Source organism: Aethalodelphis obliquidens, unplaced genomic scaffold (genome assembly GCF_003676395.1).
Source record: "Aethalodelphis obliquidens isolate GAN/ISIS:26980383/991018 unplaced genomic scaffold, ASM367639v1 scaffold6, whole genome shotgun sequence".
Lineage (NCBI taxonomy): Eukaryota > Metazoa > Chordata > Mammalia > Artiodactyla > Delphinidae > Aethalodelphis > Aethalodelphis obliquidens.
This window is the reverse complement of record NW_020837950.1, coordinates 61,947,189-62,091,367: the sequence shown is the minus strand read 5'-3', so window position 1 is coordinate 62,091,367 and position 144,179 is coordinate 61,947,189. Positions and strand designations below refer to the sequence as shown.

Below are 144,179 nucleotides of genomic sequence, written 5' to 3'. Positions count from 1 at the left end.
AATCAATATTTTTATACATCGTTTTTGTGTGTAAAAGAATTAAAATTGTATTAGAAAGCTGATTTTTAATATGCAAAATGTAACCATGGGTACAGGTAAGTGATTCATAAATCCCATACTGTGATTTTAATAAAGGTCTCCAAAATAAATACAACTACTTTAAACAAGGGTTGGGGGGACAATTCTTTCCAGTCTCCTGACAGGAATTTAAAACTGCAGTGACACTATTCTAGGCCTCTCCTGTGGGCCAGGCTTTGGTTGAAAAGAGGACCTTATCTGGATTACCAGAAACAGCAATACACAAGCCAGAATCATCCCAAAAGTGGAGGAAAGTGTGTCACAAGGTCTGAAGAATGCCTCACCTGCAGTTCAGTTAGAACTGCAGGTTCTAACAGAAAATTCATGATTACAAGTCCTTAAATACTTCCCTACATTTCCTATGTTTCTATCTCTGGTAATAAACTTTCGGGTGAAATTTTATGGATGGAATTCCTGTACCTCATTGAGTGAGTGACAGTAAATCCAGGTTTGGTTAGGAAAAACATAGTTTAATTCTGTTATTACAGCATAATTAATATCCTCTTTCCCTCTCATGAATATCCTGGTTTATAGGATAAATCACATAGGCCTCCTACTAATAAGATTATTGTACTAATTTAACACTCCCCTAGTTTGCACCTACTCTGGTCTCTGGACCCTAAAGGTCCTCTGCTCCCATTTCATTATTCTTGAGGTTGCAAATTTGCTTAGGAAAATAGGAAGCCGGCAGACCCAGGTTATAGAAGGCAATCTGGTATTAAGAAATGAAAGAAAATATACCCACTTCATTCATTTACAAGGCCTAGAAATCTTCACAAAAGTCAACTCGCTAGGTAGTAACACTATCTGGACTAGAACCCAAGTTGTGAATTTCTACACAACAATCCCTTATGAAAGTTACCTAAGTTATTCAATTACTAATAGAAGTTGTGTAGAAGTATAGAGTCAGTACTGCAGAGAGGCTATAAAGTTACTCTAGCACTCCACATATGAAGAACCATATTCCTGAGGGCACAGAATAGATTCCAAGAACAGAAATGTTGCCTACAGAGAAACATCAGCAAAATTAAAAACCCCATGAACCACACCATACATCAAGAATCACCTGGTTCTTAATCTCCAACAAAGATTAAGGACCCCAGTGGTCCCCTGCATCGGCAGGTGGACTCTCAACCACTGCGCCACCAGGGAAGCCCTCTTTGCTAAATTTTATAGAGATTTTCCTTTAAGATTTTTGTTCTCTTCAGTTATTAATACTAGTAAACAAATAGATCTTTGCAGCTAGGAGAGACTGGTGGCAGTATTAAATTCAGAGCAAAATTGTAAGCAGCTTTTTCTGCAACTGTTAAGATTTATCAAGAATGATGATTTAAAAACCATTTATCAGACCTCAGCTGTAAAATAACTTTGGTTTAAATAAAGTTATACTGTACCACAGCATTATAAAAAATGATTTGAGTATTACTGTGCAAACCAATTACCACTTATCGCACTCTGTTGGAGTTCCTTGGAAGAAATGTTACTATACCTCTATACCTGCAATACGTGTGTCTATAACAATCACCTTATATTTAACCATTTCCTTTATCTCTTTTGAGCCTCACAACCCTGTTTCCCTGTTCCACTGTTAACCTTTAATTTTTAAGAAGAGTGAAGACTTGTACGTAAACAGCTGTAATTTCTATATGAAAAGTTCAATTAATTTACTACAACTTAATTAGAAAGCAAAACTAGGAGATACTGGTTTCTGTCTTCGGTTTATTTAGTATTTCCACTTAAACTAAAAAAAAAAAAAAAAAAAAACCTGCAGTTGCTATAACCAAAATAAAGCACCAAGGGCCATACTGCATTGGTCAGCATTCAAATGCAGTGGCATAATCTTACCTCCCCTAGAGAGGTGAGCTAACTGAATGTCAGAAGACTACTGTTCACCTAATGTGCAATTCACTCTCTCGTCAACTATCCTATTTCATTTCAACCAGTTTCCACCACAGTCGTAAACTCAAAGCTTTTGAGTAGCAACTACAGTATAGCATCTCATTTTTAATATGACTACTTAGCACGGTTTTGAAAACACTGAAATTTTCAGCTTACCAATTATTTCACAATAAAAAATTCACAATTGCTCTTCCACTTAACATATAAACCCCCTTGCTCCGACTGGCTTCACCTCTTTTTAAAAAGTCTACAGAAACTTTTCTATAGGATGAACTGCAACACCTACCTAAAGTCAGCTGTCCCATGTCACTAACACATGGGGTAAGACATAACTGAGGCTGTGCCCGCCGAGCGGCTCACCTCCGTGACCCCCGCCGTGCCCCACCAGCCAAGGAGAACCCGAGGTCCCACCTCTTCCTGCTGCTCCCTTCCCAGATGTCCATTTATGTAAACAAGCAGAGTGAATGACACCTTGGAACGAAACATCTCCGACTGACAGGGAACGGAGGCCTGCCCCTCCCCCAGCCCCCCGCCAGCATCGCCGCCACGCGAGTCGCCCCGGCACACACCCTCCCGGTGCCCACCGCAGAGGAACCACAGACCTGCCTCCAGGGTTTCCAGTAGGGGCAGCGGCGGCGGCCCCGTCCCGGCGGGGGACAGGTGCTGGGGAGGCTTTTTGGTCCAGGGATTCTCCTTCCGCGGCAGCGGCGGCGGCGGCGGCGGCGGCGACGGCGGCAGCTTTTCCTCAGAGCCTGCCGCCGCCGCCTCCTCCTCCCGGGCGTCCTCGGCCGGCGGGTCCCGAGGCAGCGGTGGCGGCGGCTCCCAGCCGAAGGGCCCCCCCGGCCCGCGCGCCTTGTGCGCCAGGTGCAGCGCCAGGGGCTTCACGGACACGGCCGCCTGAGGCACGCTGTGTCCCAGCACGGGCGCCGGCAAAGGCTCTCCCCGCGCCCCCGTGCGGGTGGCGAGCGCGTTCCTCTCCTCCCTCGCCGCCTCCTTGCCCTCCCGTTCGGGCGGGGGCAGCTTCCCGGCTTGCCGGCTCGCCGCGGCCGACAGCGACTCCCTCTCAGCTGGTACCGCGGGCCGCTCCTCCGGAGGGTGAGCGGCGGGCACCCGGGCGCGAGCAGACATCGTCCCCCTGCCCCAGCCGCCCCAGCCGGGGGCGGCCCGGGGCCAGGGAGCCCGGCTGCCCGTTTCTCCGCCGGGACACTGACTGGCTCCGGCCTGGGGAAGAGAACCCGAGAGCCCGGCCGCCCGCGTCGGCTCAGGCCGCGGAGCTCCCGGCGTCGAACGGGGCGCTAACCGCCCGCCGGCCCAACCCGCGTCAGCGGCGCGAGCCTCGAGCCTGCCAACACGCGCCGGGCGCCGAAGCCGGAGGCCGGGAGCCCTCACTTGGCGCGGGCTGCGGCACAAACGCCGCAACGCGAAGCTGTAGTACCTCTAGCAGAGTCAGGTAGGCTCGCGCTCCCAGAGCCAGTAACTGCTCGTGGGGTCAGAGGCGGAGGCGGGGGCGTGGAGGGGGCGGTCCGAAAGGATGGAGCAGGGGCGGGGCCTCCCGGAGGAGCGTGACGTGGCCGCTCACCGGCTCCGGCCCTCGCCGGGCCGCCGCCCTCGGTGGTTGACTGACGACCCCGCCAGGGTGCCGCCCTGCTTGAGGGCTGGCCCCGCCCCAGCGGCCCGCTGAGAGGGAAGGAGAGCGAACTGGGCGATTCCCCGGCTCGCGGGCTACGGCGGCCCCCTCTGCGGGCGCAGGGGCGGGGCGCGCACCGAGCGACGGGCTCGCGCCTCGCTCCGCCGGCTGCGAGCGAGGGGCGGGGCGTGCTGCGCACGTGGCTCGGGGCGGGCGGTGGGGTCGCTTTGCCCCAGGCCCTGAAGTGCAGTTGACTCCTGGCGAGGTGGGTAATCTTGGCCACCGACGCTGGGCGGCTCCCGAATGGGCCTGGGTACCACCACCGAGCCACCTTGTCCCCTGCGTCTGTCGCGTCTCCCCGTGAAAACGTTTCCCCCGGCGCTTTGGGGCACTGCGGTCATCCTGTAATATTGAGCCGCGTCCAAAATAAAAACAGTGTAATCTGTAGGTAAAGTTATGAAACCTTTGCCCCGGCACTAGGATTAGTGCACTTCCCCGCCCCCCTATTCCCAACCACGATCCGAAGTATTTCTAAAGTCGTATGGAGTAAAACAGATTGTTAATACTTCGCCGGCTTTTTAAACAATTTTATGAGGGTTTTTGTGTGTCTTTTTTTTTTATAATGTGATTCAGTTATACATATATATATTCTTTTTCAGATTCTTTCCCATTATGGGTTATTACAAGATACTGAATATACTTCCCTGTGCTATACAGTAGGTCCTTGTTGTTTACTTTATACACATATGTTTTTGAATTTGTAGAGAACACTTGTTTACAAATTAACCATGCTTCAAATACTTTTTCCTGGAATGGATATATGTTAAAAATGTACAAATATATTTTGATTTTTAAAATGCAATGAGAGCTTTCTACTTGGCAGTCAAATGAGTGATATTGGTTTCATATGCGTGTATTTATGAGTTAATAATGTTTCTGTTCCCGTGCTAGGTCGCCGAAAATGGGTTCACCTAGGTGAAAAAAAGTTTTCCCTGAGGGACCGTCCCCCCCAACCCCCTGAAAATATCTGTACCTGACATTTGTATGGACTTGGCAATGGGTCCCTCCTGGCTTCCTTTAAGGACTGCCAAATGTGTACAGGACTCCCCTCCCATGAGTCTTGCTTCAATCACATTAAACGCGAGATACTTTCTTTTTTTGTTTACTCAAAAGTTGTACTAGGCATAAATTCCTTATTTTCCTAGGGCTAATAAACTATTCGCACATTACAACTATAAACAATAAAGCCTTTCTTGTTTTCCACTGTGCTTCCACCTCTAAGTGTATTCCCAGAGAGGCGCCATCTTTTCTAGCTCTCTTATTGGTGAAGCCTTGTGTTTTTAACTACCAACTAAGTGCTCTTCCTGCTAGAATCAGCCTTTTGGAGTCTCGCCAGGTAATGCTTGACTCTTTTACAAAAGCCTGGCAACAAATTCACACTCCACATGACTCAGAGAACACTTTCTATTTTACCATCTATTTAAATACACGTGGATTAAAGACGTGGATTCAGTTGAGAAAAAGGGTATTTGGAATGGTTCCTGAAGTTAGAGTCATATGGGCTACCTAATTATGGTTGGTGGTTTTGTTTGTTGCTGTTTTGGTTTTTTTTTTTTTAAGTGAAAAATCATAAAGATGCTTTATTGACGAAACACAGGACTTTCTTGGCAATAGGTTGTGCTTCCAAGGAGAGAAGAAATGGAGGGTAAATGTGTACTCAAAAGGTCTGCAAAGAACTGGACAGTAGGTGTTTGGGTATCTTCACTGTAGTGCAGTGCCACTAATGTCAGTGAAGGGAGTTGGCTATTTGTTCTCCCTTTTTAAAACACATATTACTAACTCCTGCTTACACATAACTGCCTCTTGGAAACAACTTCACCTATCTTCTGTTTGCCCCTCCGTGTCTGTTCTCCACCCCTTCCCTGCTCTGTGTCAGGGAGGACTGACCCACCCAGATTACACCTACGATAATCCCTTGTTCTGCTTAGTATCTCAATGGATTCAGGTAGTGGGAACTATCGGCAGGAGATTCAAGGCCAGAAGATAGTGGGGTCATAGTCCTTATTCCCCAGGATGGGTCACCAAGGGTTGACTGCAGAACCTTCTCTGTACGGTTAATCTCTAATCCTTCCCTTTGCCTCTTCAGGCCTAAGTGTAATAACTGCTAGTCCTTGGGGTACTGCATTATCCCTTGTTGGTTTCCCCGACTCTTACCTGCACCTCTGTAAATAATTTAATAATTCTCTTCAAATTATTCAGTTTGAGCTTTCCATCTGGTATCTGATGGGAACCTGACTGACCTAATTTGCCATTGCTGAAGCCCCGTTAGTTTGTCATCTGGCCTCTACTCTGCAAGAGTCTTCCTTTGCTTCTTAGTTCAAAATCATCGAAGAAAGACTTTATTTTTTGTAGCCCGATCACACAAATCATTATCCATCCTATGGATTATTTGCCCTTGGGTAGGATCCCCATCTGGCCTGGAGAAACAAGTTATTGGTTCAAACTACTGCCATCAAGGCAATGGGGATGAGAAAGCCAGTTATCAGTAGGGATGTGAGAGAGGTACATCCTTTAACCAGGTTTGTTTTTTTTTTAATAAATTTATTTATTTTTTGTCTGTGTTGGGTCTGCGTTGCTGTGCGTGGGCTTTCTCTAGTCGTGCAAGTGGGGGCTACTCTTCGTTGCAGTGTGCAGGCTTCTCATTGCGGTGGCTTCTCTTTGTTGTGGAGCACAGGCTCTAGGCACGTGGGCTGCAGTAGTTGTGGCACGCGGGATCAATAGTTGTGGCTCACAGGCTTAGCTGCTCCACGGCATGTGGGATCTTCCCGGACCAGGGCTTGAACCCGTGTCCCCTGCATTGGCAGGCGCATTCTTAACCACTGCACCACTAGGGAAGTCCCCTTTAACCAGGTTTTCTTCCCTTTTCCCAATCCTAGTGAGTGGACCACCCTATAACCTAGGAGTCCATATAACCCTCACCCTCCATAATCCATTCATTTACAAATATCTCAAGCATCTGCCCAGCAGTGTTCTAGACACTCACCAAGACTGATTATACCTCCTAAGTGTCTGTCACAAAGTCCTGCTTTCTCCACTGCCACCACCCTACTCCAAACTGCCTTTATGCTTCTGTAATACTGTTACAACCTCTTAACTGGCCAGCCTCTCTGCCTCCACTGAGACCTATTTGATACAATTATTGTGAGGATTGCATGAGATAATATGTGTAAAATGCTTACCAAGACCTTAGCTCAATAATACTGCCTATTTTTATTGCTTTTAAATCCATAGACTTAACCAGGATATGTGGATTTAATTTTACTGAATTACTGAGGTTAGAAGCCTGATCTTTTTTAAAAAAAAAAAATGAAAAACTGGAATCTAGAACAGAGATATAGGGTTATCTTTTCAAAAAAGAGAAAATGGTTCTCTAGGCCTCAGAAGTTATGAAACACCTAAAGAAATTATACAAACTTGATGATCACATGTTCAAATGAGCCTCTAAAAAGGTGAATCTTGTTTTTCCTGTTTAGAGTATGCTAATATGTCTTCAGGTGATTGAACCCATTTCTCCTCCCCCTCCCCCTGGTGTCTCAGGAAATCGAAGTCCCAAGAGAACAATCAAGATCTTTGTTTTTATTACCAGTGCAATTGAGGTTCAGGCTGGTAAAAATCCAATGTGCAGATAGCTGTACTGCATACTAGAAAGGTTTCAAAGAATGCATTAGATATAATCTATTTCAAAGTCCTACAGTTCAAGGAGAAGATAAAACTAAACCCAGAGATTTTTTTTAACTTCCTATAAAATAAATTTTTTTTTAATATAAATTTATTTATTTATTTTTTTGGCTGCGTTGGGTCTTCGTTGCTGCCCGCGGGCTTTCTCTAGTTGCGGCCAGCAGGGGCTACTCTTCGTTGCGGTGCACGGGCTTCTCATTGCGGTGGCTTCTCTTGTTGAGGAGCACGGGCTCTACAGGCGGATTCTCAACCACTGCGCCACCTGGGAAGTCCTAAAATAACTCTTAAAAAGACTAGATTTTTAAACTAGATACACTGAAACATCATTTCCTCCAGTTGCAGAGCCTTGGACCCTGCTTATCATAATAACTGCTTTAATTATGAGATAATTCTCAGAGAAGTACTAAATACTTCCAATTATCTCTAACCTTCAAGGTAGGGTCAGTGCTGTGTGTTTGAAAGGCTTTGCTCCTTCCCTTCGATTAATACAACTGATGTCTTCAATCTTAAAGTGAGAATAAAAGCACTTCTAGAAAATTTTGCTCTTTTTTTACTTATCTGTATCATACAAATAGGTAAAAACACTGTGCTTGTCATGTAAACATAGCTCCAAAACAAATCTAGGCTACCTTTCAACCAGATTGCCATTCCTAAGTAGTAGATCTCTCTACTTTTAGGTAGGTTTTAATACACCAGTTCAACAGAATAGGAACTCTCTCAAAAGTTTGGGTCTTGTCTAAAAACTCTCAGCCAGTAATAGCTAGGATTGATACTGAACACTGTCTGCCTTTCCTGCCACATTATTTAGTCTTTTTCTTCTACAATAACTTGAAATAACACAAATAATGAAGTAATAGTTAATCTTTTAAAAAAATAACTCTAAAAGCATAAGCTCAAGGAATTCTCTTCCAGTTTTCAAAGAACAGGGATTTTCAAACAATAGGGTATACAAAGGATTAATAACCTTTCTGAATTCTTCACACTATCCAGTTATATTTAATATTAGTATAGCTTTATGAATACTGGCACAACACAAATGAGATCTTTAAATTCAAGTTCAAATGAACTTCAGTGGTTGACATTAGAAAAAATAAAGTTTCTCTGACAGAAAAATTAGCGAAAAGTTTTTGTCACCTTCTTAAAACTTATTATAGCTAATTTTAATCAATTAATAAGTATTCACTGAGTGCTTACTGTGGTCCCATGACTGAGCTAGACCCTGGGGATACACTGGTGAACTGGTCAGTTCACGAACTTACGCAGAAAGGCAGAATGCATAGTGCAGCAGCTTTCACACCTCATGACTTGATGCATATAATTGAACCAAAAGCTTCACAAACCAGTACATATCCTTACAAATGAGTACATTCTCATGTGATCTATTCCATTTTACTTTTCTAAAAAAGCACTAAATTAATTTCCTGACACAGGTACATACAGATTGTAACATACAGTTTTTAAAAAAATGACAGTGGCACAGTGGTTAAACTGAAACTAGATTATCTGGGTTCAAATGTCAGCTCTGCCACTTCCTAACAGTAAAACTGAGGGCAAATTATTTAACCTCTCTGTGATTTAGTTTCCTTATCTGTAAAGTGTGAAGAATAATTGTACCTAGTTGTATGGTTGCTGTGAGGATTAAAAGGGTAAGTTTATTTAAAACTCATAGGGTGGGGACTTCCCTGGTGGTCCAGTGGCTAAGACTTCACGCTCCCAATGCAGGGGCCCTGGGTTCTATCCCTGGTCGGGGAACTGGATCCCAACTGGATCCCACATGCCCCAACTAAGAGTTTGCATGCTGCAACTAAAGATCCCTCATGCCGCAACTAAAGATCCTGCATGCCACAACAAAGACCCAGCACAGCCAAATAAATAAAAAAATTTTTTTAAATAAAACTCATAGAGTGGTACCTGGCAGATAGTAAGGGTCAATAACTAAAATCTGCCATCATTACCACTACAACTATTATTATTATTACTATTACTATTATTAGAGGAAACTGACAAAAACCAAACTCAATAATTACAGATTGTTGATAAGTATTATGAAGAAAACAAATCAAGGAGGTAAAATTTAAACTGAGAATTAAAGGATGAGAAGGAACAGGTTGGGACAAGTATTCTGTTAAAATGAAAGGAGCTTGGTGTAAGCTCCTTGGTGGAAGAAGTGGGAGTGTATTTACCAAGGCCTGCTAAGAGGACTGTAGCTAGGACACAATAAACAAAGCATGGGTAGGGATGAGATTGGAGAGATGGCCTAAGGCAGACCTGCAGGGGCTTCTAGATGTGGCAGGGTTTGAATTTTATTCTCAGAGCACTAGGAAGACACCAAAAAGTTTTAGAATTAATTAACACCCCTGTTGCTGCAGTATGGAAAATGAAGGGAGATGGGCAGTGGCAAAATCTAAACTGTGAAAAAGAAGTGGTTGTGGTAGTCCAGGAATGAGTTGATGGTCTGGATTCAAGTTGTGGCAGCACATATGGCAATAGAGTGACTTAAGATTCATTTTGGAAACAGGACTTGCTGATCTAATAGTTGTGAGAAGTAAGATAAAGAAGGAAATCAAGTTCTAAATTTCTCCCTAGAGTAACTAATAGGGGTTGAGGTAGGAGTGTGGGATTAGGCACTTTGCCTCATTTTCTTAGCATTCTTAGCATGTAATTAAGTAGGAGAAATTATTGAAAATTAACTGTAGGTGGTACACCCTGAGTGTAACATCTGAGAGAATCAAAATATAGGGAATAAACATATGAAAATCACGTTCAACCTTATTAGAAATCAGGGAGGGGCTTCCCTGGTGGCACAGTGGTTGAGAGTCCACCTGCCGATGCAGGGGGCACAAGTTCGTGCCCCGGTCTGGGAAGATCCCACATGCCGCGGAGCGGCTAGGCCCGTGAGCCATGGCCGCTGAGCCTGCACATCCGGAGCCTGTGCTCCGCAAATGGTCCACATTAAAAAAAAAAAAAAAAAAGAAATCAGGAAAATGCAAATTAAAACCACAATGAGAAAACACTATAACCCACCAGAGTGATTAAAAAAAGGGTCTGACACTAGCAAAATTGTTGATGGGGATGGGGATAAATGAGAACTCTTATACATTCATAATATAAATTAGCACAACCATTTTGGAAGTCTGTTGGGCAGTATTTACTATAGTTGAACAGGAACATATCTCTGACCTGGCCATTTTAGTCCTACCCAACAGTAATTTGTGCACCAAATGACATGAACCAAATGTTCATAGCAGCATTCTTTATAATAGCCCTTAACTGGAAATAACCTAACTGTTCATCAACAGTAGAATATATTAGTGGCATAGTTATATAATGAAATACCATACAGCTTTGAAAAATGAACAAACTATAGCTATAAGAAACAATGGGATTATCATAGACATAATGTTAAACTGTTAAAAAAAAGATGGAGGACACAAACCAATACACTGTGATTTATACAAAATTAAGTTTACATAAAGTTCAAAAAGAGCAAAATTCAATCTATTAAAAGTCAGGGGGGATTTCCCTGGTTGTGCAGTGGTTAAGAATCTGCCTCCCAATGCAGGGGACACAGCTTTGAGCCATGGTCCAGGAAGAGCCCACATGCCGCAGAGCAACTAAGCCCGTGCACCACAACTACTGAGCCTGCGCTCTAGAGCTCACAAGCCACAACTACTGAAGCCCGCGCGCCTAGAGCCTGTATTCCGCAGCAAGAGAAGCCCCTGCAGTGAGAAGCCCGGGCAGTGCATAGAAGAGTAGCCCCTGTTCGCCGCAACTAGAGAAAACCCTCGTGCAGCAACAAAGACCCAACACAGCAAAATAAATAAATATAATTTTTTTAAAAAGTCAGGATAATGGTTACCCTTGGGAAGAAGGATGGAATTAATAAAAAAACTTATGTGGAATGTGATCGATTATTCATGTTAAATGACTCAAGTGATTGCCTGTGAATGCTCAGAGGATCATAATTGTTTGCTTATATTTGAATAATTGCTCTCTGTATGTACTCAGTTTTCTCATATATAAAATGGGGATAATAATGGTACCTACCTTATAAAGTTCTTGTGAAAATTAGAAGAGTTAAAATATGTAAGATGCTTGATACATTGCCTAGTCCATGATGTTAAAAACTATCAAAATGTTAGCTATTGTTGTTACTACAGGTATGTGATAATAGAAAAGAGACAGTGCTGGGCTTCCCTGGTGGCACAGTGGTTAAGAGTCCTCCTGCCAAAGCAGGGGACACAGGTTCGAGCCCTGGTCCAGGAAGATCCCACATGCCGTGGAGCAACTAAGCCCGTGCACCACAACTACTGAGCCTGAGCTCTAGAGCCCGTGAGCCACAACTACTGAGCCGACATGCCACAACTACTGAAGCCTGCGTGCCTGGAGCCCGTGCTACGCAACGAGAGAAGCCACGACAATAAGAAGCCCGTGCACCGCAACGAAGAGTGGCCCCCACTCACCGCAACTAGAGAAAGCCCGCTCACAGCAACAAAGACCCAACACAGCCAAAAATTAATTAATTAATTAATTTAAAAAGAGAGTGTTTTAAGAAATTTACTAAATAATTGGATATGATATATATTAATGTGTTGCTAGTATTTTTTCTTTTGGCCACATAGTGTGGCATGCAGGATCTTACTTCCCCCACTAGGGATCTAACCTGTGTCCCCTGCAGTGGAAGCAGGAGTCATGACCTCTGGACCGCCAGGTAATTCCCGCTAGTATTTTCTTGAAATTAGAGTGTCCTGTCTTCTGAATTTGAACATCTCAAAGTAGTGATGGACATATCTGTCCATCATAAAGTACACAGGCATGAAGATAGCTACTAACTGTACTTGCTCCCCATTGCTCTTGATTCTGTGATAGCCAAACCTGGCTTCCCACCAATATTTGCCTATTAGAGAAGGGATATGTAGATCAGTGAAGATCAGAGTCTAATTAATTTAATAGTAACATTATTCATTGAAAAATAATAACTTATATTTGTTTTTTCTATTTTTTAGCCTGAGGCGCAGCATGCGGGATCTTAGTTCCCCACCAAGGATGGAACCCATGCCCCCTGCAGTGGAAGCATGGTGTCTTAGCCACTGGACCGCCAGGGAAGTCCCTATATTTGGTATTTAATACATCAACTTCTCCAAGTGCATCAAAGCAGATCTCTTTTATTATTTCTTTTCATTTTGAAATATAAACAGAAATAGAAAGAATAATATAGGGAACTCTCATTTACCCATCATCCAACTTTAACAATTAACCACATTTTGCCACTTTTGTTTCATTTATGTATACCCCTGTATTAGTTTTCTATTGCAGTCATAACAAATTACCAAAAATTTAGTGGCTTTAAACAACAAAAATTTATTATCTTGTGGTTCGTAGGTTAGAAGTCCAACTGGGGACTCACCAGGATAAAATCAAGGTGTTGTCAGAGCTTCGTTCCTTTATGTAGATGCTAGTTTTTTCTAGCTTCTAGAGGCTGCCTACACATTCCTTGGCTCAGGGGTCCCTTTCTCCATCTTCAAAACCAGCAGTTATTGGTTGAGTCCTTCTCACATCACATCTCTCCAACCTCCTCTGTAATGTAGTCAAATCTCCCTTTGCGCCTCTGTTCTGCCTCCCTCTTCTACTTTTAAGGATTCATAAGATTAGATTGGGGCTTCCCTAGTGGCGCAGTAGTTCAGAATCCACCTACCAATGCAGGGGACACGGGTTCGAGCCCTGGTCCAGGAGGATCCACATGCCGCGGAGCAACTAAGCCCGTGCACCACAACTACTGAACCTGCACTCTAGCGCCCACGAGCCACAACTGCTGAGCCCGCATGCCTAGAGCCCGTGCTCCTCAACAAGAGAAGCCACTGCAATGAGAAGCCCACGCACCACAATGAAGAGTAGCCCCCGCTCAAACAAAGACCCAATGCAGCCAAAAATAAATTAATTAATTAATTAAATTTATTTAAAAAAAAAAGAAAGATTACATTGGGCCCATCTGTATAATCCAGGATAATCTCCCCATCTCAAGATCCTTAATGTAATCACATCTGCCAAAGCCCTTTTGCCAGATAAGGTAACCTGTTCACAGGTTCCAAGGATTAGAACATCTGTACAGGATCATTATTCTGCCTGCTACAACTTACACACACACACACACACACACACACACACACACACACGCACAGTCGTTTTCTCCTGCAGTATTTTAAAATAAATCTGAGACAATTTTGCCTATAGACACTTCAGTATGTATCTCTATTTCTTTTCTGCTTCATCTTCAGTCCAGTTTCTGACTCCACACTCAATCATATCATTAAAATCACCAATGACCTACATGTTAATAAGTCCACTGACTAATTTTCAGCCTTCACCTTTCATTTATTAGAATTAAATACTCAATGATAGCTAATAATTAACACACATATACTTAACACTATTCTAAGTGCTTTGCATGTGTTAATCCTCAAAACAACCATATAAAATAGAAATGATTATTGCCTCCATTTTCAGACAAGGAAACCAAGTGGATAAATGACTTGCCCAGGATCATACAGTTAAGAAAGTGCCAAGGCAAAGATTTGAGCCCAAGCCATCTGGCCCCAATTTTCTCCATAATTCATATGCTTAACAATATACTACACTATATTGCCTTTCTTTTTCCTTAAGCTTGTTCAGAAATATTAAAAAAAATATCTTGCGGTGATTTATTTTGTTTCTTAAATCCAATTACTCTATCATGTGGTAAAACCAAATGGTACAATATTGTTTATAGTGTTTATAATGGGAAAAAATATTCTACCTCACTGAGTCCTAGTCCCCAAAGTCACCATCTCTCAAATTTTGACTTGCCGCTATAAAACATGAGGATTGAGCACACTTACATTAGCCCATCCTCCCTTTCCTCCCTATTTTTGATATTTATCGTTTATCTGTTTACTTTAAGGAACATATTTGAATGTTTACTTACTACTCCATCAATTTTATTTTTTTAATTTTTTAAAATAAATTTATTATTTTTTTAAATTTATTTTATTTTTGGCTGTGTTGGGTCTTCGTTGCTGCAGGCCGGCTTCTCTCTAGTTGCGGCAAGCAGGGGCTACTCTTCGTTGCAGTGTGCGGGCTTCTCATTCCAGTGGCTTCTCTTGTTGCAGAGCACAGGCTGTAGACGTGCGGCCTTCAGTAGTTGTGGCTCGCGGGCTCTAGAGCGCAGGCTCAGTGGTTGTGGCGCACGGGCTTAGTTGCTCCACGGCATGTGGGATTTTCCCGGACCAGGGCTCGAACTTGTGTCCCCTGCATTGGCAGGTGGAGTCTTAACCACTGCGCCACCAGGGAAGCCCTTTTAAAAAGTTTAAAAAAAACTTTTCATTAGTGGTTGAGAGTCCGCCTGCCGATGCGGGGGACACAAGTTCGAGCCCTGGTCCGGGAAGATCCCACGTGCCGCGGAGTGGCTGCGCCCGTGGGCCGTGGCCACTGGGCCTGCGCGTCCGGAGCCTGGGCTCCGCAGCGGGAGAGGCCACAGCGGTGAGAGGCCCGCGTACCGCAAAAAAAAAAAAAACCAAAAAAAACACTTTTCATTATATTTATTTACTTGGCCATGCCTCACGGCTTATGGGATCTTTGATCCCCGACCAGGGATTGAACCTGGGACTTCCTCAGTGAAAATACGGAGTCTTAACCACTGGGCTGCCAGGAAATTCCCTCCATCAATTTTAGACAGAATCTCTTATATCCTCACTCTGTAAAATGAGAATATATCACCCTACCCCATGTTCTTTCAATTTTTGTTTGTTTTTATTTTTAACATTTTAACCTTCTTTATTGTGAAATATAGCATACACAGAAAAGTGCCTCCCCAAAATCAAAACCAACAAATATACAAATGAATGGATAAAGTGAACAGCTAACCAGGTCAAGAATTAGAACCTGCGTGTATCCTTTCCCATTCACAGCACTTTCTCCCCCTTAAGAGGTAATCATTTCCTTGTTTTTCTTTGTGGCCTATCACTGAAGTATGTATCCCATAGGTTTGCCTATTTTTTTTAATTAATTAATTAATTTATTTATTTATTTATTTTTGGCTGCGTTGGGTCTTCGTTGCTGAGCGGGGCTTTCTCTCGTTGCGGCGAGCAGGGGCTACTCTTTGTTGCGGTGCGTGGGCTTCTCATTGTGGTGGCTTCTCTTTGTTTCAGAGCACGGGCTCTAGGCGCACGGGCTTCAGTATTTGCGGCATGCGGTCCCAATAGTTGTGGCTTGTGGACTCTAGAGCGCAAGCTCAGTAGTTGTAGCGCCCGGGCTTAGTTGCTCCGCAGCATGTGGGATCTTCCTGGACTAGGGATTGAACCTGTGTCCCCTGCATTGGCAGGTGGATTCTTAACCACTGTGCCACCAGGGAAGTCCCTGTGTCATCTTTCATTCAATATTGTTTTTAAGATTCATACAAGTTGTTTAAAGCAGCTGTAAGTCATTCATTTTGTTATAGTTTGTATATTCCATTGTATGACTCTACCACAGTTTTTTATTTATTCTATTGTTCATGGACATTTGGATTGTTTTCAGTTTGGGGCTATTATTATAAATATTGCTATGGTAAAATTTTTCTTTTCTGGTGTGCATGTGCCAATTTCTCTAGGGTATAATTTTAAGAATAGAATTTCTGAGTCATAGGGTATGCATATCTCATCTGTTGTGGATATTGCCAAACCATTTTCCATACTCTGGTATCAATTTATACTCCCACTGTCACTGTTTGAGAATTTGCCACATCCTGGACAACATTTCTTCCTTTCATTTACATTGTCAAGCTTAATTGTTTATATTCTATTGTGTAGCCATAATGCACTTCTTTATGCTTTATTCATAGATTGGTTCTAAAATTTAAGAATCCGTAAACAGATTTATATTTTCTTATGAGTATGTAGAGATTCCTCACTGCAGAACAATGTAGTGTGCCAAGATTGCATTTCCTTCTCTGTGTTGTCAATGTCAGGATCCCCTAGAAACAAGATCAAATGGATTCATATCTTATATTCCATCAGTATAAGATAATCAACAAATTTTTACTACATTTCATTTTTTTAAAATAAATTTATTTATTTATTTAATTTATTTATTTGGCTGTGCTGGGTCTTCGTTGCTATGTGTGGGCTTCCTCTAGTTGCGGCGAGCAAGGGCTACTCTTCCTTGCGGTGCGTGGGCTTCTCATTGCAGTGGCTTCTCTTGTAGCGGAGCACGGGCTCTAGGCATGCAGGCTTTGTAGTTGTGGAGCACAGGCTTAGTTGCTCCACGGCATGTGGGATCTTCCCAGACCAGGGCTCAAAACCATTTCCCCTGCAATGGCAGGTGGATTCTTAACCACTGCACCACCAGGGAAGCCCTTTACTACATCTTAGTTAAAGTCATATATATATGGTTGTTGATTTTTCTGGTACAGTTTTTGTTTTTCCATGAGTTCCTGATTGTTCCTCTTTTCCCTACTTCCACGATACCACGTTCTCATTGTTTTCCTTCTGCCTTTCTAGCTTCTTCTCAGTCTACCGTTTTAATCTTTCTTTGCCTAAACGTTAATTGTTGGTATAGGTGTCCAAGGCTATGTCCTAGGATAGCAGATCTTCAAAATGTGCTCCCCAAAACCCTAGGCCTTGGGCACACTTTCAGGGAGTCTATGAGGTCAAAACTATTTTCATAACAATATTAAGACATTATTTGCCTTTTTCCCTGTGTTGACACTTGCACTGATGGCACAAAAGCAATGGTAGGTAAATCTATGCCTACTTAGCATATGAATCGAGGCAGTGGCACCAAACTGTACTAGCCAGTCATTGTGTTCTTCACTGTCACACATTCACAGTTTGTTTGTTTTTTTAATTGTAAGCTTCCCCTTAGAATGTCCTTGATGGAGCAGTAAAAATTATTAATTTGATTAAAACTTAACCGTGCATGTGTTTTTAATATTCCATGTGATGAAATACGAAGTATATAAAAATCATTTCTGCTGTATATCAAAGTATGGTGATTGTCTTGAGGATAAGTGCTGAGATTGTTTGAGTTTTAAGTGGACTAGCTATGTTTCTCATGGAATTCATTTGTACTGGAAAGAACACCTGACAACAAACTAGGTTTGTTCATATTTAGGTAATTTGGCAGACATTTTCTCAAAAATCAAGTGAGCCTTTCATGTCAATGGAAACAACTGACGATATTCGTTGCCAGTGATAAAATTCAGGCTATCAAGAGAAAATTAGAAGTTTGAAAAACTTGTAACTACCACCATGAGTTCAATAGCTTCCCAATGCTTAAAGATTATTTCTGATGAAATCAGTAGTGATTTTAATGTAATTTTTTTGCCATTATAAACACTTTCTTTATTTTTTAATGCTTAATTTTGAAATAATTTCAGACTTACAAAATGTTGCAAGAATAGTACAATGAATTTTCGTATCCTCTTCACCCAGATTTCTCAAATGTTAACATTTCACATAGCCACAGTAAAATTATAGAAGACAGAACATTGACATTGATGCCATACTGTTGTGTAATCTAGAGACCGTATTCACATTAATGAATGTAATTTTTTAAATGTTGTGTAATCAAGTGTGTCAACGTTTGGAAGGTCTGCATGACTCAGTGAGCCAATATTTTTCAAATGACTAAAAATGTTACAAAATCATACATTGGTAAGACAAAACGTAAGACCATTGGCTTTCTTTTTCTGACTTAAAATGTTGTTATTATTATTACATGTTCCTTAAATAAGAACAACATATTTATTACTCCAAAACTTCTTGTTTCCAAGGCAATCATAAGCATTAGTGAAAATATATTACTTAGAAAATTGGGACTTCCCTGGTGGTCCAGTGGTTAAGAATCTGCCCTCCAATGCAGGGGACGCAGGTTCGCTCCCCAGTTGGCGAGCTAATATCACACATGCCGAGGGGCAGCTAAGCTCCAGTGCTGCAACTACAGAGCCCACACACTCTGCAGCCCACGCACAACTAGAGAGCCCACAAACTGCAACTACAGAGCCTGCACGCTCTGGAGCCCAGTGCCGCAACAAAAGATCCCTCGTGCCACTAAGACCTGACGCAACCAAAAACAAATAAATAAATAAATATTTTTTAAAAAGAGACCCCACCTTCCATTAAAAAAAAGAAAATGATTCAGGGTTATATGGATTTTCTGGATCAGGACTTGGCAAACTATAGCGCATCAGTCAAATCCTGTCCACCACTTACTTTATACAGGTGCAAGCTAAGAATATTTTTTAAATTTAATTTAATTTTTATTTTATATTGGAGTATAGTTGTTTAACAATGTGATGTTAGTTTCAGGTGAACACCAAAGTTATTCAGTTATATTTATACATATATATATAGCTCCATTCTTTTTCAGATTCTTTTCCCATATAGGTTATTACGGAATATTCAGTGGTTTTTACACTTTTTAGCTTTTTTATTTATTTTTGGGTATTTTATAAACATAAAAATTTCACATATTTAAGGTGTACAAGATGACGGTTTGCTATACATAGCAAAATGACACTGTAGTCAAGCTAATTAACATATCTTTTCTTCACATAGTTACCATATATTTTTTGTGATGACAGCACTTGAAATCTACCCTCTTAGTGAATTTGCAGTATTTGATACAGTGTTATTAACTATTGTCATCATGCTGTATATTAGATCCCTAGACTTATAAACCTAACTTTTTTTTTTTTTTTTTTTTTTTTTTTTGCGGTATGGAAGCCTCTCACTGTTGTGGCCTCTCCCGTTGCGGAGCACAGGCTCCGGACGCGCAGGCTCAGCGGCCATGGCTCACGGGCCCGGCTGCTCCGCGGCATGTGGGATCTTCCCGGACCGGGGCACGAACCCGTGTCCCCTGCATCGGCAGGCGGACTCTCAACCACTGTGCCACCAGGGAAGCCCCAAGCCTAACTTTTAAAACACTTTTCAACATTCACTTTTTCTTTTTTTAATATTATTTATTTATTTGGCTGCATCAAGTCTTAGTTGCGGCATGCAAGATCTTTTTTAGTTGCAGCATGAATATGATAATGGCTGAAGTCAATAGCTATTAGCTTAAAATTTGACCTCCATCAACTTGATAATAGCATATTGCACAAAAATTTAGAAGTCTAGAATATATTTGATACAAGCTTTAAAAATGGTGGACCCTAGACATCTTTTCAGGTTTCCCTTCCAAGAAAACCAAAGCCATAAAGCCAATTGTATAATTGAGCAGCTTTTCAGAATAAAAGTACAATTCCCTCTGGCCTATACATCTTTTCTAACCAGATCTTCCAGCCCAAAGGCCTGAATCTTAGTTAATTTTCCTCTTAACTTGGTTATTACATCTTTTAATGGTTAAAAGGAAAAGGAACAAGAATATTTTGTGATACATGAAAACTATATGAAATTTAAATTCCAGTTCCATAAATAAATTTTATTGGAACACAGCATACTCATTCATTTATGTATTTTCTGTGGCCGTTTTCGCACTACAATGGCAGAATTGAGTAGTTGTGACAGACCATATGTGGTGTTGTCATCAGTTTGTACAGATAAAAGCCAGATAGATAATAAGAGAGAAGAATCTAATAAAATGCTATAACTGCCTTGCAAAGGATGGTAAATATGTTGAATTAAAAGCATTTGCTTTAAATTGATATTAGTTATTTGGCAGTACCTATCTACATGAAAAGTCGTTTTTGAAGTTGAAATATGTAAAATTTCATTACAGATCAGCATTTATAGGTGAATATTTAGAACAGATTTTGATGATAGATCTGGAGTGTTTTCTGATACCAGCCACCAATTCTCCAGTTTTCTGATTCTCCTACACCACCTGGGTGTCCAACAATTCAATTCAATTCTTCTTTTTCTTTTTTTTAACATGTATTTATTTACTTATTTGGCTGCGCCGGGTCTTAGTTGCGGCATGTGGGATCTAGTTCCCTGACCAGGGATCAAACCCAGGACCCCTGCATTGGGAGCACCGAGTCTTAACCACTGGACCATCGGGGAAGTCCCTCAATTCAATTCTGACTCTAACTACCTCACAAGTTAAAATACCCAGTCCCACAAGTCTGCCCTCATTTTTTTTTTTTTTTTTTTGGTAGAGGGCATGGCTGTGCTGGTCCTTCGTTGCGGCGTGCAGGCTTCTCCAGTTGTGGTGCACGGACTTAGTTGCCCTGCGGCATGTGGGATCTTAGTTTCCCAACCAGGGATCAAACCCATGTCCCCTGCATTGGAAGGTGGATTCTTAACCACTGGACCACCAGGGAAGTCCCTGCCCTCACATTAGACAGCAGCAACAAACATGATACTCAGGCCACCCACACTTTTGCCCAGCCAATTACAAATCAGAGGTTCCCACGACCCCCACAACCCCCTCTTTAGGTTTGATAATTTAAACGAATGGCTCATAGAACTCAGGGAAGCACATTATTAACATTTACTACTTGGTTTTAAAGGATACAACTCAGGAACAGCCAGATGAAAGAGATGCACAGGGCAAGGTAAGGGGGAGGAGGAACTCAGAGCTTCCAGGCTCTCTCCCAGCATGTCACCCCCCCTTCCCAGCACCTTGATGTGTTCACCAACCCAGAAGCTCTCCGAATCCCACTGCTTATGGATTTTTCTGCAAGTTTCATCACTTAAGCATGATTGATTAAATCATTGGCCATTGGTGATTAATTCAACCTCCAGCCCCTCTCCCCCATTATACTGACTATACAATAAAAGCCAAAACAATGTAGATGCTGCCAAGGTAACCTGCAGGACCACCATGTATACCAGCCACAGGGGGGTCCGTGATGACTCTGCAGAGCTGTTCTTGACCTGTTCACCTATTTCAGAGAGAGAAAGGGAGATGTAGGGTGTACGTATATGTGCATGAGTACGTGTAAAAACAACCATTTATGTCAACTAACATGGGGTAACAGAGAGAGGCTCTTTGGATGTTTTGACCCTAGAGGTCAGAAAAGGATTCAAGCCGGGGAGCAAGGGGCCAGGCCTAACAGAAAAGGCAGCTGCAGCAAAGCTTCCCCCCTTTTCCTGAAGGATCTCTCAGGGTAACAAGCAAGAGTATGACCAGGCCACCACTGTGGCCCCAGGTCATCTGTGGAAAGGAAAAATGTGCACCCAAGCAGGGGCCACACTGCCATCTGGAGCCTTGTTTGTCCCTGCTGGCTTTGCCACTGAACCGACTCTGTCACAGGAGCTGGAAATTGTGAGCTTTCTAGCCAGGAACCTGGAGGTCCATCCCAAACCAACAGCACTCCTGCAGCCAGAGCTCAGCCTTCACAGGAAAAGTCTTAGTTGCTGCTTTAGAAGCCTGCCTCTGAGACGATTTCTTTCCTATCTTCCATTGTAGACCAGTGACAAAACCGAGTTGCATGGGGTATAGATTACAGGGGACATGAACTTCAGTGGCCCCGCTTACCCAGAGGAATTGGAACTGTGGCGTGGCTGGCAAAGGGCGTCACTGGCACACAGAGACCTGAGCCTTGGGAGGGGCATGACCTGCGCCACTGGGGAACCAGTAGCAGCTTTCTCCCGGGAGGGCTAGTTCACCTGGGGGGCTGCCTAGGCCGGGGGCCAGCACACCGGTGGCGTTGGTCCCCTGGTCATCAATGTATCCTCTGTCCATGTGCTTCAGGGCCTTCTCGCCTCGAAATGGATTCTCAAACTCTACTATGTTTGGCCTTCAAATAGATCAGGGTGCTTCCCTTCTACAGGCGTGTCAATCATCTTAATTTTCCCACAGGTGGAGAATATCTCCATGCCATGATCCTTGGTCACAGTTTTGGTGAGCTTTCCCATGCTTGGCACCCTTTGGGGTGGGGACAGGGGGAACGTCTCCTCCCTTTCTTTCCTCTTCCATCTCTCTTGGGTGGTTTGACTGGGAGGAGGAGCACCGCCTCTTGTCATATCTGCGTGGAGAAGGACTTGACCGGCAGAGGAGCTGCTGGAGCCGGAGGTGCCTGACGTGCTGGAACTTACCGAGCGCCCGAGCCGGGGCTGCTGCCGAGGTGAGCGTAGAGCTGCACGAAGACCAGCGCTGCTGCTATCCTTGGAAGCGCGGTGCCTATTCTGAATTTTACCCCTGTCACGGTGCTTCTCACTTTACTCCCTGGGGACTACTTTATCTTTAGAGTGATCCTTGGACGTCTCACTTCTAACTGGAACCTGCAAAAGTATCCCTAGCAGATTGCAGTTTACCCCGAAGAACAGGATCTTCCACCAAGGCGACCGCCTCCTGCTTTCCTCAGCTGCTGAATCTAAATAATATACAGTCATCCTTGAACAACAGGGGTTTGAACTGCTTGAGTCCAACTACACCCGGATTTTTTTTTTTAAAGAAGATGTTGGGGGTAGGAGTTTATTAATTAATTAATTTATTTTTGGCTGTGTTGGGTCTTCGTTTCTGTGCGAGGGCTTTCTCCAGTTGGCGGCAAGCGGGGGCCACTCTTCATCGCTGTGCGCGGTCCTCTCACTATCGCGGCCTCTCTTGTTGCGGAGCACAGGATCCAGACGCACTGGCTCAGTAGTTGTGGCTCACGGGCCTAGTTGCTCCACGGCATGTGGGACCTTCCCAGACCAGGGCTCGAACCCGTGTCCCCTGCATTAGCAGGCAGATTCTCAACCACTGCGCCACCAGGGAAGCCCCACCCGGATTTTTTAAAATAATAAATACTACAGCAGTACAGGATCAAGCAGGGTTGGTTGAATATGGGGATGCAGAACAGACGATATGGAGGAACCAAGTATACGCAGTGCCGGGCTGACTATAAATTACAGGAGGAATTCTACTGCACAGAGGGTCAGCATTCCTAACCTAACCCCTGATTTTCAAGGGTCAACTGTAGTTTAAAACTATAACCTGGTATAGTGGAAAGAGCACTGCCCTTGGAATCATTCTGCAAACTTTAATGAACCATCTGGTAGTCCTTGAACTATGCATGCATAAAAAATGAATCAGACCTGCTTCTTTCACAGACTGGGTTTGGAAAGGGTGGGGCACAGATAGTTGACTATTTAAATATAATGAGGGACTTCCCTGGTGGTCCAGTGGTTAAGACTTCACCTTCCAATGCAGGGTGTGCCGGTTCGATCCCTGGTCGGGGAGCTAAGATCCCACATGCCTTGGGGCCAGGAAACCAACACATAAAACAGAAGCAATATTGTAATAAATTAAATAAAGACTTAAAAAAATGGTCCACATAAAAAATAAATAAATATAATGAGATAAGGGCTACGATAAAAGTTACAGAAATAAAAGATTAGAGTCCTTAGCCCAGGCTAAGGGGAATCTCTCTGGAAGACTGAGACAGAAGGAGAGGAAGGGGAAGAGTTCTGGCTCTACCATTCAACAATGAGAATCTTATCAAGTATCTGAACTTCTTTCACTGTTTTTTCTTTTATAAAATGGCCATAGTAATTCCAGCCATTACTGCCAACCCATTTGTTATGATAAAGCAAGATAAGAGGTGAAAATATTTTTTAATTGCAAAACATTAATAAACATGTTAATATGAGCATCCATTAAAAAAACTTTTTAATGCAAAACAATCTGAAATTTATAGAAGAGTTGCAAAGACAGTAGCAAGATTTCCCATATGACCTTCACTAAGCTACCCCTAAAATCTTACATAACTGTGGTAAATTTGTCAAAACTAAGAAATTAACATTAGTGCAACACTATTAACTAAACTACAGACTTTGTTCAGATTGCACCACTTTTTCTACTAATATCCTCTTTCTGTTCCAGGATACAGAACAATGGTTTTTAATGAATCAAAGAATGAAAAGTTAATATGGTTTGAGATACCACACTGCAACGTTTAAGAAACTATCACTTGTAGTATTTGGGTGTAGTATCAAAGAAGAATATCCTCAATTATCTGAAAAGGAAAACACTTTTCCTCTTTCCAGCCAGATTTTCTTCATATACTTTAATCTTTCAGAACAGATTAAATGTGGGGAAGCAGATATGGCAGTCCAGCTGTCTTCCATGAAGTTAGATATTTAAAAGTTTTACAAAACTGAAGTAATGCTACACTACTCACTAAAAAAATTGGGGGGGTGTATTGGAAAACAAAGTTATTTTTATTAAAAACGTTATAAATGTTAGCATTCGTGGGTTGAATTGTGTCTGCCAAAAGATACACTCAAGTCTTAACCACCAGTACCAGTGAATGTGATCTTTGGAAATAGGTCTTTGCAGATGTAATCAAGTTAAAATTAGGCCATACTGGATTAGAGTGGGCCCTAATCCAGTGACTGGTGTCCTTATAAGAAGAGAGTAATTTGATCACAGGAATGAGAATGCCATGTGAGGAAGGAGGCAGAGATTGGAATCATGCATCTATAAGCCAAAGCATGACAAAGATTGCCTTCAACCACCAGGAGCTAGGAGAGGGGCATGGAACACATCTTTCACTGGAACACCTTCAGAAGGAGCATGGTCCTGTGGACACCTTGATTTTGGCCTTCTAACCTCCAGAACTGCAAGAGAATTTCTGTTGTTTAAGGCCACTCAGTCTGTGTTACTTTTTCACAGCAACCCTAGAAATCCAATACAACATGTAATGAGTTTATTATTGTTATTTTAACATTAATCAATATTTTAAAAGATTTCTTGGTCTTCCCTGGTGGTGCAGTGGTTAGGAATCTGCTTGCCAATGCAGGGGACACAGGTTCGAGCCCTGATCCAGGACGATCCCACATGCCACGGAGCAACTAAGCCCATGCACCACAACTACTGAGCCTGCACTCTAGAGCCCGTGAGCCACAACTACTGAAGCCCGCGCACCTAGAGCCCGTGCTCTGCAACAAGAGAAACCACTGCAATGAGAAGCCCGCACGCCACAATGAAGAGTAGCCCCCGCTCGCCGCAACTAGAGAAAAGCCTGAGCACAGAAACGAAGACCCAACGCAGCCAAAAATAAAATAAATAATATAAATAAAATACATAAATTTATAATATATGTATATTTCTTAGTTTTAATTTGTAATGTAGTAATATTGATAAATGTAATCTACATAAACAAAAGCTCCTTAGGGTCTCCAAGTTTTAAGAGTATAAATGATTCCTGAGGCCAAAAAGTTTGAGAACCGTTGTTCTCTTTCTTCCCTAGGCTCCTCAAAATCTTCACCGTACCTATAATATCACTTACCCTATAAGCACCAGTGATTGCAAGTTTTTTTTCTTTTACCCAAACCTCTTCTCTGAGCCTCAGATTCATATATGCTACTGTCTCTTTTTAGACATCAAAAATCTGTACATGCCAGACTAGACTCTAGATCCATTCCCTCACACTGGTCTTCTTCCAGGGTTGTCTATTTCTTTGAAAAGGCACCACTCGCTTATCTTCTATTCCAACTCATCACCAATCCATCACCTGAAATCCATCTCTGGAATCCATCCAACTCTCTCTGTATCCACTGCCGTCATAATTTTAGCTATCATCATCCCTCACCTGGACCACTCTGATAGCCTGCCAGTTGATCTCTTTGCATAGACTGCTGGCCCCCTACAACTAGTTCTTTTCACTACAGCCAGAGTGAATGAGCTGTTTAAAATGCATTAAATCATATTCAATCTCCCACAACTCCACATCTCCCCACACCATCCCCACCTGCGCCACCTGAAAAAAACCCTTAATGCCTTCCTGTAGTTTTGCATAAACACCAAAATCCTTAACCTAACCTTCAGGACAATGCATGCCCTAGTCATAACACTTATAAAATATTTTCAGGAGCAAATTCCACTAAACAAAATTGACTCTTCGATCAATTTTTCTATAGAGCAGTTAAGCTAGTTTCATTTTTATGCTAATTTTTAACTAAAATAATGTGAGGCCAATTCTTGTCCCTCTTAATTTTATATTGTGAATGTTCTTTGAAGACTTTTTTTTTCCTTTCTTTCTCTTTCATTTTCTTTCTGGCTGTGCCAAGTGCTTGCGGGATCTCAGTTTCCCAACCAGGGATTGAACCCAGGCCATGCCAGTGAAAGCCTGAAATCCTAACCACTAGGCCGCCAGGGAACTCCCTGAAGACCTTTGTTTTGACTGAGTTTCCTAGGTCAAATTTGCAGTTCTAAATTTTGTCAAGAAATTTTGATACATTCATAAACTTTTTTCACTTTAGCTGTGTTTGACTTTAGAGTGATTAGTTATTTCTGTATAATCTGATGTTTCCTTGGTTAATTTGCACTAAAAATATTATCAAGAAAATATGATTCTTCATCTATATTTGACCTGTATGACTGTACCTATCCTTAGTTTTGTTTTCTGTTGTTTACTTCTATAAGTAATTTATTTATAGATGATTAGTATTTATTCTTTAACTAATGAGCTGTCCCCTTTATGTAGTTCAGGATTGTTCTATTATCAAACTCCTTTACCACTCTCAAAATTCTTTCAATTCCTTGAGGGTATAAGAACATTTTCAGTGTCATAACATTTTGCTTTGTAAATATATATTCTTTTCTAAGGTTTTTCTTAATATTATATAATACTATAAAACCATATCTGCAACTTGCTTTTTTTTTAGTCTTAAATTATAGATTGGTTTGTCATGGCTTTAAGGAAGCTTTTTAAAATGGGTACATCAGTTTATTTTTCTATTTAATGCATTTTCTAATACATCTGAGTTTCACCTGCTATAAGAAGGTAGGTGGCTGAAAACAGGGCTGATCAGCTATATTGTGAAAAAGGGCTCTGCCACTTTTTATAGGAAGAATGTTTATCAGAATTCCAGACTGTGTGCTGAAATAATAAACACTTTAAGATGTGCTGTATCTGCAACATTTGAAGCATCTTTTCCAATTTGGCACAAGATTTGCACCATAGAAATTCTTAGGTATTTCAGCCTAATTATTCCACTGCTAGAAATTTATCATAAGCCATTAATCTCAAAGAAAATTTAAAAAATGACTGTGTCTGTTTTTTATGTTTGAAATCATACATGCAATGGTAAAATTTTTAAACAACAATGTCATTAATTGAAAAGTTTAAGTTTTCCCTTCTATTCACTCCTCAGAAATAGTCATAGTTCCTTGTATATTATATCCTTCCAATTTTTTCTATGCATGTTTATATATCCTTTTTCTTTGCATACTGTATATTATTTCAATAACTCTTGGATATCTTTACATATCAGTGTAAAGATAAAACTACTAGTAAAAAACTAAAGATTTCTAGACCCTACTAAGTGGTTTTGAATCTGAGTTCCTCCCTCATTTTTTGTGAGGTGAATTCATATGTATCCAGATGGAAGTACCAAAACACATTCCCAGTAAGAATAATTTGTTCTATTAGTGCTATTGCTCAACTTTATTATTGTTGACCTAATATAACATCTGTGATCAAGGGAGTATGTAGATCATGCTATGGTTCCTTTTTTTTCTTTTCTTTTTTTCTTTTGGCTGCACCTGGTCTTAGTTGCAGCACTCAGTATCTTCGTTGCAGCATGCGGACTTCTTAGTTGTGGCATGCATGTGGGATCTAGTTCCCCGACCAGGGATTGAACCTGAGCCCCCTGCATTGGGATCGTGGAGTCTTACCCACTGGACCACCAGGGAAGTCCCCATGCTATGGTTCTTCTGTAGCAGTTGGATCACTTAGAAATTGACAAACGTCATCCATTTACAATGCTTGGTGTCAGTTTATTTATCTCTTGTAAAAATAAAATACAGTGTGTGTGTGGAAAAAAAAAAAAGGGCTAAAGATTTGGTAAGCTATTTCTCCAAAGAAGGTACGCAAATGATCAATAAGCACATGAAAAGATGCTCAACATCATTACTCATCAGGGAAATGCAAATTAAAGCCACATCCACTAAATTGGCTAGAATCAAAAAGACAGACCAAACCAAGTATCGTCAGAATGTAGGGCAAATGGTGGGAATGTAAAATGGTGCAGCCTCTTTGGAAAGCAATTTGGCAGTTTCTTAACAAGCACTTCCCATATGACCCAGCCATTCTATACCTAGGTGTTTACTCAAAAGAAATGAAAACTTGTGTCCATGCAAAGACTTGTATACAAATGTTCACAACAGCTTTATTAGTAATAGTCAAAAACTGGAAACAATCCAAATGTCCATCAATAGGTAAATGGATAAACAAACTATGGTATATCTGTACAATGTAATACTATTTAGCAATAAAAAGGAATGAACTACTAAAAAAAAAAACAACAAAAAAGAAATTGACAAATGGGTACTGTTCATAAGTCAATCAAAATTGTAAAAATTTTGTTCATTTAAAAATAGTAAATAAAAATACTTCTTTTGGTGACTCACAAAACCATTACAAAATTGTTTTTATAATGTAATTAATGTCAATCTATTATTTGCCTTGTAGTACCTGGAGTTTAATGAGAATGAATGATATTCCTAGGAGTAAATATATAGGTCTCCAGACATTTTCCATTATCTCCTGTTTCTTGGTTATTTACTTACTGATATAATCTCTACCTCCTCACTTGAAATTTTCAGGTTCAATCTTTTCTCAAAAATCTTAGGAAATCTTGAGGGAAATTTTTCTTAGCTATTTTTGTTGAATAATAGTGTGAAAACTCATTTTTAAAAATTTCCTTTTGTTTCAAACAATTTAGATATAAAGTTTTAAGATTTCAACCGTTTGTCAGTTAAATCTAAGTAAGAAATATGGGAAGATCAGATAAAAGTCCTTAGTCATTTTGAGAAATAAATAGGAAGTGAAATCATACTCACTATATTTTAGAGTATCTCTTTAAGTATATATGATTAGATAATGTAGTTAATTTGAGAACTTTGTCCAAGTTAATTTTAAAACCTGGGTGACAGTATAAGGATTTACTATAACATATGACATTACTGTACTATAACTGGACACTTGGAAAAATATGTACTTCATAGAAGGCTATGTGTTATGTTGACATCTATGTCTTAAGAAGATAAACTGCCTAGAACATTTAATGCCTAATTTTAAAAATATAATTCCAAGATGGATAATTCAACAACAAAATAATCAAAATATTCCTGTTTTCTTGTTTAATAGTGTTCGAACAACATGCAGTTATCAATCAGACAAATTAAAGACAGTCAATTATGGAAACTTTTGGTTTTACAATATGATTTGAAATTCTTTCTTATTCAAGGAATTGGTTTGCTCATTACCCCTTTCTTGAATCAACAACAGTCTCTTCTCTCCTGGATCATTTTCATCAACATATAGACAAACTTTAGTGTTCACTATCAAACAAACAAAATCTAATTTGAAATCATTTCCCCCTCCAGTCACTGCTGGTCTTTCTAGCATACCTTTCCAAAGAGAAGCTTATAGTTGCTATCTTCACATCCTAGCCCCTCCCCCATTCACTCTTTTTTTTTTTTAACACCTTTATTGGAGTATAATTGCTCTACAATGGTGTTTTAGTTTCTGCTTTATAACAAAGTGAATCAGTTATACATATACATATATCTTTTCCCTCTTGCGTCTCCCTCCCTTCCCCTATTCACTCTTGTTTTAAAAATTGTGATGAAGTTTACCATTTTAACTATTTTTATTTATACATATTTTTGGCCTCGCTGTGCAGCACCCTCAGCAGTGAAAGCATAGAGTCCTAACCTCTGGACCACCAGGGAAATTACCCTTTAACTATTTTTAAATGTATTGTTTAGGGGCATTAATATATTCACAATGTGCCACCATCATCACCATCCATTTCTAGAAATTTTTAATCTTCTCAAACTGAAATTCTATACTCATCAATCAATAGTATCCCATTCCCCCCTCCTCCCAGCCCCTGGTAACCAACATTCTACTTTCTGTCTCTGAATCTGACTGCTCAAGGTAGCTCCTGTAAATGGAGTAATACATTATTTGTCCTTTTGTGTCTGGCTTATTTCACTTAGCTTAATTTTTTCCAAGGTGCATCCGTGTTGTAGCATATGTCAACATTTCATTCCTTTTTAGGGCTGAAAAATACAACATTTTGTTTATCCATCTGTTGATGGTCATTTGGGTTGTTTCCATCTTTTACCTATCGTGAATAATGCTGCTATGAACATTGATGTATAAATATCAGTTTGAGTTCCTGCTTTCAATTATTTTGAATAGATATTTAAAAGTGGAATTGTTGCAGGAAAGAGAGTGGGGCACAAGAGGATGGTCACATCCCAAGTCACATCCCTGGGACAGCCTCTGAGTGTGGGTTCTTGGCTTCCCACTAGAAAGAATTCAAGAGCAAGCCATAGTAAAAAGAAAGAAGTCTTATTCAGGGAGAAACACACTCCATTGACAGAGTGTGGGCCATCTCAGAAGGTGAGAAGGGCATCAGTGTATGAGGTTGTCAGTTTTTAAAGGAGTGGGTAATTTCATAGGCTAATGAGTGGGAGGAATATTCTGGCTATTTTGGGGAAGGGGTGGGGATTTCCAGGAATTGGGCCACCCCCCCACTTTTGACCTTTATGGTCGGCCTTGGAACTGTCATGGCACCTGTGGTTGTGTCATTTACCTTGCTGATGTGTTACAAAGAGTGTATACTGAGGCTCAAGGTCTAGTGGAAGTCGACTCATCCTCCATCTTGGACCTAGTTGGTGCTAATCAGTTTATGTCGTATCCTTAGGCTATGTCATTCTTTTAAAGGTTGTGCCCTGCCCCCTTCCTGTCTCAGAATGGCCAGATTGTATGGTAATTCTGTGTTTACTTTTTGAGGAACTACCATACTGCTTTTCACAGTGGCTGCACTATTTTACATCTATACCATCGATGCACAAATGTTCCAATTTCTCAATGTCCTTGCCAACAGTTGTTACTTTCCATTTTTGGTTAATAGCCATCCTAAGGGCTGTAAAGTAGAATCTCACTGTAGTTTTGATTTGCATTTCCCTACTGATCTTTTCATGTACTTTTTTTTTTTTTTTTTTTTTTTTGCGGTACGCGGGCGTCTCACTGTTGTGGCCTCTCCCGTTGCGGAGCACAGGCTCTGGACGCGCAGGCTCAGCGCCCATGACTCACGGGCCCAGCCGCTCTGTGGCATGTGGGATCCTCCCAGGCTGGGGCACGAACCCATGTCCCCTGCATCGGCAGGCGGACTCCCAACCACTGTGCCACCAGGGAAGCCCACATTATGTCTTTTAAAAGAGTACATAAAGTAAAAAATATTTTATTGCTAAAAAATGCTAACCATCATCTGAGCCTTCAGTGAGTCATAATCTTTCTGCTGTTGGAAGTCTTGCCTTAATATTGATGGTTGTTGACTGATCAGGGTGGTGGATGCTAAAGGCTGGGGTGGGCGTGGCCATTTCTTAAAATAAGACAACCATGAAGTTGCCGCATTAACTGACTGCTTCCTTTCACAAACAATTTCTCTATAGCATGCAATGCTGTTTGATAGCATTTTACCCCAGTAGAACTTTTTTGAAAATTGGAATCAATCCTCTTGTTAAACCCTACCGCTGCTTTACCAACTAAGTTTGTGTAATATTCTAAATCCTTTATTGTTATTTCAACAATCTTCATGGCGTCTTCACTAGGAGTAGATTCCATCTCATGAAACCACTTTCTTTGCTTATCCATAAGAAGCAATTCCTGGACTTCCCTGGTGGTCCAGTGGTTATGACTCTGCACTCCCAATGCAGGGGGCACGGGTTCAATCCCATGTCGGTGAAGATCCCTGCATGCCTCGTGGTGCGGCTGGAAAAAAAAAAAAAGTAACTCCGCATCCATTCAGGTTTTATCATGAGATTGAAGCAATTCAGTCACATCTTCAGGCTCCACTTCTAATTCCAGTTCTCTTGCTATTCTACCATATCTGCAGTTCCTTCCTCCACTGAAGTCTTGAACACTTAAAAGACATCCATGAGGGTTGGAATCAACTTCTTCCAAATTCCTGTTAATGTTGATATTTTGACCTCTTTCCATCAATCACAAATTATCTTAATGGCATGTAGAATGGCGAATCCTTTCCAGAAGGTTTTCAATTGACTTCGCCTAGATCCATCAGATAAATCACTATCTATGGCAGCTATAGCCTTACAAAAGCTATTTCTTAAATAATAAGACTGAAAGTTGAAATGACTCCTTGATTCTCAGACTTCAGAATGGATGTTGTATTAGCAGGCATGAAAACAACAATCTCATTGTACATCCTCATCAGATCTCTTGGGTGACCAGGTGCATTGTTGGTGAGAATAATATTTTGAAGAGAATCTTTTTTTCTGAGCAGTAGGTCTCAACAGTGGGTTTAAAATATTCAGTAAACCATGTTATAAAGAGATGTGCTGTCACCCAGGCTTTGTTTTTCCATTTATAACACACAGGCAGAGTAGATTTAGCATTATTCTTAAGGGCCCTAGGACTTTTTTGGAATGGTAAATGAGCATTGGCTTCAACTTAAAGTCACCAGCTGCGTTAGCCCCTAACAAGAGAGCCAGCCTGTCCTTTGAAGCTTTGCAGGCAGGCATTGACTTCTTCTCTCTAGCTATAAAAGTCCTAGATGGCATCTTATTCCAATGGAAGAATGTTTCATTTACATTGAAAATCTGCTGTTTAATGAAGCCACCTGCATTAATTATCTTAGCTAGGTCATCTGGATAAATTGCTGCAGTTTCTGCATGAGCACTCACTGCTTCCCCTTGCACTTTTATGTTTTGAAGATAGCTTCTTTCCTTAAATCTTATGAACCAATTTCTGCTAGTTTCAACCTTTTCTTTTGCAGCTTCCTCACCTCTCTCAGTCTCATAGAATTGAAGAGTCAGGGGCTTGCTCTGAATTAGGCTTTGGCTTAAGGGAATATTGTAGTTGGTTTGGTCTTCTATCCAGACCACCAAGACTTTCTCCATATCAGCAATAAGACTGTTTCAATTTCTCATCACTTGTGTGTTCACTGGAGTTGCACTTTTAGTTTCTTTCAAGAACTTTTCCTTTGAATTCACAAGTTGGCTAACTGCTGCAAGAGGCTTAGCTCTATTCTCTGGAGGAATTTGTTCCCAGAAGTGTCATGATTACTTTCTGATATAAAAAAACCCTGAAGACCTGGCAGGTATCAGGACACAGAGCACATTACCAGACCAGCTGCATAGAATCTTCATCCATTTTGGAGATACCAAAGAGTGAATTAAAGATATGACCCTAAAGTAGAAATAAGAGCAAACCCCAGATAGTCCTGTCGGTACAGTTCTGCAAGTGACAGCAAACCTATCTCCTCTCAAGTAGATTTTATTACTCAAAAGGTCTTCCCAATGCATCTCTCAGATTACCAATTTATTTTCTCCCACTTTACAGCCTAAGACATATAAAATGACATCTAGAAGGAAGACTATGAAATAATAAATGTACAAACATATTTATATTTCCAAGTAGAAAATATATTCAGTTCCATGTTATCGTTGTGTATCAACTAGCCAATCGGTGTTTTGTAGAGGAGTTGCAGGTTGGGGAATTAGTTCAGGACTGAATGCTTAGCAGGTGACGCTGTTGGTATAGGATTACAGTTGAGCTTGAGTAAAAACGCAGACCAGGATCAGTGATTGCCTTTTGCCTGAGTGTAAGGACTTAAAGTCAGTTGTTATCTACAGGGCAAGGGAAGTGGATCAAAGGTCTATGAGTTCGTGACAAGTGTCTCTAAAACATACAATAGCAAAGGCATCTATTTTGGTGACTGATATGGATGGAAAAATCTTGAGGAGTAACTGCTCTGGAAGTGAAAGCAAAAATTTTCTAAAGAAATGCTTTAACTTTTCAAAGAGCCAATATATCTACTTTTTTTTTTTTTTTTTTTTTTGGTGGTACGCGGGCATCCGCCGCGGCCTCTCCCGCCGCGGAGCACAGGCTCCGGACGCGCAGGCCCAGCGGCCACGGCCCACGGGCCCAGCCGCTCCGCGGCACGTGGGACCCTCCCGGGCCAGGCACGAACCCGCACCCGCTGCATCGGCAGACGGACTCTCAACCACTGCGCCACCAGGATAACCCATATTTGCATTTTAAAAAGCAATTTCATGTGGTTAAAAAGGGAACATGTGGAACTTCCCTGGTGGTCCAGTGGTAAAGAATCCGCCTTCCAATGCAGGAGACGTGGGTTCGATCCCTGGTCAGGGAACTAGGATTCCACATGCTTCAGGGCAGCTAAGCCCACGCGCCTCAACTAGAGAGTCCGCGTGCAGCAACGAAGACCCGACGCAGTCAAAAATAAATTAAATGAATAAATAATAATTTTTTTTTAAAAAGAAGGGAAGATGTAATCTTTATGGTTGAAGAAAATAAAGCAAAAGGGGTAGCATTTCTTCCTTGCTCATACTTGTCTCTGCTTTATGTTTAAGGTTTACAGAAGCTTTGCTGCACGTAAGTGCATAAATGCACCCTCAGCTCATTCTGTTCTAATACACATCTACCCTTAACAATATAGAAGCAAAAGGGACACAGGCCCTCTTGGCTACTTTAATATCTCTTGGGTGCTGATAACACCCAGAAATTGGGAATTCTTTTCCAAAATCTATGTTGATTTAATGACTTTATATCCTTTCCTTCAGCAGCTATTCCTCTTCCCTTGAGTCCTTGAAAGCACATGGTTCTTTTTTTAACATCTTTATTGGAGTATAATTGCTTTACAATGGTGTGTTAGTTTCTGCTTTATAACAAAGTGCATCAGCCATACATAAACATATATCCCCATATCTCCTCCCTCTTGTGTCTCCCTCCCATCCTCCCTATCCCACCCCTCTAGGTGGTCACAAAGCACCGAGCTGATCTCCCTGTGTTATGCGGCTGCTTCCCACTAGCTATCTATTTTACATTTGGTAGTGTATATCTGTCCATGCCACTCTCTCACTTCGTCCCAGCTTACCCTTCCCCCTCCCCTCAAGTCCATTCTCTACATCTGCATCTTTATTCCTGTCCTGCTGCTAGGTTCTTCAGAACCTTTTTTTTTTTTTTTTTTTTTTAAGATTCCATATATATGTGTTAGCATACAGTATTTGTTTTTCTCTTTCTGACATACTTCATTCTGTATGACAGACTCCAAGTCCATCCACCTCACTACAAATAGCTCAATTTCATTTCCTTTTATGGCTGAGTAATATTCCATTGTATATATGTGCCACATCTTCTTTATCCATTCATCTGTCAATGGACACTTAGGTTGCTTCCATGTCCTGGCTATTGTAAATAGAGCTGCAATGAACATTGTGGTACATGACTCTTTTTGAATTATGGTTTTCTCAGGGTATATGCCCAGTAGTGGAGTTGCTGGGTCGTATGGTAGTTCTATTTTTAGATTTTTAAGGAACATCCCTACTGTTCTCCATAGTGGCTGTATCAATTTTAACAGTGCAAGAGGGTTCCCTTTTCTCCACACCCTCTCCAGCATTTATTGTTTGTAGATTTTTTGATGATGGCCATTCTGACTGGTGTGAGGTGATATCTAATTGTAGTTTTGATTTGCATTTCTCTAATGATTAGTGATGTTGAGCATCTTTTCATGTGTTTGTTGGCAATCTGTATATCTTCCTTGGAGAAATGTCTATTTAGGTCTTCTGTCCATTTTTGGATTGGGTTTTTTTATTTGTTTTTTTGTTTTTTTTGTGGTACACGGGCCTCTCACTGCTCTGGCCTCTCCCGTTGTGGAACAACAGGCTCCGGACGCGCAGGCTCAGCGGCCATGGCTCATGGGCCCAGCCGCTCCGTGGCATGTAGATCTTCCCAGACCGCGGCACGAACCCGTGTACCCTGCATCGGCAGGCGGACTCTCAACCACTGCGCCACCAGGGAAGCCTGGGTTGTTTGTTTTTTTTTGTATTGAGCTGCATGAACTGCTTGTATATTTTGGAGATTAACCCTTCGTCAGTTGCTTCGTTTGCAAATATTTTCTCCCATTCTGAGGGTTGACTTTCCGTCTTGTTTATGTTTTCCTTTGCTGAAGCACATGGTTCTTAAGCCTGGCTGCACATTAGAATTGCCCGGGGAGCTTGGGTACCTCAAGGCAACTAAATCTGAATCTTTGGGGTGAGGTCTGAGCATTCTTACCTATGTTTTTAAAACTCCCCCACGTGATTTATTTTTATTTATTTTTATTATTTTGGCTGTGCCAGGTCTTAGTCGCAGCATGTGATATCTTCGTTTGCGGCATGTTTTTAGTGGCAGCATGTGGACTTAGTTGTGGCATGCATGTGGGATCTAGTTGCCTGACCAGGGATCCAACCCGGGCCCTCTGCATTGGGAGCTCAGAGTCTTACCCACTGGACCACCAGGGAACTCCCCACCAGGTGATTCTAATGTGCAGCCAAGGCCTGAGATCCAATTAGAGCCATGGCTCTTAGGTTCTTCAAGTGTAACCCCTTAGATAACAGCATCAGTGTCCTAGGAAACTTGTTAGAATTACAAATTCCCCAGCCCTGCCCCAGGCTCACTGAATCAGAAACTCTGGGCACTGGGGCCCAGAAATCTTTTTAACAGGTCTCCAGGTGATTCTCGTATGCAGGCAAAAATTTGAGAACCACTGACCTTAGAAGGGTGTTTTTCAAAACGTAATGTGCATTTGAACCATCTGGAGATCTTATTCAAATGCAGATTCTGACTCAGGAAGTTTGGGATGGCACCTGAGATTCTAAGTTTCTAACAGACTCCCAGAGGATGCTGCAAATCTACTGACCACACTTAGAGCAGTAAAGTGGTACGTACTTTAGGTAGGTACTTTATCCAGGTACTGTATATAGGAAAACTTTTATCCCAGCTAGTTTATACACAGATTAAACTTTTTACAGTTGTTTATACAGTTTTTCTTAATTAACACAATCTGGTGAATCTGCCTATTAGCTCTTTTAGTCCTGAGGAAAATCCTTGGATTTTTGGTCCAACATTTTCTGTCCTTCACACAGTCATTGGTTTCTTAGGATTCTGCCTATAACAGTATTCCTAGAATTAGGTTACTCTGCTCCTGCAAAATGGTCAAAATGTACCTCTTTTCCCTTTGTCTAATCTGCCATAACCTTTCTTTTATTTCCAAACCGAGTTTCTACAGCAGCCTCTGCTCAGGACCCCTATTCCCAGTCCTATAGTTCTTATCTCTAGATTTTAATTGTTTGCAGTACATTTACTAGTGTAAATGTAATAATATCTAATAGTGAGTTACACAACATTTAGATTGGTCTGTCAGAATGCTGGTTTCCCTGACATCACACATTTTGGGGGGAAATTTGGCTCTTGTTGTAGATACTGAATACTGTTTTGCTAAAGACTCCTTTGCTTATATTTGCCTTACGTTGTTTGGGTCATAATATTACTAAGAAGGAACATACACTTAGTTCAAGTTTGGCTATATTAATCAAATGTGACATGGGTTTTCTGCGTTTAGAATAATACGTCTTGAACATAACAAGTAATTAATTTTTAAGACTTTTATTGTGAAGTAAAAAATATTTGGAAATTATTTTTAAAATTTCAGTTACAGAGTCAATAATTCAATAATCTTTATAAAAGAAAGCACCACCTTAAAATTTACATTCATAAGAAACAATCTAAAATGCATATGCTAAAATGATTTAATAGTACTTACAACATTATCAAATCATGAAATTCAGAAATGTTTTTTAACCACAGATCTAAGTCGGGGTGTCAGGCTCAGATGTCTTCAGGGCTAAGTGGGAAACACAAAGTAGTGAAGTAGTCTAATACAAGAGCTTGGAGTCTGGTGGATTATGGCAAACTGGGGAATGCATACATAGTCTAAAGACTTCTCGAATTCAAAAATTTTGCTGGAGGTATTATGCACACTGAATAAAACAACTGTGGGACAAGCTGTCCTGTACTGATTGCCAGTTTGCAACTCTGGGCTAAATGAATTTCTAGCAATTTATGTACCCAATCTTCAAAATGGCAGACAGCACTTCTTTAGGTAGTTGTGTGCATATATTCTTAGAACATCTGGATAAGAGAAGAAATTTTAAAAACACCTCTTTCACATTTATTTGGGAGAAATTAGTTATGCCTAAGAATTAATTAAACTGAAATGAAATTTCATTCTTTTACCAATAGAAAGTTACATACCATGGTACATTATTGCTTAGTAGGAAATATTTATGTGAAAAATAAAGTACTGGTTTCACTAAAGCCATTGCTCAGAAAGCAATCACCTCACTATATACATAAGAAAATACTTGTAATTCAGTTAACAACAAGGTTTACTTTATCTTTAAAGGGTATTTTGTTGGAGAACTTTAGTAGATTTCATACTTTTAGTGAAAAGTAAAGGTTCTAATCTGAACATGTAAAATTGCTATAGCTCAAATGGCTGTAACTATGTTTGTTTGTTATGTCAAAGTAGTTTTACAGAATTTACAACACTGTATGCCATCAGTGACTTCACATTAATCATTTAAAAATAGTTTTTAAAAATTAAGGTGATGGAGGCATTAGAGGGCCAAATAAAATCTCCTTTAAAAAGCTACAAAGGCATCTTATAATTCAAATATCCTTACTAGACTAGGAATACATATTTTAAAATAACCCACAGACAACACATATTTCAAAAAAATAAAACTCAAATATATTTTTTCTAAACCCCAAATATTTTCTACTTTTAAAAACATTTTAGTTCTTGGCTTGAGAAGTTTAACATAAAAAGAAAGCACCAGGAATTCCCTGGCGGTCCAGTGGTTAGGACTCTGCACTCTCGCTGAGGGCCCGGGTTCAATCCCTGGTTGGGGAACTAAGATCCCACAGGCCGTGCGGTGCAGCCAAAAAAGTTTAAAAGTAAAATAAAATAAAAAGAAAGCACCAAGTGTAGCCATATAATATTTTTAAAAAGTACTAGTTATTATATCTTTTCCGTAAAATAAAGTTTATACGGACAGATCAATTTCATATGTGGCCATTAATTTCTGAAATTAAAAAACCAAAGCTGTTAAGTACTTGGCCTAAAGTTAGATGTTTAGCAAATTCAGAGTATGTATACAAGAAAATGTTAAGAAACAGTTATTAATTAATGCAATAGGTCTTTCATTATTTCAGTGTTCATGAATTGAATCTTTTCAAGTAGGGGAAAAATGTTTGGCATTTTTTTCTAACCTAATATTTGGCAAAGTTTTAAAGTTTAGCCAAGTCTTATGCATCTTATCTGCATTCTCACATTCAATTTAATTATTAAAAGTACTTAAGTAGAAAGCAAAAAGGATTTTTTAGTATTCAAAGTTAAAACTGATTTTACACATGGTAAGTATCCATGGCAGAAAATTAAAGTTGAAAATAAGATTATAAATTCACTGTAGATCCGTAAAAGAAATAAACATGCTTCTCGAATCAAATCAATAATAGAAATGTCATGTAAGGTCATATATACAATATAGGGTGACATATTACAAACTAAGTTTGACTTAGCAGTTCTTTAAAAACCAATAGGGTTTCTATGAATAAATTTGTTTTAAATTAATAAATTATTCATAATTTAAAATGTAAAGTTTACATAAATAGTAACAACAGACTAGATATTGATTTTATGGGATTCCCACAAATAGTACAAAATAGTTCAGCATTATTTCATCCAAATATTGGTTTACAATTATTCAGATGTATTTAAAGATTATAGTTGACTGATCTGTAACACTGAATTCCAGACTAAACTGACAGCAATTAGTTATATAGTGCTGTCTGCTTGTTCTTCACATCATCAAAGGATCAAACTCCTTCCATAAGAAACATGATGGCTGCACTGGTTACATACGTGATCCCATTAGTTAGCGTATTTACGGAGGAAGCGTTCAAATGCATCATAGATGGCGCGCCTAAAATTAAATATGAAAGAAAAACTACAAGTAATTCGCAAAAAAAGGGGCACAGACAGTGTTTTTACTATAAGTTATTTGCAAATAACCGGTGTCTTGCAAGCTGACCTCCTCTCCAAATATCAATAGCTGTGGAAGAGGCAGGTACGTGAGGCTGAGTGTTTGGATCCATGTAACTTCACCAGCACTGGAAAACTTCAAATGTACTTCCAACCGATGGTTCATAAATGCCAACTTTTCCCATGAAGCACTTTTTTGTGCCTTTAAATTTATATATGTATACATTTATGTATAAAATATGAAATGATAAAATGAAAAGGAACTGGTTTCTTTTTATTCTGTTACTTGTTGAAAATTAACTGGCTATAGAACTTTTCAAATGCAATATTCAATCTACTGCATAGATTATGATATAGCAACTGAACTTAAAAGCCTTAGTTTCCGGGGCTTCCCTGGTGACGCAATGGTTGAGAGTCCGCCTGCCGATGCAGGGAACACGGGGTCGTGCCCCGGTCCGGGAGGATCCCACATGCCGCGAAGCGGCTGGGCCCATGAGCTATGGCCGCTGAGCCTGCGCGTCCAGAGCCTGTGCTCCGCAACGGAAGAGGCCACAACAGTGAGAGGCCCGCGTACCGCAAAAAAAAAAAAAAAAAAAAAAGCCTTAGTTTCCTACATTAACTCCACTAGGCATTGTAGTATTTTAATTGGAAAGGAAGAGTCAAACTGATCTGGCCCAGGTTCATAAGATATTATTTTTAAGGCTTATTTTTTTTTCCTATTGTCAAATACATTTTCATTGTAGAAAATTCAGAAAAAGGGAAAAAAGTCATAATCCCATCACTCTAAGATATCTACATTTAATCTTCTCCTACAAGCTTTTTTTAAAAAATGCTTATGTCTGTATTTTCACCCAGTTTAAATGATAACTGAGATCATATTAATCCTGTGTTATACTTGTTTGACTAAGCATTTCCCCACATCCTTAAAAAGATATTAAGATTAACTTTAAAACTAGCACCTGCTACAGACTGTGATTTCCAATTTGTTGGAAAGACAAAGCTTTGTATAATGTTTGTGTGTATTTGGCTCAAAAATCTATAAAATGAGGTCTAAGGTTGCAATCTGGGCTTGTGTACATGGTATGAGGAGAGTTAGTAAAGATATACATATGCATTTTAAATCATTTGAATAGTCTCTTATTCATTTGTATTATCAATCAGTTCTAAATAACTTAACCCAAATTATTAGAGCACATAAAGGATTGGCTTGTTTTATTTTTAAATCTGGGGAATGAAAAGCCTGAATTTGTAAAATTCTACTACTCCAATGTCATTTTTTTTTTTTTTTGCGGTACGTGGACCTCTCACTGTTGTGGCCTCTCCCGTTGAGGAGCACAGGCTCCGGACACGCAGGCTCAGCGGCCATGTCACAGGCCCAGCCGCTCTGTAGCACGTGGGATCTTCCCGGACTGGGGCATGAACCCGTGTCCCCTGCATCGGCAGGCAGACTCTCAACCACTGCGCCACCAGGGAAGTCCTAAACTTTGTTAGGTTTTGAAGTGACTAGTGGGGAGTAGGAGAAGCCAAATGGCTTAGCAGTTACTCCACCAGAGCATGTTATTTAATCTTTTTTGTTTCCTGTGTTTCTGTGTAAAAGTGATATTAAAAATAACATATGAAGCAATTGCTCTAGTACCTAGCACATGTTGATAGCTAACATTTATCTCTTTCTCAAATGAAGCCTTCAGATTAGCACTTATGAGTTTTTACTGCTGACTTCTATTCTTCCTAATGCCTCTCAGCCACACTGCCACGTAGATACATAAAAGAGTAAAAGAAATTTGACAACGATTTACTAAAACAAGCATGTGCGTTCCCTGCATTCACATGTATAACAGAACTTTAGACTCTTGAGCAACCCTAGCAACACTAAGTACTCACAATTTTCGTTTGTTTTTGTCTTAGTTTTGCTGTGCCAGAGGGTCACTTGAGTACTGGATAAGTAGTCTGCTCACTCTCCAACTAACAGGGACTCAAATGCTTGATACATGAGTATTTTTTAAAAGATCATACTATAAAAAGAAAGGGTTACTATATTCTTGAGGACATTACAGACTTGGAGAATTAGACTGTACCTCAAAAAGGTGATATCTATAAACTGAACTACATAAGCAACAACATACAAAGAATTACTCCTTAGGTTAAAAAGAACTAAAACATGTCAAACATACAGCACACGCATTCTTCTATTATACCACTATCCAGCTGGCAGTTTTGGAACACTGCACAGGGCACTGGTCTAAGCACTTTATGTGAACTAATTTAACCATTAATAATAAATATTCCAATGATACCTGTTAACAATCAAATCTGAATAGAAGTAGAAATAAAACAGCATTATCAAAAAACTAGAATAATAGCAAAAAGTCTTTATAAATTTTATCAAATACCAGAGTCGTACAAGGTTATTAACAATAAAACCAGTATTTCACTTCTCTTTTAGGGTTCAATATTCACCTGCTACTGAAAAACATTGCTACATTATTCCACAGATACTCAGGTCATTCTGAGAGAAGAACATCAGAGTGGAGTGAAAAGTTCATGATGAGCTAAAGCGAGTTTTGCAAACGCTAATGTTCCTCCCTACACCCTAAAGCACCTGGCTAGTAATATTTGAAGAGGGTAAAACCACACAACAAAGCATGCCTCTCACATGCTATTTCCTAGTTCTCTAGAAGGAAAAGAAAATAAAAAGACAAGATAGGAAAGAGTATCACAGTGTGAGAATTGAGAGAGGCAGGAAGGAAATAAGAGGGCTAAAATATATAATAAAAATACCCAATCTTTATATTTGTTGAGCCAAAAAAGTCCCCAAAACAAACAACAAATAAATAGACACCTGTTAGACCAATCATCTTACCTGAAGAGTCCTTGTTTAAAAAGATAAGCACTAATATGACCCCCTTCTAGATATCGGATTTCACAACCAGGCCAAATTTCTTGTAGACTTCGAACTCCTGTTCGTGGAATATAGGCATCTTCTTTGGCTTGAACCACTATGATGAGGCTTGGGTCAACTGGAACTAGGTACAGGATTTTTTTAAGATGCAACGTATATACTTTTAAGAAGCTCTAAGAATTTTATATAAATACTAGTAATCATATTGGAAAATAAAATACACCATACAATGCAGTAAGTAAAACATTTGCCGAACAAAAACTTTTGATTATTAAACTTCTGATTATTATTCTCTAATACAAAATTGAGATGAATATTCTAAAGATACAAAACCCAATGTTTTTAAAGAACGAATAAAATGGTCTTAGATTTTCATGGATAAAATTTAAATAAGATACATTTACATAACCAACTTATCTTAGAAAAAACAATGTAGAGCCAACAATAAATATATTCTTGAAAATATGAAATTATCTTGTAAAGCATCCTTAAAAATATTTCACATATTTTACATATCATCAGCATGATTATCACATATCATCAGCAAATATTCTCAATTTCATATAAAAATTAATACCTGAGAAATTTGCTACATGAGTACATTCATCCATAACTCCTTTCATAAATATTAAAGGTTCTTTCTGAAGAGTGTTTCTTCTTTGTTCTTTACTGAGTAGGTGGTATGACTGAGGATTACAGCGCGTATAACTACTTTTGTTGGTTGAAAGTGTTTGATTGAAGCACCCCATCCTAGAGGTATCTTGCAACAAGAGTCCTTCTGATGTGGCACTGATAGATGTTTTACTAGATTTATGGCACTCAGCAGCTTTTTGGGACACAACTTGGTCCGCCATATCTAAATTTAAAGTTCTAGAAACCAGGTTAAGGTTAGTTAGCTTGTCTGCACTGCTAGGGAAGTGTTTCAGGAACTCTTGTCCCATTTTGAAAGAATCTGTCTGATTATATGAAAGAAAAGAAAATGTCATTTAATATAAAATAGGATTTTATTTAACAACCTTGTTAAAACAGAGAAAACACAAACGTCCATCAATGGATAAACAAACTGTAGTATATACATACAATAGATTATTATTCAGTCTTAAAAGGGAATGAAATTCTGACACATGCTACAACATGGATGAACTTTGAAGACATTATGCAAAATGAATAAGCCAGACACAAAAGGACAATATTGTATGATTCCATTTTTATGCGGTACCTAGAGTACTCAAATTCATACAGATAGAAAGTAGAATGGTAGTTGCCAGGGGATGGGAAGAGGGGTGAATAGAGTTTTGTTTAATGGGTACAGAGTTTCAGTTTAGGAAGATGAAAAAGTTCGGGAGATGGATGGTGGTGATGGTTGCACAACAATGTAAATGTACTTAATACTACTGAACTGTACACTTAAAAATGGTTAAAATGGTAAATTTTATATTGTGTATATTTTACCATAATAAAAACAAAAAGAGAAAAGAGATGTCAAAATTTAACTGAGAATGAAGATAAATGATACTTTATTGCTGAATGTTTCTTACTAAATAGTAAAGACTACCATTTAGCCTGTGACATGTGTTTTGTTTTGTTTTGGCTACACCTTGCGGTTTGCAGGATCTCAATTCCCTGACCAGGGATTGAACCTGGGTCCCCAGCAGTGGAAGCACGGAGTCCTAACCACTGGACCTCCAGGGAATTCCCGCCTGTGTCATGTTTTTTATTGCCAAAGTTTTGAAATCCATGATTTGCTTTAACCTTAGAACTTCTAAAATTCTTATGAGTGCATCCTGGCAGTAATACACCAGCCACCCCAAATCCCTTTCTCAGGCTGAACTAAGAAAAATTAAAAATTATCAAGGTTGGACATCCCTGGTGGTGCAGTAGTTAAGAATCCACCTGCCAATGCAGGGGATACGGGTTCGAGCCCTGGTCCGGGAGGACTCCACATGCCGCAGAGCAACTAAGCCCATGCGCCACCACAACTACTGAGCCTGCACTCTAGAGACCAAGAGCCACAACTACTGAGCCCGTGTGCTACAACTACTGAAGTCCGTGCGCCTAGAGCCCAAGCTCCCCAAAAGAGAAGCCACTGCAATGAGAAGCCCGTCCGTGCACCACAGCAAAGAGTAGCCCCCACTCGCCACAACTAGAGAAAGCCCGCGCACAGCAACGAAGACCCAATGCAGCCATAAATAAATAAATTAATTAATTAAAACAAAAAACTTATAAACATGTTCAATTTCACTTATCCTTAAGTAAATTTTTTTTTGCTGAGGGATGCAGGATCTTAGTTCCATGACCAGGGATTGAACCCATGCCCCTTGCAGTAGAAGCGTGGAGTCCTAACTACTGGACGGCACCGCCAGGGAAGTCCCTACTTAAGTAAATGAAATAAAAACTATACCAAATTTCCCTGTCTGGTTGACCAAAAAACCATGTAAGTCTGATAACACACTGAATTTGTGAACTTATGGGGAAACAGACACACATGTTCCTGCTGGTAGTGTAAATTCACACAACTAGAATTAGACAAAATCTAAGATTACAACTGCTTATACCCATCTACTCAGCAACAACATTTCTAGGAATTTGCACTTGTGAACTGATGTATGTACAATGTTACTTATTGCAGAACTGTTTGTTAATAGTGAAGGATGAGAAGCAACATAAATGCCCATCAACAGGATACTGGTTAATAAATCATGGTACATCCCTCCATATAATAGGTTGTTATGCAGCAGTGAAAAAGAAAAAGGAAACATTTGTGTATTGTCCATAAGAAAAGGGAAGAGAGAAAAGTTGAGATTTCTTTCAGTTTGAAAAATTCCTTGAAATACTAAATAATATAGTGGGTTATTTGTTGATAGAGATAGGATCTAGGCAAACTGGGAACAAGGGCAGGAATCGTTTTACTATATTTCTTTTTATGCTTTTTTGATACTTGAACTATATGACCATACAACCTATTTAAAAAATAAAAGAACGAAAAATGGGTTGAAGGCAAGGGAAAACAAACAAACCACAACAACCTGGTTAGCAGAACAAATCACTAAAGCTATCCAGATCACAGAAATATAAAAAGGAAGGAAAGGAGGTTTAGTAACATCAGGAAATGGAAGATCAAAGCATCCTAGAATTATTCAGAGCAGTACATCAACAAATTTAATTTCTTTTGATTGGGAAAACACAGTTTTTAAAATTAAAAAAAGGAAGCTGGCTTGATATTTCTTGAATATTCATAACTGTGAACTAGTTCTAACTAAGACAAAAGGACTCTTGTATACAATCACCAGGAGTCACAGAGAGAAAGGGCTGGAGAAGAATACACTGTCATTTCAGACAGCCAAAATTTATGAACCTCCCTTAAAAAAATGCATGTTAGGTTTTCTCATAAGCTCTCAAATATAAGTATCTTTCTGATTATATGTATAGTGGGACACAGGAACTAGCTAACAGGGAGAGCTATTTTGTAATAAAGTTCTTAGGCAAGTAATTAACTGCCCTTTGAGGCTCCGCAAAATAGACCTATTTTACAAGAGTGAGCCCCCCCCCCCCCCCCCCCCCCCCCCCCCCCCCCCCCCCCCCTTCCCCCCCCCCCCCCCCCCCCCACCGCCGCCTCCCTCTCCCCCTTCCCCGACCAAGCTGCACTGCAGGCTGGATCTTCTTCCAGACCAGGGGTCAAACCCGTGCGCCTGCAGTGGGCGTGCAGGGTCCTAACCGCTGGACTGCCAGAGAAGTCCCCTACAAAAGTGAGTTTTATTTTGATGGAATTACAAATAAAAAGTCCTCGTTGATAGTAGAAAGAGTCTTTTTCCCTGAGGTTTCTTGAGGTTCTCTGTAACTTTTAAACTGAATGTGCAAAATTTTAAAATTCATGAAAAGAAAAAAACATTTCTGAAAAGAATTGGTCACCTTAGGAGAATAATAGAGAACCAACTCATTTCCCTGATAATTGGTAAATTAAGGTATATGTAATGAACTATGAGGTAACCAAATAATTGATAAGGGAAGTGGCTTTTTTTAAAATCAAAGTATTCCAATTAATAAATGAAAAAAGAGGATAGAATTAGAGTATCAGCATTTTGCAACACTCAATATAATAGACACAGACATTAAGCATCAACGGCTGCTTACACCACAAAATGAGCAGCCAGACATTATCTGCTTCCTATACTCTTACTAAAGAATGATAAACTGAGTTTAATCAAGCCTCTAGACCTAGTTGCCAATTTGCAGGCAACAGAGAGCATGGAGGAATATGCTAACGTGTACCATGAGAATGCAAACAAAAATCTAGACTGTGAGAAACTCTACAGGTAAATAGCCCAAGTTCTTCAATAGATAAATTATAAGGAAAAGAAAAGGATGAAAGGGAACTTATAGATTAAAAGACACTTAAAAGACCCATAAAATAAAAGAACTGAAGTGTCCAGGGATGCATATTTGACAGAAGGAAGTAATCACTATAAAAATCAGGATAATGATAACTAAATAGTAGGAGGAGAAAGGTCTTCTGATTAGGACACATGAAAGTGGTTTGTGGGTTGGGTGCTAAGTTCTGAGCTGGGTGGTCAAGTTCTATTCAAATGTGTTAGCCATTTAATAAATGTAGTAAGCTATGCACTTGCTTTGCATGATTTTCTATATTTTATTTTTAAATGAAGAATTTTATTAAGTAAAAAATATTACTGCTTTTTAAAAATCTGCAATTCAGGGAATTCCCTGGCAGTCCAGTGGTTAGGACTCCGTGCTCTCATTGCGGAGGGCTGGGTTCAATCCCTGGCTGGGGAACTAAAATCTCACAAGTCACGTGGAGCGGTCACACACAAAAAAGTTATATATGTTAAAAAAACAAAACAAAACTGCAATTCTTTTAAAAAATCTGAATCATTAAACATGATCAACATTTCCCCCACAATGTTCTGCAGAAGTTAAAAATACTTACTCCACAATATTCAAGCATGTGAATAATTTCTTCTTCATAAACTGTCTGTGTATAATACTGCTTTTCTAGCTCCCTCCAATTAATCGATTTACTTAGCACGCCCTGAAATAACAAACTAAATTAAGATCAAATCACACGTATAAAGCACGTTGTCCAATAGTTTTTATTATTATTACTGTGCAGAAAAAAATTAACAAAGCAGACTTGAGATTTCCTATCTTTAAACAAGCCTGCTTGTGAGGTTGGCCCTTGCCTAGAGTCTGGTAACTTGACAGTAAACAGTTCTTTACCCTGATATAAAACTTCCAACATGATAAAGTGGGTCACTGTGCCTAAACTGCTTATACAAACAATGTAGTTTCTACTGAACACCTGATTTCCTTCTGGAATTTAGTACATGCTAGGCAGAGGGTGCCTAAGCGACTGACCCCTGATATAAACCCTGGACTCCTAGGTTCAAATGAGCTTCACTGATGGACAACACTTTGCACATATTGTCATAACTCATTGCTGAGGGAATTAAACACAACATGAGAGACTCCACTGGAAGGTTATGCCTGGTTTCTCTGGACTTTGCCTTGTGTGCCTTTTCCCTTGATTGATTTTGTAGTGTATCATTTTGCTGCAATAAGTTTTAGTTGTGAGTATGGCTATATACTGAGTCCTGCGATTCCTTCCAGTGAATCACCAAGCCTGGGGGTGATTTTGGAACCCTGCAAACAATTACCGTTAATTATATATAATTATCTAAACATTAATTGCAATTAAATTACCGTAGTGAAGACCCCAGATGCTGTGGACCAAGACAGACATGGAATCAGTGGCATGGGCTTAGGCCAGCTGGATACTGCTAAGGAAGCCATCTGTAACATGATAACAGAGAGATTCAGTTTAAAGTTTACATTCACCAAAATGAAAAATATTTAATATTAAGAAGTACTTTGTATAGTAGCTGATGAGATAAGACATGAACACAAAGTCTCTTAAACACTCATTAGAATGTCTAGCAAACTCTCCAAGTTCCCCAAACCATAAAACTCAACAATGATATATAACTGCCCTCTAAAAAAGCAATAAAATGTATTAGGAAATTTTAAGTACCTTAAGACCCATCACAGAAAGCTACTTTCTACTGATAAATATAGAGCAAACATGCTAGGATGTAGATGCTGGGCAGTAGGCTAAGCACACTCATTACGTAAGTGACCTGCTCAGAAAGAGCAAAATCTCAACCATAAAATCTCAGGCTTTCGAGGCTGACTGAAAGATGTCAAGAATTTGGTGAACTACAAAGCAGATTATAACTGATATAACCTGATATAAAATGATGTAATATGTTTAGAGAAGGGAAATGTTATTTTTGGCTAGAGGAATCAGAGAAGGCTTCATGAAATGGTTGAGTCTTTTAGGTGAAATGAAAGATGGGGTGTGGTCTTCCATATAAAGGAGACAGCATAATCAAAGGCAAGATGGTGAGAAACACAGGGTCTGGTAGGGAAACAGCCAATATATTTCAGTTACGCTGGTCAGTAGGGCACATGTGACCAATGGGGTAGGGGAGATAGGTAGGGCTAGAAAGATCGATCAGGATCAGATTAGAGGTCTCTTTGTTCTGTAGATAATGGGGAATTAATAAAGAGACCTGAGCAAAGGAGTGTTATTGTCAAGTGATTCAATGAAGCTAAATAGTATTTTATAACATTGATTAGAGAGGGTGAGATTTGAGGTAGGGAAACCAGTTTATAGGTAGTAGTCCAGCTGACCGTTATAACACCCCGACCTGGGTCATAACAATGGAAACACTACTAGTTAGGAAAAGAAATCCTTTCCCACTCTTCAGTTTCACTGTCTTTAGTTGTTTTGAATTTGAGTTTTTGAAGCTAATTTTATCAGTTTCACTCTTTGGTAGTTGTTTTGAATTTGAGTAAGGTCTTACACTTAATTTCATAATTCAAATGACTTACACTATATATATATATATATTTTTAGTGTACTGTATGACTCATATGTCCAGAAAATGAACCAGAGCATGTTCCTGGCCCTCACTGAATCAATTGCTTTATAGAGAAAACAGACTGCTAGACAAGTAATCACAGTAAAATGAAATAAGTACGTGTTATTGAGAAACGAAGTATAGTCTAGGATAAGGCTGGGAATCCGGAAGAGTTTCTCACAGGAAGTAAGCTCTACTCTGGAAGCGAAAGGACAAGCTCTTATTCGGCCAGGTGAAAGGGAATGAGGGGGCACTAGATGGGTGCCAGCACCTGGCATTGCTAGTGCCCAGTTCAATAGCAAAACCTGTGGAAGGTTTTAAGCAGGAGAGAGCAGAGATCAGATTTAGGAAGACCACTCTAGTTAACAGTGTGGAGAAAAAGCCTTAAGAATAAGGTTAAGGAGTGAAAAGACTAGACAGAGAAACCAATTAGGAGGCCATTTTAGTACACTCTAGAAAGCAAAGGTAAAACAGGTTGATGGAGAGAAGAGATAAAGGAAAAGTGTTTTCCAAATTAGCTATCTTCACCAATTTAACAGCAAAATAAGGCATTTATAGTTGACACTTGAAGTTAAGTTTATAATCAATTTTTAATAAAATATTAAATCTAACACCTGAGATATAGCTGTGGAGTAAGTAGTATAATCAGTGTCTACATGAATCATACAAAAAATATCGTTACTTCATAATTGGAATGAAAATTTAGAATCTGTTTCTGCTTTCACCAAAACTAAAATTAATTCTATACCTAAAGTGAATTTTTAAATAAATAGATTCCCTAGATCTTCCCCCCACCTCCCACACTGTACAACCCCTTTCAGTGCTCACAGCCCACAGGCAAGGAGACTGGGCAATCGTTCAAGGCTGCAATTTTCTCCGGCATGTGTACACTATGAGACTCCCACAGAGGAGGATGTGTCATAAATCCATTACCTTGCTTGATTCCCTAGATTTTATAAACATAACCACAATTAAATATCAGTTAAAATGAAAATGCTTACGTGTCCTCCCATGGATATTCCGGTCATTCCTAGAGGTCCATAACCCTCCCTCTCTAGCCAGTGCAAGAGAGCTGCAGATTCTAAAACAAGAGCTCCTCCCATCACAAAAAGATCAGACACGTTTTTTAAGCTGGACCTTCTAGCCTCACAAAACAAAAGAGAAAATTATTTATTTTATATATTTACATGATAATATATGCAAATTTAAAACAGGCAGCCAGAATACATGTTTTTCCTTTAAAGGACCAGACAGCTAAGTAAAACAATGGAATAAATGGATGGAATTGGAATGCTGCTAACATTGTTCTGCATATTAATCACCTAAAACTTATTTTTTAAAAAAGCTGTATCTAGGGACTTCTCTGGTGGTACAGTGGTTAAGAATCTGCCTGCCAATGCAGGGGACATGGGTTCGAGCCCTGGTCCAGGAAGATCCCACATGCTGCGGAGCAACTAAGCCCGTGCGCCACAACTACTGAGCCTGCGCTCTAGAGCCCGTGAGCCACAACTACTGAAGCCTGCGTGCCTAGAGCCTGTACTCCACAACAAGAGAAGCCACCGCAATGAGAAGCCCACACACCACAACGAAGAGTAGCCCCCGCTTGCTGCAACTAGAGAAAGCCTGCGCACATCAAGGAAGACCCAACGCAGCCAAAAATAAATTAAAAAAAAAAAAAAGCTGTATCTGCTCTACAACATATAATTTTCATTGAGTTTCAACTACCAAACTATTTTGAAGTCCAGAAAAGAATGTCTTATTTACTTGATATAACTTAAAACTGTTAAAATATGTATGAGAAAATAATATTTCTATACTGTCAATTTTTCATTAAATTACCACGATTGATATAAGGAAAAACAAATTTATAGTTGTCCCTTCTAAGAAAAAAATAATTACAATAGAACATAAAGCACATTTTTTTTAAAGCAGTGTAAAATAATTCACCTAATTCTAGGCATTTTTCACAGAACTAGAGCAAATTTTTTTTTAATTTATATGGAAACACAAAAGACCCTGAATAGCTAAAGCAATCTTGAGAAAGAAAAATGGAGCTGGAGGAAGCAGACTCCAGCTGATTCCTGTAGTATACTGTAGCTATACTACAAAGCTACAGTAATCAAAACAGTATGGTACTGGCACAAAAACAGAAATACAGATCAATGGAATAGGATAGAAAGCCCAGAAATAAACTCATGCACCTATGGTCATTTAATCTATGACAAGGGAGGCAAGAATATACAATGGAGAAAAGACAGTCTCTTCAATAAGTGGTGCTGGAAAAACTGGACAGCTACATGTAAAAGAATGAAATCAGAACATTCTCTAACACCATACACAAAAATAAACTCAAAATGGATTAAAGACCTAAATGTAAGACCAGGTACTATAAAACTCTTGGAGGAAAACATAGGCGGAACATTCTGACATAAATCACAGCAATATCTTTTTCTATCACCTCCTAGAGTAATGGAAGTAAAAACAAAAATAAACAAATGGGACCTAATTAAACTCAAAAGCTTTTCCACAGCAAAGGAAACCATAAACAAAACAAAAAGACAACCCACAGAATGGGAGATAATATTTGCAAACAAAGCAACCGACAAGGGATTAATCTCCAGAATACACAAACAGCTCTTACAGCTCTGTGTCAAAAAAAACAAACAAACAACCCAATCAAAAAATGGGCAAAAGATCTAAATAGTCATTCCTCCAAAGAAGACATACAGATGGCCAAAAAGCACATGATAAGATGCTCAACATCACTAATAATTAGAAAAATGCAAATCAAACCTGCAGTGAGGTATCACCTCGTACCAGTCAGAATGGCCATCAGCAAAAAGTCTACGAACAATAAATGCTGGAGAGGGTGTGGAGAAAAGGGAACCCACCTACACTGTTGGTGGGAATGTAAATTGGTACAACCTCTATGGAGAACAGTATGGAGCTTCCTTAAAAAACTTAAAATAGAACTACCATATGATCCAGCAATCCCACTCCTGGGCATATCCAGAGAAAACCATAATCTGAAAGGATACACGCACCCCAATGTTCATTGCAGCACTATTTACAATAGCTAAGACATGGAAGCAACCTAAATGTCCATCAACAGAGGAGTGGATAAAGAAGATGTGGTATATCTATCTATCTATCTATCTATACAATGGAATATTACTCAGCCATAAAAATGAAATAATGCCATTTGCAGCAACATGGATGGACCTCAAGATTATCATACTAAGTGAAGTAAGTCATACTGAGAAAGACAAATAGCATATGATATCAATCATATGTGGAATCTAATTTAAAAAAAGATACAAATAAACTTATTTACAAAACAGAAACAGACTTACAGATATCAAAAACACACTTACAGTTACCAAAGGGGAAATGTGGCGGGGGAGGGATAAATCAGGAGCTTGGGATGAACATACACATACTATTATATATAAGATAGATAACCGGGACTTCCCTGGTGGTGCAGTGGTTAAAAATCAGCCTGCCAGGGCTTCCCTGGTGGCGTAGAGGTTAAGAATCCACCTGCCAATGCAGGGGACACGGGTTTGAGCCCTGGTCTGGGAAGATCCCACATGCCACGGAGCAACTAGGCCCATGTGCCACAACTACTGAGCCTGCACTCTAGAGCCCGTGAGCCTAGAGCCCGTGCTCCGCAACAAGAGAAGCCACCGCAATGAGAAGCCCTTGTACTGCAACGAAGAGCAGCCCCCTCTTGCCACAACTAGAGGAAGCCCGTGTGCAGCAACGAAGACCCAACGCAGCCAAAAATAAATAAATAAATAAATTTAAATTAAGAAAAAAAGATAGATAACCAACAAGGACTTACTGTATAGCACAGCAAACTCTACTCAATATTCTGTGATAACCTATGTGAGAAGAGAATCTAAAAAATAGTGAATAGATGTATTTGTATAACTGACTCACTTTGCTGTACAGCAGAAACTAAAACAACGTTGTAAATAATTATACTCAAATAAAATTAAAATCTTAAAAAAAGGAACAAGGCAACAACAACAAAAAATAAAATAAATAACAATGTAAAAGAATTCAAATAATACTAGGCTCATGTATTACCAAAATCTTAAATGTTGCTTATTTTCACAAAATACGTAATTTATGAATATAATGTTAGAACATTTTTATAATACATGTTTTGATTAATTTAAATACACACCAATTCAATTGAAACTTTCTGTTTTAGAAACTGATTTTACATAAGTACATTTCTTTATAAGAAGCACTTAAATATATATTTTTAGAATCTGGAACTATTCTTATATAATTATAAAAAATATGATTTTATTACTAAAGTGACCAAGTTACAATCTATTTTTTTAAGTCTTTATTGAATTTGTTACAATATTGCTTCTGTTTTATGTTTTGTTTTGGTTTTTTTTGGCTGCGAGGCATGTGGGATCTTAGCTCCTTGACCAGGGATCGAACCCACACCCCCTGCATTGGAAGGCAAAGTCTTAACCACTGAACTGCCAGGGAAGTCCCTACAATCTATTTTTTTTAATTTAATTCATATAAAGACATACATAATTAGCTCCTATATGAAACCTTGCCAAAATGTACAAAAATTCATTTTGTCAATGGTTATTTATTATACAACCATGTAGAATAATTATATGCAAAGATCCAGGTACCACAAGAATGCAAGGGGCCCAGAATTCTGTTTTTCAGAAAAAATGGTTAGGCTATCAAAAATTTTAAGATGGCTGAAAATTCAGTATAAAGGCTGGAAAATGAAGATAACACATACTTACATTTGGTCCTTGGGTTTCCTGCAGCCATTTAAGAATGTGGGTCAAAGAGAAAGTTTTTAAATAATTAAACACACTCTGTGTCTCAAAACACATTAACTTAAGCAAAATAGTTAAACTTGAAGACAATTTAATGCTGAAATAACTATTTTCCAAACAGGCTGTTAAGGAGTTCTCAGGTTTTTCAACTTAATTATTTTTCTTTTTTTAAAAAGCTTCATTGAGACATAATCACATACCATACAATTCACCCATCTAAAGTGTACAATTCAATATTTTTAGTAATTCAGCAGGGTTGTGTAATCCCCAACTTAATATTAAAATGAAGTTTATTGGTTTCTTTTTTCACTTATAAAAAAATCTAGAAAATTCAGAAAATCATGTTAGAAGAAAAACTATTTTATCTATAGACAACCATATTAATATTTTTTTGTATTTCTTTCCAAAATTTTCCCTTAGGTACCGTTTCTAAATAGAAAATAATGGATTTCCTATTTTAGGTTTTTTGAATACCTATGCCATACCATAGAGTTTTATATCCTCTTTTTGCATTATAAATACTTTTCATTCATTACTGTAAACTTTTTAAATAATAACTAACTGTTAAAATTTACTGCATCCTTATTATTTACCAGTATTAACTATTCTAATACTCTGAATAACCTAAGAGATTATTCCCATTTACCAAGGAAAAGTTGAGGTACTAAAAGGTTAACTAACAGGTTCAAGGTCATACAGGTAGTAAAGTAATAAACATAACACAACCAACTGTACAACATTCCAATGCTATGAACCACAATTTACTTAACCATTTTTCTATTGTTAGACATTTAAGCTATTTCTAATGTTTTACTATTATAAGTTATAAGCTATTAAATATCTTTCCTCTTTTCTATCATTTTCTCTTTTCTTAATATTTTATCCTTAGAATAAACTTCCCAGAATCAAAATGTCAAGGGATGTGAGATTTTTAAAGGTTTCTGATGCATATAGTAAAAATGCTTTCCCAAAGGGTTGAACTGCTTTTCACAGTCATCAGTAATAAGAGTGCCCATTTCACAATAGCCTTATGACTACTGTGTTTTATTTTTTAAATCTTTTGTAACTGCTGTTTTAACTTTACATTTCTCTTATTACCAGCAATGCTGAACATTTCTTTATATCTGCGCATCAGTTTCATTTCTTCTTCTGGGAATAGTCTGACATAATCTTGAAAATTAAGTTAAGAACTGTTCTAAACCTCAACTGATACTTAAGTGTAAATGTATTTAAAACATGAGGGTTTCCTTAATAAGTCAAACACTTGACTTATTAATATTAAAATCCAGTATAAATCTCAAAAGAAACAGAAGAGCGGTTTATCTTCATTATACAACAGAAGCAAAATCCTTAAATTGCCTTTTAAAAAGGCATGAAACAATTTTTCACTTCTTTTCATTCTTGCTCCTTAATTCTTAAGCATTTTCTGAACTGACTAAATTTAACTGGTTTAGAAAAGCTGGTTACTATCATTCCTTTTGATGACTAAATCTATAAATAAATAAATAAGAGAAAAGATTTCTAGGTATCACAAAAGGATATAATAAGGGTTTTCTAACAGCAAAGAAGCCATTCGGGCTTCTTTAATCATAGGACGAGCCATTAGTGTTCGTCGTCTCCAGTAATGCTGAGGAAAGAAAAGATGATGTACTTAAAGAATATAATAAATAAATTAGGAGTGTGGGATTAACATATACACACTACTATATATAAAATAGGTAAACAACAAGGACCTGCTGTATAGCATCGGGAACTCTACTCAATATTCTGTAATAACCTATATGGGAAAAGAATCTACAAAAGAATGGATATATGTACAAGTATAACTGAATCACTTTGCTGTATACCTGAAACTAACACAATATTGTAAATCAACTGTAGTCTAATATAAATTTAAATTAAATTAAAAAATATAATAACCACATCTGTTAAGGAGAGTAGCTTAACAAGTTAGGGATTAAGATGTTATAATAAAGTCTTACATGATCTCCTGTTCCAGCAAGATGAATGCATACGGGTCTATATTTGCTGTTCCATTCTTTAGGCACAATAAATTGGAACCTATTTAAAATAAAACACATCAGTGAAACTAAAAGCCTTTTAATACAAACTTTGAATTATTAAAAGTTTCATAATTAAATTATCTGGGACAAAAGGTCATTCAGAATTTTGACATTCAAACTGTAATTGACTTGCTGTTTTCCATGTCCTGTTGGATGAAAGTACAGGTGCTTTATGGCATGATTATTCATCTATAAATTCTATTTCAATAGATATTAGCAATGTAGAATTGTGTATTTAAAATATCATGATCATTTAGTAGTTTAAAAAAATCTGAGTTTTCAGGCACTGATGAATTTTCATTATCATTTATTTATTAAAATGCATTAAAATTCTGTTATAATGGTTATGGGAATGTAATAAACATAAACATATGTTTTGGTAGAAAAAAAAACCTGTAATTGACTGACTAAACTAATGTTTGCCCAACTGGCAACAAAGATACTGTAAATTTGCTTGGTGTTACGGTATTAAAAATTCAATTACAATATAAGCACAGAATTTATTGCAATCATTTTTACCTTATTCAATACCACAACTTTATATATGCATAATGAAATTTTCTTATTTTTAAAGACATCAATATATATGATTAAGTCCTAGAAAAACAATTCTTTAGATAGCTCCACTTCTTTTCCTTGCAGGAATAATGCTTGGCTGTACAAGCTGTTGATATCAATAACATAGTTCATGTTATCTTTTTTTCAACTTGCAGTATATAACAGGATTTGATTTATTAAAACTTTTATGTTTGGAGGTAAAAGCAAACCACACCAGAAAAAACACAGTCTTCTCTATTTGTCGTCTTCTTATCGTAGTATCTTGGTCCTCTCATTTAATGTTTTTTCCTATATGACTTTTTTTTTTATCATTGTAGTAAAATGTATATAACATAAAATTTACCATTTTTACCATTTTTAAGTGTACAGTTCAGTGACATTAAGTACACTTACATTGTTATGCAATCACTACCACCATCCATCTTCAGAACTTTTTTATCTTCCCAAACTGATTTACTTCTCCTTTCAATTTCCTTAGCAGTTGACATTTTGGAATTATTATCACAGTAGAACACTGCACTCTGTCAGCTCAAGGTTTGACCTTAGGCGGTTGTGTTCTCAGGCAACATAAACCTAAATTCTGAGCTTACTTTGCCTGGGCAAGGGAAAATATCACTACTTATCTATCGTCAATAAATTGTTGAATAGAACATAGACAAGAAAATTTAGGATGGTTTAATGATTATATCTGTTTTGTGCTCATGAAAACTAACTCTTAATTTTCAGTCTCATAATCAAAACTACCAACGTTAACAACTCTGCTTCATTTAGCGTTCCCAGCACTGTGCTGCTTCTTGAAATTTTGAAGATTAAGCTGATAACAACTTAAGTTCAAATGTATACTAAAACTCTGTATTTTTACTCCGTCCCACCCCACATTTAATGGAAAAATGCTAAATAATTATTGCAATTAATAATAAGTAATTTGAAATAATATGGCATTGATATTATTGTAATTGTATAAGTGAACGTAAACAACCTACTACTTTAACTTTCTGAATAAAAATACTTACCTTGCAATAACAGATTCAACTGGCATGATATCAGGCACATAGTGGGCCATGGGGGAAACAAAGTGTCCATCTAGGATCTTACAGTCTGACTGCTCTTCAATCTAAAAAAAAGCAAAACCAAGATGCATACACAAGGACAGTGGTATCTAGGTCTATCATAGATGTTTTCTGTTAAAAAGTTCTATTCAATTGTAACTTTTTTTTTAGTGCCTACTAAGTATCCTTTTGCCCCATTCTGCTTTCTAAAGGCTCCTACACACATTTCATTTCCTTCTATGTTCTCTACTTGAGCCTACTTGGGAAAACAAACTATAAGTAAACCTTATTTGTACAATGATATACAATAACAAAATAAAATATTTGTTACAAGAATTCAACAATATAAATATAAAAACAATTTACAAACAAATTATAATTTACCACAATCAAATAAGGGTTGACATTATATATGTTAGAATGGCTTGTTTTCAGGTAACCTATTGATGAAATGAGTCACGTCAACACATTAAATAAGGAGAAATGTGATAGTTACATATGTAGCAAAGGCATTTACTAATATTCAACACCTAAGTTTTTTTTTCCACCTCAAATAGTTATTTTTTTTAAATAAAAAAATCTTTATCAGGCCAATAGTCAAAATTAAATTAGCAGTAAAGCATCACATATTTTCATTAAAACCAGAAACAAAAAACTGTATTTTTAGAAGCTAAATGTATCAACCTCTTTAAAAAACACAAATACTAACCAGTTGTTTCAGCATCATTTATTAAATAATCCACACTTTCTTTGCAAATGACTTAAAATACTACTTTATCATGAAGTAACTTTCCATAAATTTTTTTGTAAAATTATTTTTTGTAAAATTATTTTACAAATTATTTTCAATCATTTATCAGGTCTCATTAGCATATCATTTATTTCTAAACCAGTGTCAGGCTGTGCTGATCATACTGTGCCTTACAATACCCATTGATATATGACTGACATAGTTTTTACTTACCACTCTTCCTTTTCAAGTATTCCTGATCTGACTGTACTTCCCAAATATATAGTTGAGTTCTTCCCAAAATAATTTTAGGATCCTTTTATGGATCTTAGCACTAAACTGAATATTTTAATTGGGATTGCATTGCATTTTAATGGTAAGGAGACCTAACGTGTATAATACGAAATTTTTAATCCAGGAAGTGTTTACATTTTAGTCATCTTTGTGCCTCCTACAGTTTTTTTTTTTTTTTTTTGCGGTATGCGGGCCTCTCACTGTTGTGGCCTCTCCCGTTGCAGAGAACAGGCTCTGGACGCGCAGGCTCAGCGGCCATGGCTCACGGGCCCAGCCGCTCTGCGGCATGCGGGATCTTCCCGGACCGGGGCACGAACCTGCGTCCCCTGCATCGATCGGTAGGCGGACTCTCAACCACTGCGCCACCAGGGAAGCCCCCTCCTACAGTTTTAAAGTTTTCTTTTATCTATTTTAGAAGAATTATTTGACAAAGCAGGCAGCACAAACTAATGTGAAAGGGAATAATAATTCAACAAATAGTGTTGGGATAAATGGCAATTTGGTAAGAAAAAAACACTTTCAGAGCCATATATAAGACAGATTTAAAAATTAAGCAAGCTACAACTCAACACTAAAAAGAGGAATAACCCAATTAAAAATGGGCAAGGTTTCACAGATATTTCTCAAAAGAAGATATACAAATGGCCAATAAGTACATGAAAGGATGCTCAACATCACAGTCATTAGGGAAAGACATATCAAAATCACAATAAAATTATACTTCACACCCACTAGGAAGGCTAGGGCAAGTAGAAATATTAGTAAGAACGTGGAGAAATTGAAAGCATTATACACCGCTTGTGGAAAAGTAAAATGGTGCACTTTGGAAAACAGTTGACAGTTTGTTAAAAATTTAAGCATACAGTTACCATGTGACTGAGCAATTCCACTCCTAGATATATACCCAAGGGAACTGAAAAAAATATATCCACAAGAACACTAGTACATGAATATTCATAGCATTATTATTCGTAACAGTTAAAAAGTAGAAACAACTCAGGACTTCCCTAGTGGTCTAGTGGTAAAGAATCCGCCTTGCAATGCAGGGGATGCAGATTTGATCCCTGGTCAGGTAACTAAGATCCCGCGTGCCGCGGGGCAACTAAACTTGCGCACCACAACTACTAAGCTTGCACACCTCAACTAGAGAGAAGCCCGGGTGCCGCAAACTACAGAGCCCACACACTCTGGAGCCACAACTACAGAGCCCACGTGCCCTGGAGTCTGCGTGTCACAACTAGAGAAGAGAAAACCCGTACGCCACAACTAGAGAGAAGCCCTCGTGCCACAACAAAAGATCCCACATGCCTCAACGAAGATCCCATGTGCCGCAACTAAGACCTGATGGAGCCAAAAAAAAAAAAAAAAAAGTAGAAACTCAAATGCCCATCAACTGAATGATGGATAAACAAAATGTTGTACATATACACAATGGGATATTATTTAGCCATAAAAAAGAATGAAGCAGTGGTACATGGTACAACATGGATGAACCTTAAAAATTTGCTAAGTGAAATAAGCCAGAAACGAAAGGCCACATGTTGGATGATTCCATTTATATGAAATTTCCAGAATGGGTGAATCCACAGAGACAACAGATGAGTGATTATCAGCAGGTGGGAGGCTGGGGAAGTGGGAGGTAACAGCTAATGGGTACAGGGTTTCTTTTGGGGGCAATAAAAATGTTCTGGAATTAGATAGTGATAGTTGCACATCTTGGAAATGTTAATAATAAAAAACAACAACACTGAATTGTACATTTTAAAAGGTTAATTTTTCTGTATTTGAATTATATCTCAATCTTTAAAAACCAAGAGTGAGAGAGCAAGAGAGAGAAGGTGGGGGAGAGGAAGGATATCTGTAAGAAAGCATTCTAAAATCCTAACAGTAATTCCTCCTTGGGAGGAAAATGGAATTAGGAGGTGGAAAGTGGCATAAATTAGAGTTTTGATCTTTTCTTGGTATGTTTTAAATTTGTTCAAGCCTATGATTTTTTAATAGGAAAAAAACAGAGAAAATGGAAATATTTAGCAAAATTTGAGGGAGAAATGTTCTAAATCCAGAAGATACAAAAGGAACAGCTATGTGGTATAGAGGAGGGATTTCCAATTTATAAGATCCTGTTTTTAGCAGTGAAAGTCTTTTGAAAAATGAAATCTGCTAAAGACATCCAATATATAAACGCAATGAAAGTAGAGTACTGTGGTTGAAGGCCATGAGGGATGTGAAGCCTACCCAGCTGCAGGCCCTCCCCTACAGCGCTTCAAGTATCCAATTACATAAGCCTAGAAGTGTTTTACAGGAAAACATGGCTGCTTAAAAACAAAATTATTTCAAATATATTTTCTCATATTCTCTAATTTTATAGCATTTTCTTTCTACCCTTCTCTCAGCAATTAACTATATCCCATAACATTTCCCTGATGTTATTTAACAGTTGTTTTGCTAGTAACTTCTCATGTGCTGATTCTCTCAGTAGAGTACTTCCCTGTATTATTTGTAATTCTTCTGAATGTTGAATAATTTAACTCTCTTGAGCCTAAAGATAAAAGATGAGGCTCAAAAAGATCCATCCCTAAATATTTTCTTGTATTTAGTTAAGTATTAAATATATGCTCCCATATAAACAGGCATATAGTTACTATAAGCATTCAGTTAGGGTACATAATAGCATTTAAAAAATATTAAATGAAAAATCTATATTGTACTCATGTTTTAGAGTTTATTATTATACTCCAACATTCAGCCCACTCTTGCCACACAGTTATATAAAACCTGAATTTCTATAATTGCATTTCTTTCATCTGAATACCTTATCGATGTATATTGGATAATCACTTGAAACCAGATTCTGACATCTTTCTCGATTTCCAATAATCTTTCTGAATTCAAAGAGTCTATTACGGGAAGGGGGGGGGGAAAAAAAGAAAAAACTTCAGTATTCCCATTATATTGAGACTGATGAAAAGTAATTAAAAATTAGCAAGTCCAGTTCATAAACTACGTTAAAATTTAATTTTAATAATTAAAGAAAAAATTAGGCTTTGGTTTTTTCAAGTTTGACATTTTGTCTCAGAAAAAACATGAGAAATATCATTGCTCCAAAAGTAATTAACATATTCAAGACTCAAAATTAAAGGCACAAATCCCTAAAATTATTTTTCACAAGTTCAAATACTTCCATGAGCTACACTATATCACAGTTTCACAGTCGTTACAAATTCAAGTTACCCAAGAAAGTTTAGTCCCTGAAATCTGTAATGGATAAAAAATTACCAAAGTTAAAAATCTATGTCTGAGAGCTCTTTATTTTTAAGTCTGAATTACTTTTAAAATAGTTCAATTTATGATTATATGGGTTAAAACTTAAGAGCAATAATTAGATAAAAGAGAAAAGGAAATAATTTCTTTCTTGTATAGTAGTTAATGCTTAATTTACCAATCACTTTATATTTATAGTAAGGGACTTTGTAACTGAAATGAAGTTTCAAATGTTTACTAAAACAACAAATTTAGAAGAGGCATTCAGAAAAAAGGCTTACCTTTTGAGATCCTCTGGCCTTCCCCATCCTCTGATAAAAAGTTTTGTAAGGAGAAGTCTCCGATATAGAATATCTAACTTGCTCACACCCATTAGTAGCAAACAAACATCTATAAAACAAAAATTTAAATGACTTTAAAATATTTTATTTTACTCGGCAGGTCAACTTTCTAACCACCTCTACAAATATCAGGTAAAAATTAAACGTTGATCTACTCTCTTGGCAACTTTTAAATGCACAACACAGTATTGTTAACTATAATTACCATGCTGTACATTATATCCCCACGGCTTATTTATCTTAGAGATCTTATTTAAAGTACTCATTACAAGAAAAAAAACTGTAACTATGAGAGGTGATGGATGTTAACTAAACTTATTGTGGTAAACACATCACAGTATATACATATATCAGGTCATTATGTGATATACTTTAAAATAATACAACATTATCAATTATATCTCAATAAAACTGGGGGAAAATTTAAAAATGAGATTAAACTAGAACTTTGAAAGTATTCTCTTGGAAATAAGATACAAGATACAGGAAAAAGAACTCGGATGAAAGTAGAGAAGAATTAGAGCCCTGAGCTACAGTAAACTCTGAATTCCTCTAGGGCAGGACCTTCCCATCCTCAGTACAGTGACTGACAGTAAATATTCAATATTTGTTGAATAGGAGTGGCTAATACCTATGTAGTACTATTTTATCTGCCAGGCGCCATTTAAAAACTACACACACACACACACACACACACACACACACACACGTACGTTCTTGCTTAAACATCCCAACAATCTTATGAAGATATAGTACCCCAAGACAAGGAAACTGAGGCACAGAGAGGATATGATTTACTTAAGGTCACACAACAAGTGGGGGCAGACCTAAGACTGAATCTCAGGCACATGGCTGAAGATCTGCTATACTACACTGCCTGTCTTCTACTCTACAGTGCATGAAAAGTAGTAATTAATCAGTGCTACTACTACTTATGTACCACTTATCTACCTTTCCCAAACATTTCTACAGTTTTAAAGAAAATCTGCCTCTGTCTTTTCAAACTGAATGGTGTAGTTTTGATTTCCAGGCAAAACCTGATTCAGGTTCAGGGTTTATTCTACTTAGAAAAATGGAAAATAGAAATTTGCAGCTCCATCAGTGAGCTTTAATAAGGGCTTATCTATTACTTTGAATGCTTTTTGGGGAACCACCATTTATGTCATATTTTTACTCTTTGATTTGTAACAAACTACAACTTTAACTTAATGCTCTTCTTTGTTTGCATAAGTGTACAATCTAATCCACCATCAATCGGACTGGCACTTTATTATTTTTATGACTGGACCAGCAAAACCAAATCATTCATACTGCCTCTTACGATTCTCAGGACCAAGAATAAACATTTACTAGATAATATACTTGTCAGGCCAGCGGTCCCCAACCTTTTTGGCACCAGCGACCGGGTTTGTGGAAGAGAGTTTCTCCACGCACGGACAGCGGGAGAAATGGTTCAGACGGTACTGTGAGCGATGGGGAGCAGCAGATGAAGCTTTGCTCGCTGGCCCGCGGCTCACCTCCTGCTGTGCGGCCTGGTTCCTAACAGGCTTCAGACCAGTACCGGTTCGCAGCCCAGGGGTTGGGGACCCCTGTGTTAGGCAATACAATCAATAGCCAGAGTATAGTATCTAGTACTTTCTGAAACTGCCCACCTCTCTTTTTCCCCAATTTCCACGTGTTATTCATTTTTTATTCTTGATTAAATTTGCTTTTTGCATAATAATGCTAGGAAAAAACCCATAATGCATATCCATCTCTGTTTATTACACTATTCATATCTACTACTATAAGTAAACAAACTGGTATTCTGATTACTAGATTCCTATGAGTTATCATTAATCAGTTCACCATAGCTCAGCCATTATTGGATGGCCTAAATGTAAGTTTCTGAATTTTTAAGAATGAGTATTACTTTCTTCATTCATGCAACAGTATTTATTAAGTGCTTACTATATGCCAAGAATTATTTTAGGTCCTGTGCTACAAGATGATCAAGGCACGTTCTTCCTCTCATGGATCTTATACTTCAGGGAAAGAAAACAAATTATTTTTAGGAAAAAAAGTAAGCAAGACTAGATGATGACAACATTATTATCACAATATAACAAGACAACATGATAAAGACCAGAGGGCTCCTTTGATGGTCAAAAAAAGCCTCACTTAACCAAAGAGGTAACATTTAAACCAAGACCTACATGACAAAAAAGAGCTGCCAAATCTTTAAACTGCAAATCTCATTAAAATCATATAAGTTCTGAAGTCTATTCATGTACTATGTTCCAATGAAATTTGTTAAAAACTATCTAGTTAGTGAATAAAGCACAGGAACAGATAATTTATACAAGAAGAAAGGCAAGTGACAGTGATCACATATTCTCTTCTTCATTTTCTAGTTAAAAAATGTTCACTGTATGGGCTTCCCTGGTGGCGCAGTGGTTGAGTCTGCCTGCCGATACAGGGGACACAGGTTCGTGCCCCGGTCTGGGAAGATCCCACATGCCACGGAGCGGCTGGGCCCATGAGCCATGGCTGCTGAGTCTGAGCGTCCGGAGCCTGTGCTCCGCAACGGGAGAGGCCACAACAGTGAGAGGCCCGCATACCACAGGGGAAAAAAAAAAAACAAAACAGAGTAAAGCTAAGAAGTGTCTCTTCATTTCTGCTAAGCTTCCTCTCCTTCCAAAAGGTAACTGCTATTAACGCTGTACTCTTGTGACCACTTGTTCTATCCACTTATATACATACACATATTTTAGGGAATTTGGTGTGTGTGTGTGGTTTTTCTTTAGTGATTTTATTTTTAAAAAGATTTATTTATTATTTATTTTTGGCTGTGTTGGGTCTTATTTGCAGCACGCGGGATCTTTGTTGAAGCGTGCAGGGTCTTCATTGTGGTGTGCGGGTTTCTCTCTAGTTGCAGCATGCGGGTTTGGGGTTTTCTTTTCTCTAGTTGTGGCACACAGGTTCCAGGGCACGTGGGTTCTGTAGTTTGCAGCATGCAAGCAGTAGTTGAGGTGCGCGAGCTCAGTAGTTGTGGCACCTGGGCTTAGTTGCCCTGAGGCATGTGGGATCTTAGTTCCCTGACCAGGGATCGAACCCACGCCCCCTGCATTGCAAGGTGGATTCTTTACCACTGGACCACCAGGGAAGTCCTGGTGTGTTTCTTTAAACACAGAAGAGATCAACTACAGTATTTGTATTTTTTGACATTTCTTCCTCACCCTGATTATTTATAAATATCTGCAAAGCCCTTTCAATTTCAGGATATACAGGCCTACCTCATTTTTTCTATTAATGGGTGAGTTTAACCTATTTATATATTTTTATTATTATGATAATTTTTCTATTTTTTTGTTTTATTGACTTCAGTATTTTTTAATTATTCATATTTGTTTTACATTTGAGTGTATGTACCTTTGAAGGTGATACATTTAAGATGCAATATATCATAACAGCTAAAAGCATATACTCTAGAGGCAAACTCCCTTGGTTGAATCCTTTACTATGTGACTTTGAGCAAGTCACTTATCCTTTCTGTAACCCATCTGTAAAACAGGGATAATGACAGTACTTACCTCAGATTGGTATGAGAAATAAATGAGTTACTATACTTGAAGCACTTAAACAGCACTTTGCAAATTTAAGTGCTATACTTACTAATAATAGCAACATTATTATTGATTATCCTTATAACTCTATTTAATACTCAAACCTGTATTTCCATGTTCTATATATTTATTAACTCCTGATGATAACTAATGAAAGATATATTTGATCCCTTCTCCCCACCACCCAATTTTAGTTGATATTTTTTTACTGCTTATCTTTATAACTTTAAGTATACTAATATCTCTAATCCTTAAATGATAGCTCTATAACTGATTGTGAAAGCTGAGGAAATCTGTATACTTTCTTTTTTTTTTTTTAAGAAGAAAAATTTTATTTCAAACAGGTTCAGTGGTATGTGTGCTACAGCAAAGGCTGATTGTAGCAGTTTCTTTTCAAACCTGCACTGATGTATAAATTAGACATTATTTGGGAATGATTAATTTCTGGTAAAATGTAGATTCAATCCAACATTACACCATTTTTTACATTTATTGTAGACCCTATTTTAGTACTAGAGGTTAAATTTTCATCACCAAAAAAGGAGAATATCCTTACAGCTACTCCTAAGGTAATAAGCTGTGAAATTAATTCCTCACTATTGCTTTGAAAATATACCCCTAGGTTGTTAAGAGAAATTCCGACTTCATCCAAATCTGTTATTTAATTCTTCAGTCATCATCTACTGTTGGCTTGATTGTCACTCCTCTTCTTATTTGACCCCAACCAATTAAACGCCAGTGTTTCTCAACTCTTCGGCTAAGGGCAATTTTTTCTCCTGATTCTGTGCACACAGGATTAGTCAAAACGATTTTGCCCAAATCAGCCTTAACTGCACTAACTCTTCCTTCTGTCGACAGGGATCCTATGTTCACCATAAGTACTTCATTCTTAGACAGCTTTTGCACTTTTGCTGCTTTCTTGTCTCCTTCAGTGAGTACACCTAGAAGCCATCTAAGCAGGAAATAGGAAATTTCCAATTCTGTGAAGACCTCAGGTAAAGCTCCAACTGCACCAAGTACCTGACCCACCATTCCGTCAGCCTGGCACAAAGCGAGATCAATATTTTTTTTTTTTTTTTTTTGCGGTACGCGGGCCCCTCACTGATGTGGCCTCTCCCGCCGCGGAGCACAGGCTCCGGACGCGCTGGGCTCACGGGCCCAGCCGCTCCGCGGCATGTGGGATCCTCCCGGACCGGGGCACGAACCCGTGTCCGCTGCATTGGCAGGCGGACTCTCAACCACTGCGCCACCAGGGAAGCCCTACTTAGTTCTTCTGAGTTGTTCTAGCAAATTATTGATCCAAGGGGGTTACAGGAAGCCCCAAATCTGTAGCCAAGTCAGTCAAAAGTCTGGCTGGCATCAGAAGCAATGGCATCTGGAGAACTGAACCTTTAACTGGTGGGATCTGCACTGACTCCCGTAGTGTTAATCTATGGGTGATTAATATCACCCATAGATTAACTCAATAGAGTTCAAGTGAGTATACCCAGCTGTGGTAGAAATGGAACAGTTTATTCTTTACCCAAATTGCAAAATTCTGAATTAGTGTTCTGTATTTCAAATAAGAGACCAACTCTTTTTATATATTAAGATATGCAACTCTATTCAGGGGGCTTCTAGAGCATAAGGAAAAAATTCCGAGTGATGAATGATGATTTTAATTTTTTACTCTTTGTGAAACTGTGCAACTCAGATTGGGACTTGAACCCATGGGCCAGGGCTTGAATCCAGCCAAAACCCAGACTGGGACTCGAACCCACAGTCTTTTAACTGAGATCACACACACATCTGGTCTCAGAACTTAATGAAGCTCAGGTTCTTGATGTCTCATTGCAGAAAGAATTCAGGGAGAGACAAAGTGAAAGGTAAAAAGTGGATTTATTTAGAGAGAAACACAATCCACAGAGTGTGGGCCATCTCAGAAGGTGAGAAAGGCACCAGGGTACGGGGTTGTCAGTTTTTATAAGGGTAGGTAATTCCATAGGCTAGTGAGTGGGAGGAGTATTCCAGCTATTTTGGGGAAGGGGTGGGGATTTCCAGAAAGTGGGCCACCACCTACTTTTTGACCTTTATGGTCAGCCTTGGAACTGTCATGGTGCCTGTGGGTGTGTCATTTAGCTTGATGATGTGTTAAAATGAGCGTATCCTGAGGCTTAAGGTCTAGCGGAAGTCGACTAGTCTGCCATCTTGGACCTATTTGGTTCTAATCAGTTTATGTCATGTCCTCAGGCTCTGTCATTCTTTTAAAGGTTGTGCCCTGCCCCCTTCCCTCCTGTTTCACTTGGGTCTTTCTGGAATTGTTCAAAAAATAGCACTGATACATTTTCATGTACATTTATTAAACTGCAGGAGAACAACGGCATGTCATTAAAAGACAGGACTTCATTATCTTTTGCAAGTATTATAGACTACTTATTTTCTCTACAGTGGTAGGAAAAGAATGGGGGGGCAATATCTTCCCTTGTAACATCCACGGCTTCAAAAGCAATATGCATATTCCATGTTAGTGTAAAAAACAACAAAATTCCAACACTCATGTTTTACAGTAAGAAGAAAAGTACTAAACTATTCATGAGACAACCCATTTTTCTACACAGTATTCTTCTGGAGTGGTAATAGATAAACAAGCTAAGACAAACATGCAAAAGTACAAAGTTGCCAGAGAACAGGAAAAGACCTGAGAAAAATGAACTCTTCAAGTATTTTGTAAAGTTCTATATTTATTAGGTGCCTAAATTGTTTAGGCATTTCTAATTTTCAACCCTATACTAGGAAAGATGCTGAATCACTTTAATTTCATGTAATATAGGCCATAAGAGTCAGCACTCCAAATCTAGAGCCAGCATTTTCCTTGCTACATTTACCTGACAGTAAACAACTGACCAATCATGAACAGAAAGCAAATCAAACACACACATGGCTAATGATAATCTTCGTTCTGGGAGTCTGGGGTTACACAGATCTTCTTAAATCCCATTTCAGCCCCAAGAATGATATAAAATACCAGGTTTTCTGGGATGCTCTAAACATGTAGGTCTTTCTAGGCAGGGCTAACTGCTATCCAGTGCCACCATGAACAGATTATAATCCAAGCCCAGGGTAAAGATAACTCCAATATACCAAGAGGAGGCCCCATCTGGAGCCACATCAGATACTTTTTAAAGTCCCCACATTAAGCTGAACTGACACCAATGAGCTTGTGCAGAAACAGGACCCACTTTTGCAGTGTGTATCAAGCCAAGCTGACACAATTGTCATCTATACTTTTATATAGACAATGCAAAAAAGAAAAACAAAGTGAAACAAATATAGAAGTTCTAGTATAGTGCCAAGGAATGAAAAGTCTTTCTTGGAAATGAGCTCTATTGCTAAAATGACACTCAATGTCTATGCCATCTAGTACTTTTACTGCCTATCACTCAAGTACTTAAGCATTTAAGTGCAACACTAATTGTTTCTGGACTTTTATCCTCATATAGTTGATACATATCTCAAAGGCATATATGAAATAAAAAAAATACCACCATGTACAAGAACTTTACTCCAGAAAAATGCAGACCTAATTTTTATCTTATAACTTCACTTTTAAATCACTTATTTTCAATGCAAGTTTAAGTAGCAACTTACAGTAGGGTTTAGATACACCAATATCCACTATTAAAATCTATTACGCTACCTCGACAAATTTAATTCCTTTTCATCTTAATTTGGAGAAGAATAAGAAAACAGGAACTTTGTTTATTTGTTCGGAGAGGTATCTATTCTAGCTGTCTATTCTATTCTAAGCAGTCATCTAAGGAAATACAACAGGTGGACTGTATCATATGCTTATGTGAAACATTTAGCAAATAATCGAATCTCTTTTCAAATTTAGTTCTTCTTTTCCATGGGCTTTAAAAGAAATAATTAGGTTTTTAAACAAAGTTTTTTTAATGTTTACTGTGGATGTTGTATGTTTCTAAGAAATGATTTGTTCCTTTTTTTTTTATTGGTACAATACACAGAGCTTATTTAGATTTCACCAGTTGTACATGCATTCATCCCATGTACTTCTGCCATCTGAAGTCATCACTTGGAGGCAACAATGGAAAATAGCAGTGTCAGAAGACCTGGGTTCTTCACTAGCAGTGTGAAGGTGGCTTGAATAAGCCACCTTAAACTATAAAGAGGGAATAATAGCTGGCCTAATACATAATAGCAAATTATTTCATTTATATAAAAATTGATTACTTGTTTTGAAATATTTTAAGAGATATGGGAAAAGAATCTTGACCTTCTTTTCATAGGAAGGCTGGTGGTGAAAAGCACAGGCTTTATAGTCAGGAGTCCTGTGTTTCTTGGATTCTAGCTCTTGCTAATTGGAGGTGTGACCCTAGGCAAATTACTTAATCTCCATACTTTCAATTTCCTTGTATGCTTGAGACAATCCCACCTCGGAGGATTGTTGTAGGGATGAAATGAGGTAATTCAATAAGTGTTCATTCAACATATATTTATTTAGTAACCATTCTGCTTGGTACAATACTGGTTAAAAGTTCCTTTATCAAATATACATATATATATATATATGCCATACTCTGTGCTAGGCTCCAGAGATTAAAAAGAAGCTGAAGATATAGTAAAGCAACATTATGACAAAAAAATACTAATTTTACCCATGTACCTTCTTGGAAACAATCACAGGAATCTGATATGCTTTTGTGAGCTGTTACAAACAAATTTGCAAGACTGAATCCAAGTATACAATGTCAGGTCTGGATTCAGAAGATAATTCTGAACTAGTAGAATACACATTTCAAGTTTAGCTGTTCACCAGTGGAATGTGTCAAACAGGATACACACAAGGTCACATACAAGACAAAGATCAGAGTGATGTCATATACCACACAACACATAACCAGTATAGTGCCTGGCATAGGATAAGTGCTCCTAAATATTGATCGAAAACAACTGAATTTGAGTCTCAACTCTGATACTTTCACACTGAGTGATTCTGGGTAAGTTATTAACTTTTCTAAGCCTTAGTTCTCTGTAAAATAGAAACGTGTCTGCTTTACCTGTCATAGAACAGTTGTGATCAAATGAAATTACATAAGAATGTATCTAGTGCTAATAAAACAGTAATTGTGACACACATGACTACTGCTACCAATTAGCTTACAAGCCTGCTTGTAGGGGTAAGACGTTAATATGTAAGCACCAGGAAAGGAGCAGCACCAAGATCTACTGAAAACAAACAAAAACAACCCAGAACATATTTTCTAAAAATGTCATTTTCCTTGTGATGAAAAGATCTGGTCATTGTCAAACTGGTGCTGTGGCTTTTCTAACCCCCAGGTTACAGCAGCAGGCTCTGCTGAGTGGCATCTTGCACGGCGGAAGCTCTCAGTCCACGCAGGCGGCGGTGGCTTCGAATTTGAGGATCATCTTCATCCCAGGTCCTAATAAGGCACTACGGGTAAGGTGCCTTTGTAGTTAGCCGAGCAAGAAAACCACAGCGCGTAGCCACCTCCACCTTCCACAGGGAGAAGGGACAGCCCGCCTGCCCACCTCACTCGGCCCGGGACCCCCGCATCTCCCGCCAAGCCTTGCGCTCTCAGTCCTGCCTACTGGCACGTAGGCAAGCGCGGCAAGAGGCTTGGGAAGCGCGGCTGGGACCGTCTACTTACTCAATGGCCGCTTGGTGGGCGCCTGCTGTCCAGCTGGCCGAGACTCCGAACACCGCGGCTCTCTAGCCTCTCGGGACTCGTCTCCTTTCTGAGCCCCAACCACAGCTACAGCAGCCTCTCCAGGAACTGAGAAGCGACGGCGAGCTGACAGGGAAGCTGGGGAGGAGGACGAACCCTGGGCGGGGTGGCTGTTTGGACACGCCCCCGAACCCTCCCCGGCTCTTCCGCGCCTTGTTCCGGGAGGCGGAGAGGCCCGTACCCTGGAGGAGGATAAGGACTTAGGGCCCCGCCCTTAACACTTATCATCCTCTCGGCACCGCCCCTCCTCCCGGGGGCCCCCGCCTCTGACCTGGGGTGCTCCGCCCACTCTGGTCTCTGGGCGTGCACGCGCACTTGCTGGCCTGTTTTGACAGCTTCAGGCCGCCTGGAATGGGAGGGAGCAGGAGGTATCGCGAGAGTTGGCCCCAAGCCTTGTGGGAACAGTAATTATGGCGAGCTTGGGGGTAGAGGCTGAGCAGGAGCCGCTCTTAGGCCACAACATACCCGGAAGCAGGTGAGCGGATGTTGGAGGAAGGCCTTCTGACCCTCCTGCGCTATTGGGACTGGTCCCTTTCCCTGCATCAGGCTTTGCGGGCCGAAGGAGGGGTGTCAGGGTGGCGGGAGCCGGCGCAGGTTGCGCGAGACTTGGAGATGCGCTTTCACTTCCGCGGGGCGCCTTGAGCCGGCGGGTTCTGTTGAAGGTGTTGAAGAAACGCAAACTGCCTCTTGTATCTTTACACCAACGCTGATGCAGCAACCAAGCCTCTGCATTTGGCCCTTTACAGAACTGATTATACGTTTCACACAGTTTTATTCGAGACTTGAAGATACCGGTCTCAGTATTCACTTAACTAATTGCCTGATAACTTCTTGATACTTTTTTGCAAGTAAACCTAAGATGACCTCCCCTTTCTCCTATGTCAAATGTATAAAGACTAATTTTTAAGCATTTAAGGGATGAAGTGTATTTTGACCCTTATTATTCTGGTTATTTTGACCTGGAGTTGTTAGAGTTTGTTTCTTACTCTGCTGTTATGTATTTAAACCTTTAGGAAAACGAAGTTAAGTATTATTTTAAACATATATAATTATTACAGTAAATTAACTAAATTCACAGGTAAACTTCAGCTGTCTGTGACAGCTGTATATATGTGGAGATATGTCAGTCCCAACATCCCAATTCATCCCACTGCCCCCCCAACCATAAGTTTGTTCTCTATATCTGAGACTCTATTTCTGCTTTGCAAATAAGTTCATCTCTACCATTTTTCTAGATTCCACATATAAGTGATATCATGATATTTGTTTTTTTCTTTCTGACTTACTTCACTCTGTATGACAATCTCTAGATCTGTCCACGTCTCTGCAAGTGGTTCTGTTTCCTTCTTTTTATGGCTGAGTAATATTCCATTGTATATATGTTCCACATCTTCTTTATCCATTTCTCTGTCGATGGACATTGAGGTTGCTTCCATGTCCTGGCTGTTGTAAATAGTGCTGCAGTGAACATTGGAGTGCATGCATCATTTCGAATTATGGTTTTCTCTGGATGTATGCCTAGGAGTGGGATTGCTGGATCATGTAGTAGCTCTATTTTTAGTTTTTTAAGGAACCTCCATACTGTTCTCCATAATGGCTGTACCAATTTACATTCCCACCAACCGTGTAGGAGGGTTCTCTTTTCTCCACACTCTCTCCAGCATTTATCGTTTGTAGAATTTTTGTTGATGGCCATTCTGACCAGTGTGAGGTGATAGCTCATTGTAGTTTCTCTAATAATTAATGATGTTGACCATCTTTTCATGTATTTGTTGGCCATCTGTATGTTTTCTTTGGAGAAATGTCTGTTTAGGTCTTCTGCCCAGGTTTTGATTGGGTTGTTTGTGGGTTTTTTGATATTGAGCTGCATGTGCAGTTGGTATATTTTGGAGATTATTCCCTTGTCAGATGCTTCGTTTGCAAATATTTTCTCCCATTCTGAGGGCTGTCTTTTCATTTTGTTTATGGTTTCTTTTGTTGTGCAAAAGTTTTTAAGTTTAATTAGGTCTCATTTGTTTATTTTTGTTTTTATTTTCATTACTCTAGGAGATGGTAGAAAAAGATCTTGCTGTGATTTATGTCAGAGAGTATTCTGCCTATATTTTCCTCTAAGAGTTTTATACAATAGTATCCAACCTTACATTTAGGTCCTTAATCCTTTGAGTTTATTTCTGTGTATGAGCACCAAACCTTTTTTAAAAATCACTTTGTTTGAAACCCTTTGGAAAATGTATTTGTCAGGTCCCTGATTTACTAAATGGAATATATGGAATGTAATTTTGTTTACATTTTATCTTGAGATCATTAAAATGAATGTCACTGCTGAAATATATTGTGATAGAGTGACATCCTCCGGGCCTAATAAGGCATTTGGGACTATGTGCTGCTATACTGATTTGTTCTACAGTGCTATACTTTTCACATCTATTTTTCATTTTTCAGCCTATTCTGTTTCTGGCAGACTATTCCTCATCATGTTTTTGTTATCTGTTGGCAACCTCTGTTTTTGTTGCTGTCTGCAAACTTCTCCCAACTTTTCTTTGGGACTTCTAGTTTGCTGTGGCTTTGAAAATCATGTATCTAAGCTTAATAGAATTGTAGGGAGTTAGAACATGGAAGCTCTGACCGAAAGCTAAAGGTCTCTCGTATTAATCAAGTGCATGAGCTTGAGTACATGGACTTTGTGATTTTTGGATTTTTCAGCATTGTTTTTGCTTCCTCCTAATTCTTGGTTGTTTTCCAGGTAGATTTCAGGATCCTTGAGTTATGGTTAGATGTATTCTTATGGTACATTCTGTCACTTTGTCCAAATAAACCTACTTTAAAAGGGGATTTTTTTTTTCTTTCTCTTTTGTTCAAGTAATTGATGGTCATTAGGGTCCATTTAAATTCAGATGTTCTGTCTATCTGAATTTAATTTCTAGATTTAGTATTTTTAAAATAAAAAGGGAGTATTTTGAGAATAATTCAATAAGTGTACTGTCTTTAAAAACGTAGATTCCCTAGTAAAGGGAACATATGTAAAACTAACTGGCAAGCCCTGTTCACTTTGAGTAAATTGCAAAAAGATGAGCCTAGTTCACCACCAACCTCAGCCTTTCATCAAGTCCTCAGGAATCCCCACTGACCTTATCCATAGAATTTAAGAGACCAGGGTTGGCAGACTTTTCCTGTAAAGGCCCATATGGTAAATATTTTAGGCTTTGCAGGCCAGGAGGCAAAATCAAAGTTATTATATAGGTACTTAGATAACAAGAAAGAAAATAAATTTCCACAAAATTTTGTAGTAATGAAATTTAAAATGTAATAATAAATGAGTACAATGTTTTGTAATACAAGTCTAATAATGAATGTTATTGTTCATTGTCAATGTTATTGTCAAAGTTAATGTTTTCTGTCATGAAATTGATCACAAATATTCAACTGTAAAAACCATTCTTAGCTCATGGGCTACACAAAAACATGTGGTAGGCCAGATTTGGCCTATTAGACTGTAGTTTGCTGATCCCTCTCTTAGAATATCCTAAAGTATTATAGGTGCTTAAAATTTTTCTTTGCAACGTTAGCCTAGTCTCTGTAAAACAAATATTACTAGAACTTATGGTTGTATACAAGATACTTTTATAGAACATTCTCAATTTTTTTGTCTTTTAATTTCTATAACTTTTATACCATTACACTATTTTGTCAGTGACCACACACTGCTTTCTTTTTCCGCTTTCAATATGGGTTCTTTTTTGCTGTTCAGTAGTTCACAGATGCTCTCTCTGGTAAAAGTACAATTTTATTTTTCCCCTCAGTAAATCCATGTGTATTCCTCATAGTTTTTGAGTCGCAACTTTGATAAACATGCTATCATTTTTTAAAAAATTATTATTTATTTATTTATTTTATTTTTGGCTGTGTTGGGTCTTCGTTTCTGTGCGAGGGCTTTCTCTAGTTGTGGCAAGCGGGGGCCACTCTTCATCGTGGTGCGCGGGCCTCTCACTATCGCGGCCTCTCTTGTTGCGGGGCACAGGCTCCAGACGCGCAGGCTCAGTTGTTGTGGCTCACGGGCCTAGTTGCTCTGCGGCATGTGGGATCTTCCCAGACCAGGGCTCAAACCCGTGTCCCCTGCATTAGCAGGCAGATTCTCAACCACTGCGCCACCAGGGAAGCCCCATGCTATCATTTGAGGTATAGTTTGTAATGAAGATTTTGGACAGGACAAAACCCTTTAGCATTGCAACTTTACTTGAAGGAGAATCTCAAATGGAGAACTAATACCAGAATACAGCAATGATAATAGAAAGGAATCAAAATGTTAAACAAATCACATTGGAATGTAATAAAAATGGTAACTTGATTGAAGGACAGTTATATTCTCCTATGTTTCTACTATCTCCAACAAGGAAGAAAGATACATTTCTTCACCAAAGTTATACTTTTTTTTTTAATTTTTATTTTTTTTGGCTGCGTTGGATCTTCATTGCTGTGCATGGGCTTTCTCTAGTTGTGGAGAGCGTGGGCTACTCTTCATTGCAGTGTGCAGGCTTCTTATTGCAGTGGCTTCTCTTGTTGTAGAGCATGGGCTCTAGGCACGTGGGCTTCAGTAGTTGCAGCATGCAGGCTCAGTAGTTGTGGCGCACGGGCTTGGTTGCTCCACGGCATGTGGGATCTTCCCGAGCCAGGGATCGAACCTGTGTCCCCTTCATTGGCAGGCGGATTCTTAACCACTGCACCACCAGGGAAGCCTCCACAGGTTCGATCCCTGGCCTGGGAAGATCCCACATGCCGTGGAGCAACTAAGCCTGTGTGCCACAACTACTGAGCCTGAGCTCTAGAGCCCGCAAGCCAAAACTACTGAGCCCATGTGCCACAACTACTGAAGCCTGCATGCCTAGAGCCCATGCTCCGAAACAAGAGAAGCCATGACAATGAGAAGCCCGTGCACTGCAACAAAGAGTAACCCCCCCTCACCGCAACTAGAGAAAGCCCGCACACAGCAACAAAGACCCAACACAGCCAAAAATAAATAAATACATGAATAGATAAATAAATTTATTTAAAAAAATATGGAAAAGTAAAATTTTTATTTTGAAACATTTTAAATCCATAGAAAAATTGAAAAAACAGTGCAATAAATACCTGATTACCCTGTCATTGTTAGCCTTTTCCACACTGCTCAAATCTTTCTACACACACACACACATACACACACACAACCACCCCTCTTTTGCCAGACTACCCAAAAGTAGGTTGCAGACACTATGGCACTTTATCCTAAACATTTTAGTCTGCAGCCTCCATCTCCCCAAAACATAGACATTCTTTTACACAGCTATGTCACTGTTACCAGAGCTAGAAATACACTACTAATTCAAAATATCGTGTACTATACAGACTATACTCATATTTTTCCAGTTGTTCCAAAAATGTACTCTACAGCTATTCTTTTTTAAACAGGATCTGATTAATGTTCAAGCATTGATCCTTATGTATTTTTAGACTCCTCCAACCTAAAACTATCCCCTGACCTTCTCTTTTGTTCTTACTAACATTGAATTCTCTGATAAGTCTAGATTAGTTTTCTGTTTTCTTTGGAACATCTCACGTTCTGAATTTGTGAACCATTTCTGGGTAGATCCTGGTCAAACATTTCTGGCAAGAAAATCCCATGGCTTATGTTGAGAACATCCCAGTGTATTCTGTCAGGAAGCATTGGATGCCAGGCCATCCCACTGTCGGGGATGCCACTCTTGACTACTTGGTTAAGAGGGTGACTGTTATATCTCTCAATTATAAAGGCTCATTTTCCATTTTCTGATTAGTGGATCAACAAAAGAGTGATACTTTGAGGACTTTTGACCAGTTATTTTAGGATTCACTGATGATCTTTGCTTTCATCCATTATTACATGGAGAGTAAATGGTGATTTTCTATCATCCCTTCAATATTTAATAGCTGTCATTAAAAGAAGAAAGATTTTTGACTGACCTTCAAGTCAAAGTCACTCAAACAAACAATTTTATTACATTTTTTTTTCAGAATCAAATTATTTACTTCTCTTAGTTCCATAACTTAGATAAGATATGAGCAAATTGGTTATTTGGAAATGTTCAGGCTTATTTTAGTGATAGTTCTTATTCATGATTATCAGTTAGATTTCTGATCTCCAGAAAATAATAATGAGTTCATTAAAACTATAATAGTAACCCAGTACTTTAAACTGATACAAGAATTCAGTGCTGTGGGATTGAATGGTGTATACCTTTTGCTGATATGTAATAATAGCAAGTCCCCTACATACAAACAAGTTCCATTCTGAGAGCGCATTCGTAAGTCCCTAGGTACCCAATAACACAATCGGCTATGTAGTACTGTACTGTAATAGGTTTATAATACTTTTCACACAAATAACACATAAAAAACAAACAAACACAAAAAAATACAACATTTTTAATCTTACAGTACAGTACCTTGAAAAGTACAGTAGTACAGTACAACAGCTGGCATACAGGGAATGGCATCGAGTGAACAGGCCAGAAGAGTTAATGACTGGAGGAGGGAGAGGAGGTAGGAGATGGCAGAGCTGAAGGATCGACAGCAATAGGAGACAGAGGGCAAGCTGCAGTTTCACTCATGCGTGACGTTGTTGGCACAGGTTCTGGTTCCTTGCTGGATTCAATTCTATCTACCCCCTTGAAAAAAACGATCCAATGATGTTCGGATAGTAGCTCTTTTTTTCTCGTCATGGATGACACGGTAGCACTGGATTGCATTCTGAACGGCTGCTGCAACCTTCATGTAATGTTCTACGTTCAGGCCCTGTGCCTCACAAGCTAACAGTTCCGCCTCAAATAAAGAGAATCCCCTTGCCATTTCCTGTTACGTGAATCTCTTCGGTTCTTCAGTTACTTCTCCTTCCTCTTGTCTCTCTTCGTCCTTTCTCTGGGTCTCCAGTTTCATCAGGTCTTCATTAGTTAGCTCCTCGTGTTGCACAGCAAGGAGTTCGATGAAGTCATCCTCTTGCAGATCTAGCTCCGGCTTCTCGCTGAGGGTCACTAAGTTGCTGAAGACCTCTTTGGACTCCTCATCCACCTTCTCAAATCCATGAAAATCGTGAACAAACTGCAGGCAAAGTTTCTTCCAAACCCCATTGATGGTGGTGGCCATAACCTCACGCCAAGCAGTAAATGTTTTTTGTGGCCTTGTAGATGTCATAGTCCTTCCAAAACTGTTGCAAGGTTGTTCCTGATTCATCAGTCACCTTTACTGCCTGACTAAAAGTGTAACGTGAATAATATTTCTTGAAAGTGGCTGTAGCTCCCTGGTCCATAAGTTGGATGAGGAACATAGTACTTGGTGGCAGATGCGCTACTTTGATGTTGGGATGAAAGTCGCTCATGAATGGGGGGTGGTCTGGAGCATTATCAAGCAGCAAAAGAATGTTCCAAGCAATAGTTCTCTACCTCCGGGATAAAGTGGTGGAAAAACCAATCCTGGAAAATGGCCTGTGTAACCCAGGCTTTGGGGTTACTCTTCCACACAACAGGAAGAGAGCCCTTGGCTATATTTTTAAGGGCTCTTGGGTTCTCTGAATGATAAACTAAGAGAGGCTTCAGGTTCATATCACCGGAAGCATTGCCACCAGACAACAGAGTTAGCTTATCCTTTGCTGCTCTATAACCTGCCATTGACTTTTCCTCCTTACTGATGTAACTTTGGTCTGGCATCCTCTTCCAGTACAGTCCTGTCTCATTCACATTAAAAACCTGCTTGGGTGAGTACGTGCCTTCATCAATAATTTCTCAAAGCGTTTCAGGAAATTCCCAGGCAGCTACCGTATCTGCACTCGCTGCCTCGCCGCTTACTTTTACGTTGTCAAGGTTGGCTGTAGCATTGAACTGATGAAACCAGCCATGACTGGCATTAAAAGATGCGCCCTTTGATTCTTCACCGTATTTCTTCTTCAAGTCTTCATAAAGTCTTTTGGCTTCCACTTGAATCAGCATTAATCTGAGTGGGACTCAACACTGATACTGATCCTGCATCTACACCCTGAGAACTTTCTCCATCTCCGTCATTTTTCCACACTTCTTTGATATTATTGTCGACATCATTGGCACATCAGACTTCATGTATTCCATGATCTCGTCCATGTTCTTAGAATCGTGCTGATGGTTGAACGATTCATGTTATAAGAATGAGCGACATCAACCATCTTTTTGCCTCGTTCCACTCTCTCAATTCTTTTCACTTCTGTTTCTGTCGTTATCACTTGGCACTTCTTAGCGGTACCAGACACATCACCGCTGCTTTTACGCTTGCTTCTGGACATCCTGGGCTTGAAATAAAGATACTGTTCTACTGTACTCTATACAGTACTGTACAGTAAAGTACACAAAAGCACAACCACTTTTAGAGGATGCACACGTGACAATGTTTGCCAGACACGTGAACTAACTTATGTGATTGGACATGCGAACGCATATTCGCATCTTTGAAAGTTTGCAACTTGAAGGTTCGTGTGTAGGGGACTTCCTGTATCTGCATTATGTATTCCAAATTTCAATATATTGATTTGCAAATACGAGCATCTGGGGTTCTGCTATTTTTCAGGTATGCGACATTACAGTATTTTTGTGGAACAGCATATACAGTGTTAAGCACTTCATATATATTATATCAGAAACTGATATATCTGGCACATAATAGATCTAATAAATGTTATTTCTCTTCTTCATTCCCTCTCTAACATTCCCAGTCATGTCACATTTAAAAAAAACATAATTTCTTTTTTGAAGACTAACAGTACGAAGTCTATTTTAGAAAATAATTTTGGAACATAAGGTGGCATTTTGTCTGTTGTGCTTGTTTTAATTATTTGAAAACATATAATGCTTATATTAGGGTAAATTTGTTAACTCTTTTTGTGTGCATATGTGAAAATGTAATGGGTACACATGCTAACGTTATCACCTGACAGGTAGGCTACGTGGTTAACATACTTGCCCTTAATCCAGGTCCAGAGTGATAATGAAAGGTCAACCCAGTCTGGAGGGGCCTTGGTCTCTCTTTGGTCCACTAACAGAGCTTGTCTGGTAACCTGTGTTGGAGCAAAGGCAAATGTTTCAGGAGGTTCCAGGGCTACGAATGTCTTAGGTCATATCAAACCTTCCTGGTGTCACTTTTATATTAATTTTGCTGAAAGTACCCAACTAAAATAGCTTCCTACAGCAAAGTTAATTTGCTGTCATCAAGTAGAGCATGTCATAATGATGACAGTTATTATCGTTTAATAGTTACTAGTTGTATATCCCACCTGTAGGAGATCTAATGGTTGTAGCTAGTTTATTTTATTTATTTGGATATACTTTATTCATTTTGTCAGTTTAGCAAATTTAAACATGCTTGATTCATAAGTTTATAGCATGCCAACAATAGCAAAATAATTGGTTCACAAAATGTTTTGCCTTTTTAAGCTGCCTCATGTCTCCCAACTTCCTATGCACAGTGATCCATAAATATAATCCATGGAAATTAAAAGATATAATACTTATTTATAGATGAATTAGTATAGTAAAAACCAATATTAGTAAACTATACCTCTGTCATATAATTTTCATGACTTTAGGAGAGAGAAAATAAAATTATGCCACAGAAAGATTTGCATGTACTGAGATAACTTTATACTACATTTTTCTTCTTTATACCTAGAGAATGGGATATTATAGAAACTGAGGAGCATTATAAGAGCCGATGGAGATCAATTAGGATTCTGTATCTTACTATGTTTCTTAGCAGTGTAGGTAAGTATTTGAAATTATACATAATTTTAAAAATTTAGATAAAATATATTTTAATGTCATTTAATTAAAATTATTTTTTTATTATGGTAAAAACCACATAACATAAAATGTACCATCTTAACCATTTCTAAGATCAGAGTTGTTAAATATCCCTACATGGTTGTGTAACCAATCTCCAGAACTTTTTTATCTTGCAAAATTGAAACTCTATACTCATTAAACAACAACTCATTTCCCCTTCCCTCAACCATCATTAACCATCATTTTGCTTTCTGTTTCTATGAACTTGGCTACTCTAGATAGTTCATATAAATGAAATCATACTTTTTTTTTATTTTTAATTTTGTGATTTTTTAATTTTGTGATTAATTTATTTTTTTTAAATTTTGTGATTTTTTTTTGTAATTTATTTTTTTTAAATTTTGTGATTAGTTTATTTCATTTAGCGTAATGTCCTCAAGGTTCATCCATGTTGTAGCATGTGTCAGAATTTCCTTCCTTTTTAAGGTTGAATAATAGTCTGTTGTATAAATTGTAGGAGAGGGAAAACTTTTCCTTTACTTTCTTAGGTTTTATAGCTAAGAAAGTAAAGGAAAGGTTTTTAATTTGGGGCCTGCAAATTAAACTGACAAAAGGCAGATCAACAGGAGAAAAGCATAAAAATTTATTTGATGTTAATATTTTTATGTGAGATACGGGGCTTCATAGAAAAGTGAAAACCCCAAAGAAAGGGTTAGACTCAGGGACTTATATACTATTTTAAAAAGGGTCTTTAATTGTGGAGAGGTGACTAGACAAAGAAAAGGGGTTAGCTTTCTAGGGATGGTAAATTGTGGGAAAGTGACTAGGAAATACATGGGGGAAACTAATGGAGGATGAGGGTTATTTGAGTAAGGTTTGTTTGTGCAGACTCATCTCAGCATTGATGCTCCATCTGCAGTGATAAGAATATTTTCTTCTTCCTGGTACTGGAAGAGCACATTTCTCAGGGGAAATTTATGCCCAGTTTTTAGGCAGAAAGGGGGAAGACAGAAAGCCCTTCTGTGTCTGCTGTTTGTTAGTTGCCTTCAGCTCAAAATAATCAATATGCCAAAGCAGCATATTTTGGGGTAGAATGTTCTGATCCCCTTCAGTATATACCACATTTTGTTTATCCATTTATCGGTTGATGAACATTTGGGTTGATTCCATATCTTGTTTCTTACAAATAGCTGCTGTGAACATGGGTGTGCAAATATCTCTTTAACATCCTGCTTTCAGTTCTTTTGGGTATATATCCAGAAGTGGAATTGCTATATCATATGATAATTCTATTGTTAACTTTTTGAGGAACTGCTATACTTTTTTCCATAGCTGCTGCTGCATTTTACATTCTAATCAACAGTCAGGGTTCAGATTTTTCCACATCCTCACCAACTCTTATTTTATGTTTGTTTGACATTAGTCATTCTAATCGGGTAGTAGCTTATTGTGACTTTGGTTTGTATCTCCTTACTCACTTACTTACTCTCCTTACTCACGTTAGGCATCTTTTCACATGCATGTTGACCATTTGTATATTTTCTTTGAAGAAATGTCTGTTCAAGTCCTTTGCCCATTTTTTAAATAAGGTTGTTTTTTGTTGTTGAGTTGTAGGAGTTCTTTATATATTCTGAATATTAATCCCTGATCAGATATATGATTTGCAAATATTTTCAACCATTCCGTGACTCTTATTCACTCTGCTGATTGTGCCCTTTTATTCACAGAAGTTTTAAATTTTGATGTAGTTTAATGTATTTGCTTTTTACTTTTGTTGCCTGTGAACCTCATTTAACTTTTATATTGACACATACCAATAGTAAAGTCCAAGAATATTAATCTGTATAGCTTGATTATTTTAACCTATTAACATTATTTCTGAAAATATATTTACTGAAAAAGTTAACCTTTATGAGGAAAAAAATTTTTAATATTAAGAACTGTAATTATGTTAAAAATGGTAAGGAATGAAAATATATAGGAATTCTCAACACTGTGATAGTTTATAAAGGAATGTTTTAGGGAATCAATTTTTTTTCCAATCGTGGACTCTAAGTCCATAGGCAATAATTTTACAAATGGTTTCTTTCCTGAGATGGATTTAGTGAAGGTCATTTCACTAAGTTGTTTTCCATATCCTTTCCATTTATCCCAGGTCACCCTCTTGTTCTCTCTCTCTCGCCAGTCTTCTTTATGATTCAATATTGAGCAAAAATAGACTTTAAATAAAGCTAAAACTAAAGAAAAGTACAAAATAAAGGATATTTTCAACAGTTTTTTGGATTGTATATCTATTATTATGCTTTCCACAAATATCAGGAAAAAATGTTGATTCAAATTGGCTTGAACAGTAATTTGTATTTTCTTATAAGATATCCATAGTGGGACAACTCCAGGTGAAGTTCACTGGCTCTGCTTCTGAATAAGTTTTTTGGTTTTGCTCTCTTCTACATACTGCCTTCATTCTTAGGCTATAGGAGGGATGCAGCAGCAGTTCCACGTGTCACATCCTTCCACAGTAATTTTTATTGATTGAAAGGGACTTATTTTTTAAACCTCCAAAGAGACGAGGAGTCCTTTCTTGGAGGTCCCAAAGTAGACCTCCCCTTATTTCTCACTGGTCAGAATTGGGTTACCTGTTAATTTCTAAACCCATCATCAGCTGGGATAGTGAGATCTAATCAGGATCTACCCTCTGGAATTTGGAGTGGACACAGTGTCCTCTAAAGCCTGTGGCTTTGTGGAGGAGTGATGGATACCTCAATACAACCAGGATTCTATCAGAGAGGAGGAAGGGGGCAAATGAATGCTGTGTAGGTAACAATCTCTGCAACAGATTGTTTTTTTATTTAAAGCATTTCTAATTTTTGTACTCATTTATCTAAAATATAAGTAATAATTTCAAATTTAACAGCAAAAAATTTTTTAACTTTAGATTTTAATTGGCATGTGAAACATTTTACCTGTTTACAAGTTTCTTGATTGTGAGATAGTAGTCTTATTTTCAAACATTAGTTGATTCTTTTCATCAAGTCAATGTGTTAATTCAAAATACACTAAGATGAAACTAATAATTAAATTATTTTTTAAAACAGACTTTTAAAAAGGAATGTAGTACTGATAGTGCAACAACATAGATGAACCTTGAAAGCATTATGCAAAGAAAGAAGCCAGACACAAAAGACCACGTATTGTGTGGTTCTATTCATGTGAAAGTCCAGAATAGGAAAATCTATAGAGACAGAAAGTAGATTAGTGGTTGCTTAGGGCTGTTGGGGAAATGATAGAGGATAGAAGAGTATAGCTAAAGGGTCCAGGGTTTCTTTTTGAGGTGACTAAAATATTCTAAAATTGACTGTAGTCATGGTTGCACATATCTGGCACGCTAAGAACCATTGAATTGTACACTTTAAATGGGTGAATTCATTGTGAATTATATCTTAATAGAGCTGCTTTTTTAAAAATAGCCTTGATAGAATTGTGCTTGGATGTGCCTAATATTTAAAATCTACAAATAACATTGGAGTTTATCATTACAGTTCTCAAGCAATAAAAGCTAGCAGAGATAAATTTCTTTTAAGGTATGCCCATCTTGAGAAATTCTGGTTCTTTATAGCCACTGCCCCCTTTAAAGATCATTTTCCTTCTTCTTAGTCCTCCCTACAGTGAATTATCTCTCCCAAACAACACAGATTAGAAGTCTAGCAATTCCTCTATAACAAAGTAGCCTTACCTCCATTCATTTCTGCTATAAAAACTTAACAAAACTCTCAGTAATTTTCTTTTCTTTTTTTAAAAAATAAATTTATTTATTTTTGGCTGCGTTGGTTCTTCGTTTCTGTGCATGGGCTTTCTCTAGTTGCGGTGAGCAGGGGCTACTCTTCGTTGCAGTGCGCGGGCTTCTCATTGCAGTGGCTTCTCTTGCTGCGGAGCATGGGCTCTAGGTGCACAGGTTTCAGTAGTTTTGGCTCGTGGGCTCTAGAGCGCAGGCTCAGTAGTTGTGGCGCACGGGCTTAGTTGCTCCACGGCATGTGGGATCCTTCCAGACCAGGACTCGAACCTGTGTCCCCTGCATTGGCAGGCAGATTCTTAAACACTCTGCCACCAGGGAAGTTCCAGTAATTTTCATTTACAGTAAAGACACGTGAATAAGGAGAAATAGGTCCTCTGCTTTTATTATGTTAATTGTGGTGAGGGACTATAATTATATATATGTTTTCCAGCCTTTAATATTTATTTTCCTTCTGATAAATAAAACTCCATTGCTTAATAAATTAGACATTTGTGGTTATAAATTTGTAAATTCATAATGATGTTTTAAAATCCATGCTATAGTTCAAAAATTTGTATCTATAGTGATGAAATTATTATAAGTATAAATAACAGAATTTGCCTCTTCACAGGATTTTCTATTGTGTTAATGTCAATATGGCCATATCTCCAAAAGGTTTGTGCACTTTATTCGTCTCTTATGTAGCTGTAGTAGTAATAACTCTTATGTAGTTTCTAGAGAATCTCTTTGGTATTCAGAGTTAATCTTTACTAAAATAACTTGAGATAATAATTCTTCAAAAGAGGCTTATAAGTAAGGTGACTGTATGCTTGATTGTGCAAACCAGAGCACTCTTGGAGTGAAAAGATTGCTTTAGCAGGATTATATCCAGACAATTGCAGGCAAATGTAGATGTATGGTCACCTACTTATTAGCCACTTTCCCATTCCATCCATACCCCTTCCCTAATAAAAAGGAAACTAAGCTAGACATAGTCTGAATTCCTATAATGTATAAATGATATTGCTATAGAATAACTTGATGCTTTCTGATAGAATAATTTGGGTTGTCAGGTGACATTGTGAAAAGAATAGACAATACATGTGTTTTGATGCTGTGGTTACTACATGGGAAGGAGGGAGTGACAAGAAGATGCAAGTTTGGTGGGTACTCTAACATCAATTGATCATCAGTTGATGATCAAGTCCTGTCAATTCTACCTTTTTAAAAAATATATTTGACATATAACTGTCAGTTCTGTCTTAAAATTCCAGTAATGAATTTATTAAAAATCAGTATTTAAGGTAGAGACATAATTAATCTATAATAATATTTCAGTTAAGGTTCTTGAAGGAGTTCCTCTGTGCTTCCTAACTCCTCTTCACTCCTTAACCTGCTACAATCTGATTAACTCCTCTGCTACCCTGCAACTGCTCTTGATGAGGTCTCCAATGACTTAATCGCTCACCAAATAGTAGATACTTTTCAGTCCTTACTTTAGGTGACATTTGGGTAGTGTTTGACATTGTTGTCCTCTCTTTGCTTCTTGAAACTCTCTTAGCTTCCATGACATTACTCTTAACTCTTTATTCTTAAATTATTTTGTGTATTTTTCTTTATCAACTTGCCCCTTATATTTTGGTTTTCTCCAGAGGAGAGAGAGAGAGAGAGAAAGAGACAGAGAGAGAGAGAGAGAGAGAGAGAGAGAGAGAGTGTGTGTGTGTGTGTGTGTGTGTGTGTGTGTTTCAGCCTAGATACTGAGCCTTGGCCAATATTAGATCTATAGCCAGTAATTTATTATATCATGTACTTGGATGAACCTAAGGTCCTCAGATCTTTACACTTTTTCCTCCTTTTTTTTCTGGAGTGCTTTCCTTCTCTCCATCTCTCCTTTCCTCTGCCATTCCCTTCCTCCCCTTCTTCTCCACTATTTTTTATTAATTCTTCAAGGCTTTGATCCAATGTCACCTCCTCTGAAAAGCCTTTTCTTACTGTCCCTCAACCCAGTTTGCATTAGAAGGTTTTCCTATGTGCTTCCATATCCCTTTATCATTAATACTTATCATTGAGTGTTGTAACAGCGTTTAAAAATTATACCTATTATATAAGAAATTTATTGACATCTTATATTTCATTTTAGATTTTTTAGTTTTTATAATTTTTTTTTCTTTTTCTTTTTTTTTTTTTGCGGTACGCGGGCCTCTAACTGTTGTGGCGTCTCCCGTTGCGGAGCACAGGCTCCGGACGCGCAGGCTCAGTGGCCATGGCTCATGGGCCCAGCTGTTCCGCGGCATGTGGGATCTTCCCGGACCGGGGCACAGAACTCGTGTGCCCCGCATCGGCAGGCGGACTCTCAACCACTGCGCCACCAGGGAAGCCCAGTTTTTATAATTTTTAACTTAAAAATCCTATTTTCTTATGCTATCTTTTAAAAGAAATATAGGAAAAAAATACACATTTTACTTTTTAGTGATTTAGTGCCACATTTTCACTGCCATTTTCAAAATTAATTTAAACTAATTAAAAATTTATTTTACATGAAGTCATTACTCATGACACTAAAAATTCTTTCCATACTGGCAGAATTATTAGAATTGGAACAGAATATTTAACAATTCTGGAGCAATATCTTCTGTGCTAAAATATGTATTTCAACGTATAAAAACTCTTGATTTCTATGGTCCCTGTATCTAGTTTGTTTAACCTCAAAATTCTCAAAAGAAAGGTATTTACAAAATTAGGTCTACTCAGCATAATAAGTTGAATTTTGAAAAGGTACACTCCTTTCTCCAGATATTTGTAATCTCTTCAAAGGTAAATTTATTGAGGGCACATGAACATATCACTAGTTCTTTGGCAATACAAGCATAACATTTTCACCAAAAACCTTGTGAGTTAATTTTCTCAAGTTATTTCATAATAATATAGCTCATTGTGTGCCAGGCACAATACTAAATCTTTCATCTAAATCATCTTTTAATCTTCATAACAACTCTGTGAGGTGGTCATTATCACTCCTGTTTAACAGATAAAGGAACTCAGACTAGAGCAGTTAGGTAGCTTGCCCAAGATCACACAGCTAGAAAATGGTAGAATCAAGCCTATCTGAAACCAAAATCTGACTCTACAGTGCTATGTTACCTACTGTCTTAAGATTTTTCATTCTTTTTTTAAAATGTTATTTGTTTATTTATTTTATTGAAGTATAGTTGATTTACAATGTTTCAGGTGTATAGCAAAGTGATTCAATTATACACACACACACACACACACACACACACATTCTTTTTCTGATTCGTTTCCATTATAGGTTTTTACAAGCTACTGAATATAGTTCCCTGTGCTATACAGTAGGTCATTGCTGTTTATCAAAATTTTCATTTTTAATTGAAGACTACTATCTCTTTTACGATAATGTGTTACCAAATATTACTTAGCTTAAAAGTCATCTGTGAGAAAGATAAAAAGCTAGGCCCAACCACCCCTCTAAAACCCCCAAACAGTAAGTTATCTGTCTGAAAGGAATTTGGCACTGCTGTGAATCGCTGACTTGTGCTTCTGGCCCTTGGCTGATAGACAGCTATCAGCCCAGTGATTCCGTAGCCTGTGTTGCCCAGAGTTGTGATTGATTTCCAGGAAAACTCATATTCTTAAACCCAGATTTTGAATTGGAATGATAGGTTATCTGTAGGCCCAGGGACATAGTGGGACTACTCATGCATGTTACAATAAAATATAATAATAAAACTGACATATCAGTAAAAACAAAATACCAAGAAATATTAATTTTTTATGTATAGGTAACATTCATTTAGTGCATACTATAGGCAGACATGACCCTAGGCACTATACATGTCTTGGCTTAAATAATTCTCATAACAACTCTGTGAAGTTACCCCCATTTGACAGATAAAGAATTAAAGCATGCTGTTTTTTTTCCTCAGCTACTCAAAAATGTAGGATTTTTCAGAATCAGTTAAGTAGAACCTGGTTTGGAAACTCCTTGATGGCAAGAACTGTGTTTATTCAATTTGTATTCATATAGCCTCGCACAGGTTTTGTCGCAGAGAAGGCTTTAGTGACTGTTAATTGGATGAATAAGCAATAATCTATAAGTAAATAGTTGAGGAGGCTTGGAACACATCTCAGCTCCCATAGTGAAGCATTACGAGTTCTAGAACTTTGACTTTGTCAATATCATTAACATGTTTAGAGAAGAATGTTTTGAAATTCAGTACTACGCACTGTGGGCTTTTTTTTAAAGAGAAGAGATGGATCTAACTTTCACTGAAGTTTGTGCAAAACCAAACAAGTTTACAGATAATTACCATACAATATGAGTGGGTAAAAGTCTTAAGAGCTTGATGTGTGAGTGTGTGTGCGTGTTCACAGGGGAGAGGGAGCTAGAGGGAGAGGGAGAGAGGCAGAGAGGCAGAGAGAGACAGAAGGAGTGGGGGCTGGGGGAGAGAGAGACATACACACAGACTGACACAGACAGACAGACATGGGGGTTAGGGAGATGTTGCTGATCCAGTCTAAAGAGATCCTGGAAGATTTCCCAAAAGCAGTTATATCTGAGCTGAGTTTGGAAGGCCTACAGAAACTGGTCACCAGAAGGGGCAGTCTGGGCCACGGAGTAGGAGTTTCCTGATGGAAGGGGCAGTTGAGGATCCTATGCAAAGGCCTGGAAACAAAGAGCTTGACTCATTTTGGAAACTTCAAAAAGTTCTGTGTGGCTGGAAGTTAGAACTGGGGGGAGGGAGCATGCAGAGAGATGAAGTTAGAGAGAGACAATGACCAGCTTGTGAGCTAGTTTTACATAATAAGTAGTTTAGACTTTATCCTGAAAACAATATGATAGAGATCGTTAGAGATGGCCAGAGGATTGGAAACAACATGCTGTTATTACTATAAGAGAGAGAGAAACACACAGGAGCACAGATAACAGTTCAATTACTGAACTGATACCTTCTGTTGTAGTATAGAACCTGTATCTTCCAAACCATTTTACTTTCCTGTTACAATTCTAGCAGAATTCTAGCAGATTCCAGTTTTCCAGTCATTGTAAAGAACAGTATCCAATAAAAATAGCAAATGTTAAAATTGTTAGAGCCATCTTCAAGAGTCAGCTCACTTCTGTCCATGAAACGGACACTTGACTATTATGATCAATTGATATCCTGAGAAGACACTTTTATCCTTTTGCTTTCAAACCACTAGACATTTAATATTAAAATTGTTTTCATTGCTTTTTTGAAAATTAATTTTTAAATTTATATGACATGAAGTCATTATACTTATTCACTCTTATTTCTCATCCCACACAAACAGAAATGTACCTAAATATCTTCATTTTAAGCTTTTTAAAAATATCTTTGGAAGAGAAAAGGCCATGGTTTTCCTTATTAAGTTGTTCTACCACTTAACCTATATATGTTTAAACTTATGTCCTAAAATTTAATGGCTCTTATTTTTCCAAATTATTATATAACCTACCATATTTTTAAAAACCCCATCTGTTGATTTATTCCATAGTCCCTTTTGTAAGCTAAAATTTTCTGTTTTCTGAAAGTATTTTCTGAGTTGTAGTCATTTGGTTTTAACCTCAGTATTAATGATATATAAATCCTCTTTGGTAGAATCCTGGATTGTCTATGCTGAAAGGAAGAATTAGTAGTAGGTTTAATGAGAGAAATTTTATTATTGTCTTTAAACATTTGATTATTGTGCCCAGTTAAAAAAAATAGATTCACAGTGCTAATGGTTGTTTAGTTTATAGAGTAGCATAAGGTAAATAATTGTATTTACTTTACAAGAATTAAAGAATGGCATATTATTTTTATGATGTTATTATTAGGTATATAATGTGATTTTTTTAACAAGATTTTTATGACAGAATCTCTATAATTGTTCTAAAAGATGAAGTTTCCTAAACATTTTTCCTTGTGTATAGTGAATTTTTAACACATTTAATTGTAATGTCAGAAGTTTGAATTCCTTACTGTAAGTAATGGTGTTATAAAACTTATGTGTTAGAATTATTGTTTTTATTTTTTTAATAAGAAATGTTACATGGTCAGAAAAAATGTATTTGGATTTTTAACTTTACTTTTCTCGGATAACAATTCTTAAAGCATTGTACTTTTTTCTGCAGATTGATCAGACTGCCGATGCAAGTTTTTTGGGCTGGGTTATTGCTTCTTTCAGCCTTGGCCAAATGGTAGCTTCACCTATATTTGGTTTGTGGTCTAACTATCGACCAAGAAAAGAGCCTCTTACTGTTTCCATTTTCATTTCGGTGGCAGCCAACTGCCTCTATGCATATGTCCAGGTTCCAGCTTCTCATAATAAATACTACATGTTGGTTGCTCGTGGATTGGTGGGATTTGGAGCAGGTAATATGCATGCATGTATATTTTTGGTTGTGTTGGACTCACATTCATCCTGACATTTATGGCCTTCTCTCATCTAGGGTCACCTCTTCTCAATCTCCTATACGACATTCAACATACAGATGTCTCATTGCAAATATCTTTCCTATCATTTTGCCTTTGCTCATGATGTTCCCATTACCTATAGTTTCTCTCTTCTGTTCCCATGATTCTTCATCCTTCAAGATTCAGTTCAAGTTCCACCTCTTCCATGAAGCTTTCTTAGGCTACACTACTGCTTCTCCAACATGTCTCTGGCATTTGCTTATATACTGTTTTGCACTGTTTTCATCCCTTATCACCAACTAGCTAGTAAACTTAGTGTAATTAGAGACAATCTCTGACTTTTGAAAATATTCTCTAGCCCCTAGCAGAGTCTCTTCAACATAAATGCTCAGCAAATTTTTTTGACTCAAATTTTTAGGATTTTTTTTTTATAAACATGCAGAGTATGTAGCATATTTCTTTGAAAACAATGTAGCAATTAGTAGGACTCCATTCACTCAATGCTTTCTCGGTATTTAATGATGAAAAAAGTTTAAGTTTCCTGTATGCCATTTTTTCATTCATTCACATCTTTAATTGTGTTTTCACAATACTAAAAGTAATATTTTCCATTAATTGATTCATTTGTTCGCTATACATGCCTTGTATAATCATAAAGAGGAAGCAGTAACTATGTTGTAGGTTAATATTTCTTCTTCTGTATAGAGCCAAATTAAGTCGAATTTTTATAAACTGGAGAATATTTTCTTTTACTTTGTATTATTGTGTCTTTTCTTAGGAAATGTAGCTGTTATTAGATCATATATTGCTGGTGCTACCTCTCTTCAGGAAAGAACAAGTTCCATGGCAAACACAAGTGCATGTCAAGCATTAGGTTTTATTCTAGGTCCAGGTAGGTGTTCTTCACTTATCATTACTTGGATTTGAGTTGGGAAAACTTTTGAGGTTCAAATGTTAGATGCAATTCAAGTATAAAACCTCATAGCTGAAGGCAAAGGGAGAGAAACTGATATTTTTTGATCTAGCAGTGAGGCTAGGCTCTTTATATGTGTTAACTCATGTTCCCTAAATTAAATGTTATTAGTCCCACTGTACAGATTAGGACACCAAGGCATAGAGAATCTAAGTAACTTATCCAGGGTCACCCTGATATTAAATGGGAAATATGAGATTCAAACCTCACTGTCTGATTCCAAAGTATACGTTCTGTCAGATAATCATTTCGCTTGACATCTCAGCAAGAGTTTGCTTTTTTTTTCCTGTTTATGAGAAACAAAATTCTTTTAATTGAAGGATTTGAGGAAAGTTATAGGAGTTTTTTTCCCCTTTTTGCCCATACCTTTAAGACTTTTCTAAGGTTGAAGAAAATGAAAGAGTTTAAAAAAGATTTACTAGTCTCTTCTTCTTTCCAAGCTTTCATAGTTTAATGAATATAAAAATATATTAATGAGATTTAATATTTCCCTAAGGCCAATTAATTTTCTGCTAAATGAGTAGAGAAATTAATTTTTTATGCCTAGCATAACTTTGAAAAGCCATATAATTGGCCCATGCTTTTAATATTGCAGTTATAAATAGAATCAATTTGAATCCAGCTCAGTTTACTTCATCATTAACACCCCAACCTCCAGTTGCCATTACTTTGCTTCAACAGAAGAAAGCCTAATTCATCATTCACCAGAATCTGGTATTTTAGTTCAGTGTTCTGGAATAAAATATAAGCAGAAATCTAGAACAATTGAACCTATTGCCTTACTATATGCATGAGGGCATAGTCTGGGTCTTTTTAAGCTTACCACTCTACCCTCAGTTTCTAGCACAGTACCTGGTATAGGCTTAGGTTCTCAGTAAATATTTTGGCCATCTATTTTAAAGATTATTCACGGGGCTTCCCTGGTGGTGCAGTGGTTAAGAATCTGCCTGCCAACGCAGGGGACACGGGTTTGAGCCCTGGTCTGGGAAGATCCCACATGCTGCAGAGCAACTAAGCCCGTGTGCTACAACTACTGAAGCCTGTGCCCCTGGAGCCCGTGCTCCTCAACAAGAGAAGCCACCGCAATGAGAAGCCCACGCTCGCCTCAATTAGAGAAAGCCCGCTGGCAGCAATGAAGACCCAACGCAGCCAAAAATAAATAAGTAAATAAAATTTTTAAAAAAAGATTATTCACTAAAACATTTTATATTGAAGATGAGTAAATGTAGGCCTGAAAAGATTAGATGACTTTTCCAATAATAACCACATCAATAAGCACAAACATTGAGTGCTAACCATATGCTAGATGCTGTTCTAAGTGCTTTAGGTGCAGTATTTTACTTAATCCTCACTCTAAGGTTACATGTAAAGTCCTGGCAGAACGAGATATAGAATATAAATCAGGAGAGCAAACCAATACTTACCCAATCTGATTTTTGCCACAGATCCAAATTGAAAGTGGTATTAAATATATATAATTTAAGTACCATATACACAGTAATATTTTAAAATATTGAGTTAAAATGTGACAGTTTCGGGCTTCCCTGGTGGTGCAGTGGTTGACAGTCCGCCTGCCGATGCAGGGGACACGGGTTCGTGTCCCGGTCTGGGAAGATCCCACATGCCGCGGAGCGGCTGGGCCCGTGAGCCATGGCTGCTGAGCCTGCGTGTCTGGAGCCTGTGCTCCGCAACGGGAGAGGCCACAACAGTAAGAGGCCCGCGTACTGCAAAAAAAAAAAAAAAAAGTGACAGTTTCTTATAATGAAATTGATTAAACTTTAATAATTTACTTATGGAAGAAATTGTATAACTTAAATTTCATACAGAGATGTATTTTAAAAAAAGAAAATACTGACAAGTTATGTTAGGCATGCCTGTACATCAGTGCTTCTCACCCATTTTTTATGTTATTGTCTCCCTAAGGAGGCTTTTTAGACATTTCTTTCCTAATCACTCCATCCCATGAAATTTTAATGCCACAGACCTATATTGTATGTGTTTTATGTACTGTATGCATATCTGTGCTTTATACAGAAAAAGAGTAAATGTTTTGCCTCTCCCCACCAAGAGCCAATTTTCTTGCCCCTGTTGAGATGTCTGATGCAGATGGATGATTCCATATATTACTTCCAATTCTATGGTAAATATTTCTCACATTTATTTTAGCCTGTGCCTCCCATATAATAATTAATCTGTATACATTTTATTTTAATAAGTTTTTCAGACTTGTTTCGCACTCATTGGAGAAAAGGGCGTGACATGGGATACCATTAAGCTGCAGATAAACATGTACACAGCACCAGTTTTACTTGGCGCCTTCCTGGGAATTTTAAATATTATTCTGATTCTTACTGTATTAAGGTAATTAGATAGAAATGATAAAACTACTCTTGTAGATTGTGAAATTAAATAAGCATTATCATTGTTGGAGAATTATTATTTCTATGATGTCTTTATTTGGTTTTTGATGTCTAGTTGTGTCCATATTTTCTTATCAGCTAACGCATGTGGTACTGACAACTAAAATAATAGATGATGAATAAGAACAGATTATAAGGTCTTTAAAGATTCAAGGTTTGGTCTTGGTCTACTAATGATAGATTTCTAAGTAGGGGAAATGGCATGAAAGCAACATTTTAAGTAGATTAATGATTAGGTTCAACCTTAGATACAAAAGTTACTTATAATGTGTATCTCTTATCTTTTATATATTAGAAAAAAATTTATAAAACTGCAGAAGTTTTGTTACTTTATATTTCTTTGGAGTGTTTTATCCAAGAGTCCAAAATGTTTATAACTCATGTTAAAAATCATTGGAAAACTTCAAATACTGATTAAGGCAGCTCATGTGTGCTCTTGGATGAATTGAGGGTTTTTTCATTTTATATGATAATTAATAATAATTGTAACTTGTATTTTAAAAATTTTATCAGTTATATATCATAATAATTTCATTACTCAGAAGACAGTAAAAGAAACTATACCAGAATGTGAAAAAATAGAAAGCTAGTAATAAATTTAAACTATTATCTATTATACTAAGCCTTTCATGGATACAATATTTATGTTTTTCTTTTAAGAGAACATCGTGTGGATGACTCAGGACGACAGTGTAAAAATATTAATTTTGAAGAAGGTACTATTGACCTGTTTGACTAAATTACTATAATATTACAAAGTGTTTCTAATGATTCTGTCTCTTTGATATTCACTTGAATTTTGTCTCTGATGACAGTACAATGGGTAATTGGGGAAGATCTTCAAAGTTGGAAGTTAGCTAAGTTGATTTTTTTTAAAGGCATGCCTATGTCAGTGACTTGGTGTGCACAATTGGTAAGGTTAAGACCATTGCTAAAAATCACTTCATCTTGTTTTCAAAAAGCCAATATCCTAAAATCCTTGAGATCTTTGGAATGATTTCAGTATTATTGCTACCAAATGTTTCTTTCTGTTTCAAGTATTTCTTTATTCACTTAATCATGGGAATAAGTATGGTTTCTCTTTTGTATTTTTATTCTTTTGGTATACTCTACAAATACCCATTTTCATCCTTCATATCTTTCTCTGACTTATAAATAGGTACCCAGTCTTATAAGTAGGTATATTTTACTAAATAAACCATTATTTAAGTATTCCTAGTTATGTCCTCTTTGAGGATTGTCCCCCCATGCAAAAGAATGCAATTTAGTCCTTGTCCTCAAGGAGTTTATAAAGTTTTGGAAAAGACCCTGTTAATTTTACCAAGTTCTTTGATAGACATTTTATTTAATTTTTACAACAAAACTGGTGGAAGATAAAGTTAAAAGTAGTCGGGTGGAGAGCAGAGTGGTGAGGAGCTATAGCAAATTTTGAACAAAGGAGAAGTATGACGATAGATTGCAAGTGAGGCTAATCCAGATATGTAAAGGCCTGAACTACAGCAGTAACTGAGAATGGAGAAGGGATGAGGTATGAGCTTCTGAAGGAAAAAAGAAAAGATTCTGACAGGTTGGATAGGGAACATTAAGGAATGGAGGGGGTTGTTGAAGATGTCTGCTGGGTTTTGATTCTAGATAATTGAAAGAATGAGAGAAGGAGAATTTAAGAAGGGTGAAAAGATAAGGCTGAAAAGATAAGGTGATTTCAATTTGGTTTAAACCAAATATAATGCTACCCTAGAACAACTAAAAAATTCCAGAGGCATCTGTAATTCTGGCAGTAGAGATCAAAGCTAGAGATAGAAATTTGGGAATCATCTAGTGAAAAACACTACAGCAACAAAGAGAGAGTGAGAGAAAGGAGGAAAGGAAGGGGTAGATGAATCAAATGTGGCAAAATATTGTTGAATCTAGGGCATAGATGGATAAGGATGTGTTTGAAAGTTTTCAAAATAAAAAGAAAGAAAAAAAGAAACAATGAGTGGTGAGGAAGTGCCGTCAGTGGGTTTAAGCTACTGTTTTGAAAAGGTGTAAGATAGGATGCTAACTTAAAGGACCTATCTCTCTACCTCTTTAAAGGTAAAGAGAATGAGCAAGTTAAAGGGGGTGAGGTTGAGGGGCTGAGAAAGGGAAGATGCACAAGAAATCTTTCATAAGTTGAAGGGGATAACCATGTAGATCCTTGCTTTATTGACTTTAATATGCTTAGAAAACACCTGGGAACCTTGTTAAAATGCAGAGTCTGTTTCAGTAGGCCTGGAGAGGAAGAATCTACATTTATAACAAGCTCCTTTGGGAACTGATTCTGCTGGTCTATGAACCACACTTTGAGTAGCAAAGACATACAGGTACATTGTCAGATGTGGTAGCCACTAGTCATATTTGGCTGTTTAAACTTAATTACATTTAAGAAATTCCTCATTCTCACTATCTCACTAGCTACATTTTTTTTTTTTTTTTTTTTTTTTTTTTTGGCTGTGTGGCGTGGCTTGCAGGATCTTAGTTCCCTAACCAGGGATTGAACCCGGGCCACATCAGTGAAAGCGCTGAGTCCTAGCCACTGGACCTCCAGGGAACTCCCACACTAACTACATGTCAAGTGTTTAGTTAATGGGTATATGTGACTAACAGCCAGCTGTACTGGACAGTAGAGAGAAAGAACATTTCCATCACGTCAGAGTTCTATTGGACAACACTGCTCTAAAGCACAAATCGGAGTTTAAAAAGGAGAGATCTATTTTCTTTCATAAGATTTCTAGGTCCTTCAAAATAATTTTTACAAAACAAAGATCATTTTTAAATTTCAATAAATGTTTAGATAAAACATCAAGTTGTTCCTATTATTAAAGATGTTATCATGGGATAGGATTTAATTTCCAATTACAGTTTTTTAATCAATATGCAGTGTTTTCTTAAAATTCTTATAATTAGGATACCTAGTCAGTTCCCACAGTTTAGGATGCAACATTTCTGAGTCTCCCCACTAAAGCTAGCACTGGTTGGAGGCTGCAGAAAAGTAAACTCCAGTTTCACTTGGGGCAATGTTGATATTTGATTCAAAGGAGTAAAGACTGGCTTCTAGATGGTGACTGAGAATCAGGGAGGTCTATCCAAAATAATTTGAGGCCCACAGGGACCAGAGTCTACCCCAGAAAAGGAACTGGACAAAAGTGTGACTGCTTTTCTTTGTGTGAAAGGGAGGTCATAACCCTATTGCAAGTGTCCAAGGTGCTTAATTGCCCCCAAGTATAGCAGACTGTTTTCAAATCTCACTTATTATTGGAGGAAGAACTCCTCCTCAGGAATCCTGAGATATAAAGTCAGGCACTATTATGAAAAAATTATAGAAATTTATGTGTCTTAGGAAAATTACCCCCTGCCCCCATTTCTGCCACACATACACTTAAAGATAACATAAATACATTCTTGTATTACTTACCTGGTTTACTCTGAATAAGTGGGTAAATTATAAAGTAGCATGATGGATGTGTATACATACATGTATCAATATATATGGCTTCACATTTCTCAATTACATCAGATGTAGCTTATATTGAGTGTGTTACTTAACTATATAGTTCAAGATAAGTGAACATCTTAACTCATTTGCCTTCCTAATTTATAAAACCACCATCAAATCTTGGTAGTTCTTTGCAAAACATATAAATGATAATGTAAGAACTTAAAAAAATTGTGGTTAAAAAATAAGGATATTTACTAATAGTAATTCTATGTACTGTTGAAATTCAAAATATATATCCATTGAGGTGAATCATAGAACTGAGAACTTATTTAATAAACTATTTGAGGTCTTCATGAGATCCGTGTAACTTTAAAATTTAGGTAAGGTAGAAAAAAATCTGCAACTGAAATTTAAAGCAAATTTAGTATTTAGTATGAGATCATTTTATAGAATTCTATGGACATACATTTCTGTTTTTGATTGAGAGACGCCAAATAGAAAATCTGAGTATTTTCTGTAGGTAACAGAATTGAAGTGTATGTCCTGGGAAGAAAATTCACTTTAATTTTAAATGCCATTTAAAAGTTATTTCTGTTATGTAAATTGTTAATTTTTAAATTGCTTTGAAAGCTTAAAAAATGATTTTAAATGTTTAGTCATTGAATTTGCTACATATAATTTTACACTGTTTTAGTGTCATAAGAAAAATTAGTTGTGTAGGTAATATAATTTTTCTTCTGTTTACTACAGCAAGTACAGATGAAGTTCAGATCCCCCAAGGAAATATTGATCAAGTTGCTGTTGTGGCCACCAATGTTCTGTTTTTTGTGATTCTGTTTATCTTTGCCCTTTTTGAAACGTAAGTTATTTTCTGTTTTCATCTAAATCTGATTGTGTAAATAACCTGTATTTCTTAATGCAATATTAATCAGGAATATAGATGTTCTCAAAATCCTTATGTAAGGCATATTTTTCTTATCATGATGTAAAAAGCATATATAAAGTTTTTGCCTTTAACTTGAATGTAGTTAATTCTCTGCCTGTAATCTTACTGCCTTATCTTCCTTCCTTATAAGGGAGTTTCACTAGTCTTTCTCCCTTTCTTCTGAGTTTTATAATAAATATGCTTATAAAACTTTGTGTATTAATTTAATTTACTTTAAGCTATATAGCTCCCTACATATGTATGTTGGGTTCAGTCTAGAAATTTTAACTCTGTTTAAGCCCTGATCCTGAAAAAACTTAGTATATTGCAGAATCTCTGCCTTGTGTAGGCTTTGTTGACCATTAGTTATCATATGGCTTTTTTTGATTTTTAATTGGAGTATAGTTGCTTTACAGTATTGTGTTAGTTTTTGCTGTACAACGAAGTGAATCAGCTGTATGTATGCATACATCCCCTCCCTCTGGGGCATCCCTCCCACTTCCCCCACGATCCCACCCACCTAGATCATCACAGAGCATTGAGCTGAGCTCCCTGTGCTATATACTGCAGGTTCCACTAGCTATCTGTTTTACACATGGTCGCATATATATGTCAATCCTAATCTCCCAATTCATCCCACCCTCCCCTTCCCCACCGTGTCCACATATCCGTTCTCTACATGTGCGTCTCAGTTCCTGCCCTGAAGATACGTTCATCTGTACCATTTTTCTAGATTCCACATATATGCGTTAATATACTATATTTGTTTTTACCTTTCTGACTTACTTTACTCTGTATGACATACTCTGTGTCCAACCACATCTCTACAAATGACCCAATTTTTTATGGCTGAGTAATATTCCATTGTATATATGTACCACATCTTCTTTATCCTTTCATCTGTTGATGAACATTTAGGTTGTTTCCATGTCCTGGCTATTGTAAATAGTGCTGCAGTGAACACTGGGGTACATGTGTCTCTTTGAATTATGGTTTTCTCCAGATACATGCCCAGGAGTGGGACTGCAGTGTCATATGGTAGCTCTATTTTTAGTTTTTTAATGAACGTCCATACTGTTCTCCATAGTGGCTGTATCAATTTACATTCCCACCAACAGTGCAAGAGGGTTCCCTTTTCTCCACACCCTTTCCAGCATTTATTGTTTGTAGATTTTTTGATGATGGCCATTCTGACCAGTGTGAGGTGATACCTCATTGTAGTTTTGATATGCATTTCTCTAATGATTAGTGATGTTGAGCATCTTTTCAAGTGCCTCTTGGCCATCTATATGTCTTCTTTGGAGAAATGTCTATTTAGATCTTCTTCCCATTTTTTGATTGGGTTTTTTTTTTTTTTTTTTTGATATTGAGCTGCATGAGCTGTTTGTATATTTTGGAGACTAATCCCTTGTTGGTCGTCACTTCGTTTGCAAATATTTTCTCCCATTCTGTGGGTTGTCTTTTCATTTTGTTTATGGTTTCCTTTGCTGTGCAAAACCTTTTAAATTTAATTAGGTCTCATTTGTTTATTTTTGTTTTTATTTTCATTACCCTAGGAGGTGGATCCAAAAAGATATTGCTGTGATTTATGTCAGAGAGTGTTCTATGTTTTCCTCTAAGAATTTTATAGTGTCTGGTCTTATATTTAGGTTTTTAATCCATTTTGAGTTTATTTTTGTGTATAGTGTCAGAGAATGTTCTAATTTTGTTCTTTTACTTGTAGAGATTCCATTTACCCAGCACCACTTATTGAAGAGACTGTCTTTTCACCCTTGTATATTCTTGCCTCATTTGTCATAGATTAGGTGACCATAGGTGTGTGGGTTTATCTCTGGGCTTTCTATCCTGTTCCATTGATCTATTTTTCTGTTTTTGTGCCAGTACCATACTGTCTTGATTACTGTAGCTTTGTAGTATAGTCTGAAGTCAGGGAGCCTGATTCCTCCAGCTCCATTTTTCTTTCTCAAGATTGCTTTGGCTATTCGGGGTCTTTTATGTTTCCATATAAATTGTAAAATTTTTTGTTCTAATTCTGTGAAAAATGCCATTGGTAATTTGATAGGGAATGTGTTGAATCTGTAGATTGCTTTGGGTAGTATAGTCATTTTTACAGGGTTGATTCTTCACATCCAAGAACATGGTATATCTCTCCATCTGTTGTGTCATCTTTGATTTCTTTCATCAGTGTTTTATAGTTTTCTGAGTACAGGTCTTTTGCCTCCTTAGGTAGGTTGATTCCTCGGTATCTTATTCTTTTTTGTTGCAATGATAAATGAGATTGTTTCCTTAATTTCTCTTTCTGATTTTTCGTTCTTAGTGTATAGGAATGTAAGAGATTTCTCTGCTTTAATTTTTATCCTGCAACTTTACCAAATTCATTGATTAGCTCTAGTAGTTTTCTGGTGGAATCTTTAGGATTACCTATGTATAGTATCATGTCATCTGCAAACGGTGACAGTTTTACTTCTTTTCCAATTTGTATTGCTTTTATTTCTTTTTGTTCTCTGATTGCCGTGGCTAGGACTTCCAAAACTATGATGAATATTAGTGGTGAGAGTGGACATCCTTGTCTTGTTCCTGATCTTAGAGGAAATGCTTTGTTTTTCACCATTGAGAATGATGTTTGCTGTGGGTTTGTCATATATGGCCTTTATTATGTTGAGGTAGGTTCCCTCTATGCCCACTTTCTGGAGAGTTTTTATCATAAATGGGTGTTGAATTTCGTCAAAAGCTTTTTCTGCATCTATTGAGATATGATCATATGGTTTTTATTCTTTAATTTGTTAATATGGTGTATCACATTGATTGATTTCATATATTGAAGAATCCTTGCATCCCTGGGATAAATCCCACTTGATCATGGTGTGTGATCCTTTTAATGTGTTGTTGGTTTCTGTTTGCTAGAGTTTTGTTTAGGATTTTTGCGTCTATGTTCATCAGTGATATTGGTCTGTAATTTCCTTTTTTGGTGTTATCTTTGTCTGGTTTCAGTATCAGGGTGATGGTGGCCACGTAGAACGAGTTTGGGAGTGTTCCTTCCTCTGCAATTTTTTGGAAGAGTTTGAGAAGGATAGGTGTTAGCTCTTCTCTAAATGTTTGATAGAATTTGCCTGTGAAGCCATCTGGTTCTGGACTTTTATTTGCTGCAAGCTTTATAATTACAGTTTGAATTTCATTACTTGTGATTCATCTGTTTATATTTTTTAATTCTTCTTGAATCAGTCTTGGAATGTTGTACCTTTCTATGAATTTGTCCATTTCTTCCAGGTTGTCCATTTTATTGGCATATAGTTGCTTGAAGTAGTCTCTTCTGAGCCATTGTATTTCTGCGGTGTGAGTTGTAATTTCTCCTTTTTCATTTCTAATGTTACTGATTTGAATACTCTCCCTTTTTTCTTGCTGAGTCCGGCTAAAGGTTTATCAATTTTGTTTCTGTTCTCAAAGAACCAACTTTTAGTTTTATTGATCTTTGCTATTGTTTTCTTCATTTCTATTTCATTTATTTCTATTCTGATCTTTATGATTTCTTTCTTTCTACTAACTTTGGTGTTTTTTGTTCTTCTTTCTCTAGTTGCTTTAGGTGTAAGTTTAGATTGTGTATTTGAGATTTTTCTTGTTTCCTGAGGTGATTGAATTACTATAAACTTCCGTCTTAGAACTGCATTTGCTGCATCCCATGAGTTTTGGGTTGTCATGTTTTCATTGTCATTTGTTTCTATGTATTTTTTAAAATTTCCTCTTTGATTTCTTCAGTGATCTCTTGGTCATTTAGTAGTGTATTGTTTACCCTCCATGTGTTTGTGTTTTTTACAGTTTTTTTTCCTGTAATTGATTTCTAATCACATAGCATTGTGGTTGGAAAAGATGCTTGATATGATTTCAGTTTTCTTAAATTTTCCGAGGCTTGATTTGTGATCCAAGATGTGATCTATCCTGGAGAATGTTCCATGTGCACTTGAGAAGAAAGTGTATTCTGCCGCTTTCGGGTGGACTGTCCTATAAATATCAATTAAATCTATCTGGTCTGTTGTGTCATTTAAAGCTTGTATTTCCTTATTTATTTTCTGTCTGGATGATCTGTTTATTGGTGTAAGTGGGGTGTTAAAGTCCCCCACTATTATTGTGTTACTGTCGATTTCCCGTTTTATGGCTGTTAGCATTTGCCTTATGTATTGAGGTGCTCCTATGCTGGGTGCATAAATATTTTTAATTGTTATATCCTCTTCTTGGATTGATCCATTGATCATTATGTAGTGTCCTTCCTTATCTCTTTTAACAGTCTTTATTTTAAAGTCTATTTTATCTGATATGAGTATTGCTACTCCAGCTTTCTTTTGATTTCCATTTGCATGGCACATCTTTTTCTGTCTCCTCACTTTCAGTCTGTATGTGTCCCTAGGTCTCAAGTGGGTCTCCTCTTTTTTATTATTTTAATTAATTAATTTATTTTTGGCTGTGTTGGGTCTTTGTTGCTGCGTGTGGGCTTTCTCTAGTTGTGGCGAGCGAGGGCTATTCTTCATTGTGGTGTGTGGGCTTCTCATTGCAGTGGCTTCTCTTGTTGTGGAGCACGGGCTCTAGGCACACGGGCCTCAGTAGTTGTGGCATGCGGGCTCAGTAGTTGTGACTTGCGGGCTTTAGAGTGCAGGCTCAGTAGTTGTGGGTCACGGGCTTAGTTGCTTAGCAATATGTGGGATCTTCCCAGACCAGGGATCGAACCCCTGTCCCCTGTGTTGGCAGGCAGATTCTTAACCATTGTGCCACCAGGAAAATCCCTGAAGTGGGCCTCTTGTAGACAGCTTATATATGGGTCTTGTTTTTGTATCCATTCAGCCAGTCTTTGTCTTTTGGTTGGAGCATTTAATCCATTTACATTCAAGGTAATTATCGATATGTATGCTCCTATTACCATTTTCTTAATTGTTTTGGGTTTGTTTTTGTGGGTCTTTTTCTCCTCTTGTGTTTCCCTCCTAGAGAAGTTTCTTTAGAATTTGTTGTAGAGCTGGTTTGGTGGTGTTGAATTCTCTTAGCTTTTGCTTGTCTGTAAAGCTTTTGATTTCTCTGTTGAATCTGAATGAGATCCTTGCTGGGTAGAGTAATCTTGGTTGTAAGTTTTTCCCTTTCATCACTTTAAATATATCCTGCCACTCCCTTCTGTCCTGCAGCACCCTACTTATATATGTTGGGTTCAGTCTAGAAATTTTAACTCTGTTTAAGCTCTGATCCTGAAGAAAGCTAGTATATTACAAAATCTCTGCCTCATGTAGGCTTTTTTGACTGTTAGTTACCATATGACTTTTAAAAAAATATATTTATTTTTAAAAATATTTATTTATTTATTTATTTATTTTAGTCGTACTGGGTCTTAGTTGCAGCATGTGGGATCTTTTTAGATGCAGCATGTGGACTTCTTAGTTGCGACATGTGCACTCTTAGTTGCAGCATGAGAACTCTTAAAAGTTGCAGCATGCTTGCGGGATCTAGTTCCCTAACCAGGGATTGAACCCGGGCCCCCTGCGTTGGGTATGCAGAGTTCTACCCACTGGACCACCAGGGACGTCCCTTGTCATATGGCTTTTTAATTTTTAAAATACCTTTCCATTATTAAAATAGTATATTCTTGTAAATATTCCAAACACTACAACTGTATTTCCACATCCACTTCTTTCCCTGGAGGTAACCACTGCTAATACTTCAGTGTGTGTTGTTTTGAAACATTTTTTTCTATACAACTGTAAGTATTAAGGGGTGTGTCTGTGTGTGTGTCTTTAAACCAACAAGAATATGTGATATTATCATTTGACAACTTGTTTTTTTCACTTTTTGATATATTGTAACATTTTTATGCCAGTACATTTTATGCCAGATATACTTGATTTTTTTTTTTTAATTATTGAGATACATGGAATTTTTAGCTCATCTGATTTTGGGGGTATTTATTTTATTATGGTAAATATACATAACATAAACTTACTATTTTAACTTCTTTTTTCAATTTAAAGGATATAATTTATTCTCTTGTATATTTATTTCCCATTTTTGAACCATGTTATTGGACATGGATTAAACTTGTAGTCTGCTATGATTCTTAGAGCTTTTCTGCCATATTTTCTTTTGTTTTTATTGAGGCCAGATTTGTATATAATAATGTATTTGTTTCAGGTGTACCATTTTAATTACTTTTAATTGCACAATTCAGTGGCATTAAATACATTCACAGTGTTGTGCAACCATTACCACCACCCGTTTCCAGAACCTTTTTATCATCCCAAACAGAAGTGCTACACCCATTTATCACTAAGTCCCATTCCCCCTCACCCAGCCCCTGGTTTCCTCTATTCGCCTTTCTTTCTTTATGAATTTGCCTATTTTAGGTACTTCATATGAGTGGAATCATGCATCTTTTGTCATTTTTTGTCTTGTATGTTTCACTTGGCATGATGTTTTCAAGGTTCATCCATGTTGTAGCATGTGTCAGAATTTTATACCTTTTTATGGCTGAATAATATTCCACTGTTATTTATATACCAATTTTGTTTATCCATTCATCCGTCAGTGGAAATGTGGGTTATTTCCATCTTTTGGCTATTGTAAATAATGCTACTATGAACATTAGTGTACAAGTATCTGAGTCCCTGCTTTCAGTTCTTTTGGGTATATACCAGGAAGTGGATCATATGATAATTCTATGTTTCACTTATTGAGAAATGAGTGAACTATCTTCCAAAGCAGCTCATCTGATTTTAAAATTAAAGATGGTGATTTTTTTTAAAAGAATGAATATTTTGAATATTTTGAAATTCCTTTTTTAGCCAGTTAACAGAAGGAGACAGAAAGTAGGAAAAGAAGCTTGGCAAGGAAGGAGACAGATAGTCATATAAAGGAAGAGCAGCATTCGGAGGTAGGGAGAAAAATATGTACATTCAAAGATAGGTATGAAAGAGACAGAGGAAGAGAAAAAAAAATCCCAGAAGTTTCTAATAACTTAATCATAGTAAGTTAATAACTTAATCATAGTAACATTATTTCATTGAAAAGAGACCAGTTTAAATCAAAACACAACCATGATTTTTTAATTATATTAGAATGGTAGGAATTATGGTTGGTTTGTTTCCTTTTCCTGTTTTTCAAACTTTTTGCAGTGTTGGACATGTTACTTATATAATTACAGTAAATATTAAAAAATAAAAATGCAAACAGCCAAACTTAGTAGCTTGTGCATGTTACAACAAAATGTACTTAAAATGTCTTAAAATTTCTGTTTCTGTAGATCTGGTGTCATTGTTAAAAGGGATGCAGATTCTTGAATGTGTTGGTATCATTATTAAATCTTACTATTTCAACTTTAAATAACAATGCCTATGATTGAAATAAAAGAAGAATAATTTCTTTTTTATTTTTCTTAGCATTGTTACTCCATTAACAATGGATATGTATGCCTGGACCAGAGAACAAGCTGTGTTATATGATGGCATAATACTTGCTGCTCTTGGAGTTGAGGCAGTTATTATTTTCATGGGGATAAAATTACTTTCCAAAAAGTAGGTTATTTGTCTTTGGTTTTATTTCAAGTCTTTTTTTTTTTAAAGTGAAACATGAAACAGAGCTAATGATGTAAATGAATATATTAGTAAAGTAATATAAAGCTTTTCTGTCATTATGCATGAGTTTTAGTCCTTGAATGTTTGCAAACAGATTTAAAATTTATTAAGGGAGCATATTTCTGTACCATGTAGTATATTCTTTGGTAAAGCAAGATATTTTACAAAGTGAATAATTGTCTTTTAATGTATCTTTTGTATATTATGTTTTATTTAAAGTATTTCTATAAGCGTATTTCATAAAACATTGTTCTGCTGTGAAAGATTAATGGTTAAGTGTGGAAAATTCTGGTTAAAATCACCAAACTTCTTTACTCTAAAACTTCTAAATCTTCAGTATATATACTGTATCACCTTCATGACAAGAGTACGTAGCATTTCGCAAAGTTTTTTGTAACTTTGATCACAGAACACTTTTTTAAAGAAGCATTTTGTAAAAGTATAACTGTAAAGAGCACACTAAAAAAATACTTGTATAAAATTAAGTTCATTCATATAGTCTGGAGTGGAACATTAGTTGATAAATTTAGACAGTTCTAATGATTTAATTATTCCTAAAATATTTTAACAATACTTTAGAACTTTAATAAAGTTCTAAAATCAATTAACAAATATTGAGTCAGTGCGTAGGGTTAGGTGTTATGGGGAATACTACGAAGATTCCTATCCTTATAGAGCCAAGTAGAGGGGCCAAGATATAGACATAGACATAGATTCATATTCAAAGTTAAATAATAGTACATGCATTACATCTTGCTACAGAAGTAGAGTGGTCCTGCTGATAGGCATTCTTACAGATGATCCAATTTCATGTCCTTCAAAGAGCTTGTATTCTACTGGGGGAAAAGCTAATAAACACAAATGTGAAATCAGGTCATGGGAAGTACTATGAAGAATAGAGCAGAGGAAGAGAATAAAAAGTGGCAAGGCAGGGTTGGGAGAGAAGGGAAGTGTTGTTTTGATTGACTGCTCACGGAGGGCAGCTCAAACGGAAGTTACATCCAAGCAGAGACCTCAGTGAAGTCAGAGAACAGCCATGCAGTGGCCTGGAACTCTCTTGCCCCAGAAGACTGTGCTTCGTACATTTAAGGAACAAGCAGAAAGGCCATTTTGGCCAGAGAAGAATGAGAGAAATGGCAAATGGGAGAAGATCAGGTTGGAAAGATGTGAAGCCTTGTAGGTATTCTGAGGGTAATGGGAGGTGTTGGGTTTGTTTGTTTTGTTTTAGGAATCTTTGATCTTGTTTGCATATTTTATTTTAAAAATTAATTTATTAATTAATCCATTCATTCTTGGCTGCGTTGGGTCCTCGTCACTGCATGCAGGCTCTCTCCAGTTGCAGCGAGTGGGGGCCACTCCTTGCCACGGTGTGCGGTCCTCTCATTGCAGTGGCCTCTCCTGTTGCGGAGCAAGGGCTCCAGGCGCATGGGCTTCAGTAGTTGTGGCACGCAGGCTCAGCAGTTGTGGCACGCAGGCTCAGCAGTTGTGGCTCACGGGTTCAGCTGCTCCACATCATGTGGGATCCTCCTGGACCAGGGATTGAACCTGCGTCCCCTGCGTTGGCAGGCGGATTCCTAACCACTGCGCCACCAGGGAAGTCCCTGTATATTTCATTGTTTGTTATGGAAAATTTCAAACATATACAAAGGTACAGAGAGAATCATGTACTGAATGTTTAATATCTATTGCCTAGCTTCAACAATTATAACCTTGGACAATCTTGATTCATCTATACCGCCACCTACTCCACACTGCCTATCCCCTACATCTGGATTATTTTGAAGCTGATGTTAGACATCATTTCATGTCTTCCATAAATATTTCAGTATGTATCTCTGAAAGTTAATGATGACAGCATTTATCACATCTAAAAAAATTAACAGTGATTTCTAAATATCATCAGATATCCAGGGAGTATTCAAATTTTCTCCACTGTCTCAAATTTTTAAAAAAATTTGTTTTGTTTTATATTGTTTTATTTCACAGCTTACTCACTTGACTCAGGCTCTTACGTTTCTTAAGTCTCTTTTAATCTATAAGTTTCTTTACCATCTCTTCCATCTCTCTCTTTTTCTCCCTTACAAATTGAAGCAACCAAGATGTTTGCCCTATAGTTTCCCACATTTTGGATCTTGTTGAATAAATCCCTGTGGTGTCTTTGTTTGTTTTTTTAATATTTTCCTGTGTTTACTATATTTCTTGAAAATTGGTACTTAGATCTAGAAGCTTGATGAGACTTGAGTTCAGTGTTTTGGCAAGAATGTTTTATAGGTGGTGGTATGTGCTTACATCAGGAGAAATGTAAAGTTTTGTTTATCTCTTTTTATGATGTAAGTGGCCATTGACCATTCCTTAAATCCATTAATTTATTAATAGATCAGTGCAAAATGCTGGTATTTTAATTCTATCATTCCTTTATTTATTTGCTGGAACACTTTCTATAAGGAGAACTTTTCCATCACTACCTATTTGGTTATCCTGAGGTACAGTTTTTGTAGGAGAGACAGGGTGATCCTTTTCTTTTATTAACTGATTTTTAAAATACTGAGTGGGTTCCCTAACATCCTCTAAAAATGACCAAGAGTATTTTATTTTAATATAGTATGAATTTATAAATAACATTTTGATGTGTTTCAAGCCATTGTCATTACTGTTCTTTTTGGTGTTCACGTTGTCATATTCTTAGCCAGCTTCCTCACATTGGCTCTGAGGCCTTTTTTTTGGTGGGGGGCCACGCTGTGAGGTCTGCAGGATCTTAGTTCCCCGACCAGGGATTGAACCCGTGCCTCCTACAGTAGAAGCTCACAGCCCTAACCACTGGACCTCCAGGGAATTCCCTCTGAGTCCTTGTAATCATAACCTAGTAGTCACTGGTAATTTTTGTTCTTCCTGTTATGATAAGATGTCCAGGCTCATCTTATATATTTTCTGTCCCAGACCTGATATCAGCCAGTTTTCAGAGGAGTCCTGGTTCCTTTTAGTGGGAAATTATATTTTGCATTCGTTTTAATTAGTGTATCACTAAAAGTATCAAGATATTATTTTATTTATAGTCTTAAAAATTCTAAAAGTAATGAAGCTATGTTATAATACAATTTTCATTTTTTAATTACAGTTTCTCTCCTTTAACAGGGTTGGCGAGCGTGCTATTCTGCTGGGAGGACTCATTGTTATATGGGTTGGCTTCTTTATCTTGTTACCTTGGGGACATCAGTTTCCCAAAATACAGTGGGAAGGTATAGCTATACATAATTCTATAATGTTAGCCCCTGTTATTCATTTAAATTAACAAGTAATACACTGTACTGATTTTGTTCTTACAGATTTACATAATAATTCAATCCCTAATACCACATTTGGAGAAATAATTATTACTCTTTGGAAGATTCCAAGAGAAGATCACAATGAAGGACCAACTGGTTGCCCAGTTGAACAAGCCTGGTGCCTCTACACCCCCATGATCCATCTGGCCCAGTTCCTCACATCAGCTGTGCTAATTGGAATAGGCTATCCATCCTGCAATGTTATGTCATATACATTATATTCAAAAATTCTGGGGCCAAAACCTCAGGTGAGTCAGCTAGCATGACACTGCAATTGCATGAGGTATACTTGTAAGCACTCACATTTTTGGTGACCATTCTGTATTTGTTTGTTTTGTTTTTGGCTGTGTTGGGTCTTTGTTGCGTGGGCTTTCTCTGGTTGCTGAGAGCGGGGGCTACTCTTGGTTGTGGTGTGCAGGCTTCTCACTGGGTGGCTTCTCCTGTTGTGGAGCACGGGATCTAGGCACGTGGGCTCAGTAGTTGTGGCTCACAGGCTTTAGAGCGCAGGCTCTGTAGTTGCAGCGCATGGGCTTAGTTGCTCCGCGGCACGTGGGATCTTCCGGGACCAGGGCTCGAACCCGTGTCCCCTGCATTGGCAGGCAGATTCTTAACCACTGTGCTACCAGGGAAGTCCCTGTAATCTGCTTTTTTAAAGAAATATAACAATACGCTGTAAATATTCTCCCATGACATTTAATTTTCTTTTAGGGAATTATTTTTAATGGAGACATATTCCATCTTATGTATGTACCATCATTTATTTAGTCATTTTCCTATTATTATATATTTAGCTTATTTCCAGGTTTTACTTCTGACTTTTCTTTTTAGTAGCAGTTATTTAAATGGCAACAAAATGAAAATAGTATCTTGTTCTTTATAAAAATTAAATTGATAGTTTTACATTTTCAAGGTAGAAATTAATGTTTATTGAAATAAAGCAAAGAAAAAAAATTTAACATCAGTGTATTAAAGCTATAATAATAGGTAAAACATTTTGGTAATTTCTGGGTTTTTTAATCTATAAAGTTATATTTTCACATTTTCAAAATCAAGAATAAAAGCATATTAATTACAAAAACAATACATGATGGTTGTAACAAAATTCAAGTAATTTGAAATGTATATAGCAGAAAAGGAAGGCTCTCCTTACCTCCATCACACTAAAGTCAACCACTGTTTACTTCATTTGTACACGTCACGATATTTTTTATGCCTTTTCAAACATATCCACCCTCATGCCTTTTTAAAAAAAGATAAAATGAATTATATCTCATGTATATAAACTTTTTTTACATCTTGGATTTTTTCCCCCTTAATATACCGTGGCCTTCTTTCCATGTCAATGTGTATAGAGATGTTATTCTTGTTATAAGATCTTATTCTGTATAAGACCATATTCTTTTAAGCAACTGTTTAGCATTCTATTTATTAAATGTACCATAGTTTATTTACTTAATCCACGCTTGACAGGTTATTTACAATTGGAGGATATTAAAAGTAATGCTGCATTGCACGTTCTTGGGTATATTGTATGGGCTATAGTTTTGGATACAGTAGTTGGAGCAGTGACATTGTGGTATAGTGGAAATTAATACAGTGGAGTCAGCCAAACAGGGCTTCATATCTCTTGGATAAGTTACTTGAATTTTCTGAGCTTTAGCTTCCACATTTGTTAAGTGGGGATAATACCAATCATAGAAATTTGTGAACGTTGGAAACAATATATGTAGAGCACCTGACACAGTGTCTGGAAAATAGCAAGTACAGAGTAAATGGTAGCCTTAAAAAGTAAATTTATGAATCATTTCAGCAGACAGTGTTCGTTCTTTTACACTTTTATTTTCCTAAACAGTATATCAGATAAGTTTATTGCTCATTATTTGCTGTATTTATAGAGAGGTACTTTAATTTAAAAATAACGGAGGAAGTGATTCTCGTGTTTGTCATAGTTTGGTAATATTAGCATCATCCTTGCTTTTAAAATAACTACACCAGAGTATCAGTTTGCTTCTCCCCCAACAGGGTATGTACATGGGCTGGTTAACAGCGTCTGGAAGTGCAGCACGGATTCTTGGACCTGTCTTCATCAGTCAAGTGTACGCTGCCTGGGGTCCACGATGGGCTTTCAGCCTTGTGTGTGGAATCGTGGTGCTCACCATCACACTCCTGGGTGTGGTTTACAGAAGACTCATTGCTTTTTCTGTAAGGCATGGAAGGATTCAAGAATAACCTAGCTAAGACTGTGGTGGAAAGTACTTGCTGTGTGGAACTTTCTCTTTTAAGGCTCTGCTAGATGATTGCTAAGAGTCAGTTTCCTAAAGTCAGGTTGTAGATATTGCATATGTTGAATAACAAGAACATATATTGAATAAAATAGGGAATTCTGTGTGTAATTATGAATAGCAAGATAATATAAAAATTCTGGATCATAGTTTCCTTATCTCAAAAAAGAAATAGTCTTCATATGACATTTTTTGGGGGGTGGCATAAAGTCATGAGTGAATAGACAGTGGTCTATAAATGTGAAGTTATACTCTTAAGTCAAACTGCAGAGGCGTCATTAAAATAACAAGAGAATATGCAGTGAAATCATAAGGAGAGTTCTGTATGAATTACCTGTAATAGAATGAAATTATAGAAATCTTTTACCTAATAGAGGTACTTTTATTCACAGCTATCTCCTTTTTATTTATTAAAAAATGCATTTTCTGTTATTATAAAGTTTTCCTTATGAAGTAAAATCATGACTTAAATTTTATACTTACCATGCCTGCCATCCTCCCTTAGCTTCTATAAGTCATGATTTTTAATACTACACTTTCCGTCTTATTTTAGTTCAGGATCTTACTAATTAACCCCTAAGTTAATGGATGTGTATGAATAATGCTCATATTTGAGCAATAAAGAGGATTAAGAGATTAAGATGGATTTTGCTACCTGTAGTACAGATAACTACTTTTTTCTTTCAAGTCCTAATAAATAATTCACTTTAGAAACATAAGCCAGATATGTGTTATTGTATACATATACCGAACAGCAAACTGTTAAAATTATTGGCATTTTCTAATTCCCTTAAATTCTAGAGAAAAACTATTACCTTATTTATTTTTTCTCTCTCAGTAGTGGTAGGGAAGACCCAACAGTTTTCAATCTGTGTCTGCATAGCTACTCAGAACTGCAGAATTTTAAATTTGGATAAGCCCGACAGCCCCAATATAGGCAGGCTAATAAATCTGAGGTAAAATAGCTGTAATCTGACAGTTTACCGAGTTTACTAGAAATTGGCTAAATCACATTATGTACACTTTACTACCTCACATAAGTTGAATGCTGCTAAAAGGGACTAGTACAGAACTATCTATATGGATAATCAGTATTATCCAAAAATGCAAAAATATTTCTAAATACTTTTCCAAATGTTTCCTACTCTAAGTTATAAATATTTCAAATCTAAGAGTAAACACTATAATTTGCACTTTATGTTGTTTGTTGTACCTTTTTTTGGGGGGGTGGCTTGAATAACAAAAATTTATTTTTCATAGTTCTGGAAGCTAGAAGGCTTGAGATCAAGTTGTCAGCAGGGTTGGTTTTTTTCTGAGGCCTCTCCTTGGTTTGTAGATGGTTATCTTTTCCCTTTGTCGTTTGTTTTTTTCCAGCTTTATCGACATATAATTGACATATGACATTGTATACGTTTAAGGTGTACAACATATTGATTTGATACTTACGTATTGCAAAATGATTACCACCATAGCATTAGGTAACACCTCCATCATATCACATAATTACTGTTTTTTTTTTCGTGGTGTGAACATTTAAGATCTATCTACTCTCTTAGCAACTTTTAAGTATATAATACAGTGTTATTAACTATAATCACCATGCTGTACAATAGATCCCTAGAACTTATTCATCTTATAACAGGAAGTTTATACTCTTTGACCAACATCTCCCCATTTCCTTCACGGCCTAGCCACTGGCAACTGTCATTCCACTCTCTGCCTCTAATAGTTTGTCTCTTTTAGATTCCACATACAAGTCATATCATATAGTATTTGTCCCTTTCTTTCTGACTTACTTCACTTAGCATAATGTCCTCAGGGTCCATCCATCTTGTCACAAATGGCAGGGTCTCCTTTCTTATGGCCGAATAATATTCATACACACACACTTACTTACATTTTCCTTATCCATTCATCTGTTGATGGACATCTAGGTTGTGCATCGTATCTTGGCTGTTGTGAATAATGCTGCAATGAACATGAGAGTGCAGATATCTCTTTGAGATCCTGCCTTCATCTTCTTTGGATATATACCCAGAAGTGGAATTCCTGGATCACATGGTAGTTCTTAATTTTTTGAGGACCCTCTATACTGTTTTCCATGGTGGCTACACCAATTTACATTCCTATCAACAGGACATGAGGGTTCCCTTTCTCTACATACTTGCAAACAGTTGTTATTTGTATCTTTTTGATAGCCATTTTAACAAGCGTGAGGTGATATATTTCATCGTGTACCTCTGTTTGACTTTATTTTTAGGCATTCTCCATTTTGTGGCTTGTCTTGCCAAAAGGACCCAGGAATCAAATAAAGGGACTTATACTAGCCAAAAATGGGACAATTAAAGCATTGAGAAGAATAATATCTGCAGCCAATTTAAACACATCAAATGTGTGAAAATCTGTGAGTTCATAATGATACTAAAAGTAAGAAACACACTGGTCACCTTTGGAGGTTGCTAGGGCTTTAACTCTTTACTCTAAAAACCAGGAAATAAAGACTTAAGCTTCTCTTCTGCCTTTCCTGTATCTAAACTTCAGGGTAATAAAATATTGATGAGGGAAAGTTATCTCCTATAGAATAATCCAAGCTAATAAATACAAGGGACTAATAGAATTAGAAAAACCCCCATCTAGCATCCTTTAGTGAAATAATATTATAGATATGGGCACCATTCATCAGTGAATGATAAAACTAGTGAGGTGGAAGATTATTGAGGAACTTTCCAAAGGCTGGATGAAGCCAACACCTGAACGCACTGATCACTCTTAACATCATTAAAAGTGGGTAAGCGTTACGTGCCTCCTGATTTGATGCAGCAAGTACTCAGTACCACCTATGTAAGTGTTCCTGCCAAAAAACATTGAGTCAGAATCTAATCAAGCCTGTAGATGTAAACTACCAGTTTATAGGAAATACGAAAGATACAACTAAAAGCCACCTCTAGGAAGTAATCATCTAAGCCCAGAAGATAATATATTCTATAGACAAATGGTCCAGTTTCTTAAAATTAAAAAAAAAAATGCCGTGGAAAAAATAAAAGTTGAGAGATCAGCAGTCATAGATGAAAAGAAACTTCAGATATATAAGTCAAATGCATTATATAGATCTTATTTTGGATCTTGTTTTAAGTCAAATGTAAAAGGGTATTTTTGAGGTAACTGGAGAAATTTGAAACTGGACTCACCATTAAATATTAAGGAATTACTGTAAATTCTGAGATGTGTGTTATTGGTTATGCTTTTAAAAGCTCCTTATCTGTTAAAGGTACTAAAGAGTTTATGATAGAAATTATATGATTTCTGGGATTTGCCTCAAAATACTCCAGTGGGGGAAGGATGTCAGTAAGAGAGATGTAACAGGATTGGCAAAATATTTGTTGAAGTTGGGTGGGAGACACATGGAGGTTCCTTATCCTGGTATATCTGTACTTCTGTTTTTAAATTTCCACAATTAATTTAACGTAAGTTAATAACATAATCAGCTGTGTATTTTAGAATGAGCTGGCTGCAGTGTGAAGTATGAATTGGAATGGATGTGGAGGACATTTATCATGTATGTGACCACTCTTCACTTCCTGCAGACCCTTCTACATTTGGAGAATTTCTCACATTGAGCCTCTCCTTTTAGATAGAAGCCAAAATGCATTCGTTCTCTCTACCTTTGCAGCCAGGCCATGAGCTTGTGTTTCTGGCTCTGCCAGTACACTCCTCCAATGTGAAACTTCATAAGGAACTGAGCAAAAAGAGGAAGTGAGCAACGTAAGCAAAACTTACTTTAGTGAGGGAGCAAGGTCAGTGGCTAAATTCTCGAGAAAGCCGTCAGAGCTCCCAGAACCTAGTCCCCTAGCTTCATCAGCATGGCTGTGGGATCTGTGCTGAGCAGCGTTGTTAGGATGTCTTCTTCTGGGGAAGCTCCTACATTATGATTCAGCCATTGTTTTTAGCTGCAAAGCCTGAATCTCTTTCCCTCCTCGAGGGTCTGTGAGCTGATATACTTTAATAAATATATTCTCTGTGTAAACTAACTAGGTTAGATTTTGATGTTTGCAAGTAAAAACCCTGACTCGTATAGGAGGCAAGAGTAGATGTTTAGAGACGAGCAGCAGGCTATTGCAGTAGTTCAGATGAGTGATGTTGGTGACTTGAATTAGGGAACTGACAGTGGAATTGGGAATTTAAAGCATGTAAAATATATTTTAGAGGTAGACTTGGATTAACTGGTGATTAGATGAGGTAAAAGAAGGTGTTAAGAATGAGTTCCAGGATTCTGACATGAACAGCTAGTGATGCAGATGCCATTTACTGGAATAAATACTGAGGAGAAACAGGAAAAGTGCAGTTGAACTAATGTTGTCATAGACAACAAAGGCATGCCAGACAGATATGCCCATAAAACAGATAAAAACAGAATGTATTATAAAATGAGATGAAAGAAATTACGAAGTAATGGAAAGATTAAAAAATAACATCGTAATTTGAAAAACTGAGAAATGGGAAAATTTCCCAATGAACTAGAGAAGATAATAGGAAGGTATGAAAATATTGCTGGCCGAGCTCAGGAAAGAATACAAAACTTAAAAAATAATTTCAGACATGAAGAACAAATTAGAAGGAACACAAGAGTAAATAAGATGCCATAGATAACTTCTTAAGGGAAATTAAAGATGGAGGAAAATTAACAAATAAAGAGAAAAAAATGATGTGGAGAAAGTGATGGATATAAAAATTAGGCACAGGTGATTTAACATACATATAGCAGAAGTCCTTGAAGAAGAAAACCAAAAGCAATGAAACAGAACAAATTCTAAAAACTTTAATTCAGGAAAAATCTGCTGAAAGAAAATTTAAATATGCATATGAAAAGGAAATTCAACGTGAAAGAAGGGAGGAAAGGAAAATAAAAGCAAAGAAGTATGGTTAGTAGAAAACACAGAATAAGATGGGAAGTAAATGCAATAGAACTGTAATGACAAACAGTGAAAATAAATCAGAAATGATAATAAATGTAAACAAAGTAGACTACAGAGCTTATTACATTGGATTGAAAAAATTCAGCTGTATATTATATATAAGAGAAATACCTGAAACATGGACACATTAAGACTTATTAAGGAGATGATAAAAAAAATACACCTAAATTCTGTCAAAGCAAAATGTATTTGAGTCTTTAGCTTTCAAAATTAAGCTAGGACTTCAATTATTTCCATTTTTAAGAGGAAATTCTTTCTTCTTATATTTTTATCCCTAAGAGAAGGGTTTACATAATTTTCCTCCCCAAAGTTGGATTACCTATGTATTAAAATAATTCTAATAGATATTACCAAATTGCTTTATCATTTACACCGTAATCAACAACACCTGAGAAAGCCCTGCTCATTGTACCACTATTATTTTTTTTTACCAATCTTTCATAAAGGGAAATGATTTTTGTTTTAATCTTGTATTTCTCCAACTACAGATGTGGTTGAGTATATTATATGGATTTTGATTCATTATATGGATTTTCTCCTTTGTGAATTATCTGTTCATATCTTTTGCCTATTTTTTTATTGGGTTGTCTTTTTCTTATTAACTGTGCAACTTATGTTACAAATTATTATTTTTCTTCTCATTGCCGTAGGTAACAACTTCCAAAACAATGCTGAATAATTGTGACATTGGGTATTCCTGACTATTTAATGGAATTGGCTCCAATATTTCTCTGATTATAAAAATCAGCAGGAAGCATTAACAGTCTTTATATTTAAGTAGTTTCATTCTATTCCTATTTTACCTTGAGTATTTCATTAAGGATTGCTGTCCCACTATCAAATATTCTTTTTCCTCATCTTAGTTAATTGCATTGTTGAGGTCTTCAGTGTTAGAATGTTTATCATTAAAATATACAGATATTTTCAGATAAAGGTAGAGAAACAATGTACTTACCATTTGAAAAATTAATTTAAAAAATTTAATTGGGTCTTAAACAGGCAAAAAAACTAAAAATGAGTTTACTATGTAAATTATTTTAAATTATATATTTTTCTTTTTTTAAAAAAACTTTTGGCTGTGTTGGGTCTTCATTGCTGCACGTGGGCTTTCTCTAGTTGCAGCAAGCGGGGGCTACTACTCGTTGCGGTGTGCGGGCTTCTCATTGCGGTGGCTTCTCTCGTTGCAGAGCACGGGCTCTAGGCGTGCAGGCTTCAGCAGTTGCAGCATGTGGGCTCAGTAGTTGTGGCTTGTGGGCTCTAGAGCGCAGGCTCAGTAGTTGTGGTGAACGGGCTTAGTTGCTCTGCAGCATGTGGGATCTTCACGGACCAGGGATTGAACCCCATGTCCCCTGCATTGGCAGGTGGGTTCTTAACCACTGCACCACCAGGGAAGTCCCTGAATTAAGTATTTAATTAAATAAATCAAAAGATAAAGTAACACTGTATTTATTATTTTTTAATAAAATGCATTTTCAGAAATGTTTCATCACAAACTAGTGCTACAAAAATAAATATAAAACAAATATACATGTTTACATATGTTACTTGTAACATAAATACACATTATTTACATGTTCAAAATTCTGAAACTCCAGCATGTTTTGTCCATGATTCTTAACATGTCTAAGAAGTAGGGAAAAAAATAAAAGCACAAATATACCACACACCATTTATATTTTTGCTTTAAAAGATTGTTCAATACAAATATGTGAACACAGTAATTTTAGGAGTATATGTTCTAAGAGCAAAGTTAGGTGTCCTATTTTAGTCTACGACCACATTTTGTAAGTGACTCAAGTTTCATTCTGCTTTGTTCTCTCATTAGAATACATCTGTTATGGTATAGATTAAAATTCTCTTTTATAGAAGGGCTTTCTGAAGAAGTTTTTTAAAATGAAAAAAGTCACTTTACTTGAAAGCCGACAAAAACGTTATTTATTAAACATATATATATCTAAAAGGAGCTTTAATCAATGAAGACTAGGAGTTGAATTAGAAAACATCAAAAGGATGGAAGAAAGACACTGTAATTTCTGTCTGATGTATTCTGGTAATTTTTCATTTTCTCCATACCTAAGTGAAGCAAAAGAGAAAAAGATAAAATTATAACTTAGTCACCTGGTTTGTAAGAGTACCAAAAGTCACATTATATTTTTCAGTAATTCTTCAATGGCAAAGGCACTTCAGAGAGATCATACAAAATTATTAGATACTTAAATTAAGCATACTCAATTTGTTTCCTTTACTTATTTTTTAAAGATTTTTTTGATGTGGACCATTTTTTTTAAAGTCTTTATTGAATTTGCTACAACACTGCTTCTGTTTTATGTTTTTATTCTTTGGCTGCGAGGTATGTGAGATCCCAGCTCCCCGACCAGGGATTGAACCTACAGCCCCCTGCATTGGAAGGTGAAGTCTTAACCACTGGACCGCCAGGGAAGTCCCTGTTTCCTTTTAAAATAGACCAATTTCTAAATGTATTTAAATAATTAAAAGAAAATTAGGTCAAAAAACTTGAACAGACTTTATAATTTCTAAAGCAAGCTGAAAATCTGGATTCTTCATTAAATTGAAGACCCTAATTTAAAGAAAATACTAAGCTAAACACATTATAAATACATTTCTATTAAATATTAAAAATTTCCAAATGACCATATCAAGTAAAATCTGAACTTTTATCTTCTGAACATGGGTTCTACCCATTTTATATCTGTATCTTTCCACTTTCTGGATCATTTGAAAGAGTTGATTTAACAAAACCTCTCACTTTATGAGTTCTTTAAATGATGGTACTGCATATATACACACAAAAGCAGTTGGTAGATATCCACAAGTTATATTTGTACCAAGTATTTTCTCTACAATATGCACTTTTCATAAAGTAGCATGTTTGTACTGGTACTGTCGGCACCCTACCTCTTTTCAGTAGGTTATGGTTTGAAATGTGGAGACCAAACTACTGCTTATTGTTACTATTCCCAGATCCTCCTTGTTAGCATACTTATTAGCCTGGCATACATCCTCATTTAGAATGAATATATACATTCAAAAAAGTCTTTTAACATTAATCACTTTACATTAGATCAGGGGATACAGCCTTTCATTTGGGAAAAATAATCTGGTTACCTTTTAAAAGAAAGCTTCCTTGTTTCTATGTTCTTTTATGTAAATTCTCTAAGTATATTTGAACTTAGAAGTCCATTACTTATGAAAAGGGCCAACCTAGTTAGACTGAAGGAATAAGAAGGCTAAAGGAGTCTAACCACTTGGAGTGGATAATCCATACCAATTACCCTGCATTCCTGTAAACACTCATAAAATATGCATTAGACTATATGAGCTGCTATGAATATTTAACAGTTTAAATAATAATATGAACTTTGTCAACATGAAAATAGTAACTTTATTAAGTCATTTATTTCATCATATAGATAAAACAAAATTAGAGCAAAGAGCTGAATCTCAACCAGTATTTTAAGAACTTACCTAGTTGTTTGACCATCTGGAGATGTATAACTAATAGAAGACACTCCTGCTTGCACGACCAACTGGGACCCATCATTAAACTGAACCCACACAGCTCCACTAGTTAACTAGAAAAGTAATAAGCAAGCAAAATTACTACAGAGGATATGAAGTTCTTAAAAGGTACTCATGTTTAAAAGGATTTTCATATAGTTTAAAAAGAAAACAAAACAACCCTTCAGGTAACTACAAATTTGGGGCTGTGATGGTAGTAACATTTGAGAATATTCATATCTTTTTCAGATTATTCCTTTAATGGATAGGGCATCATAAATTAAAATTATTCTACATAAATCCTGTTTCCCATTCATTTCCACTAGGCTATCTAAGCAACCTTTTTTTTTTTCCTTTCCCATAGTATTTCTAACCAAGAAGAGATTTAGGAAATAACCAAGCAACACTTTCTTAAATTAGAATTTCCCTCTATTCTTTGTTCTTAGGCCAAAAGAATTTCTATTCTGCTTGAGAATGTTACATCTTTGCTTTTGAAATTGGTTTCTTTAGTCACTGATGTTTACAATGTGCCACTCCAAACAGAGTACAGAGAAGACATGGACACTGGAATCAAATAGACCTGGGTTTACATCCAGATTCTGCAAACTAGTAGGAATGTGCAAGTCAACCATCCATTATGAGCCATAATTTTACTATCTATGAAAGGCGATAACATCAACTTTACTAGGTTTTATTTTGGGAAATGAGACAATGTATGTGGAAAACATGGTACCACATAGCATGTACTCAGCAAATGCTGAGTTCCCTTCCCGATATTTCCTACCCCCCATAAAGGACTAGGCTATATTTTACTTCACTGGTAAGTAAAAATTACATGTGCTGTGCTCAAACATCTCCAAAGTTCAAGCTTTCAGAAAATATACAAATCTAAGTTTACACCTACATAAAATTCTTTAAGTTTGAAACTCAATGTAGACCTAATTTTTAAATGCAAAAATTCTTTTCTGCCAAATAAAAATTACTCTATTAATATAGATTACAAATACTTTCTAAAACTTACGATGCCCTGGGCATTCTCAAATCCTAATGTTTAGCCATCATCATGACCTCTACTTTAAAAACAAATGGCAAGGGCTTCCCTGGTGGCGCAGTGGTTGAGAATCTGCCTGCCAATGCTGGGGACACGGGTTCGAGCCCTGGTCTGGGAACATCCCACATGCCGCGGAGCAACTAGGCCCGTGAGCCACAACTACTGAGCCTGTGCTCCGCAACGAGAGAGGCCGCGATGGTGAGAGGCCCACGCATCGCGATGGAGAGTGGCCCCCGCTTGCCGCAACTAGAGAAAGCCCTCACGCAGAAATGAAGACCCAACACAGCCAAAAATAAATAAATTAATTTTTTAAAAAAATGGCAAGAACAGGTCACCTAGGCCCTAGCAGGCAATTTGTTATCAACAATATCTAGAGCTTTCCATCTGTATACAAATAAAAAAATTTGAAAATTATTAATGATATAATCAATGCAAAAAGTGTAAAAACTGTCTTGCAAAGAGAAATCTAACTTCTCACCTGTGTAGCCCAACCGACATTTTTCACAAAAACAGACTTGAAAAGTTGTGCTGATTTAGGGAGACAATCTTTTAGACTACTAGGAGAGCTGTTAGTTCCAGAAGCTGCACCTGCAAGGCCAAGTCCTTCATTTGTAACCATCTACAAATAATAAAAGAAAGAAAGATATTATTCCTTAGCATTCTAATAAGCCAACTTCAGCAAAAGTAGATGATGACCAGATTTTCATTATCTTAAATTAATTTTTAAAGGACAAAATTAAAAAAAAATACAATCACATTACAGAAAATTGGAAAAGTATAAAATAGGAAAAAAAATCACAGAACTACTGTTTTGATTTTGGTAGATTTCTTTTGTCTTTTTTTCCCAAGGTATAATTTTTCATAGCTTCAATTATAGTATGTATGTTTGTGTGTGTGAATACACACATACCCATATACACAAACAGAGATCTATTTCTATAATCTTGCATTTTACTACATTGCTATATAGTTTTTATTGGCATGATAGTTCATTGAATAAAAATATAAGTTTGTTTAACCATGATTCTATCATGGATATTAAGGCAGTTAATGATATTTTACTAGCAAAAATAAAACAATATATATGTTAATATATTTAGCTTTTTCCCAGAGGAGTCAGGTTAGGCCTTGCTGAGGTAATATTTAAACTGAGTCCTGAAAGATGAGAAAGAATTAGCCATTAAGAGGTTCAGGAAAAGAGTTCCAGGTCAAGTGAAGAGCATGTGAAAAGGCCCTGAGAGTTTGGCTTAATCAAGGAACTAGGCACAGAGAGTGTGGGGTAGCTCAGGATGAGACTGGAAAAGTAAGTAGGTGATAGTAAGGCCACAGTAGGGTGTTTTAGTTTGATATCAAGGACATTAGGCAATCATTGAAGAGTTTAAAGTACAGAAGTGACATATATTTACTTACAGAAGGATTAAGTATTGGTGCCTGTTTTGGAGAAGCTGCACTATTTATGATCATTCTATTCAGAGATGGTGTCTCTCTCATTGGGTAGTTTGGATCCACAGAAGGAGGAGGTGTTAAGGCCTTAGGTGAACTAGTACTACTAGGTTTTCTGAAGGAGAAAGATATGTCAAATACATTCTTTTAAAGCTTTCAATTTATAGAAAACAAAAGAATGTTCATAATGTAAACATTAAACTGTTTTTTTTAAAAAAACATTTCTACACATTTTAGCCATATTTAATAAATTTTCAAACATTTACCTTCCTACAATTATTGGGAAAAAGGGAGCACTTCCACTTTTCTTTTCCTCTTCTGAAATTATGGATTCCAGTGCTAAACAAATACGGTGGCCCTATTTCAAAAGAGTGCTTTCTGTCATTACTTCATCTATGTCATTTGTATTATTATTAATTGGTAAGAAAAAACCTACTAAAAGTCGGTACATACCTCATTAGCATGGTTCATATACATTTTTATTTCCTCTTTCAAGCTATTAACTTCACTTTCACCTTTTAAGGTGTAAGATTTGCCAGTCTTTTCGATCACCTGAATTAAATCTTCTGTTTTGTGTATCTTTGCTCCTTAAAAATTAAGCAGAAAACCCTTTATTATTTCTTTAAATATTACTAGATTTATATTCATTATCATACCCCAGTACATAATGACTCCCAGATCAAGGTAACATTTATATTCACTTATTGGCCATTAATAAAATGAGGCTCTCAAAGTAGTATTCAAAAAATAAAGGCCATTTTTCTTTTCCGCATATAACTGGCTTAAGTTTGATACTTTTATATTTTTAAAAAACCACTACTCTCATACAAAAACATAAGTGAAGGACAGCTATAATTATGTGTACTGTGTGAGTGCATGTACTATGTGTCCCTTAAAGGAGGAAACTTTACAAATTAAAAAGTAAACATCTTTATAGATTTAGAAAATAAAATTCTCTGGTTCAACCTTATCCTTTTGTGATATTTATTATCCTAAAAATTTGGTATGTGTCCGTTTAAATTTCTAGTAAGAAACAGGATATTGTTTATTTCATGTTATTTTTTTATAATATCAATCAGAATGTTGTTAAACTGGAGCCAAAAGGGGAAAGAGAATTAATATACACATTAGAAAATAAATTGTTTACAAGCAAGTATATATAAATTTTGATTAACATTTGACATATAGTATAGTGTGCTGTGTAATTTTTATGTATGGATACACACACACACACACACCCCTCGCTGTGTTGGGGAGTTCCCTGGTGGTCTAGTGGTTAGGATTCAGAGCTTTCACTGCTGTGGCCTGGGTTCAATCCCTGGTCGGGGAACTGAGACCCCACAAGCCATGCAGCGCAGCCATAAATAAAATAAATAAATAAATCTCATTGTGTTGAATTTACAACAAACAAAAAACCAAAAAACCCCACAACTACTAAGTTACAAACTAAAGGGAAAAAAATTACCATTTCTAAATGGCACTTACCATCATAAAACCAAACCTCAAAATCAGCACCAGGGGAATTCTCCATCAAAACACATTTAGCGTATCTTGTAAAATAAGTGATTTTGGGAGATTTAGATCTTACAAGCTGCACAAATCTGGAAGCATATTGATATTTTCGCCAGTACTTTTCTAGGGAGAGAAAACAAAAAAGTTACCTAACATTAGGGAATAAAGTGTTGACATAAATTCCGTAACAGTCTAACATTTATTTCTACTCTTCCTCAAAAATTCAAGTCGAAAGTTAATACTCCCATTACCCAAAGTTAACAGTTCCATTATCCAAATAAAAATATTTTAGAGATGTAAGTCTACTATTTTAATGAAAACTAAAGACAGTATAATAAAATTCCTAAGAAGTATATAACAAAATCTGATGATTAGTATCATGATTATTAAAGATTTTTTTGATGTGGACCATTTTTAAAGTCTTTATTGAATTCGTTGCAACATTGCTTCTGTTCTGTTTTGGTTTTTTGGCCATGAGGCATGTGAGATCTTAGCTCCTCGACCAGGGGATAGAACCCGCACCCCCTGCATTGGAAGGTGAAGTCTTAACCACTGGACCACCAGGGAAGTCCCAGTCTCATGATTATTTTAAAAATCTCTTACTTTGAATCACTGACTCCTTATTAAAAGTAAGATAATGACCCAGGAAAGTTTTAATAAATGAAATGAAAAGAGTTCTACCTGAGATATCAGAACCAAATGACTTTAGGAAAAGAAATGTAGCACTTTTTATATTAGTAAAACATAGAGTAGTAAATTTTAGCAGTTCCCTGTAACTATGGTCATTTATAATATTTGATAGTCTTGCTATGTGTCTTAATTTCTAACAGAGTTAGATTAGATAGGTTCTCTTATTTGCTTCTAAGTTACCTTAGGGAAGTCTTACTACTCAGTAGTTAATTTCCCAATTCATAATATCCAGAAGCTAAGCTAATTTAGTTAACCACAATTACAAGTGATCATTATGTAGCACAGTAATGATTTCAAAAGTCAAAAACCAGATACTTCATGTTGAATTTTTAACATGATTCTAGACAAATTGTAACTATACAAGTGTACAAATTATATTTGTGTGACACATGACTAATATTCTAGAGTTAGTTTTTACTTAAGTAAACAATAAAATACCATTATAACACAGAATATGACTAAATATTGGATTAGTAAGGTATAGCACATCTCACCAGATATAAAGTTATAAGAACATAACCTGCATCCCAACTGAAGCCAAAATATTTACAATTTATGATACCCACAGTACAGAGTTTATGTATATATAAATCCATTATCTAAATTTATTCCCTGGTAAATTTACATACCTGGTAAATTGTCAAAACTGTACCTACTGATGTTGTCAGTAGGTGAGGGCGGTCTATCTGCAAGAGGAAAACCTCTTCCGTCATTTGGATAATAAATAGTGATCTGGCAAAAAATTTTTAAGAATTCTGATTATATGCCATTAAGTTAGAGCACTATATTTTGTTACTAAAATTATAAAAAGAGCTCACATGTATATTATTTTTATTGAAAATGCTAAATATTCTCTAAAAGTAATTTTTTTGCTTTTTAAACTTAAGCCTAAAGTTTAGATTTTGTTCCTGGTTATAATTATTTTTTACACCACACTAATTTATTTAAAGGTATGTAGTATACTATTTTAGTTTTTGAATTCCAGAGATACTATCATATCAGGAAAAGCGACTAAAAGTTGTTTTTTAAATATCATTATAGAACAAATGGAATGATAAATGCTTAAGTGATAAAGCTGCAAGATAATAAAGGAAATCCACATTACCATATTTCCATCACTAGATATATGAAGAACTTCTTTCACATATTCTTGAGATGCATACTCCTTTAGAAGCTCCACACATACCTCCTCTGAATCAAGTATGCTCACCTAAAAAAAAAAACAACTAAAATCAGTAACAATTCTCTTATTTACCAGAACAGTTCTGACATACATATTAGTTAAGAGAAAAGTACTTAACCATGGCAGAAACAAAAATTAAAGTAAAAATCAAATAGCCGCTTCACTGCAATTGTCTAGACCACAGGTGTATTTCAGCACAACTGTGAAACATAAGGAGCAAAGGAAAGAAGCTATAATGAAGTGTGAAATGATAACCAGTGAACAGAAAGAAAGCAGAAGGTAGGGTGGAGAATTTAAGGGCTTGAAAAGACAATAGCACGCCAAATAAAGGCAAGACTGGGTGAAAGGGAAAACAGGGACAAACAGGATGAAGACAGAATTAAAAAATCAAAATCACCATTCCCAATGCACACATGACATTAAAAAAAAAATGCTGTACTTAATTTTGTGCATACTCCTTTTCTTTAAATAGTTTCAGATGTTAAAAAAGTGATATTTTCTAGTTTATCTTTTTGAGACTAGATTAAATGTAGAAACAATGAAAACAAAAGCAAAAGATAGTATTAAATATTAACTTAGTTATTAGGATTGTGAATAATATTTAACACAGTATTTAGCCAGTATTACTTTTAAATGTTTTTCATTATCAATAATTTAAAATTCAAAAATTACTATCAATTCACCATTCTTAAAGTACCCAGAAGGAAACAATAGCTATTTTCCCATAAATACCCAGTCTCTTTTAAGTGAGTTTATCAAGTACGTATCAAAAATACAGGGACATTATAGGGAACTGAAAAGATATTATTATGTTTGATACCAGAAACCATATACTCAAGGAAAATATCATCCAGTGATTTAGAAAAATAATAGACATACCACAGCCTTCTTCGTTTTCTGTCTGATTGGTTTTAACCTGTAAGCAGTCAAAGGAGACGTAATGCTTCGTAATGTATGTTTCTGATACCCCAATGGTGGCTCCACACCCCTCGTCTTGCTTTGTTCGGAAGAAGGATCTAAGCCAAAAATAGATTCTTGTTGAATTATCTCAGGTTTACTGTGAAATGCAGTCATGTATTTCATGTTATTCAACTGTTTTGCAGAATGCGCATTATCAGAAGCATCAGGGCTCTTTTTGGCTCTTATATCAGTCCAGGCATTTCTTGTTGTGTCCTGCAAATCTGGATGGCCCTGGAAATCTCTGTTTGGGCTAATGCTGTTGCACTCAGTAGTTTCTCTTAAATGAGCTATAATATACATAGAATAAAGCAATTTAGTGAATAATTAAAAAGTCAAGTCTACACAAAACAATGTCATGCTGGTTACAATAGCATTCTTTTTTCCTGAGGAACAAAAGAAATCTAGTTTTAAAAAAAAGCTTGTAATTTTTCAGTTTAAGATACGGCATAAGGGAATTCCCTGGTGGTTTAGTGGTTAGGATTTGGCGCTTTCACTGCCAAGGGCCCAGGTTCAATCCCTGGTTGGGGAAATAAGATACCACAAGCTGCACGGCTCGGCCAAAAAAAAAAAACCAACAAAAAGATATGGCATAATAAAAGTGACTTTAAAAGGACATTTTAAGCCAGACTGCAAAGGAATACCTTTAGTCTAAGACTAAGAAAGAAAAGATATTAATATGAAATTAATGTTTCAATCAAAGCAAAAACTAGTCACCTAGGGTCACTTACTAATACTAAAGCAACTGCCAATGCTGCAACAAATAATAGATTTGAGAGGAGTTCCCAGGTAATCATTCTACATAACATGTAAGTTCACTCTCTTTAAGCTAAGGACTATTTCATCTTTACTTACAAAATATGCAACTAAAACCAAAACACTCTAAAATATATGAAATAGGTTTATTATTAATACTTAATATAAATGTATTTGTACCCACATTTCTAAAACAGTTCTTGAACTTTATCCATTTAAATTTTATATAGTTTTAGAATTCACATGGGAACATTATTTTTTTTAAAGCCCTTAAAATGATTAGACTATATAAAACTTTGTAAGGCAATTTTTCTAATGCTAAACTATAAAAATCTATATCTCAGCTTTCCCCTTAAATGACTTTTAAGTGCCTCCCTCCATAATTCCCATTATGACAGAAAATATCCTACATCAAATAATATACTTTAAAATTGTAGCAGCACTACTAGAGTATTATAAACAAAGTTACTTCAGACATGTCCATGTTTACCAAATAAAAGTATCTATAAACATAATAGAAGGTTAAGTGCAAGATTAAGCACATGGCAGTTCTGTAGTTTTAAAAAACATAAACTTGAATTATCATCTTTAACAAGTATACATGAGAAGATTAATTCTCTTTTGGGCCCTTGAAAATAATATACATGAAAAAAATAGACTCTTGAGGTGACATAACTCTATGCTTAAATTACAGCCATATTACGCACTTGTCTGAGGTAACATGATACTTAGTAAAAAATTCTCTCCTCCTCTCCATGTTTCTTTTTTATTCTCTTTCTTCCATCATTATTTTCCAACCCACCTTCTGTGAATGTCATGTTCAATAATGAGAAATGTTTAACTTTCAAACTCTGTATCTATAAATAAAATAATGACTTGGATGAAAGCTGTTTAAAAATGTTTAGGTTTTAGTAGCTGTGTATTTTAGTGTATGTGAGGTCCCATTGGTACACTATGATGATCCACATCACCTTCTACTTAAAAATAAAGTCAACCATCTTTTGATTATTTTATAGGCACTGATAGTAGGTACTTATTACAGAGAGGCTGCAAGAGCGCAGGGGTTAAGAGTAAAGTCTCTGAGCCAGACTGCTTGGGTTAGACTCCTCTCTCTTGTATTTATGGACAGTGCAGCTTGGCAAATTAACCTTTGCGTACTACTATTTCCTCATTTGTAAGACAGGGCTAATAATAGTATCTTCCTCATATGGTTTTTGTGAGAATTATTAATAAGTTAATAATATATGTTAAGCATTAAGGACAGTGGCTGATACAGTAAATACTCAAACTGTGTTAACAGCAATTATTACTATTATTGTAACAGTTTATTGAAAATGTACTATTTTCTTAAGAAAACCCAAATAGAAAACTGCAATGCTTGGTAAGTGGCCAAGTCATTAACTTTTTATTAAATAGTCCATTAAAAACTCACCATTTATTTGCAGATTCCCAAACCACTGTTGCACCATTTCAGTCTGAGCTGTCTGGTCTGGAAATGGAAAAGGAGTTTTTCCATTTTTTGGACAAAGATGATTGGAGCTAAACAAAGAAAAAAAATTTCCCATAAACTAATAAAAAATTAAAAGGTAGTAACCTTTTAAGATAAAAAAACACTAAAAAAGGGAGCTCTCTTCTGATATGAATACCTAAAAATTTTTACATTAACTGTAGAACCCAACATTTGCATAACTAAATTGTGTCTATGAAGCTAAATTCCCATGCCAAAATGCCCATGGCACTGTGACATTTCTATATGGCTACTGTCCTCTTTTAATTTAAACATAAAAATCAAAGATCAGAAAAAGAAAAACACTAGTCACTAAAAACTTGCCTTCATGTGAGAAGCAGTCAATATGATTACTCATCACTTAGGGTCAACTTCTCTTTCTCTATTTGTGTGTGTGTGTGTGTACAGTTACTGTTAAGAGTACTTTAGGAATCAGACATGTTTAATATATGATACATCGCACTGGAGACCTGCTTCATATAAAATTTAAAATGACACTAGAAATTCCCAAGTATTAAACACATACTACAAATACATTCATGAGCACATATACTCATTTTAAGAGATTCTTAACCACAATTCAAAATCATCATTCTGATTCTCTTCCTATTAAAAAACAGAAGTCATAGTTAAAAGTGCCCCAGGAATATCTGACAAGGTAACCCTTAGTTAGATGCAGCTTCATGTTTGTGCTAATACAATGTTTATTGAAAAGTAAAATGCTTTTTGATAGAATTATTCTTACAGTGCTTGATTGTTATCAGGTCTTTCAAAAGATCCAGAACCATTGGATGTCTTTTCTTTAAAGAAGTGAAGAATATTAGCATTGCTGTTTGTGGATGAGTATCTTTCTTCATTTTCATCTACTCCTGATCTTTTGGATTTTGAAAGCATTTCTGCTGAGTAACATCGTTCCATTGGATACGTTTTCGCTCGCGACTGACTATTAGAGATGCCAGATCTATCAGAGGAATGGGCTCTACGAAGGTATCGAGAATGTGGCCTTTCTTCTGCCTCTTGGATTGCTCTTCCCCTTCCACTATTACTGGTTTCTTGTTCTTGATTTCCCCACTGAGTATAAAGGCTGCTTCCATCTCCTGAAGAAGAAAAATCACTTGAATTTTTATTCTTTGGAAATATAGTCATTTTATTTGGGAGTGGCTGGTCAATCAAAAGTCTTCTTCTGTCAAATAAACCACCACTCATACTGGTACTGGAAGAAGCCGTAATTGCAGTAGAAATTGTGGCATGTCCACTATCAATAGAGTCTTCTACAGTTCCTAAATCTTTACTTTTTGTTGAAGAATTTCGGGACATAAAAGGATGGTCTAATACTGAAGACAGACTTAAACGATCTGCTGGATTTCTACGAAGTAACTGGTGAATAAGGTCCTTGGCTTCTCTTGACAAAAAAGTTGGCATTTCATAATCTGCCAATACAACTTTATTTAACGTGTTCTTGATGGTGTCCGTGTCAAAAGGTGGTCTTCCAATAAGTAACGTATAAAACATACAGCCCAAGGACCAAATATCAGATTCAAGTCCATGTGCACTTCGAGTTGCAATTTCTGGGGAAATGTAATTAGGAGTTCCACATAAAGTATAGTGCTTTTCGTGTGGCATTTTCAATTGAGTGGCCAGCCCAAAATCAGCGATCTTGATGTTCATATTACGCGTAAGTAAGAGGTTAGAAAGTGTGAGGTCCCGGTGTAATATACCATGAGAATGGAGATACAGCATTCCTGTGATGATCTGGTGCATGAAGTGTCGAGCTATTAGAATGCAAAAATTAAAACTACAATTTAGAAAATCTGAAGATTCAGTATTTAGAATACATCATGAAACCCAAGTACATATGCCAGTATGACAATTAGTAAACTGGTTTGTAGCTTAGTTTTACCAGCCAAAATACCACTCTGATAATTTCATAATATTCTTTAATAATTCCTATTAAGACAACTAGGCACTCCTTTTAAACTCTGTCCTTTCCAACTAATGAGTTTTCTAAATACAGTTAAGGGAGGCTTAATTTTAATAGGAACTGGGAGTGACCAGAGTTAACTAGGGTAATTAGAAGTCCATAGAAAGAGAAAATATTTCTAATTAAACAATTCATAAATAATTCAAATTGTAAAAAAGAGAAAAAAAGAAAAGCAAGCTGTATTTCCTTTGATGTCCTCCCAAACCCTCCTAAAAAGTAGTCACTATTAACAGTTTATATATATTCTTTTAAACTTTTCTTCCATGTGCTTATGTACACTTAAATCTATAGAAATACACTGTAATAAATGTTTTTAAAATATAAAAATGGTATAAAAATATAGTTTATTACTTTTTTTTGGCCACTTCACAATATTTCTTGGCAATATTTCTATGTCAGTACACATAGATCTCCATCTTGTTAAATTGCTATTGATTAATATTTGGGTCATTTCAAGATTATAAAAAAATATAGCAATAAACATTCTTGTACATGCTTGTTTTCTTGTGCATATAAATGGGGTGCTTCATTATGGTAAATTCAAGAAGTAGAATCACTGGGTTCAAAGATAAAATTTAGTATTTTAATACCTTGCCAATCGCCCTTCAAAAGGCTGTTATTTTCAAGCATATCCTTGTTGAAATTAGGTAGTCTCAATCCAATGGGTAAAAAAATGGTACTCGTTATTTTAGTTGGCATTCTTATGATTACTACTGATTTTGAGCATCTTTTCGTATGTTTATTGGCCAATTATACTTTCTCTTCTGTGAACAGTCTGCTTACATCCCCTGTCCATTTTCCTATACAATTATCTTTTCTTTTAAGGCATGCCTTATATTTTAAAATTAATTGGACAGCCATTTGTTATACAAATATTTTCTTCCTATCTTTAACTTTTAAATTTGTTGACAGTATCCTTTGTCATACACATTCTTAATTTTAATTAGTCAAATTGGTAATTCATTTTCTTCCTATCTTTTGCAAGTTGTCTTATTTAAGAAGGCCTTACTATTATACAGTATTATGAAAAATGCAGTACTCATCATCAATATGTATATGAATTTATTTTCTTATTATGTATTATGTTCTTATTTTCAGTCTAAGGATATGAACATTTCCTTAACTCTTAACACATATGACCAAATTGTTTTCCAAATGGGTTAAATATAGATCAAATGGACAAAAAGCCTATCAGCAACCACCTTTCTTAGCTTTCAATCTTAGCCTGCAATGTCAGTTAGCAGGGTAAGATAATTTGAAAACAATCATTTGTGTGATGATATACGGACCTTACTTGGTCCTGATCTGAACTGTAAAAAAAGTTACTTATAAGAAACTGGGGAAGCTGAAACTGACAATGTGTTTGACAGTAAGGAATTATTAGGTGTGATAGTGACTTTGTGCTTATGTTTTTTGTTTTTTTTTTTAAAGTCTGCATTGTTTAAAGATAAAAAGATGTCTATGATTTGCTTCAATATACTCTGAGGAATTGGGGGAATAAGAAGGGTACAGATGAAACAATGAGTTGATAGTTTTGGAAGCTCAGTAGTAAGTTCATAGGGGCTCATTATATTACTGTCTCAACTTAAGTGTTTGACATTTTCTATAATAAATGGTTTCAACAGGTACTGTGTTTGACTTAGAAACTACTTTATAGTCATCAACAGCATCCTAAAAAGCTTTTTCTAAATTTGAAAAGATACACATTCAACTGTGACCAATGACTTAATTTAAAATGTTGTTTTGGCAAAAGATGGATAGCAAATTTCTTCTTCTACTTTATTTCTGTAATGCCTGAATTACTTACATGAATTAACAACTTTCTTAATTTGGGGGGGAAAAATCTCTTTTTATAGCCCAAAGTAATAATTGAAACAGTTTTACTAAATATTATAAAAAGTACATTCTTCAAAACTACAAAGAGTAAAATTTGTATTTTCCAAAACCAATTTTTTTTAAGAAAAATGAAAGAAAGAAAAGAAGCACAGCCTACCTTCATTTTCTGAGAATGGTTTTCTTCTGTTTTTTATATACCTGTTCATCTCTCCATTATGGCACATTTCTAATACTAGGTACACATAATTGTTATCTTCAAAATAGTTATACAGCTGAAATGTAAAAGGGCATAATAAATTATAATACAGAAAAATTCAATGCCCTTGGCCACTGTTATAAAATTTGTATCTTACCTCCAAGATAGAAGGATGTTTCAATTGGCAATGTATTTTCACCTCATTTTGGACTCTCTGTACCATTCCAGCTTTGTACATGGCTTTCTTATCTATCTAAAAATAACATGAGAGGTTTAAATGTTAATGATAAACTTTCAAATGTGAAGTTGTCATGTTAACTTTGAAAAGAGAAAGTATACTATAAAATATTCTGAAGTCCTTTTATCTTCTTTTTGAGATCAATTTATTTCGTTGTCTATTTTCCCCATGCACCTAGCAAAGTGCTTGACAGGGTGGACATTCAATAAACTTGCCCAATGCATTCTAATACACTCTACCAACTTAAAGAATTTAATAGCTCAACCATCATATCTATGATAATAACAACAAATAAAATTTAGCAAAGCTTTAAAACAAATCTTCCCTTTTCCTACTGGTTTAGGTGTTTCTTAATTTCCTTATGTTACTCCTATTAGACTGACTTCTAACAATCAAGAATAGTATTTTAGCTTTTTACAGTGTAATACAGAACTATGCACAGTGTATTCTTATTATAAACAAATTATTATTTGTTCTTTGACTGCTACCAATTACTCTAAGTACATATAATTAGAACAGATACCAAATCTAATGAACATGAGTAAAGATAGAACACTTATTTAAGCATGGTTAAGGATCTCCTAAAAGATCCTTAAGTTTAACTGTTGGAACTACTGTCTTCTGCCTAAGCAGTGGGTTTTTTACAGCATAAAGAAAAGGCTGGCGGGTAAGGAGTTTCTAACATCTCAAGTAGCAAACCTCTCTAGTTACTTGCAAAGCAGAAGTGAGAAACTGATTAACATATTCTTACCATTTTGATTGCAACTTCCAAACCAGTGTGAATGGACTCAGCTCTATAGACACCAGCAAATGATCCTTTACCAAGCAGATTTCCAACTTTAAAATCCTTAAAAGTTAAAATTAAAGAATATGTGTAATGATTTTCGATGCAGAAAGGAAGAAAAAATAGGAAGGGGCTGGAAAAAAGAGGCTAAAATGGATCGGGAGGAGAACTTGCATTCAAAATTCAAGCAGGTATCACACCTCGATACAGCAGGTGTCTGGGGTGGACAGCATGTTGACGCCTTGTGGGTCTCTGAGCTTCCAGGCTGGTCTCTGGATAGAGCACCCTAATGGTCTGGTTCCTCAGCCTCAGCGTAGCCTCAGCATCCTCGTCCCACTCCCAACCTGCCCCCGAGAGCTAAGGCCCTGAACGGAATCCCGCCGCAACTCCCGCCGGAGGTAACCGCCATCCCCTTGGAGAAGGGGAAGATAGCCTTGCCCTGCTCTAGCGCGGCAGCTCCGGCGGGATCGCTGACATGAAGCTGCGGTGTCTAGGGACAGAAGGGCGGGGCCGCGAGCAACACACCTGTCCCACCGCCCCCGCGTCTCAGAGGGGCGGGCCGCTCCGCCCTCAAACAGCCGGGCCCCCGGCGGTTGGGACCCTCCCAAAGCACTCCGGCGTCCAACCTGCAGCCGTTAGCTGCGCTCTCTCCCCTTCCTGCCAGGGTCTCGACGAGTCCCGGCACTCCGACTCCCACCCGCCCTACTGGGGACTGCCGAGTCTTTTCACCTCGATCTTCTCCCCGATGCAGGTCGCCATATTTCCAGGCCGCGGTCCGTGCTCCCTGGATTAACTCCCTTTACGCAGTCCTTTCGAGGCAGCGCTCCAAGTAGGCAGCGTGTCTTGGCGTCCATCAGGCTCGGCTCTCTAGGCCGCCGCTCCCGGCGACGACACTACAGCCACCGAAAGGTCTCCCGGGCACCTTCCGAGGCCTGGGCGGCGCCTCCGCGCTCCCATTTTGAAAAACTCCCGCCGGTTGCCGTTCTAGCGAGGTTGGAGGGGACGTAAGGAGGCGGGGCGTTCCGCAGAAGCTGCGCCTGGGCGCGCATGCGTGGCAGGCTCCTTATCCGCTCGCCTCCGGGCCGAGGACCGGAAGTGCTTTGGCGGCCTAGAACTTGGTTGGGAGCGTTAGCAGTTCGGCTCTTGGAAGACCCGCGCAAGACGGATAAAAAAGGTAGCCTAAGATATGAGATATTCACAACTAGTCAGTTACTCACTTCACGGTCTGAAAAGCTACTTCTTCCAATTCTGTAAAGGGTTTAAAACAATTTTTGAATTCCAAATGCTTAAACTTGACGGAGCAGCATAGGGGAAAAAAGTCAGTACCTGACTTAACCACCGGTTTACACCTCTGTACTTACTCCAGTTTTTCATATCTGTAATGAATGGATACGGTGCTTTAAGAAAATTGACTCCATTATTTATTTTGGTAAATTTCTATTAATTATAACGCCATCTGTAGAATAACACATTTGAGAGTTCTCACACTCGTGCGATAATGTATTGATCAAAAAAGACCTCCGACGGGCTTCCCTGGTGGCGCAGTGGTTGGGAGTCTGCCTGCCGATGTAGGGGATCGGGTTCGGGCCCCGGTTCGGGAAGATCCCTCATGCCGCGGAGCGGCTGGGCCCGTGAGCCATGGCCAATGAGCCTGCGCGTCCGGAACCTGTGCTCCGCAATGGGAGAGGCCACAGCAGTGAGAGGCCCGCATACCACACACACACACAAAAGACCTCCGAGGGCTTCCCTGGTGGCGCAGTGGTTGAGAGTTCGCCTGCTGATGTAGGGGACACGGGTTCGTGTCCCGGTCCGGGAAAATCCCACATGCCGTGGCACGGCTGGGCCCGTGAGCCATGGCCGCTGAGCCTGCGCGTCCGGAGCCTGTGCTCCGCAACGGGAGAGGCCACAACAGTGAGAGGCCCGCGTACCGCAAAAAAAAAAAAAAAAAGACCTGAAATTTTTATAAGTTTATAAAAATCTTATATGTTCTTGTATAATGTTATGTCATAATTCTTGTTATTACTTTAAAATGTATATCTCAGAAATAACTAAAAAAAAAAGAGACCTCTGAGGTTGGTATGATACACTTTATGCAGATGAGAAGATGGTGATATTCAGCAAGGATATGTAACAAACTGAGAACTACTCCACAAACTTAGGTCAGTTTCTAAATGGAAAGCTCTTTTCTTCTACATTAATGGATATATCAGGTTTATGTAAGTTTGTCTACCTGCAAGCTGTATAAAAGCTGTTCAGAGAAAAGTCAACTTTTCCCTTCGTTCCTGGAAATCCTTCCTTTAGGGTTATATATTACAACGCTTGAGCGGTTGGTTCCAGAGTCCAGTCTTCCAATTAGACTTGCTTTTGCTGTTAAACTTTCAGAAGTTCCTGTAATTTGCTGTCATTGTGGGTTTTTTTTTTTTGGTGGGGGGTGGAGGTTGTGGTGTTTATCCTTTATTCTGTTAGTATCAGGGATTATATCGACAAAGAATGTTTTAGAGCGGTTATAGGTTCACAGGAAAACTTAGTGGAAGGTACTGAGAGTTCCCATATACTCCCTCCTCTAAAACATGCATAGCTTCCCCCATTATCAACATCACTCACCAGAAAGGTACATTTTTAATAAGGATGAACCTACTTGACTCATCATAATCATGCAAAGTCCATAGTTCACCTTAGGATTCACTCGTGATATTGTATATTCTATGGGTTTGGACAAATGTATAATGACATATATCCATCATTATAGTATTTTCACTGCCCTAAAAATCCTCTGTGCTCCTCCTATCCACCACCCTCACCCCACCCCAGCAACCACTGATCTTTTTACTTTCTTCATCGTTTTGAATTTTCCAGAATGTTGAATAGTTGGAATCATATAGAATGTAGCCTTTAAAGATTAGCTTCTTTCACTTAGTAATATGCATTTAAGTTTCCTCCATGCCTTTTCATGGCTTGATAGCTCACTTCTTTTAGCACTGAATAATGTTCCATGGTCTGGATATATTACAGTTTATTTATCCATTTACCTATTGAAGGACATCTGAGTTGCTTCCAAGTTTTGGCAATTATGAGTAAAACTGCTATAAATGTCCACTTGCAGGATTTTCTGTGGACATATTTTCAGCTCCTTTCAGTAAATACCAAGAAAAGCAATTGCTGGATCTTATGGTAAGGGTATATTTTAGTTTTGTAAGAAACTTCTAAACTGTCTTCCAAAGTGGCTGTACCACTTTTCATTCCTACTAGCAATGAATTAGTATTCCTGTTCCACATCCTCACCAGCATTTGATGTTATCATTGTTCTGGATTTTAGCCTAGAAATTCTAATAGCTGTGTAGTTGCATCTTGTTTTAATTTGCATTTCCCTGATGATACATGATGTAGGACATCTTTTCATATGTTTATTTGCCATCTGTATGTCTGTCTCCTTTGGTGAGATATGGATTGAACTCTTTGCCTTGGTTTTTTAATCGTGTTGTTTGTTTTCTTATGGTTGAGTTTTAAGAGTTCTTTGTATTTTAGATAACAGTCTTTTATCATTGTTTTTTTTGCAACCTTCTCCAAGTCTGTGGCTTGTCTCTCATTATCTTGAGATGTCTTTCGGAAGAGCAAAAGTTTTTCATTTTAAAGAAGTCCAGCTTATCAATTATTTGTTTCATGGATTGTGTCTTGGTGTTGTATCTAAAAAGCCATTGTCATACCCAAGGTAATCTTAGTTTTCTCCTGTGTTACCTTCTAGGAGTTTTATAGTTTTATTTTTAGGTTTGTGATCCATTTTGAGTTAATTTTTGTGAAGGCTGTAAAGGCTGTGTATAGAGTCATTTTTTTGCATGTGGATAACCAGTTTTTTTTATCACCATTTGTTGAAAAAACTATCTTTGCTTCATTCTATTGCCTTTGCTCCTTTGTCAATGATTAATTGACTGTATTTCTGTGTGTCTATTTCTGGGCTCTCTATTCTTTCCCATTGATCTATTTGTCTGTTCTTTCACCAATACCACACTGTCTTGATTACAGTAGATTTATATGACCCAATACCCTTAGTAGTATCGGTCCTCCAACTTTGTTCTCCTTCAATATTGCACTGGCTATTCTGGGTCTTTTGCTTCTCAGTATACACTTTAGAATCAGCTTGTTGATAGCCATAAAATAACTTGCTGGGATTTCAGTTGGGATTGCATTGAATCTGTAGATCAAAGTTAGGAAAAACTGACATCTTGACAATATTGAGCCTTCCTATCCATGATCACAGAATATCTCTCCATTTATCTAGTTCTTCTTTGATTTCTTTCATCATAGATTTGTTGTATTCCTCATATAGGTCTTGTACATATTTTGTCAGATTTACACCTAAGTATTTCATTTTGGGGATGCTACTGTAAATTGCATTGTATTTTAAATTTCAAATTGCACTTGTTCAGTGCTGGTATATAGGAAAGCAATTGACTTTTGTATATAAACCATATATCCTGCAACCTTGCTATAATCACTTATTAGTTCCAGGAAGGTTTTTTGTTGTTGTTGTTTGGTTTCCTACATAGGTGATAGAATAATCCGTGACCAAAGACAGTTATGTCTTCCTTCCAAACCTGTACATGTGTTCTTTCCTTTTCTTGTTTTATTGCAGTAGCTAGCACTTCCAGTATGATGTTGAAAAGACATTATGGGAGGGGGCATACTTGCCTTGTTTCTGATATTAGTGGAAATGCTTCTAGTTTCTCACCATTAAGTATGATGTTAGCTGTAGGTTTTTTTCTTAAAATTTTTTTTCTTTTTTTGGCCATGCCACGCGGCACGTGGGATCTTAGTTCCCTAACCAGGGATCGAACCTACACCCCTTGCATTGGGAGTGCGGAGTCTTAACCACTGGACCACCAGGGAAGTCCCTGTAGGTTTTTTATAGATATTCTTTATCAAGTTAAGGAAGATCTCCTCTACTGCTAGTTTATTGAGAGTTTTTATCATCAGTGGGTGTTGGATTTTGTCAAATACTTTCTCTGCATCTATTGATATGATCATGTGATTTTCTCTTTATCCTGTTGATGTGATGAATTACATTAATTAAATTTTGAGTGTTGAATCTCACTTGGTCATGGTGTATAATTCTTTTTAATTCAATTCGCTAATATTTTGTTGAGGATTTTTGCATCTGTGTTAATGAGAGATATTGGTCTGTAGTTTCTTTCCTTGTAATGTTGTCAACTGGGTTTGGTGTTATGGTAATGCTGACCTAAGAGAATGAGTTAGGAAGTATTCCCTCTGCTTCTGTCTTCTGAAGGAGATTGTAGAGAATTGGTATAATTTCTTCCTTAAAAGTTTGATAGAATTTAGCAGTGAACGCATCTGGGCCTGGTGCTTTCTGTTTTGGAAGGTTATCCATTATTGATTCAATTTCTTTAATAGATATAGGCCTAAACATTGTCTTTTTGTGTGAGTTTTGGCAGATTACATGTTACAGAAATTGGTCCATTTCTTCTAGGTTATGAAATTTGTGGGCGTAGAGTTGTTCAAAGTATTCCTTTATTATCCTTTTCATGTCCATGGGATCTGTAGTGATGTCCTCTCTATCATTTCTGATATTAGTAATTTGTAACTTCTCTCTTTTTTTCTTCGTTAGCCTGGCTAGAGTCATATGAATTTTTTGATCTTTTCAAAGAACTAGCTTTTGGTTTTGTTGATTTTTCTCTATTGATTTACTGTTTTCAATTTCATTGATTTCTCTAATTCTTTTTTTTAAATATCTTTATTGGAGTATAATTGCTTTGCAGTGTTGTGTTAGTTTCTGCTCTATAACAAAGTGAATCAGCTATATACATATGTATATCCCCATATCCCCTCCCTCTTACGTCTCCCTCCCACCCTCCTTATTCCACCCCTCTAGGTGGTTGCAAAGCACCGAGCTGATCTCCCTGTGCCATGCAGCTGCTTCCCACTAGCCATCTATTTTACATTTGGTAGTGTATATATGTCAGTGCTACTCTCTTACTTTGTCCCAGCTTACCCTTCCCCTTCCTGTGTCCTCAAGTCCATTCTCTACGTCTGTGTCTTTATTCCTGTCCTGCCCCTAGGTTCATCAGAACCATTTTTTTTCTAGATTCCATATATATGTATTAGCATACGGTATTTGTTTTTCTCTTTCTTACTTGCTTCACTCTGTATGACAGACTCTAGGTCTATTCACCTCACTACAAATAACTCAATTTCGTTTCTTTTTATGGCTGGGTAATATTCCATTGTATATATGCACCACATCTTCTTTATCCATTCATCTGTCTATGGACACTTAGGTTGCTTCCATGTCCTGGCTATTGTAAATAGTGCTGCAATGAATATTGGATTTCGCTGATTCTTATTGTTTCTTTTTTTTTGCTTACTTTTGATTTAACTTGCTTTTTTTTTTTTTTTCCTAGTTTCCTGAGGGGGAGGTTTAGATGATTTTATTTACTTAATTATTTTATTTTTTTCTTTTCCATTATGGTTTATTACAGGATATTGAATATAGTTCCCAGTGCTGTACAATAGACCTGTTGTTTATCCATTCTGTATATAATGGTTTGCATCTGCTAGTCCCAAACCCCCAATCCATCCCTCCCCTACTCACCCTCCTCCTGGGCAACCCCAAGTCTGTTCTCTATGTCTGTGAGTCTGTTTCTGTTTCATAGATAAGTTCATTTGTGTCATATTTTAGATTCCATATATGTGATATCATATGCTATTATCTTTCTTTTTCTGACTTATTTCACTTGGTATGATAATCTCTAGGTCCATCCATGTAGCTGCAAATGGCATTATTTCATTCTTTTTTATGGCTGAGTAATTTTCCATTGTATATATACCACATCTTCTTTATCCATTCATCTGTTGATGGACATTTAGGTTGTTCACATCTCTTGGCTTTTGTAAGTAGTGCTGCTATGAACATTGGGGTGCATGTATTTTTTTGAATTAGAGCTTTGTCTGGATATATGCCACAGAATGGGATTTCTGGATCACATAGCAACTCTATTTTTAGTTTTTTGGGGAGCCTCCATGGTGGCTGCACCAATTTACATTCGCACCAACAGTGTAGGAGGGTTCCCTTTTCTCCACACTCTCTGCAGCATTTATTATTTGTAGACTTTTTACTGATGGACATTCTGACCAGTATTAGATGATAACTCATTGTTGTTTTGATTTGCATTTCTCTAATAATTAGCGATGTTGAACATTTTTTTCATGTACCTATTGGCCATCTGTATGTCTTCTTTGAAGAAATGTCTATTTAGGTCTTCTGCCCATTTTTTAAATGGATTTTGTTGTTGTTATTGAGTTGAATGAGCTGTTTGTATATTTTGGAGATTAACCCCTTGTTGTTTGCATCACTTGCAAATATTTTCTCCCAGTCTATAGGTTGTCTTTTCATTTTGTTTACTGTTTCCTTTGCTGTGCAAAAGCTTATGTTTTATTAGGTCCCGTTTGTTTATTTTTGCTTTTATTTCTATTGCCTTGGTAGACTGATCTAAGAAAATATTGGTATGATTTATGTCAGAGAATGTTTTGCTGTGTTCTCTTGTAGGAATTTTATGGTGTTACGACTTATATTTAAGTCTTCAAACCATTTTGAGTTTATTTTTATATATGGTGTGAGGGAGTGTTCTAATTTCATTGATTTACATGAGGCTGTCCAGCTTTCCCAACACCAGTTGCTGAAGAGACTGTCTTTTCTCCATTGTATATTCTTGCCTCCTTTGTTAATTGGCAAGATTAATTGACCGTAGGTGTGTGGGTTTATTTCTGGGCTCTGTATTCTGTTTCATTGATCCATATGTCTTTTTTTCTGACAATACCATGCTGTTTTGATTACTGTAGCTAATTGTAGTATTGTCTGAAGTCTGGGAAAGGTATGCCTCTTGCTTTGTTCTTTTTCCTTAGGATTTTTTTGTCAATTCTGGTTCTTTTATGGTTCCATATAAATTTTAGGATTATTTGTTCTAGTTCTGTGAAAAATGTCATGGGTAATTTGATAGGGATGACATTAAATCTGTATATTGCTTTGGGTAGTATGGCCATTTTAACAATATTAATTCTTCCAAGAGCATGGGATGGCTT

General features: G+C 37.2%; 4 protein-coding genes and 1 non-coding gene across 24 annotated transcripts in view; 1 reads left to right on the top strand and 4 right to left on the bottom strand.

Annotated features, from left to right (window-relative positions):
• The window catches only part of LARP1B (La ribonucleoprotein 1B), a 128,777-nt gene extending 125,366 nt beyond the window's left edge, over nt 1–3,411 (bottom strand). For 2 of the 7 annotated variants that reach the window (XM_027103690.1, XM_027103691.1), the window contains exon 1: nt 2,580–3,411. In XM_027103690.1, coding sequence (XP_026959491.1) covers nt 2,580–3,105 — 526 coding nt within the window. In that variant the 5' untranslated portion in view covers nt 3,106–3,411. The remainder of the gene's footprint in view (nt 1–2,579) is intronic. The other 5 variants (XM_027103692.1, XM_027103697.1, XM_027103693.1 and 2 more) reach the window with 4 other exon arrangements.
• A 34,375-nt stretch (nt 3,412–37,786) lies between these two features.
• Nucleotides 37,787–72,566, bottom strand: ABHD18 (abhydrolase domain containing 18). Of its 3 annotated transcripts, XM_027103687.1 has the most exons (13): nt 72,383–72,566; nt 63,049–63,157; nt 62,319–62,403; nt 58,447–58,547; nt 56,795–56,873; nt 56,355–56,439; nt 54,777–54,804; nt 50,991–51,129; nt 48,770–48,859; nt 47,997–48,098; nt 43,632–44,010; nt 43,016–43,178; nt 37,787–40,096 (listed from the first exon to the last, which is right to left on the bottom strand). In XM_027103687.1, the coding sequence occupies exons 2-13, from the start codon at nt 63,138–63,140 to the stop codon at nt 40,045–40,047; spliced, it is 1,395 nt and encodes a 464-aa protein (XP_026959488.1). In that variant the 5' UTR covers nt 63,141–63,157; nt 72,383–72,566; the 3' UTR covers nt 37,787–40,044. The 3 variants fall into 3 exon arrangements, with proteins under 3 accessions (XP_026959488.1, XP_026959489.1, XP_026959490.1); XM_027103688.1 differs by lacking the exon at nt 47,997–48,098 and having other exon boundaries at nt 72,383–72,565; XM_027103689.1 differs by lacking the exon at nt 62,319–62,403 and having other exon boundaries at nt 72,383–72,565.
• On the bottom strand, nt 50,791–50,927 carry LOC113619334 (small nucleolar RNA SNORA42/SNORA80 family). The gene has a single exon (XR_003432362.1). It is a non-coding gene; the product is annotated as a small nucleolar RNA SNORA42/SNORA80 family (small nucleolar RNA).
• A 224-nt stretch (nt 72,567–72,790) lies between the features above and the next one.
• MFSD8 (major facilitator superfamily domain containing 8) lies at nt 72,791–114,660 on the top strand. Of its 8 annotated transcripts, none has more exons than XM_027103682.1 (13): nt 72,818–72,935; nt 82,160–82,251; nt 86,676–86,719; nt 92,199–92,439; nt 93,260–93,373; nt 95,523–95,594; nt 95,671–95,815; nt 96,535–96,590; nt 100,085–100,193; nt 107,663–107,797; nt 108,867–109,033; nt 110,990–111,093; nt 111,181–111,334. In XM_027103682.1, the coding sequence occupies exons 1-13, from the start codon at nt 72,871–72,873 to the stop codon at nt 111,223–111,225; spliced, it is 1,389 nt and encodes a 462-aa protein (XP_026959483.1). In that variant the 5' UTR covers nt 72,818–72,870; the 3' UTR covers nt 111,226–111,334. The 8 variants fall into 8 exon arrangements, 7 of the variants coding, with proteins under 7 accessions (XP_026959483.1, XP_026959482.1, XP_026959480.1 ...); XM_027103681.1 differs by having other exon boundaries at nt 108,864–109,033; XM_027103679.1 differs by lacking the exon at nt 108,867–109,033 and adding an exon at nt 113,203–114,660 and having other exon boundaries at nt 72,821–72,935; nt 111,181–111,428.
• Nucleotides 114,661–119,865: 5,205 nt separating this feature from the next.
• Nucleotides 119,866–137,083, bottom strand: PLK4 (polo like kinase 4). Of its 5 annotated transcripts, none has more exons than XM_027103673.1 (16): nt 136,818–137,083; nt 136,056–136,151; nt 135,224–135,319; nt 135,028–135,142; nt 131,799–132,825; nt 130,979–131,085; nt 128,713–129,080; nt 127,756–127,860; nt 127,280–127,382; nt 125,934–126,083; nt 124,902–125,035; nt 124,715–124,806; nt 124,416–124,563; nt 123,484–123,624; nt 121,922–122,028; nt 119,866–120,508 (listed from the first exon to the last, which is right to left on the bottom strand). In XM_027103673.1, exons 1-16 carry the CDS (start codon nt 136,845–136,847, stop codon nt 120,406–120,408), a joined length of 2,922 nt encoding a protein of 973 aa, XP_026959474.1. In that variant the 5' UTR covers nt 136,848–137,083; the 3' UTR covers nt 119,866–120,405. The 5 variants fall into 5 exon arrangements, with proteins under 5 accessions (XP_026959474.1, XP_026959473.1, XP_026959478.1 ...); XM_027103672.1 differs by lacking the exon at nt 136,818–137,083 and adding an exon at nt 136,289–136,561; XM_027103674.1 differs by lacking the exon at nt 136,818–137,083 and adding an exon at nt 136,289–136,551 and having other exon boundaries at nt 119,876–120,508; nt 128,713–128,849.
• Nucleotides 137,084–144,179: the final 7,096 nt, after the last annotated feature.

Excerpts from the sequence above, each read along its gene's own strand:
- ABHD18 (XM_027103687.1), bottom strand. The coding sequence starts at position 63,140 with ATGGGTGTGAGCAAGTTAGATATTCTATATCGGAGACTTCTCCTTACA. Across the intron at positions 56,874-58,446 it reads GTTGAATCTGTTATTGCAAG|GTTCCAATTTATTGTGCCTA; the intron begins GTAAGTATTTTT and ends TATTTTAAATAG. Across the intron at positions 56,440-56,794 it reads TTGCTGGAACAGGAGATCAT|CATTACTGGAGACGACGAAC; the intron begins GTAAGACTTTAT and ends TTCTTTCCTCAG.
- MFSD8 (XM_027103679.1), top strand. The coding sequence starts at position 72,871 with ATGGCGAGCTTGGGGGTAGAGGCTGAGCAGGAGCCGCTCTTAGGCCAC. Across the intron at positions 93,374-95,522 it reads AGGTTTTATTCTAGGTCCAG|AGCCAATTTTCTTGCCCCTG; the intron begins GTAGGTGTTCTT and ends CTCCCCACCAAG. Across the intron at positions 96,591-100,084 it reads AAATATTAATTTTGAAGAAG|CAAGTACAGATGAAGTTCAG; the intron begins GTACTATTGACC and ends TGTTTACTACAG.
- PLK4 (XM_027103672.1), bottom strand. The coding sequence starts at position 136,321 with ATGCTGTCCACCCCAGACACCTGCTGTATCGAG. Across the intron at positions 126,084-127,279 it reads CAGTTTTGACAATTTACCAG|AAAAGTACTGGCGAAAATAT; the intron begins GTATGTAAATTT and ends TTCTCTCCCTAG. Across the intron at positions 124,564-124,714 it reads TTCCCAATAATTGTAGGAAG|AAAACCTAGTAGTACTAGTT; the intron begins GTAAATGTTTGA and ends TTTCTCCTTCAG.